General features: G+C 38.7%; 6 protein-coding genes, 5 non-coding genes and 1 pseudogene across 25 annotated transcripts; 4 read left to right on the forward strand and 8 right to left on the reverse strand.

The window, feature by feature from the left end:
- Positions 1 to 8,199: 8,199 nt before the first annotated feature.
- LOC143884429 (putative phospholipid-transporting ATPase 8) lies at positions 8,200 to 21,584 on the reverse strand. Of its 7 annotated transcripts, none has more exons than XM_077387991.1 (13): positions 21,422 to 21,584; positions 19,802 to 20,475; positions 17,458 to 18,818; positions 17,229 to 17,339; positions 16,584 to 16,860; positions 15,175 to 15,263; positions 14,978 to 15,086; positions 14,550 to 14,759; positions 14,243 to 14,368; positions 11,501 to 11,599; positions 11,106 to 11,165; positions 10,757 to 10,948; positions 8,200 to 8,917 (listed from the first exon to the last, which is right to left on the reverse strand). In XM_077387991.1, exons 2-13 carry the CDS (start codon positions 20,189 to 20,191, stop codon positions 8,324 to 8,326), a joined length of 3,618 nt encoding a protein of 1,205 aa, XP_077244106.1. In that variant the 5' UTR covers positions 20,192 to 20,475; positions 21,422 to 21,584; the 3' UTR covers positions 8,200 to 8,323. The 7 variants fall into 7 exon arrangements, with proteins under 7 accessions (XP_077244106.1, XP_077244104.1, XP_077244105.1 ...); XM_077387989.1 differs by having other exon boundaries at positions 19,802 to 20,488; XM_077387990.1 differs by having other exon boundaries at positions 21,115 to 21,584.
- A 2,525-nt stretch (positions 21,585 to 24,109) lies between these two features.
- On the forward strand, positions 24,110 to 25,951 carry LOC143882739 (pentatricopeptide repeat-containing protein At4g21065 pseudogene; annotated as a pseudogene).
- An 8,193-nt stretch (positions 25,952 to 34,144) lies between these two features.
- LOC143884430 (Protein kinase superfamily protein) lies at positions 34,145 to 65,479 on the forward strand. Of its 5 annotated transcripts, none has more exons than XM_077387997.1 (22): positions 34,145 to 34,378; positions 34,466 to 34,557; positions 41,452 to 42,217; positions 43,092 to 43,346; positions 51,775 to 51,899; positions 52,036 to 52,080; positions 52,188 to 52,269; positions 52,370 to 52,438; positions 52,515 to 52,685; positions 52,793 to 52,858; positions 53,254 to 53,322; positions 53,440 to 53,583; positions 53,737 to 53,810; positions 54,257 to 54,526; positions 57,131 to 57,222; positions 57,357 to 57,448; positions 61,182 to 61,304; positions 62,470 to 62,512; positions 62,616 to 62,659; positions 64,352 to 64,396; positions 64,500 to 64,551; positions 65,163 to 65,479. In XM_077387997.1, the coding sequence occupies exons 3-22, from the start codon at positions 42,050 to 42,052 to the stop codon at positions 65,249 to 65,251; spliced, it is 2,118 nt and encodes a 705-aa protein (XP_077244112.1). In that variant the 5' UTR covers positions 34,145 to 34,378; positions 34,466 to 34,557; positions 41,452 to 42,049; the 3' UTR covers positions 65,252 to 65,479. The 5 variants fall into 5 exon arrangements, 4 of the variants coding, with proteins under 4 accessions (XP_077244112.1, XP_077244113.1, XP_077244110.1 ...); XM_077387995.1 differs by having other exon boundaries at positions 34,147 to 34,378; positions 64,352 to 64,416; XM_077387996.1 differs by having other exon boundaries at positions 34,147 to 34,378; positions 42,010 to 42,217; positions 64,352 to 64,416.
- Positions 65,480 to 66,480: 1,001 nt separating this feature from the next.
- LOC143884432 (putative inactive poly [ADP-ribose] polymerase SRO2) lies at positions 66,481 to 69,817 on the reverse strand. 4 transcript variants are annotated; one of them, XM_077388000.1, is made up of 7 exons: positions 69,629 to 69,817; positions 68,774 to 68,844; positions 68,211 to 68,668; positions 67,355 to 67,596; positions 67,077 to 67,204; positions 66,882 to 66,977; positions 66,481 to 66,764 (listed from the first exon to the last, which is right to left on the reverse strand). In XM_077388000.1, exons 3-7 carry the CDS (start codon positions 68,666 to 68,668, stop codon positions 66,714 to 66,716), a joined length of 975 nt encoding a protein of 324 aa, XP_077244115.1. In that variant the 5' UTR covers positions 68,774 to 68,844; positions 69,629 to 69,817; the 3' UTR covers positions 66,481 to 66,713. The 4 variants fall into 4 exon arrangements, with proteins under 4 accessions (XP_077244115.1, XP_077244116.1, XP_077244117.1 ...); XM_077388001.1 differs by lacking the exon at positions 68,774 to 68,844; XM_077388002.1 differs by lacking the exon at positions 68,774 to 68,844 and having other exon boundaries at positions 68,211 to 68,733.
- A 5,293-nt stretch (positions 69,818 to 75,110) lies between these two features.
- LOC143884433 (proteasome assembly chaperone-like protein) lies at positions 75,111 to 85,830 on the reverse strand. 2 transcript variants are annotated; one of them, XM_077388004.1, is made up of 8 exons: positions 85,598 to 85,830; positions 81,984 to 82,031; positions 81,861 to 81,907; positions 80,849 to 80,915; positions 80,719 to 80,762; positions 80,028 to 80,085; positions 79,633 to 79,700; positions 75,111 to 75,394 (listed from the first exon to the last, which is right to left on the reverse strand). In XM_077388004.1, exons 1-7 carry the CDS (start codon positions 85,655 to 85,657, stop codon positions 79,650 to 79,652), a joined length of 375 nt encoding a protein of 124 aa, XP_077244119.1. In that variant the 5' UTR covers positions 85,658 to 85,830; the 3' UTR covers positions 75,111 to 75,394; positions 79,633 to 79,649. The 2 variants fall into 2 exon arrangements, with proteins under 2 accessions (XP_077244119.1, XP_077244118.1); XM_077388003.1 differs by lacking the exon at positions 75,111 to 75,394 and having other exon boundaries at positions 79,448 to 79,700; positions 85,598 to 85,829.
- A 2,112-nt stretch (positions 85,831 to 87,942) lies between these two features.
- LOC143884434 (proline-rich receptor-like protein kinase PERK13) lies at positions 87,943 to 98,297 on the forward strand. Its single transcript, XM_077388005.1, has 8 exons — positions 87,943 to 90,053; positions 90,132 to 90,608; positions 90,701 to 90,787; positions 90,879 to 90,949; positions 91,076 to 91,152; positions 91,308 to 91,455; positions 96,619 to 96,780; positions 97,568 to 98,297. The coding sequence occupies exons 1-8, from the start codon at positions 89,111 to 89,113 to the stop codon at positions 97,883 to 97,885; spliced, it is 2,283 nt and encodes a 760-aa protein (XP_077244120.1). The 5' UTR covers positions 87,943 to 89,110; the 3' UTR covers positions 97,886 to 98,297.
- Positions 98,298 to 103,514: 5,217 nt separating this feature from the next.
- LOC143884435 (NAD(P)-binding Rossmann-fold superfamily protein) lies at positions 103,515 to 110,712 on the forward strand. The gene is made up of 5 exons (XM_077388006.1): positions 103,515 to 103,866; positions 104,539 to 104,714; positions 107,284 to 107,472; positions 109,207 to 109,360; positions 110,219 to 110,712. The coding sequence occupies exons 1-5, from the start codon at positions 103,620 to 103,622 to the stop codon at positions 110,524 to 110,526; spliced, it is 1,074 nt and encodes a 357-aa protein (XP_077244121.1). The 5' UTR covers positions 103,515 to 103,619; the 3' UTR covers positions 110,527 to 110,712.
- A 394-nt stretch (positions 110,713 to 111,106) lies between these two features.
- Positions 111,107 to 111,203, reverse strand: LOC143885683 (small nucleolar RNA R64/Z200 family). The gene has a single exon (XR_013253549.1). It is a non-coding gene; the product is annotated as a small nucleolar RNA R64/Z200 family (small nucleolar RNA).
- Positions 111,204 to 111,286: 83 nt separating this feature from the next.
- LOC143885682 (small nucleolar RNA U54) lies at positions 111,287 to 111,373 on the reverse strand. Its single transcript, XR_013253548.1, has one exon. It is a non-coding gene; the product is annotated as a small nucleolar RNA U54 (small nucleolar RNA).
- Positions 111,374 to 111,596: 223 nt separating this feature from the next.
- Positions 111,597 to 111,673, reverse strand: LOC143885663 (small nucleolar RNA SNORD18). The gene has a single exon (XR_013253532.1). It is a non-coding gene; the product is annotated as a small nucleolar RNA SNORD18 (small nucleolar RNA).
- Positions 111,674 to 111,769: 96 nt separating this feature from the next.
- LOC143885678 (small nucleolar RNA Z199) lies at positions 111,770 to 111,850 on the reverse strand. Its single transcript, XR_013253544.1, has one exon. It is a non-coding gene; the product is annotated as a small nucleolar RNA Z199 (small nucleolar RNA).
- A 602-nt stretch (positions 111,851 to 112,452) lies between these two features.
- On the reverse strand, positions 112,453 to 112,550 carry LOC143885690 (small nucleolar RNA snoR1). Its single transcript, XR_013253555.1, has one exon. It is a non-coding gene; the product is annotated as a small nucleolar RNA snoR1 (small nucleolar RNA).
- Positions 112,551 to 121,896: the final 9,346 nt, after the last annotated feature.

Genomic DNA, 121,896 nt, shown 5'->3' on the forward strand with positions numbered 1-121,896 from the left:
TAAGCCCTAATTGTGTACCACATAAGTAGGACCTATGACACTCCTATGGACGTCCAATTTGAAATGGATCATAACCCAAGCTTAGAAAGTAAGATCCGAAAAGCACTTAGAAAATGATCCAACCAATAAAACCAATAAGAGATATGAATGGATCATGATTAAGACATGTGGATCATATGTGGATCCGATCAATCCCTTGACACCACTGCTCTAAATAGCTGTTACCACTTTAAAAAGTGCTTATTAAAGCGTGGAGGGCCATTATCACTTATCAGACAAGGGAGCACAAATACATTTTTTCTTTGGGAAGTTAAATATTCACCCCTTTTTCTTGCTCAGGCTACCCCTTTTAGTGCATTTATGACCAAGGTTTTAAATTTCGGTTTAGGGCGAAATTTCGGTCCTTCCCGAAACCGAAATTTTGGCCGAAATCACAAAATTTCGGCCGAAATTCGGTAAAAGCTCTCGAAATATCATTTTTTTAAGCCGAAATTTGGGTTGAAATTTGGTAAAGGATTAAAATAATATTAATTTATCAATAATTTCGCTGAAATTTCGACCAAAATTTAGTACATTTTGGAGATTTCGGTTTCGGTGCGATTTCGTTTCAATCCCGTCCGAAATCAGAAATTTCGGATTTCGGTCAAAATTTAAAACCATGTTTATGACTACTTTTTTACACCAACGGGTGGCCGGGGGAAGAAAAGCGGGTGAATGTATCATTTCCCTTTTCCTTCTCATATAGATAGCATGTTGCCTAGGTAAAGACGATGTTTTTTGAGTCATCAATTACATCGAACGGAACATATAATTATAGTAATGATGATGACATAGAGTAAGCTTTGGGAAGAAGGAATGTAGAGCCATCAATTCAGTGAATAAATGCAAAGCTTTGTGTCACGGCAAACATCATCTTAGTTTTAGGTATAAGAACTTATAGCATATCAGATTTTCTTATTCTATAGTTCAAAATTTGACCTATATAATTTATTACAAGAACTATTATCAAAGAGAAAGACTAGCTAGGCAGACAGACTTAGCCTATGTTAATGATGAAATGTTGGGTCAAACCGGGGACATTCATATGTAATCAAGATCGTTGGTCTGGTAGACTGGAGAAGCGGTTGATGAATTCAAGGGATAGGATTGTCTGATCAAGGAGTTCTCAACGGCAAACTGGAGAAGCGGTTGCTGGGCGAATGAAAGGATCTGATCGCGTTCAGATTGCACAGGTGGGACCCAAAAATAACTGTTAGTGATGAAGCAGTCATGCCCTTCTTTTTGGCTTTGCTACGCCATTATCGTTCCGTTCGGTCCGTGGGCCCTCACTTCACTGCTTCGGACGGAAGCACTCTAGCAGGATTATCAAAATTACACCTAAAACTCATATTGACCAAAACTTTTATTTCTTTGTTGAAACATAAAATTTGCTATAAGTCTATAAACAATAATCTTAAGTATTGATTGTCTTTTTCTTCTTCTTTAAGAGAATGAGTTCTAAATTCAAACTATGCAAAAATCCAAGTATAAATGTGGGTTCCTCTGATGACGGCCAAACAGGTTTCTTCATGAATTGACTCTTAATTACTAAAAAGGAAAAAAAAAACATTAATATAGTAAAATATTGGTGTAGTAAAGAGGATTGTTATCTTGTATTTATGGTGTATATCAATTATATATTTAGGGAAACCTTTGCAATGCAGCATCATATGTGTGGGGTCACTAAATTAGTGGCTTTAATTTCCTTAATATGTTAGTTATATAGCTCATTCCATGGTTATTAATTATTATACAGTGCGTTCATTATTGAATATTTGAATGTGAGAGATGTGTCAAAATCTCTCTCAAGATGACATAAATTGTTCCAACATGTCCCTAGTCATTCTCCAAGGGACAAACTTGTTGTCCATCTCGTATCGAGTAGATCGATGTCACTGTTAACTAAAAACTTAATAATGAGAAAGAAACTTGGGTTGGGTTCGGGTTGGAAAAAAGGTTCCTCGGGTCGAGCAAAAAGGGTTCCTCGGGTCGGGTTGGCATCGACCCGACCCGACCTGACCCAACCCGACCGAACTCGATCCGAGTTGCACCCCTATCTCAAAGGTAACGCCTCGAAGAGTGGCATGTGGTATAACACATGCATTCCGCCCACTAGAGCCCCAAAATCCCGGCATGTGGTCTTCTACCAGTAACCATGGAAAAAGTCAATGTCTTCGAGAAAGTCATTAAAATTTGAAACAGATCAAAGTCCAGATCCATCCAAGAAAGATTTGTTAATGCAGAAGATTTTATTAGTTCTGATCTTTTTCTAATCATGGGTCCATCTTAGCTGTGAGTTCAATTACATTGACCTCATTTAAGAAACTTGCAGTGGCAATCTCTCTACTCTTCTTTGTCGCGGTTCCTAATTTTCTTCTCACGTGCATTATATTTTATACGTTTGAGTAACTTTAATCAACACGATTAGTGAGGGATATGATTTTTTTTCTTAGTTTAAAGGCCTAATTGGATGCATTTTAAAACATTTTTATATGACATATTTATAAAATATAAGATATTGCTAGGTGAACAAAAAAAAATTATAAGATATTTTCTGGTTGCAAACGCTCCCACTGAAGTCTTACTTTTAAAATGTCTTATAAAATATTAAGGGCAGTGATAAATCGACCCCCCAAAATGATAAATTGACTCCCCATCTGTCTATCTCTCTCCTCTTTCTCTCTCTAACCCAGAGGAGAGAGAAAGACACATGGGGAGTCGATTTATCATATTTGGGAGTCGGTTTATCACTCCCAATATTAAAATCGTGAATCTTTTCAGCCATCAAAGTTTAGTCCATTGCCCCCCGGTCTACACCTTATCAGACAATTTCATCCCGTGATCAAACGATCGAGAAAAATAAATCCTTTCAGACCCTGTTAAGAATGCAGGAAAAAAAAAACTTGTTTCCACAATTTAGAGGGAAATGATATAGTTATAAGTTACTCTTTTCATGTGTAATCGAACCATGGAAAAGCGAAAAACTCTGGAAAAATGATTTCCGAGGTACATCCTGGCCTAACAAATGTACAACTTGAATCATCCTATGAAATGGGCTCCATAGTAATTTGTGAAAATTAAAGGGCGACCTATAGGTCTCACCCTTTTAAAGGAGGGTATGTGGCACACTTTAACGCCTTTTTAACGTTTAAAGGGTGTGAATTATCCTACAGGGTGTGCGAATTTATCATTGCCCAAATTAAATACTGGACTTCACGCACGCAAAGCATATAGAATCTCTTATTCTGAATATCTCTACTTTTACCTTTTTACAAAAACTCATGAAAATCATATTTGTGCTGTTTTCTTGTACTATATGTAACAGGAAAACCTAGATGGCCAAGCCTCCAGGTTTTTTAAGCTTTATGATGTTAAATATCATCTATAGCTATTAAAAACCTTATAAATGTAAATTTCATTATAGGTATTAAATATCTTATAATTATGAATTCTCTATAGATGTTGAATAACTAAAATACAAAGTTACAAATAACTACATTGGATGAATCGATCTATTATTTACCATCTTCTAATGTGAATTAAAATATATGTAATTATTCTACGCATGGAAACAAAGTCTCCTAAAATGGAGCTAAAATTGATGATTTTTGTAGACAATTGATCTTATAGATTCGATCGGCAGGACCACCGCAGGAAACCAAGGTCATTGGGTCACCCCAAGGAGATTCATAAAATCAATGGTATTTTTTCTCATAGAAAAAAGACCAAAATACACCATATCTCATAGAAAATGGCTAGGGGCACGTTCGGCCACCATGAATTTATTTTCATGATAAATTAGCTTCTTCAAGTGGCGAGGGAGGCTGGGAGAGGGATTTGTTTTCCGGAATACGATAGGGCCGGACTCAGTGGCAGGAGGGCAAGAAAAGCCTGAAAAATCAGGAAACAAAAGAACTCCACTCCAAATGTGATTGATTTTTTCCTGACTGTTTAACCATTTCTCACCCCTAACTTATTCCTGTCCTCTCAAATCTCTCCTTCTCCCACCTGCCCCACCCCTCTCACACAACTTGGAGATGTTGATTTATCATTAAAAAAAAATTCATGGCTCTCATTTTTAAGAACACTAGATTTTAGGTTATTTTCTATAAGGTATTTTAGTTATTTTCCATAAAAGATGGCTACTTTGGTCGAGGGGAACGAGGTAGGGTTTATCATCGTGAATTTGGAATGTGGACATAAAAAAATGTGATCTTAATTTTGCGGAATTTGTGTCAACATTTTTCACATTCCAAATGCCGGATTATACGGAAATAATTTTTACTGTTATCCAAAGAGGACCTTAAGCTCTTAATTCTTATTGTCGCAATTTTTGCTCATAAAAGAACATGTCTTGTGTATGAACGTGCTCTTTTCTAGAGTTCTTAATTTGTGATTTAAGTTGAATGATTAGTGGTGAGTAAAATCCATTAGCCATCACACTCATATCTTTTGAATAAACGTCCTCTCTCTCTCTCTCTCTCGCTCTCTCTCTCTCATGGGATCACAACCTTTTTCCTATGGGATGACTCCGACCAAAGTGCCCAATGATAAAGTAAAGGTGAATTAAAGTGGGTTCAAATAAGTGACCGTTTAATGAGACTTTGGTTCTTCTAGGCCAAGACTGTGCCCGGGGCGAGAATTTGTTCTATTAGTCTTGGTGACTTTGTCTAAGTATCATCTTATCCCTTTGCTTCGTGGTTGTCACTCTCTGTGACTTTTCTTTCCCATTATCTAACGTTTCATATGTATGTCATCCTCTTACGTATTTTCATGGGCCTTAGTTAGGTTGTTGGCCAACATGTAGGGCCTCTTTGGATACTTATGAATATTATTTGTATATGAGATTTTATATGTTGTGTGGCTGCATGGTCCAGTATTTTCAATAAGTAGTACTGCACAGCCCACTTCTTAGGATGATCCAAACCATTCATTTGTTGGGCCACAACATAAAGATCGTGCCCCAAAAATCACTAACCCCTGGATCCACGGAGGGACTGCACATTATGGAAATGCTTATAGATCTGAGGGTTAGGACCATCCTATGGAAATAATTTTTGGGTCACAATCTATTTATGTTGTGACCTAAAAATGAACGGTTTGGATCATCCTATGGAGTGGGCTGTATAGTACTTTTTAAAAATACTTGACTCTACGGCCACACATAGCATATAAAAACTCTTATTTGTATCTAATTTTAGAGAAATTATATGGTGGCCAACCGTGTTAGCAACAAGAGCAGAGAGAGAAAACCTGCCACCTTGGTTCGTGATCCATGGAAAAGTTAAAAAAGGGTGCTTTGGATGGATCAAACATCAAGGGAGGAGGGGTTTTCTCTCTCCGACCTTTACATGTAAAGGTCGGCCACCATATAAAATCTCATAATTTTATATGCAAATCAGCAAATGACTTTGAAGACTATTGAAGTTAAATATGTGGGATTTATAAAACCTAATAAAACTCGGGAAATGATATCAGCACTCCACTCTTTTAGTTAAGATGTGCGAAAGCATCTTATCGTTTAGTATTTAGAGGGCTTGTAAAAGTTTTTTGAGAACTGTAATATTATTCTGACAGAGCTTTAAATACTACACGACAAGATGCGTCGTGCATCTTATAAAAACATGATGTTTTTGTCGTGAAAAATACGATCATCTGTCCCACTGAATAAAGGGTTGGAAAGTTAAATAGGTATGATTTTTAGAATCCGACCCACTCGAGAGGAGGCCCATCAGATTCAATTGCTTGGATCTCTGCTAGGATCTGCAACAATTGTAAGTGGATAGCTTTGGTTCCTCATGCAGCTACTCCAAGATCACATCGATCCTTCCTACCACAGAGCCTCTTTGTTTAAAACAGGTCATTCACAACTTCACTTGGGATATTTCACTCAGTAGGCCATGACCTCATCGTAATACAATGTGGTAGGCCCGCCACAGCATAGTGGGTCCTACCTTGAATTGATCAGGACCGTTCATTTGGGAGGGATAGGTTTGGATCTCCCAACAATCAAGCCAGTCATGCAATCCTAAACTGTTAAGGCCATGTAGCTAAGTAGGTTGTGCTGTGTCATATGTGGATTGGTCCTAAATGTCTGAACAAGATCCTAGCGTCCAATGGTTCAGATCAATTTATAAAAAAACTACAAAAAGACACGGTATAATGGTTGATTATAGATCTTGGATAATCGAAGATGGACCCCACCATCTGAATGATTCATATCTACTTCTCAATGATCACCCAAAAAAAATGATATCCACACACCTTTTTTTTTAACAATAGCACTCTCTTTGTTTTGCAGTTCTCCAACTACCAGTTAAAAGCTGCTACAATCCTTACTATACTAAAAGCGTTTTCGGCACGGTCTTTCGCTCTAATTCCCTTGTCTCTTATTATATAGAATGTTTTAATAGTTGCACTAACTCCCCTTGTCCTTTATTATATAGAATGTTTTAATAGTTGCACTAACTCCCCTTGTCTTTTATTATATAGAGTGCTATTTTCAGCTCCCAAAAGGTTCTAACCTTGGTCCCCAAAAACTTATCTCTACGATGATCCCAACCGTCACGACTATAGAAATTCCCATAATCTTAATCCATTTTAGATCAGAGGGTTAGAATCATCCTATTTAAATGATTTTTTAGAGCACAAACTATTTAAGTTCTCGCTCATCAAGTGTGCGGTTTGGATCATCCTATGATGTGGGCTGTATAGTCCATTTTGACGGGGGGTGAATTTATATGCTGGCCAGCCGTCCATGCACTTATAGTTATAGCCCACTAAAAACAGTGGCACCCGCATTGTTTGGGATATCTAAACCGTTCATTTGTCGGGCCCTAGAATAAACGTCTCTCGGGTAAAATCCCTTAAATTTCCCGAATTTTTGGGATAAACGAAATTTCGGACGCAAGAAAAATACCCTTTTGCATATTATCGATTTTGGTTTCGGTCGAAATTTAAAACCATTTCCAACTCATCAAATGTAAATTGACATAGTCCAATAGTAATTTTCATAATTTGAAAGTATTTATTATTGAGTGGGACCTTGTCCCATATAATCCTTTCCTTTTGTTTAGAGACCTTCGATTTATCATAATGTCCAACTCAGATGGATGTAGCCATACATTGTTTGCATTTTGTAGGATGCAAATATTCTTTTTATTTGTTATACGTTCTTAACATATCAAGAAATTTTTGGGGTTATTGTATGATGCTAATAATCCAATGAAACACATTAATTTCAAAGATTTAGATAAATTATTCATTAACAGAACTAGAAATTTACTATAATTTCCATTCAAAATATCCACTTTAAAGGGGAACCACGTAAAATAGGCATCACATTTTTATGATTCTACACATAAATAATGAGAGCTAAGGATTGTCATTATCAAAATATATAATGAGAGCTGAGGAGTGTCATTATCAAAATAAATAATGAGAGCTAAGGAGTGTCATTATCAAAATATAGAAATGCAGGATATCATTTTCCCTATTATTCAAGAGTTTCATGAATATTGACAACTATGATACCAATATATAGTAGAAAGCAGCAGGAATTAAATTTTTTTATTTTTTTGGCATAATAGTAGTAACAAAGAAAAATAAAAAATAAAAAATTATGCAAAGCTTTTATTAAAATCAACTTACTTGATATTGCAAATTCTCTATCTCTATCACCTTATTTTAATTATTTTACAACTTATTTTATTTAGTTGTAAAATGGAAATTTTCTATAAAATCAGTTTTCTATGCTTATACTAAATTTTATTGTACAATACCTTAGTTCACGCATGTGCAATTGCACGTGCCTTTTTACTAGCTCTAAAAATGTAGTTAACAGACAATCGGGTAAGTGTTTGACAAGGAAACCCATTGTGAAAACATGGTGGTGCTGATATCATTTTCCCATCCTCACATACATACGCGCGAGTGTGTGTATTCTATCTAGAGATGCAACATATAGATAGGGAAATGATATTGGCACAACCATGTTTTGATATCTGCCCTTACTCATCTTGTCTTTTGTTTTTTAAAGAGCTGTCAAAGGTTATTAACTTAATTAAAAAAAGAAAGACAAGCTGAGTTTGTGCAATTATTAAAACATGGTTGTGATGATATCATTTCCGTATACATGAACATGTTTTTTTCTTTTTTCACTTCGCAAGGCAAAGCATACTATTAAACGATACAACATTTCCGGATTGGAAGCTCTGAATGTTTAGCTGATTTTCTACAACAGACACGTTAACAGAATAACAGATATACATGCAACACAAAATTTTCATGACCTCCTGTTCCAGAGTTTCTCTTTCAGGTGCCGGATTTTAGCCTTGCCACTGCCGGAAAACCCAACAGAAGCTCGCAATGCTGAGCCTTTCAGACCTTGTCTCTGAATTATGTTGTGATACATTGGGAAGAACCTGGTCTGAAAAGCCGAGTAGGAAACAAACGGTACGAGAGCAGAGACCACGACTAACAAGGTGGATAGCCAGTATAGAGGGCTCGAACCGCAAGCCTCCACAAGAACTTTGTAAGCTGATGTGGATATTGTGGGTGGGATAGACCCATAAATAGCTAAGAATATATACCAAAAGAGGATGCTTCCCCAGATAAGGATATGGTGGACCCATGTGAAATAGTTAAGGGACAGTGCCATTTGGCAGTTTACAGTCCATACCACGCATGTGTACATGGTGACTGCAAGGACCTCAGATCCTGCTACACGACCATCTCCCCGGAAGGCCTGGTGAAGGATGGAGTGGGTGGTGAAGAAGAAGATAATAACAGAACTGCAGACTCCATTGAAAATCCAAGCGAATATGCGAAGCCATCTAAAGAGGACATTCTGAACACCTTCTTGATATAGAAGAGGGAACTGCAAAACCAATAAAAATATTAGTATAAAAAGCAGGGGTTACCTTGACTAGTTTATGAGAACCATAAAAGGCACTCTGTAGTCTGTACTAACTTTTATGAGGTGCAAGACACTTTTATTTATGGGTGTCGATAACCTTAATTTCTTGGACATCAGACTGCTTTTTATGATCGTCTTATAATCTAGTGAAGGTACATATTAGGATTTCTTACAATTGTTTCAGAATGCCTTCGATGATTGTCTGTGCCATCAAAGAGGAAGAATACAAGTCCATGCGGGGAGCTCGAACTTGAGCTCCATACAGACGTTTAAACAAAATGAAGTATTTTAGATGGGCGCAGCAAAATTTGATGTGCCAAGAGGATTGAGCACCCACCCACACACACACACACACCCTCTTGTTTGTCTTTTCCTAATTATGGCAGCATTTCCATCTCCTTTTGTTTTGTTATTTTTTTGTTTTTGAATATCTCCTTTTCTTTTGTTTATACTTGTTAAATCTGACTTGAACACACCTCTTCCCATTGTTTTGAAAATCTTATGATTCACAATTCAAATCTGTTGGGGGTTTCACGCAAAAGCAAATAGTCCTGCTTTTGGCCTGCATTACACAGATCTCCACATAAAACTGAAAGGACACATAGAGGTTCACAGTCCTTGAGTTAAACCTACAATTTTAGATCACAATTTGAGATAATGCTGGTGAATTTGGAGCCCTTTAAATTGGAGGTGAATTGTGAGTGACGTGATCAAGAAACATAAGGAATTCACCTCTTAGGTAAGAGAAAAGAGGGAAAGAAAATTATAACCAGAACAAAGAAAGGTGAGAGAGGCTTTCCATAGGAAGAAGAATCCTTCATGAAATAAGATAGGAATGGACAAGCTCTTCATGATGTTATTCCTGCTGGCAACCAGAGCACTTCGCATGTAATTCTAACGACAAAAGGGTGATTATGAAAGATAATGATGCAGTAGTTGTAAAAGACTGTGAAGACATGCCCCATGCACTGATAAGGAGCGTTACGAGAAGGCAATTTTAACAGATGTGATAGAAGTCCTTGCAAGGCAGTGATGAGAAGTCACATCGATAGAAGAGACTGATAAAGAACTACAACCATGGAGATAAAAGCTTTTGGCTCACCACTTTGATGAAAATAACAGAGGCCTATAGGTCTTTGGTGCTAAATGGTAACATATGCATTATCATGACAACAACAACAGAAAAGGTATCCATACAAATGATAGGATTGTCAACTGTGGGAAGCTTGAATGGTTCGACAGGTTTTAACAATTTTTTTTTTTTTTGCGAATACAAAAGTGTGGTGGTTATTAAGGTTAGAATTTAGAATGCAAGTTGTACAGAACAGAGACTAAAGGTTTGTGTTGCAATCCATCCACTAAGGTTGGAATTCTTGAATAATTGGTACTCACAAAAATAACTAAATCTCAAAATATTCCTAGATATCTAAAATTCAAGCAGAAGCAGCAAAGAGCTAACCACCATAAACCAATATTTTAGAGAATTTACAGAATATCCAAAACATTCACTTCTAGAGCGCCCTCTTTTTAAGGCTAATAAGGTCATTTAGAGGCGCAACGTTATTCTGTTTTTCAGCATACTAACCTAAGAAGGGCAGCATAAGGGGCTTCTTTAAAGTGCTATAAGTGACACCCCTCTCACATACTAACATAACAAGGGCTTAGAGGGCCCCTATTAGCGCCCCTCTTAGCCCTTATAAGTACGTATTCATTGTGTTGGTATTGTGTGAACTCTTTCCCCTGGTGAATGTGCCTTTTGCACTTAAAAGGATAAATGACTAAATTGTGAAGGCCGAGTACCTGGAGGCAAAGGCGGGCAGAAACATCCTGCTCAAAAACACCAAGAGCAATCACAGGAAGTGAAGTGAAGAAGACATTGTAGAAGGACATGTACCAATCATTATAAGCAGGCTGTCCGGAGAAAGAAGTGTAAGCCTCGAAGCAGAAGAGGGTAAACCCAAATGTCATATTTTTGTAGAAAAAGTAGCAAACCTACAGACACAAAGGAAAGCCAACGTCAGTCCCAATATGCAGAACATTATAAAGCATAAAGTTATAAACAAATTACCAAAATCTCTGTACTCGTCAGAGTGATGAAAATGCCACTCATCTTTGGCAAAATGACCAAATTGTTCTTCCTATGTCTTACCCTTGTTCTACTAAAGATGAGTGGAAACAGCATTTTGAACCCAAATTCATCTCCAGACAGCTGAATTTCAAAAAATCACCAACCTATCACTTTAGTGAAAGAAAGTCACTATTTTATTTTATTTATTTTCTACTTTTCTTTTTGATAGGTGAGGATGAAGTTTGAGCCTGACCCAAATGCTACAAAATTAAGGGCATTACCACTAGTAGTCTAATACACAAGAACCTAACAAGATAGCAAATTTGGATGAGTTGGTCCCTTCAAAGGCTCAAACAGCTGAATATCTTTTCAATAGAGTATTTTACCATTTTGGGATAAAAATATGGAGGTTCTGATAAACTTTTTTTTTGACATTTGACAAGACAAGAAAATTTCAGGGAAGCTATGATTAATACCATCATTGCAATCCGTCTGTAACACCAATGGCCATGTACGAGCAACAGACGCTCCAAAAAACAGAATTGAGAAATCGCAAAATCACTAGACATAACCGCCTGCATAATAAAATCACTTTGAATCATGAATGCAAGAATCCAAACTCTCAATCATGATATCACCATGAAGAAGTAAGATTAGAAAAGAGTACAATTCATGACACCTTCGAAAATTACGTGTGCCAAATGCAAAAGTTAAAACTTGCCATTCAAATTTATTAAGCAGGCAAAACTAAATTTTCTTCCTTGGTCATGAGTAAAAGATCCTCAGTTGAGGAAAGTGATCCAAAATTTCTGAAAGAGAACTTCAACAATAAGCAATCAAGAAATTCAAATAAATCAGTAACAAACACTCAAAGACAAGTCCATTGCATTGTCACTAGTACAATTCATGGGGTGCATATAAATTAGTGCAGAAATAACTGCCTCTTTTTAATCTGCTGTAAGGTTATTATAAAATAGAAAGTGTCTGCTAGAAAAGAAGCCCAGGTTTGAAGTCATGTTATTTCTAGGTGATTTCATTTTCAACCCCAAAACTGCTTAAGCAGCAAGACATGACCCAAATTCTAGCTGATTTTTACAGAGACAAGTTGGGTGGGTAGCTCTATTTGACCCTTTGATGTCCATCCAGCATTACCAACTCATTTAGAGTTGGGCACTTGGGCTTCAACATAAATAACATGCTGCAAGTAAATTTTATATCACAAGTGTGATGTAGAACAAATCTACGTTTGATGCTCTAATACCAAATACTGTAGCACAAATCTGTGATTGACACTCTGGTGCCAATTTATAATGCAATTTATCGCAGAAATAATGGTGGCAATTTATAATGCAATTTATCACAGAAATAAAATAAAAGAGTCATTGAGTTTCTCTTGGTAATAGATGTCAACAAGATAATTCAAATCTGGGATCAATTAAAAAGTAGAGTACAGCAAAAAGATTGCAACAACTCACTTTTTTCTAGAATAATAAACCAAAAATAAAAATGTAGCCAATTCCTTAGAAAACCTGTCAGAAATCTGTAGCAAGGCACTCAAAAATTTGAATTTTCTCCAAGACAACTCCAGGAAAAGGTTTTGCATAAAGTCCACGAACAAAAAACTGTAGAAAATCCCATGATATGATTTGCAGCAAATTCACACACAAAAATTGTAGATATTTCTACCAAAAAACAAGGGGACTGATATGCCCCGCCCCCCTCCCTATCGTTATTCGTTAAGCTTTAAAGGCAAAGAAAAACGTTAAAGGGGGTGAATTTATCCTTTTGACAAAAATAACCTCACTTAAAGCTCCCTACAAAACCCAATGAACTGTGACATGAATAGTGTCGTAAACCACACGTAATGTCGTGAACTGGACGACCAAGATCCAATAGTATGTCCTAGGGCACTTGAAACCATGGTTTTAAATTTCAGTTTCGGAATGCATTTCGGCCCTCACCGAAACGGAAATTTCGCCTGAAATTTTGAAATTCCATTAAAAAGTGATGTTTTATGTAATACCAAATTTCGGCAGGTTTCGGAATGCGTTTCAACCCTCATCGAAACCGAAATTTTGGCCGAAGTTGGGTACACCATTAAAAAATAATATTTTATTTAATACCAAATTTTGAAATTTGGTAATTTCAGCCGAAATTTCTGGAAAATGCTATATGGTTAAAAAATTTGAGATTTTGGGTTGAATTTCTCGAAATTTCGGATGAAAAATAAAGAAAACGTCCGAAATTTCGAAATTTCGGCCAAAATCCGGTACCGTTTCGGGTATTGGTGATTTCGGTTTCAGATTTCGGTCGAAATTTAAAACCATGCTTGAAACATCATGCTAACATCAATTAGTAAGCTCTATAGAGCTCCATTAATCACAATAATTGGCAGACAGTCATTACGTTTTAGTGATTTTTATTTTACTTTTGGATAAAGTTTAAGTAGCCTGTGGTGAGTCCTGTAAAACGAAAAACAAGTTGAGAAAATGCTATATTTGGGGTGGAATAAAACAGGAAAAGGAATCCTTAAGGACCTTAATTGAGTTTAGCAAGTCGATAGTCTTATTTTAGAAGACCTATAGTTTTATAAGTTTGTGTTCTTTTAGAAGGTTTGTAGTTTTAGAAGCTGGTGTTCAAGGTTTTCTTGGACTGCAACATGTAATACACTTTATTTTTATTTAATGTTGCCCTGCAAAAGGTATCAGGCTTTATTTAGGTTTAACTAAGTTCTGAAATTGATCATATACCAATTGCTAGGATTAAATTAGCGTCATAAGGTGTTTGGGGCCTATTTGTATGAAATTTTGATGTGCCTTTCCCGTGGTTTGTTTTACCCTACATTGGTCATATTTTGATCAAATCTATTATCATTTTATTCCTTTCTAACATTGTTTGTAAAGATCTATTGGATTGTTCTTGTGTTTGTTCAATTCTATAGCAAGTTCTCTACTTGTGATGGATTACTAGTAGTGACTTGCATTATATGGCTTCTGAGTTTTCACAGAAAGGGGTTGAGTGATCAAACCCGAACTGTCTTCCAAAAATTTGAATGTCACATACGAACAATCTAATTGCTTGGTGAAAATAAGATGGATAGGGTATCGGATGATAAAATCTGTAAGGCACCATTAGACACAAGGTATACATAATTAAAGGATAAAGTAAAAATGTTAACAAAAGGCTCCATATATAATGAGACCGTAAAATATAAGAACCTGCATCCCCTCAACACCACTAATGCCAACGCCAATGTCAGCTTCTTGGAGCATGCCAACATCATTTGCTCCATCACCAATTGCGAGTGTCGTTTTCCTTGTTCCCATTTTCACCAGTCTTGTAACCTGCATATTTTTACATTTCAATCAGATTATTTTGGTATCAGTATCAACAGAAACTGACTGTTCCCCATAATACAATACAAACTTTTAAAAAAAAAATAGAATTACATATTAAAAATTAGAATTACATACTACAATACAAACTAATTTTCAAGAAAAAACAACATGGCGAGGAAGCACTCACCAGTGCCTTCTGTTTTGGTGAAGAACGGCAGCAAATAACAGATGCACAATCAATTGCAAGGTCCAAAAACAAGCTCTCCAGATTTCCCATGAGGGCAAAAGCCAGAGAGTTACCATCAATGACCAGAGCAAATGCAACAGAACTTTCTTTTCCTGAACTGACTTGAGATTTTCCTTCGTGTATTTGCTTGGCAATGCTTTCATGTGAAGCCTATCAGAAAGTTCACAAACAATATCATGACATAATTCATAAACCTTAAAGGGGGACAAGATGAACTATGAATCCATCACTTTCTTGAGAACATCCAAAAGTTTTGCTGAACTTTTCAAAATCGTGTGTCTCCTTGCATAGAATAAACATAACACATAAACCTTATAAGAGTTTGAAAGCTATCAATTTCATGAGAAGTATCCCAAAATTTTGGAAACCTTTGCAATAGCCTCCTTGTCCCCTTCCTTTTCCAAGGCATTTATCTCTGGTGAATCCAATGTGATCACAATCTGTTTCATCCCTTGTCTCAGCAAACTGCATGCATACCTATAGTAAAGAAAAAGATAATAGTCAGGCCTCACATTTGTGACACCCTATACTGATAAGCTATATAAAAATCCCAAGCAAAACAGACCCAATATTGACTGCAGTTTCCATCTTATCACCAGTCAAAACCCATATCTTAATTCCGGCATGCGCGAGCTTTTCAATGCACTCAGGAACCTATAAATCAGAGAAGGGAAAGTCAGTTCAAAATTTTTTGATCTAAGGAGCATATACGTGCCTGCCCAAATGTGAAGGTGAACACTATGAACATATATATATATATGAGGAAACTGTTGGTGAGCTTAAGCTCACCAAACTTATGGTGAGCTAGCTTTCCCAATCACATAGATCCCATATATAGATGGGGGGTGTACCAAAAATCAGCTCCATAGGATCATTCTAACCCCTCCATTTGTGGAGGACAAAAATGGACAGACACAAATTTGCCCCATTTTTGTCCTCGACAAATGGAGGGGTTAGGATGATCCTATGGAGCTGATTTTTGGTACACCCCCTATCTATGATAAGGCCTTGCAAATGAATGGTTTGGATCACTCCCCAAAATATGGGACCCATGTGATTGGGAAAGCTAGCTCACCATAAGTTTGGTGAGCTTAAGCTCACCAACAGTTTCCTCTATATATATATATATATATATATGAGGAAAGTGTTTCTACTCGGCCGAGTAGAAAGGCTTATCTACTCCTCCCTTTAAAAAGTACAGTGGGCCCACACATTGTGGATGATCCAAAGCATTCATTTGATAGGTCTTATCATAGATAGGGTGTGCCCAAAAAATCAGCACCAAAGGGTCATCCTAACCCTTCGTTTTGTTGGGCCTTGTAGAAACAGAATGGACGCATCTTACGCATCTTACACAGTGCGTCCATTCTGTTTCTACAAGGCCCAACAAAACGAAGGGCTAGGATGACCCTTTGGTGCTGATTTTTTGGGCACACCCTATCTATGTTAAGACCTATCAAATGAATGCTTTGGATCATCCACAATGTGTGGGCCCACTGTACTTTTTAAAGGGAGGAGTAGATAAGCTTTTCTACTCGGCCGAGTAGAAACACTTTCCTCATATATATATATATATATATATATATATATATATATATATATATATATATATATATATATATATATATATATATATATATATGTGATGTCTGTGCATGTGAACATGTTATGATAGGGCATGCAAGTATTGTAACAGGGTTGCAAAAGATGTATTTTGTTCCATATGAAGAAATACGGGATAAGGCATACTACCCTCGCAAGAAAAAATCAATAGCTTAAGATTTCATTATTTGGTGAGGAGATGAAAATAAATACTAGTGCAATGTATGTTATAACAGGGTTCCAGCAAGTGTAATTCATTTGATGGGACAAAATAGAAGATAAGACATAATGAAAATATAAAACATTCACTGGCCATAGGTTAGACAAGGTTAGCAGATGAAAAGAATTTCTAGTGGATTGTTTGTTACTCACCCCCTTCTGCAGTTTGTCTTCAACAGCTGTAGCGCCAAGAAGAATCAAACCCCTCTCAATTCTATCAGTTGCTGCATCCACCATTGAATCTCGGTCCGCACTCACAGAATTTTTTGCCTTCAAGAATTCCTCCTGCCATATTCTGTACTCTTCTTCACCAAGCTCACGATATGCAATCACCAAGGTTCGCAAACCTGCCTCGGCATATTCACTGATGTGGTCCTTGGTCTTGGCCTCAAACATTCTCCCATCCTCAGCCAGCCTTTCGAACATTACGCTGGATGCATGGGAAACATGAATTTGGAATCACTGGACCATTTTTGAAATGTTCATATCTATGTCACAAATGTCTCCAATATTTTCAAAATATAGCTACTTTATTGCGATATTTTGATAAAACGAAATAATCCCGAGAATTTTAAAAATATAGCAATATTTTACCACGACAATATCACGAAATTTTTTTCTTAATTTATACATTTTTAAATTATTTTATTTTATTGTTTTTTCCCCTATATAAACCCGAAATAGACAAGAAAGTTTAATATATCCCGAGATTTTCCCTTGCCAAGAAATTCCCGAGAGAGATATTTGTGACATAGGTTCATAAAGCCAAATGTCTAGAAAGTGCACAGGGGGTCAAACCTGTCTGCACCCTTGCAGAGGAGCAACAACTGATTTTCCTCATTCCTCACAATCACAGACATGCGCTTACGGGAACTGCTAAACTCTAAAACATGAAGAAGCTTATATGACCTGAAATTTAAAAAATATTTGCAAATACAGAACATCAACTGAGCATGTCTAAAGAAAACTGGGAAAGTCAAAGTAGCGATAATTAAAAACCTGATAAAAAAGTTCTGGAAAAGGTCACCTGTCAACCCGGCTGCCAGTATTGGAATCTAACTCATGCAATGAGATGCTTGTCTGGGTTCTTTTGTAAAATTCAAAGCCAAGCACTTTAGCGGCTATGACAAAAACTGCTTCATCTGGGGACTCGGCTTCATAAGAAATTTCACCTGACTCATTGTCCACTTCAGGAATGGCTGTATGGCATAGTGCTAACACCCGGGAAAACTTCTGTATAACATCTGACTGGGGTTCATTCACCCACTGGCCATTCATAATTCGTTCATCTCTGAAGTTGAAACCTTTGATTGGTGTTCTTGAGTCTACAAGCTCATTGATATGCTCCCTTATATGAGATGGTGAATCTTGAAGTCCAGGTTTGTCATCCTTTATCCTTCTAGCCATTGCATCCTCCTCTATTGTAATGCCACGTCCGTAAGCAATGCCCGCGATGGAGCATTTCAAGAACTCCATTGAGTTGCACGTCAATGTACCAGTTTTATCAGATAGTATGGTATGGACCTGACCAAGTTCTTCATTTAAATTTGATGTGCGGGCTTGTGCTGGCTTGTCCGCTTCCTCAAAGTACATTTCTTGGTCACAATTAATAAATATACTCTGTATAACCTTTACAATTTCAATCGACACGTACAACGATATTGGGATGAAATACCCGTACAACATAAGACAAGTCAAAAAATGAAAAAATGCTGCCAAAGCGGCTTTTCTAGGGTCAAACAATGCAGTTGAATCATCTGGCCTAAGATACCACCTTTTGAACCTTCCATTACTAAAATCCTCCTTAGTTCTGAATCCAAAGAAAACAGATCCAACAGAAGCTATAAAAACCAGGATGCTGAAAAGGACATAGATTATCTTATCCATTTTCCTCTCAATATTACTTCTCTTCGAAGGAGGATCTGTGGCATTCTGCATCACCTTTGTGTCATGCCCAGTGAAAATCACCACGCCATATATATAATCAGTGTTCCGGAGCTTCGAATCTCTCAAAAGAATCTGTTGAGGTGAGAGAGGATGATGGATTTCATCATAATTCAAACTCCCGATAAAGGAATATAGGTGTTCATTCGGGTCCTCACATTTGATCAATGCCTTGAATTGGTGGAAGGAGCTCTCATCACGCAATGCTGATGTCACCCCCAAACCTTGTTTAAGTTTTAAGTTTGTTTCCCCATCCAGGTTCATAGTCTCAACATAGCAGATCCCATCATCATAACTAGATGAAAGCAGTAGCAGATCAGCAGGAAAGAACTCATCCTTCTCCACCTTAACAAGATCTCCAACTCTAAGTTCCTTCCATTTGGTTTGGTGAAAAGCATGATTGTTTCCATAAACTTTGACCTTCCGATTATTGACCTCTATATCCTGAAAGCATTTAAGTGTTTCAATACATTATCCAAACTCCAAACACATGTGCACAGTAGTGCATCAAGAGATAAGCAGATGATGTAGCCAGTTTGTTAGCCAAAGAGGGTGTAAGTAGGGCTGTTTTTTGCTGTGGGGAAACTAGTGTTTAAAAACGCCGAAGCGGCGCGGAATGCGGCCGAAGAAAATCCTAGTCGACTAGGCAAGATGCGGTCGAGTACTCATTTGACGCGGCGGACTACTCGGTTGACGCGGTCATAATTCGGGAGAGTCGAAGGAGTTTTTACTGACTCTATAGGGCAAAATGCAGAACGCGGATGCAGCACATCGCGGAACACGGCCAAGGTAAAAGGGAGTCGACTCGGGCAAGTTTTAAAACTATGGGAGAAACCACTGCCCGTTTTGTAAAATCTTTTGTTCCCTTAATAGAAGTTTCATTATTATAAAAGAACAGCGAAAAAAACAGTGTATCTCGAAAAAGTCACTGCAGCTTTCAAAACTAAAAAGGACAAGGCACATGTCTTAGAAAAAGGGAATACATCCAAGAGAACACAGGATGCGCAGAGAATACACCCACCTTCTGGGATTTAGAAGTGGCAGGCACAGTCCATCAATTGAAAATTCATTCAGGAACTGTCCATGGGATGGATATGACACTGAGTACACACATTAGTTAAACAGATTTCATACTCATGTAGCATTATCATATGTCTGAATTGAGAATTTAATAAACAGTGAGCTCTAGGTGAATATGGACAATTCTATATTCACCTAGTTTGATAGTTTTCAAATGATGTGGATATTTTCAATCTTATTCTCAACAAAGTAAACTTGAAACTAAATGGAAATACAAAATTAGGGAACTCATCATAATCCAAAATTCCCAATTTACTGAACAACTATCCAAAACATCAATTCAAGCATCTGGTTGAGTTTCTGAGTCTAATTCTAAAATTGCAAAGCAAATTGTTCCAAATCGTCACCTGCTTTTTGCGCCTCCAGTCCTCCACAGCTTCCTTTGCCATGGTAGCTCCAATAACAATTGTCAAAGGCACAACGACACTAACTGCTCTGTAAGGTGCCAATGGACTAAACGAAACACAAGCAACCACGATAAAGTATACATTTGCTACCCTCCTAAACTGCTCAAACAAAGACTTAGGTATGAAATTTGCCATGGTGTACTTTGTGGTGGAGACATAATTTTTGCCGTAGTTCAGTGAAGCAGCTTGAGGGTTCTCATAATCATTACAGTATACAATCCTCGAATAACCACTCTGACCAATCTGGGAATAATCCTCCTTGAACGAAGAACGTATGCAAGAAAATGTATAAATCCTGCTGAATTGAATCCCTTTTCTCCTTCTAGGCATTTTTAATACTGTATAAATGAATTCCTTTCTATTATTATATTTCACTGAGAAGTATATCAAAATTGGAGTCCTTTCAAATTGCCATTGTCATTTTTTTCTTCCTTACAGAGAGAGAGACACTACAGAACTAAAAAGCGAGAGCCACTTCTTCAGCTGATTTTTCCATAGCTTTGCAGTTTAGACATCATCAAACCCAAATCTAAACTCCCACAAGAAATACAGGAAGTGCAACTTTTTCTTTTACGTTTTTCTTCAGCAAAGCTACACGAATAGATGATTGGGATCTGTGCACAAAATCTGCAATGAAGTAAGTCAAATAACAAGTAGCTTGCAGTTTTTTCATTCATGGGCTATCTTGGAACAGTGAATTTAAAGAACGTTAGTGAAAATTAAAACCAGGACTATTCATCCGAGTGACAAATTCAAAAAACATTGAAAAATTAACTTTCAAGATGAAAACAGAGACACAAATTTCATCCAACGAAGGCTGAAGCAGAGAAATCTAAAGCTCGAAGAAAGTGAGGCAAAAAACAACTAAATTAATTCAAATTATTTGTTCTGATTGTGCATAAATAATAATAACTTTAAAGGAAATTAATTCAATTTTACTTCCATGGAAGAATCGAGAGAAGATCAAAGCGAGGGAGGGGAATGCCTAATCGAGATCCTGAGGATTTAGAAATGGAAAAATACCTCCAAAAGGGGCTGAATAAGAGAAATCTAAAGCCACTCGAAGAAAATGAGCCGAATAATTATTAAAACCATATTCATTTGAACTTTTTCCGCGGGAATTCGAGGAAATTATCAAAATCCACAACGAATGTGCATTTTTTTTTTTTTCGAAGAAACTACTTTCTGAAAAATTCTAAAAAGATACTGAAATGAAAAACTAAAAATACAGATTCAGAGGAGGCCTCACTTACAGGTGAAATTAGAAATGAGAATTTCTTAGAATTCAGACGAAACGGATAGATCTAAAAGCTCTTCGAAGAAAATGAGAGGAAAATCCATTAAAACCAGCTCGGATTGATCTGATCGCGCGTGTAATTCAAACAATTTGCATGAAATTGACACAATCAACAACGGTTTTGCAAATATTTTTCTTAAGACGCTAAGCTAAAATGGATTTCTACGCAGCTAGGAGATCTCCATAGAAATCGAGGGAGAAAAGAAACCCTAGAAATGAAGGGTCTGAGGATTCTTTACTCGCAGGTGAAGTTAGAATCTTACTTCAACAAAAGCGCGTGGGCCTCTTCATTCCCCAGGGTTTCTTTCTTTGGAAATAGCAAGAGTCATTTGTTTTTAGAAACCACTCAAATTGTGCCCGTCTCAATCAAACTACGCACTTCTGTTACACCCAACGGAGCAGGTCGAGAAATGAGAACACAATTTGTATTGGCGAAGATAGTCCCTTATTATGATTTATGACTACCAAACCCTTCAATTTAGTAGTAGTAAAACCCCACCAAAACAGGAGGCGTCCCTAGTAAACAAAGGGGGTACATTTTAATCTCGTGATGAAATAACAGGGTTATGAGATATGCTTAATTGGGCCCGGATGAGAATCTTGTAAGTGATCAGATATGTTGATCTGAACAGCTAACTTAAGTGGTGAATATATAACTTCTCTCATATATTTTGTATGCGAAGTGATATTTTTGCCCCCTTTTCTTCTCTGGGCAGTGTATTTATAAATTATAAGTGGGGCGATTATATCATTCCTGTTTTGTAATTTACATCAGTCGTCACCGGTGGGTCCATTGTTGAAGACCCAAAAACAAAATGCCCAACCACTCCACCTGCGGTCCCAACAAAATGCCCAACCACCCCATGCATTCACAGTCAAGCGACGCGTACATTTGAACCCGCTTAAGATCATCATTTTCTTCTCATAGTTGGTGAATGGTTCTCTTTTTTAGAGTTGTTATGTAAGTTGTGATGCAGAAGATGGTTTTAGATCTGGTTTGGATGGTAGAAAAACACTTCCTCTCACAATTTAGGGGGAAATAGAATGATTGTGGTTAATCTAGAGGGATATTATCATAAAATTGAAGATCCCACTAAGTCAAAATTTAATAGGTCTGGTTCAAGTTATCTTTTTCCATGTTTAAAAAAATGTAAGAAAATTTTCAAATAGTTTTCTTTCCAAATTTGAAAAAGAAGAAGAAAAAAACTGCAATCCAAATTGGGGATTAAAGGATTCATTATTTGCTTTTCCCGCTCTTTATGCAAGGGCGCCATTGTATCTATCATTCCTCTTGATTATGAGATATGGTATATTTAGGGCGGCGTGTAAAGAAAGTGATATAGATGCCTCTCTTCTTCTCTTTTTTTTACTTGGGACACCCCCTCCAGTGTATCCATGACTACTCTTTTACACTAAAGGGAGCTGTGCCAAGTAGAAAAATTGGTGAATATATCATTTCCCTGCATGAAATGGCACTCAGGACTCCTCGAATCATTTTCCTACTGTTTGGTTTATATCCGAAGGGCAATACTAATATTAAGTACTTGTTTGTTACCGTAAAATGCTAAAAAGGCAATGGTTGTTAGGGTAATTCCAAACACATACATCTATGGGATTGGACCCAGCGCTATTAGAATATGTGAGACTCACATATTCTAATAAGCGCAGAGCCAGGAATTTACACTTTGGGGGCTGGACTAATTTACACTTGGCCATGGCCACTAAGCATGCATGTAAAGCCACTAAACTAGCTAAGCATCATGTAAGACCATAAACCATAAAAGGGATTTTGCAATTCATTGGGGGCCATGGCCCCCTCATGCTATATGTGCCTTTGCCCCTGATCTGTTGGCCTTTTCGGTGGCTACAACTCCGCCCAATTGCCATTGAGAACCATCATTGGGTGATCATAGGGAACAAAATTTGGCCCCAGACCGGCTGGAGGAAGTTCCTCCAGCCCCTCAAATAGCAGGGGTGGTGGAAATATCAAATCCACGCCTACTTTTTATTATTAGAACGAATTGATATTTCCACACCCACCACTATTATGCTGTAAGTAAGGGTGTCAATTTTGGCTCGGGCTCGGAAGCTCGGCTTGAATCTCGTTAAGCTTAACGAGCCGAGCCCGAGTTAGGGCCGGCTCGGCTCGGCTCGTTAACGCTCGTGTCATGTTCATCTGAAAAAAACAAATACTGAAACACGTAATGATGGTATGATGGTACGTATGTAATGTCAACATCATATGCAAAAGCGAACGGTTGTGAAAAATCGAAAACCGTAATTGTCATAATTTTGTAAACTTTTTGGTATTTTTTTATTAATTGTCATAACTTAGCACATTTTATTGGTAATTTTTTATTTTAAACTTTATAAAATCAGCTGTTTATTTTATTGTTTGTAATCATTACTTTTTTTTTCTTTTATTTGCTTTTGCTAGTGAGTGAGAGGTGCGAAACTTTATAAAATGAGCTATTTTACTTTTTATTTGTAATCATTACTTTTTTTTTTCTTATTTGCTTTTGCTAGCGAAACTTTATAACCGGCTCCTTAAAGCTCAGGAGCGGCTCGCGAGCCTGTCCGAGCCTGACCAAGCCGAGCCGAGCCGAGCCCGAGCCAAGCCTTTGAGCTTAACGAGCCGAGCCGAGCCGGGCTCGGCTCGTTTACACCCGTAGCTGTAAGCAAGGGGTCTAGAGCCAAGTTTTATTCGTACGTACTTGACTCATTAAGCCTTTCTAGTGCTCCGCCAACAAATCAAAGACTGTCGGCCCAAATTTTGTAACGTTTCGAGGGTATCCCCGATTTCGGTTTCGGTCTCACAGAAACTCAAATTTCGGAACGCACCCAGTGAATCAACTGCCCTACCTGGCACAGGTTAGCTACACCCCTTCAACATTTGAAATTCTTAAAAATCGCGCGACAAAACCAACGCAAACTCGCGAAGGAAAACCAACATGTCTTCCCTTTCCACCCCACTATTTTCCCCTTCCGCCCCTCTGTCCGTTCCAACCCACAAATCAAAGCCTCAATGGCTCTCCACACCTTCTTACACCCACCTCCTTACCCACCAACCTTCCTTCCTCTCCCTCCTCAGAAACTGCAAATCCATCAACCAACTCAAACAAATCCACTCTCACATTTTCACCTCCGGCCTTTCCCACAACCCTTATGCCCTCAGCGCCCTCTTCGAATTCTCAGCAGTCTCCAATCACGCCAGCCTCGATTACGCCCTCCAATTCTTCCGCACTCTCGACCCACCCTCACTTTTCACTTTCAACACCATTATCAGAGCTTTCTCCTCATCAAAATTCCCCAACCATTCGATTAATTTATTCCTTGAAATGCTCCATTGTGGAATCACCCCTAACAAATACACCTACCCATTTGTTCTAAAATCATTTTCCGTGGAAAATAACCTCCTCCCCGGGAAATCCGTTCATGGGCACCTGTTGAAAATGGGTTGTATCTCAGATCCTTACATTGACAGTTCTTTAATGCATTTGTACTCAGTGTGTGGGGCTATTGATGATGCACGGAAACTGTTTGATAGAATTCCCCAGAGAAATGTTGTGTGTTGGAGCTCTATGATTTCTGGGTTCGTTCATGGTGGTCGATTCAAAGAGGCATTGGATTTGTTTAGTGAATTTCAAATTGAAGGTTTGGACCCGAACGAATCGATTATGGTTAGCATACTTTGTGCCTCGGCACATCTAGGCGCGTTAGAACAAGGAAGATGGATACATATGTACGTAGAAAGGAATGAAATCCCATTGAGTGTTAACATAGGCACGGCTTTGATAGACATGTACTCTAAATGTGGGGTTGTTGAGGAAACCTTCAAGGTTTTTGATATGATGATAGGGAGAAATGTTTTGTCATGGACAGCCTTAATCTCTGGGCTAGCCATGAATGGGATGGCAAGGAGGGCTTTAGGGGTGTTTGAGGAGATGGTGGGGATTGGACTTAGACCTGATTCGGTGACGTTTATCGCGGTCCTAACAGCGTGTAGCCATGGGGGGTTAGTGGATGAGGCATATAGTCATTTTAATGGGATGAGAACAGAGTATCAAATCATTCCTAGAATTGAGCACTATGGGTGCATGGTTGATGTTCTTGGTCGAGCCGGGCGATTAAGCGAAGCAATTGAACTCATTAAAAGCATGCCTATCGAGCCAGACACGGTCATGTGGGGAGCTTTGCTTAATGCCTGTAGTGTGCACAAGAATGTGGAGATGGGGGAGTTTGTAGGGAGGTTACTTATTGAGTTGGATCCTCTCCATGACGCAAATTATGTGCTTTTATCAAACATATATGCCCATGGAAGTAGATGGGCCCAAGCTGTAGAAGTTAGGAACATGATGAAAGATAGGGGAGTTAGGAAGTGTCCTGGCTGCAGTGTGACTGAGGTGGATGGAGTGGTTCATGAATTCTTTAATAAGGGCAACAAGTGGGACCCGCGATTTGAGGAGTTGAGGCCGAAGCTTGATGAGATGGGCAGGCGCTTAAGATTGGCTGGGTATGTCCCAAACACGATAGAAGTTCGGCTAGACATAGAGGAGGAAGAGAAGGAACAAGTTTTGTGCTATCATAGTGAGAAGTTGGCTATTGCATTTGGACTTATCAATGTGGACTCCTTGAGGCCTATACGCATTGTGAAGAATCTTCGTGCGTGTATTGATTGTCATACTGCAACAAAGCTCATATCTAAGATCTTTGATAGAGAAATCATTGTGAGGGATAGGTTACGATTTCATCATTTCAAGGGCGGTGTATGTTCTTGTGGAGATTATTGGTGAAGAAATGAATTCCTAGGGATTTATTCCCCCTTCCCAACCGATAAAATTGAATTTTCAATCAGGACATTGTAGTAAGATCCAAGCCTATTACAAGGAAAAAATACCAGTTACTATTTGAAAGGCTAACACACACAACCCAAAACAAAAAAAAAAGGTAAAAAAGTTTAATCTAAGAAAGGCTTTCTCTTTCAAAGGGTAATGGAGCAAGTAAACTTTACTCAAGACGGTAGTTAGCAAAACGTGATTCGCCAAAAAAACGGGACGGCAAATATTCGAGTTTAATACGGCAGTGGTTCAAAAAAAGCGTAGTCAAAAAACCGGAAACACAAGAAAATGAGTTTAGAATTTTGTCATTGACAAAATATGATGGGGAAAAATTGGAAAGTTGGCCCAAAAAACATGTTTAAAACGTTTGCCTCAAAAAAACGGAGTTTTATTCGTTGTGAAAGTTTTAAACGGCACACCAATAAAACGCTTTCTTTTTCAAAAAAAAAAAAAAATGGAGTTTTGCTAACTATGCTCAAGACTCGGAAGGGCTGATAGGGCACGTATGCTCATGCCATTTTTTGGTGGCCCATTCCAATATTCATTTGCAAATCCTGTAGTGAAATTCAGACTGCTCGACCTCGGAAAAAATGAGGGGAAACTCTATTTTTATTTTTATTTTTATTTTTATAGGTAAGCTGGGGTTTGGCATGGACCCCTACCGGTTCATTAAGTGAAAAGAAAGATGGTATATTTAAGTATGAAAAGCATCAGTCCTATCTTTGAAACAAACTAGATAGGGAAAGAAACTAAAGACTTAAATGATCCAAAAGAACTAGGGACCTGTGAGCGAATCGATGGAGAAGAAACAAATCTCAAGAACATCAAGGTCAACTTCTTGCTATCCTTCAAGAATGATTCTAATGAGGAATTGGTCAGCCTCTTGCTATCCTTTAATAATGATTCTAACTCTAAATATCTTTGGGTCCTAAAGGAACTAGATATGGCCCTTTCCACATGGCTATAGTTCGGGATGGAAATGTTCCAGGTCTATCAGCTTTTGACTCAACTTCATGTTTTCCTGGCTCTTCCTCGACTTCTAGTAGTTAATGGGAGGAGGGCTATCTGACCCGGTGTTTGTCAGCGATGTGATGAAGAAGGGGGAGGGGAGTTTTCCTTTTTTCCTTCTAACTGTTTGCGAAGATCCTTCTTCGCTGTCGGTGGGATAAGGCGGGGGATTGAACTCCAAATGAGCAGATGCCTTTCCCGAATTCTAGATTCCACCAATATGGGATGTCTCGTCCTCAGCATCACATAGGACCGAGAATCGGTTGCTTTGACACTTGATGGGTTTCTTCTTTGGCAATGAGGGAAAACTTTACTTAGTGTGATGTTATAGGAGCAAAATATACGAGATCACAAAGATTAGTCGTTGCTAAATATAAATTGAAACGAAAGTTTTATAAAGTTCCTGGAGGCACCACTATTTTGTCCAGATCGTCACAAAAGTTAAAGATCCTAGATAGAATGCCAAAGTTTGGCAATTTCGCCAATCCAACCATATGGATGCATTCATGATGAAGATCACCTACCAAGGAGACATAGATCCATGAAAATGGCCATCAAATCCAAGATCTTAGGCAATGGCAACAAATGCTTAAAACCATTATCTATGGGCATGTTTTGGCAGCCATGAAAAATTATTCCATGGTATATTCGTCTGCCAATTGTAAAATAGGAGCTGAGAAGGGCAGGAGGAGGGAGGGAGGGAGAGAGAGAGAGATTTGAGAGGGTTCGAGTGGCGAGAGCTCTAGAAATCGATAAAAATAGTGAAAAGAACTTCAACTTGGGTCTTTTTTCTCCTGTTTTTTACCCTCCGCAGATTTCTAACAGCTGACCTCACTAATATTCCATGAAATAATTTTTCATGGTTGCCAAACATGCCCTACGATTGATAGGGTTGCAACTCAGGTCGGGTTGAACCTGAAAAAAGGCCGGGTCCGGTTTGGGTTTTCCTAACCCAGGTTGAGTTCAAGTTGGGTTCAGGTTGAGGGCTTGGGCAACCTGGTCCGAGTGAAACCAGACATTTTTTTATTTTATTTTTTTTTGCTTTTAGTAAGCTTAAAAACTTGGGTTGGGTTGGGTTGAAACTTATGTCGGGTCGGGTTGAGTAAATGGTTCCTCGGATTGGGTCCGGTTGGTCCTAACGATTGCCAATCACCGAAGGCCCACCACCACCTTTGCTGAAATGACATCAATGTCAAAGGGGCTTTATAAATTGCTCAAGCCACCTTTTCATGCATCATGGGGCCCATCCACTCTCCTCAAAATATCCCAAAGCCAAACCATCCGCATGCATTTAAATATTTAATACACATTATGTCCTTTTCTCCCAAAATTCTTTAACCAAAACGGCAAAACCCAACCCTATTAGCATGATCTCCAGCTATCCTCTTCCCAAATCTTGCTTTGTCCCCATCATAACCCTAGGAGTGTCTTGGTTATGAATTAAAGTGATCCAAGGGTCCTAAATGACCCAAGGGACGCTAAGACACCACCTCACAATCCTACTTCATCATAACCTTTAGACCCTGTTTGGATTGCAGGAAATTTTGGGAAAAGTTTGGAAATGGAGAATATTACCTAAATTTTCTTTATTATTTACACAAGAAAAAAGAGCTTGAACTAACCCTATTAATTTTTAGTTAGAGGGACATTCAATTTATGATGATACACCTCTAAAATAACTATAATCATAAAAATTTCCTCTAAATCATGGAATGGTTTTTCTTGCAATCCAAACGGGGCCTTAGGTTAATCTTGGCCATGGATCAGTGCATATGTATCGCTTCCAGGAAATGACATCCTACTCTTAACCAGGGTTAGAACTCTAATCAAGTTTTCACAAAGGAAAAATGTTTTTAATTATGTATCATTTCAAATAATCCCTCGTGAAAACAAATTCGCAACCAGAGTCATCTCCTGGAGAATGGCTATAGGACCGAAAGTAGTTTCTGTAAAGGTCTACGAAGTCAAGAGAGAGTTCGTGGCGGTTGGAAGGTACAGAGCATGAACCCCACCAGGTAATAAATCTGTCTCTACTAAAATTTTGATGAGTATTGATTAAGGAATTTTGATCTGACAATAGTTATGTAGTCCTGTTACTCAAAAATAGAAACATAGAAATCCATGATTCAAGATAGAAAGAGAAGTTCTCCAAAAAATGGAGTGTGGGCCTGCTTTGATAGAAGTCGTGCGACCTTCAAAATAGTCATGCGACCTTTGGGAAGAGTAGTATGGCTTTTATTTTTTATAGATTCACCCACAAAATGTCCTTCATTACAGCACCTAAATATGAAATTTTGATAACTTTCTCATGCATGCTGGTATCAATATAATGGATTCTACTACGTCTAAAACATAACTAGAACTATGAATTTGTGCTACCAATGATGAATTGTAGACGTAATGAGAAAAAAACTTTTTGTGGTAGCTGTTCGAATTTTGGCAGTGTTGTGGCTGTTGTTTTCATTTTGCTGAAGCGGTTAGGTTGTTCTCCTTTATTTGTCTTTGCCGTTTTGTTGGGTGGCCTTTGGCTCCTTTTTGATAGTTTGTTTGCCCTTCTTCTGATGTGCGAGGGGCTTGCTTTTCTGTTTTCTTGTAGTATCTTTATTGATCTTTCTTAATATATTTGGTCGGATCCGCCTAACCCCAGCTTACCTATTTCAAAAAAAAAGATGGAAGTAAGGAGCTACAGAAGTTAAATTATCATTATGAGAAATAGATGTCTCGGTTGGTTTATACGATGTGTGATGGGTAGACCTGGCAAACGGGTGGGTCGGGCCGGGTCAACCCGCGGGTGATGCGGGTGTGGGTCCACGGGTCGGGTGAGGAAATGACCAACGGTCAAAATTTCGGTGACCCGCGCGGCCCGCGGGTGGGCCGGGTCAACCCGCGTGTCAGCCTCAAATATGCCGCAAATATGGGGATTGTAATAATTATTCTGATTTGACAGCATCTGTTTTTCCGTAATTGTCATAACCTTCAATATTTTATTAGTCTTTTTTTGTGTAATGATTACTTTTTTCGTTTGCTAGCGACATTCGCCATTTGCGTATCTTTGCGCACCACTATGGCCACTTGCCGAGAAATTGCCATAGGAGAAGCTTGGTAGCAAATTCTTATAAAATAAAAAACACATGGAAATGTTATCAACACTACTGTTTCTTATGAGCGCACTCTCAATTTATTAAAAGTATGGTATGGCCCACACCATAGGATGATCCAAACCGTCCATTAGATGGGCCATAGCCTAAATAAGTTATGCTCCAAAAATCATTTCCATAGGATGATCCTAACCCTCCAATCTGAATGTTAGAGGGTTGATCCTAACCCTTTATAGATCGGAGGGTTAGAATCAACCAATGGAAATAATTTTGGGACATAACCTATTTAGGCTATGGCCCATCTAATGGACGGTTTGGATAATCCTATGGTGCAGGCTATACCGTACTTTTTATAAAGTGAGGAGTTCCCTTATAAAAACAGTAGTGATGATAACATTCTCAAAAAAATTAAAAAATGCTGTAAAAATGCGGGTGCTCGCGGGTTAGTTTTTGACGGGTCACTAAAACTTAGACCCGTGCCCGCAAATTTGCGGGTGGGTCGGGTCGACCCGCGGGCACGGGTCACTTTTGCCAGGTCTAGTGAGGGGGTCAGATTCATAACCCCATGGAAGTGATAAGAGAACTCAACTGTTAGGATACAATTCGGGCCTACACACCACCGCTAGGTCCAAGAATTTGACAAGAACCCTAAACATACTTAAAGGGGTAATTAGTCCCGATCAAGGTTGCCAGAGCGGGAATCGAAACGAGAATCGAAAGCGGGAATCGAAGGCTCCCAAGGAAGAATCCTGCTCAAGATTGCCAGAGCGGGAATCGAAACGGGAATCCGAAGCGGGAATCGAAGGCTCCCAGGGAAGAATCCTTCTTCCTTGGTCCCAATTGTATGTTTAGGCTCCTTTGCTTCAATTTGTGGTAAGTGGTTAACCTTCTTCTCGATTCATTTTCTTCTCTGCACTTTGACCATCATTTCTATGTCTTAGCTTTAAGTTCTTGCAACTAGTCCCAATCGTGCAATCTAACTATTGATCAGTTTGATTTCGAATTTTAGATTCTTCATCCTTTTCAACATCGTCCACGTGTATTCAAGTTTCAGATTGATCCAACATTTAGATATGAAATCGAGATAATATTTGAACTGTCCATCATTGCTTCTTGCAGATCTAGTATTATTGCCTAGATCTACGATCGAATTAGAATGATATTTTATATTCTGATTCTCTTAATATTCTCTGACATATCTTCTAAGGCATTTTCCTACCACCCAGCTATCAAAATTTTGAAACGATCCAACCGATAGATTGCCAACCGATAGCCGTGGTTCCTTCCATGGATTGTCATGCATCAATGTGCTTCTATATTTGATGATTATGGTATAATTATAATAAAGGGATTTATATGTGCACAGCAATGTGTTTGATAACGAGACAAACTCACCTTGTTTTACACGTTTTAACTTTAAATTGAAAGCTATCACAATCCCTCCAACAAACCGAAAAAAACAAAAAAAACAAAAAAAAAAATCTCTCAGCAGCCGGTTAAACCATGTAAAACAAGGAAAGTTTGTCTCATTATCGAAACACGGTTGTAAGGATATCATTATCCTAATAATAATAAGGGTTTGCTAGGGAATTTCGCGGTAAGGCATTTTGCAGCTGACTTTTGCGTGAGATAACATCCACACAGGCTCACTTATCAGCAGATTTTATCTTATTCATTTAATTAATTTGAGGTGGCTATTCTCTCGTGCAAAAGTCAGCCTTGAAATGCCCTAGCAAATCCGCAGTAATATTAATAATAATATTAATATTCACACTCCATTGCTTCCAAAACTAATTTGAAACACATGAAGAGGGGAGTGTCATTAAGGAAACAAGAGTTGATAGTGTCAAGATAAATTCTCTAATAATAGTAGTAGTAGTAGTAATATTCCCACTACAATGTTTGTTTTAATAATTACACAAAGTTAACTTGTATTTTCTTTAATAATCTTCTTAGAGCTTTTTGGGAAATGTAATAAACATCTCTTTAAATACTAAAAGACAAGATGGTTTAGCGAAAACATCAAAATATGGTTGCGCTAATATCATTTCCCTAATAATAATGCCAATAATAATATAGGAAAAGGTTTCTGAGCTCGAGCTCAGCCTGAGCTAGAGCTCAGAAACAACATCTCCCATTGTTGTTTTAGTCATCCAACCCATTCATTCTATTGGTTGTAGTTAGGATTAGGGTTATGGTTATGGTTATGATTATGATTATGGGTTATGGTTAGGGTTATGATTTGTGGAGTTTTAAAATAAATGGTTAGAAATTACGATGCAATAGATCGGATGGTTAGGATTATGATATGGAGATGGTTTCTTATGAACACCCTATCTATATGAGGTTCTATAGAATTTGGGTTATATGAGTCAAACAACTATGGGAGATGGTGTATTATGAGCTCTAGCTCAGAAACCTCGCCCTCATAATAATAATAGCAATAGTAATAATAATAATTTTGTAGGTAAGTTGGGGTTTGGTAGGACCCTACCAATTCATTATTTATTCATTTATTTAATTATTTATTCTATGTTATGTGTAAGGTGAAATTGACTTTGTGATCGAACATCAACACCATCCTTTAAACGGCAAATTCAACGACAAAACAATACATTGCTTAGGGACCAGGGAGGAATGGAGGCCTCAATCCAAATTAGATAGGGTGTCTCATTGCCATATAGGTGCATGATGCATGATGGTGCCTAGAATCCGACTGCACGTACTAGTCTGGTGGAGTTTGAGATCCTGCACTCACAAACAAAACGTCAGTGGGCCTAGAGTTGTGGTTCTGGGCGGTCACTTCGACACTCAAATCAGAGATGGGCAACACAAACAAAAAGACGATGAGAAGGGGTGAGGGCGGGATTTCCGCAGTTGTGTCTCTTCTTCCGGAGAGCCGGTACTGATGATGTAGGACGTAGCTTTGGTATGGGGTGAGGCGCGGGTTTTAGTAGATGATTGGGTCGGGGCCTATAGATCCTCTGTATGGGCTTATATTGAGCATGTTTTGTATTTGAGTTGGTGCTGAGTCGGTACCGAATATACCAATTTTACCCCTACAATGCATCTACTAAAATATATGATTAATGTACCCAAATGTGCAGACATGTCTTTAATCCAAAAACATGGCATAGGAGACTACGGTGTTTTGAAAAATGTGTCTTATTAAGCCGGGTGGCCTTGCGCCGGACACTAGCATTCCACTAATACAACAAATTAGAAAAAGACCGATTGATTTTTTACTGTCCGAAGATTTTCCTCACATTAAACCATCACGGAACCAATATATATGGGAAAAAATACTGAATACACCTAGAAAAGAGACGCAATTGTCTTCCCACAGAAACAAAGAATAACGATTTTGATATGATACGACGAGACCCTCTAAATGAGACGCGGTGAGGCAACTTGCGATTTGGCCTATGATATGTATGACATCAGCGTGATCTAAACCACTCATCTGGTAGGGCCTACCATGGTAATGGCTTAGCCTAAAAATCACATTAGCTAGAACCCTTATCAATAGTGGCGGTAGATTTAGGGTCCTACATGGGGCACGTTTGTGCAATCATGACTGTTGAACTTAAAGAACATAACGAGGGGGGTCCATTTGGTTAAATTCACATGCCAGTCGGACATAGTAGTGACATACCATGCTTAAGATTATGAATAAGAAAAATCAACGGTTCAGATTTCATTGGTAAAACCGTAAAAGATGCTTCATTGATCATGGACCTAAAATGGTCCTATGAATCTAACCACATATAGAAGGTACAAGTGGGGCCCAATAAGTCTCTTTTAGGAAGGACTAAGTAGCCTAATTTAATATAATTTTACATTTAAGCTATTTATTCACTGTAAAAGGATGATTATGGTCTGTACTCTATATCATCTCCACGGTGGGATTTATAGAAGAACGGTCAAGATCAAGCCAAAACTACATAAGTGGGCCCCACCACTATCCCCTATGATTCCTCACAAGAAAATAAACCCCAGTGGGATAAATTCGCGAGAAACAAAAACAACTGTCTCACGGCCCTCTATTTTTCCACCTACTGAACTAGAAGAGCTTGGTTGGGCCCACGCCAAATTGCAAGGCAGCAACCCTCTCTGTCAGAGATCATCCTAGTGTATTTCAAGGATCTCTCTCTCTCTCTCTCTCTCTCTCTCTCTCTTCAGTTCTTCCTTTTTCTTCTTCTTTGAAACCGAGATTCTCTCTCTGAGAAAGAGGGGAGAAAAAAAATAAACCTTCCTTTTTTCAGTTCTTTTCATGGTAAGAAAGTCGATCGCAGAGCCTCAGAAAGATAATTAAAGTTTTTTCACTTTCTCTCTCATCCATGATTTGTTTTTGTTTTCACAGAATCGGAGAGGAAGGGACTTTTTTGGAAATCCGTCTCGAACCCTAGCTTTCTCGTCCTAGGTCTTATTTGGAAAGTAAAATCTCCATTCCAGGTGCTTAATTAAGCGATTGATTTCTGTTTATTTTCTTGTTTGAATCTGTGTATTCGTGCTATGAATTGTTCAGTCTATTTTATGCTGCAAAAACCATGTATGCATCTTTTCCATTTTAGGGTGAATTTTTATCTAATGTTGGAAAATGGAGCCTAGATGAGATAATTTCGGGTTGAGTAGGGTAATTGAATCGCCTGGATTTTGTTTCTGGTTTAATTTTGTGATGTCTGCGGACTGTAGAGTTGATCAGAAGGAATTCAGGTTGTTTTTGTGTGTTGAAATGTTTTAATTTTTGAAACAACGAATCCACACATGCTTTGTGAAATTTAATTCATCTTGAGACGGGCTCTTTTATGAACTGCGTCCCTTGCTGCTTACTAGCTATTGAATGATTACGAAAAATTAAACAAGATGATCAATCATCAATGTACTAGTGCAAATTTGCTTGTTAGGTAAGCAGAAGACAGCATGAGGTATTGAACTACGTGTATGCATGCGTTTGAGCCCCCATCCCCCCCTCTCTCTCTCTCCACACACACACACACACTTTATAAATGATATTGTGTTTGTATTTGTTTGCATTTGGAGCAAGTATATTGTACATTTGCAAGCAAATATTCTGCTGCTGCATTTCCTCGAGTTCTACTTTATTGTATGCCCCCTCCTCTCCGAGTGTAGATTTTCCGGCTTTTTAGGATGCCCCCTGTTAAGTATCAGTGTCATTGTCTCCTTTAGCTGACTCCTTTAGCAGGATCAATGAAAAAGTAGAATGGATCGTGAGATTTTGGAGGAATTTTTCCAATTGGGAGGTGCGTCTTTTGCTTCGCCCGCCCCTTAGCATCAATGCAGTATATATTAGGAGAAATGACTCAGGTCGTAGAATTTGGAGATGAGATCCAACTGAAAGGTTTTCTGTCCTCTTATTTATACCCATCTAATCGGACAAGCTATCCAATTTCCCTCTAGGAAAGTGTGGATCTTTAAGGCCCCACGGAAAGTTATGGCATTTTGTTATAGGGAAATGATAAATGCACCCCTTTTCATCACTTGGGACACCCAGCTGCATTGTACGTGGGAATCAGGTCACTTCATTCCTTCAAATCTGAAGTACATCAACCCCCTTTGCAGTCATAGATACACTGTAGCTGGGGGTCCCAAGTGATGAAAGGGGTGCATTTATCATTTCCATTTGTTATATTGCATGGCTTAACAAGATTCTTATCGTTGATCATCTCTGTCAAAGACATAAAATCAATGTCAATCACTGTGCTTTTTGCATTGTCATTGCCAAGTTTGCTGACCCCCTCCTGATTCATTGTAGTTTCGCTAGTCTTCTTAATCTTTTGGGGGGCCAATGGGGTTCTTTTGAGTCATATTGCTGATAAATGTGTTATTTTTCAAAAAAAAAATAAAAAAAAAAATTGTTGGTCTATTTAAGGCTTGGGAATTCGCCCCTTGGCTATCTAGATTTTTTTTGGTGATTCATTGGGAAATATTCCTGACTTTGTTCACAAGCTATCCCACAACTACCTTCTACGAGTCTTGGGATGTGATTCCATTGAGCTGTAGTTGGCAGGAATGTCCTCACCTCAGGTGAGATCCTCCTCCGGGATTTCTTAAGTTGAATTTTGACTGTTTGAGCCTTGGGAATTTGGGTCCGACTGGCATCAAGGGTCTTCTAAGGAGAGAAATTAGGTGAGCATTCTTGTGGCCCATTGACGAGGAAGACTCCAAGGAGATGGAAGTCGAAGGTCTTAATTAAGGTACCCTATTTATTGATCGGACCCTGCTTGACCACCTTATCATCGGGGTTGATTCCCTTAATGTTGTTAGATGGGTGGGAGACGGTTCCAGTGGAGATCCATAGATGTGATAAGAGGAGATTCACGATTTGATCGAGGGTCACGATATTGAGATTAGGCATGTGTGGCGACCTTCTAATGGAGAAGCAGATAGGCTTGTTCATTCCGAAGTTGACAGAGATGTGGTATCTACTTTGGAATCCCCTCGCTGATGTTTTTGTCTCTCTTTGTATTTCTTTTCTCGTGTGCTTGATTTTTTAGCGCTTTTCTTTTGTTTAGAGTCTCTGTCGGTCTCGTTGTTGTGTTTCTGCTTTGCTGTGTTTTAATTCAATTACCATTAGCAAAAACGACCCAATTTGGGTTTTGAAGTACAAGTGCAAAATCAGTCATGGTTAACATACCTTTTAATGAAGTTAACAAGACTTTATTATATGATTACTATGTTAAATCATTGGGCAACAAAGGCCCTAAATACATATGAAGTCTAGCCACTCCCGATTTGGCTAGCTCATTGGGAAAACAGTTGGTACTCCAAATATGAGAAAAAACAATCATCCTCCTTCTTGCCATTTCAGAAATCTCATCAATATATCTAGCAAGCCTCCATGGACTTGAACTAAGAAAAAACCGTTGGTATAAAAATGTGAATTTATTGCCTTGTTTTTTATTGCTTATATTACAATATGTCAATAATATCTTTATGTTTTATCCGTTTTACCAATTATTAACTGTATGCCCCCCTCTCAAACGCACGCACGCACGCATGCAAACACCACCACCACCACACACACACAAAAAAAAGAAGAAGAAGGGAAAATTACCAAAAATTCCATGATCTAAAGTTTATTGACTATAATGTCCCCAAGTTGTTGTTGATTACTAAAATCGCCAGTTATTTGCCTTAAAAGCTTTTAATTTTTTTCTCTCCCTATTTTTTTTTACCTTGACTAAACATAGAATGTTGTTTTGGTAGCAACAATAAGAGAACCAAGGCGGAAATAATGCTAAAAGATAGTTTGTTTCCCTCGAACTCGTTCAAAATTCTCTTTCTTGTCCCAAACACAACTTTTGCTTCCCCTCTTAAAATAATCTTTCTTATGAAAGAAAGACAAACGGTGCAAAAATAATGCCTAAACTCATCTTGGAAACACCCTTGAAGTCATCCCTGAATCAAGTAGCTCCGATCACCAGATCATGGTGTGGATGAAAGCAATAGTTTGCACTCATGGCATCCAACCAAATCAATGCACCCGATCTATTGGCATGCTATATGTGTGGGAGTAGGCCATGCTTGCCTATATCAATTTGGATGTCAAGTATCCAACAATTTTTCTAGTGTTGGGACTTGGGAGAGAGACGAGAGATGGCTCACACACCAATTTTGGGAGGGGAGGGAGATGGTGAGTTATCATCTTTCGGAATATGACCAGTTTTTTAACGTTTAGAGGGGTGTATATAATGTTTCTCTCAAACTTTACTTCTATCTTTACCAAGATGATATAACAGATAGAAAAGATATTGAAAGTTTATTTTTGAAGGGTAATGGATCATTGATGAATGAAGAAGCATGTACAAAGCCAACCGAGGAAGTCAGCAAAAAAGACAAAGAAGAAAGCAAAAGAAAGAAAGATACAATCGTATCACGGAGGTAGAAAGTAAAAAAATTCTAACTCTGATCTCGCCACTCCATCCTTGGCCAATCTATCTGCGTTGGAATTGGCCGATCTTTCCACATGGATAGAAATGCCGGAATCCCCAACCCGTTCCATGATCTCGTCTATCCAATTGTAGAAATGCCAAGGGGGCTTTCCACTACCCTTCAGCCGTCTTATTACATTAAGGGAGTCCCCCTCAACTATCACCCTCGATAAGTCAAGAGGCGCGATCATTTTGATACCCTGAAGGGCGACCTTGACCCCTGCTTCATTAGAGTTAGTAGTCTCTGGAGGTCTAGAGATGCCCAAATCATGTCACCAAACTTGTTTCTAAAAAGAGCGCCCACTCCTGCAGGACCAGGGTTTCCCAGACTCGATCCATCAAAATTAAGCTTAAGAAAACCCGATGGAGGTGGAGACCATCTTCGTGTGACACGCACAATCTATCCGCCACCTGAACACAGCTCCTTCCATCCATGCCAAAGGTCAAAAGCCGAGACAAAGCTAAAAGACGGTAATGCCTTCACCCAAGAGATGATCAAAGCAATTGCCTTCATGGAAATGAAAGATGGGCCCTTGGTGACACCCTTGAAGATTCTAGCATTTCTTTCCTTCCACAGCACCCAAATAGTCGCTAATAGAACCACGTTCCGTAGCACTTTACCTTTCTTTTTTCAAGGGGCCAACGACCAAGAATCCGCAAGTTGGTCCAAACGGGCTGAGAATACCCAAGAAATGCCAAACATGCATAAAACTATGTACCAAACCTCCCTGGCAAACTTGCAATGTAAAAGCAAGTGTTCAACCGCTTCGTCTACTTCGATACAGAGAGCACAATGAGCCACTATCAACATATGACGACCCCACATGTGGTTTTGTTCAACGTAGCCGGTCGAGGTGGAAAATTTGAGGGGATTATGGTTGAGAAACTTCGGTCAAGTGGTTTTTGTGTAATTTTCCTTAAACTACTAACTAGTTGCATGTCATTAACTACTATGCTAATGATGTAGGACATCCAAGGCAATGGTTATCTGTCACAACTAGGTAGGGCTATGGGTTAGTATACGCTGGTATTAAGATATGTTAATGACACTCCATAAATGTGACATCCCATCATGTAATCTTACTTGTAGATCCTCCTCCATCTCATTTGTTAATATCTTTTCCTTTTACAAAAAAATAAGATAAAATATTTGGAATTCATTTCAAAATCTAAGAACAAAAAGATTACCAGTAGTGTCATAAGCATATAGCTGGTTGCCTAAACCCAACCCACAAATGTAGTGCTTTCACCTCTTGAGGGCAGAAAGATCACAAATAAAGTCCTAATCAAATAGTCGATTGACTAAACCCAACCCATAAAATCTAACTAAGAACAGACAGATTGCTAATAGAGTCATAAAAGTAAATATTTGGTATATGCTACTAACATGAAAAAAAACTGACTCAGGGACTTCTTCCCAACACCTCTTGAGGATAGAAATGAAATCCCTTTCCTTAAGCTTTAAGGAATTCATTTCAGAACTCTTACAAAACCACTCCAGGAAGCATGTGCTTTGTGAGATGAACCGAAATGTATAGTGGCTTCTGTAAAATTAATCTTTTGGGCCCCACCATTTGGAAAACCTCATGGCTGGCCCCACTTTGTTTGACTGTCCAGGCCATGGAGGGATCTAGTGTGGCGACCTTGATGAGGATATGAGATTCACTCACAGTAAAATGTTTGCTATGGGTGTTCCATACTAGGTGTATCTGATTTAAATTTTTGACATATTATCGATATGGGGAGTTGTAAATCAACCCCCATATATCTTAAATCGACCTATATAGGGCAGTGCAGAGAGAGAGAGAGAGAGAGAGAGAGAGAGAGAGAGAGAGAGAGAGAGAGAGAGAGATTTATCACTGCCCAATCGATATTATACCATCTATATCCTATACTTCTATTATTCGTGATTTGCTAAACTAAAAACAAATTATTATTTTTTTGAAAAGATGACTAAATTAAAGAGAAGAAACAAATTAAAAGAGGGCGGTAGGTTGCCCCTCATAATGCAGCTCTCTATGTATTCCTGATTTGGCCAAGTTATCTGCTAAATTGTTAGTGCTCCTTGGAATACAAGAAAAAAAAAACACAGAACAATTCCTGCAATATCATCAGCCAACTTTGTCAACCGCCATGGACCCGAACTCTTCCCCTTAGCCCAAGATATCACATTCGAAGAATCCCCCTTGGCGATAAGAATACCAGCCATGCTTCTCTTGAAGATCTTCAACCCCATAAGGATTGCTCTAATCTCCATAACTCCATTTCATCAGAATCAGCACGACCAATAGGACCTGAGAAAACCAGAACATTGCCCTCAACATCTCTACAAACCCCTCCAATTTTTGACAGACTCGGGTCACCAAACTAATACCCATCGAATTTTGACATAATTGCATTTGGAGAGGGGCATTCCAAGCTGCAGAATTTTTTTGGGAATATTACCTTGAATAGCCTTACCCCAGTTGCGAATAAAATCTTGGATGGAGAAACCACTAAACCCGTGCCAGACTGGGCGTAGATTATGCTTTACGACTTGATCTTCTATAATAGCTTGCTAAAAGACGACTCCTTCTCTTCAGAGGTCCTTGCATTTCTTTCATTCTAATTGGACCAGATAATAGCGAAGAAAACCATCTTCCACAAACTTCTACCCAATGATCCAAGGTGAATTCACTTACATTCCACATAGAGTTCAGAGATCGAGTTTGGGATGACCCAAATCAGACCAAACTAACTCACCGATTCCAAACCTTTCTGGAAAAAGAACAATGCACCAGTAAATGATCCTCTGTTTCCTCACAGTTTTCACTAAGAATACAGCGGTTGGTCATATGGAAGCCTCGTCTGCATAACTGATCTGTCATATTTTGTTTTCCAGAACTCTGATTACGTGGAGTAACCGGTGCTCTCCATATGCTATGTCAAGAAACTTTGGGCCTGACTTCATTGACTATATTATTGAACATTGATTTAATAGAGAAAGTGCCTCTTGGGCCGGAAAAAACTAAATGCAAAATTGGTGTCAATATTGTCACCTATATATTACAGTTACATAGCTGATAAATCATTTTGTAGTGATGTAACTTGTTGCCCATAAATCGTCCATAAACTTCTTTTCGGCCCTGTGTCATACATGACACTTATATTGCCACAGTTTTTTTTCCTAATATTCTTTTGTTGGTGTGCTTGTCATATATGCCATAAGAAACTAATGGGGAAGTGTAAGTGTATGCTACTGTGCTCTGAATATCATTTATTTTTTATTTAATGTTTGCTGGTTTCTTCTTATGGAAATTAGTGAGATGGTTTGATGTGATCATAATAGGGTGATTATTTTCAACTACTGTTGCCTTTGTTGGGTTTCTAAGTGTTATCTACAATGTCTTCCCAGATATATTGTTCCTTCAGCTTCTGCTTGTTCCTGGTACGGAATAAATTTGACTGGATCTTGTGCAGAGCTTCCTTAGTTTTCAGATCTACTCATTTGGATGCACATGATTTTCCGATATGATTGGAAACACATCTATTTATTTTCTGGTGCTGAAAAAAGTGCTTAGATAGGCATGATTTTGTTCCTGTTAAACAGATGCCTGGTATCAAGGTGCTCAAATTTTGGATTGGAGGAGACTGCTCTCGAGATTTTTGAAACAGGATTTAATCGCATCATATGATTATTTGAAGAAATAAATTTGAATGCACAGTGAGATTGTCAGATACTGGTCTCTGTAGGAAATGCTTAGGGTTCTTGAATCATCACTTGTACAAAGTTACGTATGCTTTTGCATGATATAATAATATTGAGTGTGACCAACTTCATGGAATTGTTAGGTTCATCTACAAATTTTGTTTTGAGCAAAGGGAAACTGTTACCAAATTGGAAGACACTTCATATTAAGTTGGCTGATATTCCATTATTTGTAAAACTTAGTATCTATTCTGGAGTATCTAGGGGTGCAGGGGGTGTTAATGATGTGCTATAAGAAAGAACCATGGAACATGTATCTGAGAAGAGATTTCCAGTCAGTTCAAAAGAGTACAAATTATATGAAGAAGTTGGTGAAGGTGTCAGTGCTACTGTGTACAGGGCTCTCTGCATTCCACTTAATGAGATAGTTGCTATTAAGGTTCTGGACCTGGAAAAGTGCAATAATGATCTGGTATGTTGGTTTCTTTGCTACTACGAACTTCAGATATTTGAGTTCCACAAATATTTGGGCAATATATTATCTTGTAACTTTCCTTCGTACAAGTCTTAATTATATATTTAGCATCGAATTATCTTGACTTTTTACTTTTTTTTTTCTTTTTATGTTTTTTGTTTCTTGCATTCACATATTCACTTGGAAAGGCTGCTTATAAGTGCATCATTCTATGAACAATAGCACTGTTTTCCTTTTTCTTTTTTTTTGGTAATGTAGAGTAAAGCCACTTAATAAAACACAATCTGATTTACCTTTACAAGTTCAGGTTGCATCATTGATAAACTACTGCAAGTCGGGAGATGTTTATGCTAATCTTCTCGATCAAATTCTAGCGGATATAATAGTTGCTTATTTCTTCTTTTGTAAGAAGTTTTTTGACTTTTACGTACTATGTCAATTTGTTGAGTGGAATCTAAATAGCAACGTTCAGTTGTTACGGACTTCATTCACTTAGCTGTTGTGGTGTTTCCATAAATTTGTTTGTTGAATTATTTTTTTAATGGAAAATGTTTTCCGCTGCATGTTTTTCTTTTCACCACTGAATGAATGTGCAAGGCTTGAATAATTGCATGTTTCTATTGAGTATCCATGGTCACACTTCTGTTGATTTTTTAGTCTCACACACTTCTGTTGATTTTTAAATAAATTTCTCCTCTTTAAATTTTGTAAAGGTTCATAGCTTCACGTACTTGACTATAGTTACTCTGTCTGACATGCTGGATCGTTTTTTCAAGAAATTAATGAGGGATAGCCTCTTCACGTTGTGAAGAATGTGTGCTGGATGGATATTTTGTTATGTCTCTTTTAATTTCTTTTGTACTTTGTACAGGATGGAATCCGTCGTGAGGTGCAAACCATGACCTTGACTAATCATCCAAACTTACTACGGGCACATTGCTCTTTCACGGCAGACCACAACCTTTGGGTTGTGATGCCTTACATGTCTGGGGGATCTTGCCTTCATATAATGAAGTCTGCTCATCCAGAAGGTTTTGAAGAGCCGGTTATTGCAACTCTTTTGCGGGAGGTTCTTAAAGCTCTTGTTTATCTCCATGGCCATGGGCATATCCACAGAGATGTTAAGGTATTGGATTATTATGTTCCTTCTTTTCTGAGCAATCACAAAAATCTATTAGAAAGAAGAGGACATTGCAACGTTTGCGTACAATGAATCTCTATCTACACCACCTTTAACAAAAGAACTAGCCATCTCATTTACATCTCTCAAAATATGTCCAATCCAATACAAAAATTTAATATGTGATCGACCATATGATCAAACCTCCAAGGTCTTGGACAACAATGTTGATGTGATTCGGTCATCTTAGCACCTGTTAGATTTATTTATTTTCCCTAGTGGACTTTTGGACATGTGTTATTTTCTTTTGTTAGCATTTCATTTGGATTATTAGCATTTTACTCAGCCAAGATGTGAAGGATGCTCACATTATCTATGATCCACCATACCCCTTTTTCCAATGGACCGCTTATCATTTTAAAACCACATATTATGACCTAACCTTGGCCTACCATCACTTAAGTCCAAGCCCACACATCATTCATTAAAAATACATGCTTACTATTTTTAGTAAGCAAGAACATACTGTTTTTAGTAAAATATGAACCTTGGAAAGAACCCTTCAACCCCATATAAAAGATTTAAAGGAGGAAGCCCTAGAAAGTCCTTCCTGGAAATCGTGGGAAACTTCCCCCTTGGGTGCAAGGAATCTCCCCTCCTCTATTTTTTTCTCTCTCTTCTCTTCCGTTTCTCTTTCTCCCCTCCCCTCTTCTACTACATTCGTTCCCTCCCCCCTATTACATCATTTATTCATTTCCTTTCTCCCTTCTTACATCCAACATTTATTTTTTCACCTTTTTCCCTTTTCACCCTTCTCAGTTGAGTCTATAAACCGTTCTCTCTTTCCCTCTTTCCACCCTTCCGGGTTGGGTTTATAAATCGTTGCCTTTTTCTCCCTTTTTCACCATATTTTTTGAATGGCAACAAATTTCATTAAAAACGACTGGCTGAGAAAGTCCACCAAGAGAATACAAAGATAACAGAAAAATAGAAATACAAAAGATCAAAATTATAGGGCCCGATCAAGGAGGTAAAAAAAAAAAAAAAAAAAACTCAAGATCCTGCTTATGAACTCCCTCCTTAGCAAATTTGTCGGTAATCCCATTAGCAGATCTTCTCACATGCATATAGGTGATAGAGGACCCTTCAGATTTGTCTTTAATCTCGTCGAAGAAACGAGCAAATCTCCATGGAGGAACTAGAGAACGCTTGAGCCACCTTATGACATTAAGCGAGTCTCCCTCTATTATTGTTTGGGCCAAACCATCTCTACCCAGATGAATTATACCTTGATGAACTGCCCTTACCTCTGCTTCACTAGCGTTTGCTAAACCAATAGGCCCTGAGAAAGCCCATATTACCTTCCCCGAGGAGTCCTTAAGAACACCCCCAATCCCAGCTGGCCCAAGGTTACCAAAACTAGAACCATCAAAATCCAGCTTCCTCTTCCCATTGGGGGGAGGTGGCTGCCATTGCTGCACAATCAAGGATTGGTTTTCCTTGCTATTACAGACACTCTCCATCCTTCCCATTGACGACTTTCCATCCTTCCCACTGCTGCCATTGCTGCACAATCAAGAATTATACCTTGATGAACTGCCCTTTTTCACCATTTCCCATTGGGGTTTTAAACTATTTCCCTTTTTCCCCTTATCTTTTCTTCCTCTTGATCTTCATTGCCCTTTCTTGATCTTGATCTTTTTTGGATATTTCTCTTCTTTTCTTTCATGGATCTTTTTTTTGAATGGTAAATAATTCATTGATAGGACCGAGAGGGTCGAAAGGTAGAAAGAAGAAGCAAAAGAATATACAAACAATATACAAAAAGAGAAGCAACAAGAAGGAATCAAGGTGGAAGAAAATCATATTGCTCTAGGGCCACCAAGTGAACCCCACTTTTAGCCAACTTATCTGCCACTCCACTAGCCGATCTCCTAATATGACAGAAGGAGATGCTATTAGAGTCCACAATGTCTGAAATCTCATTGAAGAAGTCCGCAAACCGCCAAGGAAAAGAGTAGGATCCGGATAACCACCGAAAGATATTAAGGGAGTCGTCTTCCACCACGATTCGATTGAGGTCTATCCCCCCACCCACACACACAGTCACACACACAACCAATAGTTAAATCCCGTGATGGACTGCAAGCACTTCTGCCTCTTTCGAATCTGCGACTCCAATGAGTCCCCCAAAGGCCTACCTCACCACTCCATACTCATCCCTTTATACTCCCCCAATGCCGGTCTCGCCCAGATTGCCAAGACTAGAACCTTCGAAATTAAGCTCGAGAAAACCCGAATCTGGGGGTTCCCAAACTTGGATAACGGGGGTGTAAGTTTCGGCACTTGAACACACCAGACTCCATACGTTCCACAACTCAAAATCAGAAACAAATAAGAAGCTAGGGAGGGATTTAGCCCGGAACACCGTAAGAGTCGTCACCGTAGTGGACAGGAAATGAGCACTTTTCACCACTCCTTTGAAGATTCTAGCATTTTTTTCCTTCCAAAGGATCCAGAGAATCGCTAAGAAGGATATGAGCCACATAATTTTTCCTTTCCCCGTCCATGGAGAAAAGAACCAACTCTCCAACGCCTGTGAAAGAACCAATTTTCGTTCATGGATCTTGATCTTCGATTCTTTTCGAAATCGTTTCTTAATCTTTATTGCTCTGATCTTGATCCTTCTTTACTTCATATCTCATTGTCTTGGCTGAGATCTCCCCCCCCTTCTCTCTCTCTCTCTCTCTCTCTGCCATTACCTGCAACGGGCGATCAAGGCATGAAGTTCAGCACTGTCAATCGCCCGGTACAGATTCTATTTCCTTCATTTTCAGCAGCCTACTCATATTCTCTACCGCTTGAGGCTTTTACCATCCTGTTTTTTTGAATGGCAACCTTTCCCATCCTATTTTACATTCCCTTATCGAACATTTCCTAGATCCTATTAGTTTCTCCATCACCTTGCCTTGATCCCATTGCCATATACCAGTACCACACCCTAGCTACTTGTAGCTATTAATTGAGCCTTATATTAGATCATTTCACCTATCTGATTTTTATCATACATTATTTGATATTCATTATATTTCTAGTAGTTAGCTGTTAGTTACTATAGATTTGACGTATAGAAGCTACATAGGCTGAGTTAGGTACTATTTGTTGAATGGATGCATATGGTTATGATTTCATACAAAATCTTGGCTGTAATTGAATTTTATGCGATGTTTGATCTGATTTTGGGAACACATGTTGCTGTTTTTTACTTCATAGATAGAATGAAGACATTCGTAAAAAGGTGGGGGTGGCACCAATTGAGGAGAAGATGAGAGAGCACCGCTTAAGATGGTTTAGACAGATCCAACGTAGGCCTTTGGATGCTCCGGTGAGAAGAGGCGACTTGTGCCAAATTGACGGAGTAAAAAGAGGTAGGGGCAAACCGAAAACAACTTGGGTAGAGACAGTGAGGAAAGACTTGATAGCTAGGAACATAACAGAGGACATGACCTTGGATAGGATAGAATGGAAGAAAATGATCCACTTTGAAGAACCCAACTACAGCCAGGATTAGAGCCGGATAGATTCCTTTCACATTCTACATGAAAATTTTCTAAAGGATTCATTTTGCCGACCCCAATTAGTTTGGGACAAAGGCTTTGTTGAGTTAAGTTGAGTTGAGAATCCGTATTATGCTATGAAATTCTCAGAAGTCAACCCATGAACCCTAGGTCTTTAAAGAAAATTTGGTGTCAAAGCCTAAGGTCACATCAGAAGTCTAGATACTGCTATTAAAATTATGGTCACTTGCGCCCAGCCCCCATGGGTCCTAGATTGCTAACAAACTATCACCCAAATTTAGCTTAGTTGTACCTATGGGAGGCAATGTCCGTCAAGTCAATTTTCTCTCTTTGGCAGCTAACCGATATAACCTCTTTCCACTTTCCTCAAAAGGCCTTAAATAGAAACCCCCCAAATTTCTTTTCTTGCTACACCCATTTAAGGATTTGACTTCTGTATCCCAAATCAATTTCCCAGTAGAGCTCTTTTCCTCAAATAATATTCAGCTTCTCTCATTTCACAACACCCAAAGCATTGCATTGTAAGTGATTGATTATTAAATGATTCATTTTTCGCAAACAAGATTGGTTCTCCATTGACTAAAAATGTCAATTGGAGCACCCAGAAAAAGCCCAAGATGCCAATGCCATCTTGGGGTTATTTGATCTCTTATTGAACCAACACTAACAATAAGCTTGGACCTTGGAGGGACGAGGATGCAACACAAATCCAGAGGTCCCTTTTTTTGAATGGCAAATCCATAGGCCCCTTAAACCAGAAATTAGAGAAGGATGACATTCGAAGAAAGATTTTAATGATTTTTTAGTGATTTAATGGCAATTTTAGTAATATTTTTGTTGTGGTTTAGTACATCCATGTTTTAAAACGATGGGGTTATTTGATTCTTCTAGAGTTTCTATTTGAATTGACGAGGTAGAAGCTAAAGTAGGATGGTTGAGTTATGGTCGGTTTATAATTAGAATCAATTTTGGGTAGAAAGTTGTATTTTTAGAGCAGATTTGGTTTGGGTTTATTTGGAATTTTTCTATTTTTTCTTATAAAAAATTCTAGCTTCTTTAGGATTGTTTTAGAAGTGTTCTAAAGTTGAAAAGTGTCTAAAAATTATGAGTCTTACTTTGTAAAGGTTTTGGAGTCATAAAGTGCAAGTATATGGTTTATATAAGGGGTGCCATTACAAAAATGGTTTATATAAGGGGTCTTTGGACAGTTTTTGTAACCATTACGAGACTGGAGATTTTTGCAAGTAGTTTTGCCTTTGCTCTATTGTTTTCTCTGAGACAAGGTCCGGCTCGCATCATTTATTGATTTATGTGCTTGTTTTATTTTTGGTTTGAATTTAAGTTAAAACTTGTGATTTTTATTCTGTTATTGCTTCACTATAAATGATATTAGCAAGCTTGAGTCTGCGAGAAACTGTGGTTGTGGAAATTTTGGTGGAGGTTGAGGGAATATCAGTTAGTGTAATAAAACTGTTAATATAGAAACTTTGACAAGAAAGATGGATCGAGTTATGCGCGAGACTCAACTCTTGCGACATGGATTGGCGTGGGCCACCCCGATGGAGGCAATTAATCCTTCAGAGATTCCACTATCGATTCTAATGTGTCAAGGTAGAACTCAGGCTCCAAACCAACTGGGAATTGGAAACAGAGTTCAATTTAGTGAAAATTAGCATAGATGAGTTTTAGGGAACCTCACTCAACATACCATATGTTTTAGACAAGCCAAACCATCTCAAAATACCACGCGGCCACTCCAAACCTTCCTGGCTGTAGAACAATGAATAAAGAGATGGTTGCACAATTCTTGGGCCTCTTTGCACATGATACACCTGTTCACCAAATGTAACTTTTTTTTTAAGAGAACATCAATGATGCTGATCCTTTGCCAAACGACCATCCAACAAAAGCTTTGAACCTTAAAGGTTGCATGTGATTTCCAAATTTGCATCCAAGGAAAAGATCATATTTCTTCTAATACAAGACCGTAGAAAAAAGTCCTCGATGAGAATGCTTAATTGGGATCCAGAGCCAAAATCCTCCGACCCTCAATCGAAGAAGAAACAAGGACATCCTGAAGACAACTTACTAATTCAAGCAAACATTCAAACCTCTCCTTGAGGTAAGATCATATTTCCTGTATTATAATACAGCATAAAAAAGACCTCAATGAGAAAGCTCCATTGAATCCAAAGCCCAAATCCTCAATCGAAGAAGGCACGAAGACATCCACAATATGACTTGATGCTTTAAGCAAACATTCAAACTCCTCATCCTTGAGGTTATGACATAAAACCCATATGTTTCTGCATACCACCCTCATATGTTTTTCCATAACTCTAGATTTATGTTGCCGAACCCTGAAGTTCAAATTGAATTTTGAAGTGGTCTTATTGTCTTATATGCTTTCATCACTTGCCCCACTGTGCATCAAGCTTTTCATGAGGTTATGGTTAAAAGATTTGAAATGGTAATCAGATTTTTTATGTAAATAATTATCTGCTGAGGTATCTTGTGCTTCTCAGCATGTTTGTTCTTGCCAGTTTCATTTCTGTTATCTTTTTTCTTCATAGTTAAGATTCTTTGTGTGAAACAAACAATTACACCGAAAGCTTAACCTGTTGGAGAAGGTGTTATTTAATCTTTTATTCTTTAACACTCCCCCTCAAGTGTAGCTCCCCTTTTTAGGGCTGGCCTACACGTGGCACATATGGTCCCTCTTTTCGGTTGGCCATTAGATGTGGATTTTTATTAACAAGGAGTTTTGAATTCAAGACCTTTGCTTTCACACCATGCGAAACAACCACTTACTCCAAAAGCTTAAGCTGTTGGAGAAGGCACTATTTTTTTTTTTGAAAATTGACAATTTCATTGATACTATGAAGATTACATTAGGGACCAGGGGTCCCTACTTGCATTACATAGAATCAATTAAGGGTGGCCAGGAGCATACTCCTAGGCCAGTAAAAACCAAAAGAAAAGATCTCTTGGTCAACCGCTACAGGTAGGTCCACACTTCCATACGCTGCCACCATGCGGAATAACTATTTCACTTCCCTTTCAAAATTTTCATCTACTACCGCAGCCGAGAGTACCCTCACCATTCCCCTTTCCTTTCCTTTACATTGCCCAATTGTCTCAATTGATTCGAATCCAACAAAAAATGCCATATTTGTGGGCCCTATCAAGTCATTTGTATGACCTGCCACGTCACACAGACTTCTCCACCACTTTCTAGCTGGCGAATTCGATTTTCAAAAATCCTGCTCAAAGGCCTGAAGCTATTGTGTGCTACTTAACAGTGCACAATAGCCAACCCATCGAATCCGATCTTCGGTGGCCTCCACCTTGTGCCACCGCCTGTCCCGTGGGATCCCTATTAAACCACCAATCCAAAAAACCCTAGTCTAATCCTAGAGACCACCATTATTCATCATAACTTCTTCCTCTTCACCTCTACCAGAACCTAAATCATCCCTAACCCTACCCTTCCTTCCACTTAGCCCTAGAGATCACCATTGTTCACCCTAACATTCTTCCTCTTCACTTTCACCAAATCCTAAAACATAACCCTACCTATCTTCCACCTAACCCTAGTCTTACCTGCTCCCTCAACCACTACCTCTCCAGCCACCACCGTCCACCACTCCAGCTAACTACCTGCAACCCAAAACACCTAACCTAACCTAGCACCCCGGCCCTTCTAGCCCCAACCTTGCACCTCGATCAAATCCATTATTTACCCCCCAATCTCCATACGGTAGCCCTAACGTTATCTCCGGCTACCCGTCACCTCCGCTACTCAACACGGCCCCCAGATCCGGGGACCCACGGCTTCCCAAAGCCCTTTGCTGGTCAATCGCCGCACCATTTACGACATCCCATGTGCTTTCCGCATTTCGTGAGGGGGAGGAGGGTTTGGAATAAACAGCCGTCTCAATACCGCTGTCCACATCCTTCATCAAACTTTTTCTCCCCCACCACCACCAACACCTCCACATCCAATCTCCTCTTTTTTTCCCCCGAATCCGGCCACTCTTTTTCATACTCCTGCCACGTCCACCACTTTTGACGACTCACCATCCCACTTTCTCTGTCTACCCTACCCAGTTCCGATCCTTTCCCCATTAAATCCGGCCCACTTGCACCTCCAGCCACCATTGCTGCATCCCCTTCGTGATCTGCCCAAACCCGTGCATCATCCGGTCACCAACACCTCCCTTGCCCATCAAGGGAGAGAGAGGGAGAGATCAGAAAGAAAGAGAGATAGATCTGAGAGAAAGAGAGACCAAAGAGATAGACAAAGGGGGATCAAAAAAGCAGAAAGAGAGAGATCAGGAAGAGATCTGAAAAATGAAAGAAAGGGAGGTAGGGGGAGAAAGAAAAAGATCAGGAAAAGAGAGAGGGAGAGAGAAATCGATGTGAGAGAGAGAGAGACCAGCTATAGAGGGGGAAAACACTAAAAGGAGAGAGAGAGAGAGAGAGAGAGAGAGAGAGAGAGAGAGAGAGAGCCTCCCTCCCTAGGGTTTCCATCGACCTAGCGGGGGGTGGGGGGGGGGGGGGGGGGGTGGGGGGGGAGGATGAAATTGCCTCTGTTTTCGCTCAGCAGTCGGGTCTTTTCTCCCCCTTTTATTTGCTTCTTATGTTTTGCCCTCAAAGACATGGTGATTGCCACTTTGAAATGGGTTCCATACCTGTGTTTGAGACTTCAATTTTAAGAGCAAATGCTATATCTCCATTGATCGAATCTTTAATGCATCCCTGAAAGGTTTCTCCATTGCTTCTCGTGGAAATTTGGAGAAGGCATTATTTAATCTTCTATACTTTAACACTTTGTATCCTCTACTCCCTTGCAGTCTGGAAATATTTTAATCGATGCTAATGGCACTGTAAAGTTAGCAGACTTTGGAGTTTCAGCATGCATGTTTGACACCGGCGACAGACAACGCTCAAGAAATACTTTCGTTGGGACTCCATGCTGGTGCTTTTCTGGGGCCCTTTTCATTGTTTTTTTAATGTTCATATTGAGATTCTGTTAGTGTTTTCATGTCTATTTTATTCCAAACAAGTTGTGACTGGTGACAACAAACTCATGTTTTATTTATTATGTTTCATAGGATGGCTCCTGAAGTTATGCAGCAATTGCATGGATATGATTTTAAGTGAGTGGCTTACTGACCTAATCTGTAGCCTTTGTGATTTATTGAGTTTGAAAAGCTTTAAAGCTTAATTAATTGTTTTGTGATTTCTTTTCGTGAACTGTTAACAGGGCAGACATTTGGTCTTTTGGAATAACAGCACTAGAACTTGCCCATGGTCATGCCCCATTTTCTAAGTATCCACCAATGAAGGTGATCTCTGTCAATTTTCTACAGATTTATTCTCAAGTTGTAGACTGAAAGGGTCATTCTGAGTTGATATTCCTTTTTCCTCTCTTTTTGTGCATTGCAGGTTTTGCTCATGACTTTACAAAATGCCCCACCAGGTCTTGACTATGAAAGGGACAAGAGATTTTCAAAGGTACATGCTCTCGAATTGAAACTTTTTATTTGGAACAATTTTTGGTTATTGTTTTGAAATTGCCATGTCTCTGTAGTCTTTTAAAGAGCTGGTAGCTGCTTGCTTAGTGAAGGATCCAAAGAAACGTCCCACTTCAGAAAAGCTTTTGAAGCACCATTTCTTTAAACATGCTCGCTCAAATGAATATATGGCTCGAGCTATTCTTGATGGACTTGCTCCACTCGGTGAACGGTTTAGAGTGCTGAAGGTTTCTGGTTCATTCCTGGCTGTTTTTTGTGCCTAGTTTGTTCTCTCTTTTAGAAGAAATGGTTTCATTCTTGTCATGACTATTCCAATTTTGCTTTCTATTTTCAGGCGAAAGAGGCTGAACTTCTTGTACAGAATAAGGTTATGTATGGGAACAAAGAGCAGTTGTCACAGGTGAGCAACGCCGATATTTGTTCGTACTTTCTATTTTTGATTTTGTTGCCCGGGACATCTATTTGGCAGGATATTTCGTTATAAGCATTATAGGACCTTTTGTCCCATTCTGTTCTAATTCATGATGGCAATTGTATGAGGTCACATGGCATTGTTGCTTTTTCTTCTGAATTGAGAGCCAATGGGTCTGGACCTTTTCGATATCAATTCATTTCCAACTAAGATACATCCCCCCCCCCCCCCTCGCTCCGTCTCTCTCTCTCTCTCTCTCTCTCTCTCTCACACACTCACACACACACACACACAGAGTATTTATGTTGGGCTTCCAATTTTACTGAATCTTGATATTGTAATCATTTACATTTCCTGAACTAAAGCTCTTTTTGGCCTGGCAGCAAGAGTACATGCGAGGAATAAGTGGGTGGAATTTTAATCTGGAAGATTTGAAAACTCAAGCTGCCCTTGTAAGGAGGTCCAATTTCAAGTTAGATGTCAACACGTGATTAAACCATGGGACGTTTAAAAATGGTTTCTTGGGAACAATGCTGTTGATCCTTTAACCAATGATTCTTCCTGTGTAGATTCACGATTGTGATGGCATTTCCAATGTAGAAGATCCGGTTATGAATAGCAAGTCTAAGGATGGATATGAAGACATGGACTTTGCACCAAAGGTGCCGTCTCCCGAAAGGATTAACCATGCTAATGCTGTGGCCACCCAGGAGGTATCAGCATGTGTAGTCTCTCGATATGTTGTCTGCCGTTACGTTTTAACTTGTGCACTTGCAGTCCTCACTTTTTAGACTTCTTTGCATCACGATCTTTCCGATGTTATAATGTCTTTTTTTTCTTTTTTTCTTTTTTTTTTATGGTTCTAGGATGGGCTCCAGGATATTGAGAATGTGGAGGATTCACTTTCTTCATTTCCAATTCGTCCTCTTCAAGCACTAAAGTATGTCTTTGTATTTCCTTTGCTTATGCCTCAGGTTTTTTTAGTTTAGTGAAAATTTATCCATCATACTGTCAAAGCTATTATGTTCCTTATACTTTTTAATCTCTGTTATACTACTATTTTTTTTTTCAAAAATAGATGCGACTGTTAGCGTGCACATGTGTATACACACACGCACGCTCGCGCACACACACATATAGTGTATACATTTGCTAACTGTGAGATGTAGAACAGGAGATGATATGCTATATGCGTCTTATTGGCTTATTCTAAACACTAGTATTATACTACCCTTTCAGGGCAGACATCATTTTTCATTCATTGATTTTTTATGACAGAAATTGTCCAACTAAATTTGAGTAGATATTACATTAATATCTGTTGTCTTGACCATTCAAAAAAATTATTTAATATCTGTTGTCTATGAACAATTTACTTTGATGCAGAGGCTATTTTGATTGTGAGAATGATGTCAGTAGCAGCAGCCCTGAGTGGAAGGATGCTGTCCGGTCGGATTCTGAACAAAATTTTCAATTGCAGCAGCCATCACAAGTAATGGACCAAGGATCTCAGAAGAATAATGGTGAGACTATGGAAAAAAGTAGCTCTTTGCCCAGGAATGCCATTTCCATTTCTGGACGACACAAATTTTTGAGTGGTTCACTTCTACCCGATCATGTTCTTTCTCCTAGAAAAGTTGCTGGGGATTCTGATAGGTAAAACTCATATTCTTGGGATCTTAATTATGCCACAACTGTAAAGTTGTGAGCTTTTATAGTTTATCTCTAATACTAGCGACGTGTTTGAGGCATGCTTCAAAAGTCTTCTGTATGCTTTTAATCTTCTTGGGTAAAACTTGTATCTTTTTTTCTTTTTTTTCATTTTTTTGCGGAAGATTATCTTATTTTCATGGTTTTAAATTTCGGCCGAGACATTTCGTTTTGGCTGCAATATTTCGATTTCGGTTGCTACCGAAATGAAATCCACTTGGATTCCAAAAATACAAGATTTCACCCAAAATTTCGGGATTTCATTAATGTTTCGGTCGAAATATGCGAAACATGCAACTTTTCAAATAAAAAAAAACAAAGACATTTCGACAAAAATCCGCACAAAAATCAACTTACACGCAGAAAAGAGGAGAACCACGAGATTCCTTTAAGATATTTCTTCTTCTTTTTTTCGAAATGGTCCTTTAAGATATTTCTAAAAAAAAGGACAAAAAGGAAAAAAGAAAAAGTGGTAAAGAGTCTTGGATTTCAGCTGTGATTTCATACTGAAATGTTTCTCTGATTTTACAAGATTTCGGCCAAAATTCCATACCGAAACTGAAATGTTTCGGTTTCACTGATGGACCGAAACCAAAATTTATGACCTTGCTTATTTTTCATTTGAAATTTGTTCTTGAGGATATTTGCTATCGTTGCATTCTGTTTTGCATGTCGAATGGGAAAGATCAACTGTATGTGTCATCTCAATCTTCACTGACAGCAACTATGATGATAGCATCCATAACTACTGATAGTCTGATCAATAATTATACGTATTTGGGGGGGGGGGAGGGGTTGTAATTTGTTGGCCAATCCACTGGTTAACTTCTAAATTCAGGGTCTCCTGTGTGGATGTAATGTCTTGGTGATTTGTCTTGTACGTATTTTTTTCGGCAGGCCCTGGCATGGGGTTGGCATTTTGGCTCTATCTTCACTTTGCTCTTATTCATAAATTGCTTTGATCTGTTCAAAGAGAAAAATTTGTTGATATTAATTGTATCATGCTGATAATTGTGATCTGACAGACTTAATCACTGTCATATTTATTATGGTACCTTTTATTTTTATTTGGTCGTATTCGAGAAAGCATGTTATAGTGGATTTTGGAAAATCCTGGTCCCGTCTAGTCTCTCCATCTCTTGAGGCTCTGAGATGCTTGTCTCAGAATTTGAGATGCTAGGTGGCCCAATGGCAAGTCTCATGCCGTTGTACTATGTGGACAAGCATGCCTTGAGGGTTTTGTAATTACCCTTTAACTAAGGCACGCTATTTGGCGAATCAAATGCACTGGAAGTTGTGACTTTGGAATGTAGGGAACTATAGTCAATGAGAGAAAACAATGCTGCCGATGTGACACAGCAGAGAACAACACTGCCAAAGGAACACTATACATTTATTTAATTGTCATTGGCCAGTGTGTGCTTCGAGGTTTTGATTAGGGTGCACAGCGCTCAAGGTAATTATTCAGTTTACCAGTAAAACAGTTGATTATATTAATTTATAGTAGATGTTAAGTTTGGACACCTTTTTCCGTTATATTTTTAGGAAGAATTAGGTATGCCAGGTGAGGTCTTGACGTGTACATGAAAATAGGTAGTTCTTTAATCATATCCCATGGTGCCACTCCAACTTTGGATCTCTTATTGGTCCGATAAACTCTGACTTCTGGTGTGCCTCTATCATGCCCACCTTAACTCAATCAATTGGGTAAAATTTGTAGGTTTTGTCATTTTTGGGAACTAGTTATACTATAATTGAAATCCAATATCTTTAAGTGTTACACCTAAACAAGTCAACTTTGTGTTTTTCATTAAGCATAAAGGCATTTTCTAGGTTTTTCTTATCATTTGGAAGTTCTAGGTGCTTCTGCTTCCTGCCCTTTTTGGGAACCGCTGCATCCTGGTTACCAACTCAGAACCCACTCTACTCTTTGTCCCTTCTTTGTGCAACTAAGACTGCCCATTGTGTCACAACTTCAGTTTTGGATCTTGTAACTGATCGACATCAACTAACAAGGCCTTCAAACGAATGAGAATATCAATTCTAGTGATTACTTCATTGATTCTCCTCGAATTTGCCAATATTATTTCTATTAGATCTATGGTAAACTAATTTCACTATGGGGAAGAATGTGGCCAATATGAAAGCATCCAATCTTGACATGCTCACAGAAATCTCCTCCTACATTAAGCATGGTCAAGATTAATCTAAGGTTTCCATTGCAAGTTCTCCAGCACTTGAGCACGTGTTTAAAGAAAATTCTTGAAAAATCTGAAAATGTTCAATTTGTACCCCTTAAACAACCATGTTTGATTTGATCCTGCTATAAAGTGGATATCAGTTAGCTAATATTATTGTATGCCTAAATGATTAAAGCTTGTACATGTCCATCCCCAACATTTCACTGTTTCTATTGAAGGAAGTCATGTTTCGCTTTGTCTAGCCAATGTTTTCCTGATAATTAATACTAACTAATTTTGGCATTGAGAGGAATGGATTTATAGATATTATACTATAGTAACTTTTTGGGCTCTTGAAAATATGTTGAAGGGAAAATCAGCAGCAGAGGTCTCAAAGTGATCAGAATTTTAGTGGTCCATTGTTGTATCGTCAAAAAAAGGATATCAATAATCATATATCTGGTATGCCATATATTCAATTCCTCCTTTTATCTTTTTCTAGTCACCTTAGAGATTACGCTGATTCTTTTTCGGTATTACCATTTTATTGATACGGAATTTGTATACGTCATGGAAAATATATTCCGATGTTGCAGCAACCGTGCATGCATTGGAGGATACAACTGAAGGAACAGTTGTCCAACGAAAGGGGCGGTTCAAGGTCACATCGGCAGATGTCGGTCTCAAGGTATACCGATATCGTGAAATTGTTATCGTGCATCAGTGTAGAGATATTTTTGGCCTTTAGGCCCTGTTTGGATTGCAAGAAAAACATTCTGGCTGGAATTTTTTTCTAAGGAATCTTTTTTCTACATTTTTGAATCAAATGGGATATTATCATTAATTGAAGCTCTCTTTCTAAGTAATCGTGGAATAGGGTTGGTTCAATTCATCTTCTTTTGTTTGTAAAAAAGTGAGAAAATTTAGAAATATTTTTCCTTTCCAAACTTTTCCAGAAAATTCTTGCAATCCAAACAGGGCCTTAGGTTATCTAACTTTTCAACCTTGACAGGTCTGTGAATGTAAACTAATGTTAGCTTGCTTAAATTATAAAGTAAGTTTATTTTTTGCTTTATGGATATCATTTAATACTAAGATTGGTCTTTTTTCAGTGGGATATGTGCCGCAATCTAATTATCAATTCATTCAAAATAACTTGTAGAGATCTTGCTATGATGGATTACAATGGAAAAATGATTGACTATATGAGATCAATTTAAACTGGAAAAACTCACTTACAGAAAGTTTGGTCCCTGTTTTAATTGGGTGAAAACGGCTTTATTTGTCTTCTTATCTTTTGCATTAGTCTGCTAGGATAAGAACTTCAGAATTGCATTGTTCTCTAAAGCTGCATTCGACCACCTATTTTTAGTTTTTGTTTTGTGTTTAAGAGACAAGGTAAACCCTTGCAAATAGTTAACCACGTAGCATGCCTTGGGTTTAATTTATGATGCCTATTCAAGTAATTTATAATGTTTGCATAAGTGCAGAAATGAGGAGAACATTGAGAAGTATAAATTGGCTAGAAAAGAAGCTAAGAAGGGCAGTAAGGGAAGCTAGAGGCAAGGCATATGAGGATTTGTACCACATGATAGGGACAAAAGAGGGTGAAAAAGATGTCTACAAGCTTGCTAAGATGAGAGAAAGGAAGAACAGGGACTTGAATCATGTAAAATGCATCAAAGACGAGAATCAAAGATTGTTAGTAAAGGAAAATGAGGTTAAAGAGAGGGGGAGAAACTACTTCGATAAGTTGTTTAATGGAGAACCTGTAGCGAATTTGGAAGAACTTGATAACGCTTTTGAGGATACAAATCGGAGATTTGTTCGTAGAATCCGAACATCAGAGGTAAGGGTAGCTATGAAAAATATGAAATTAGGTAAGGCTACGGGGCCTGACGATATTCCTATTGAGACTTGGAGATGCTTGGGTGATGTGGGTTTGGTTTGGTTAACTAGATTATTTAATAATATTTTGAAGACTAAGAAGATGCCTGATGAGTGGAGGAAGAGTACATTAGTACCTATTTATAAGAATAAAGGGGATATTCAGAGTTGCACCAATTACTGGGGAATTAAGCTGATGAGTCACACCATGAGGCTTTGGGAGAGGGTAATTGAGCATAGACTAAGAAAAGAGGCTGAGGTGTTAGAAAATTAGTTTGGCTTCATGCCCGGAAGATCGACTATGGAAGCTATCTTCTTGATTAGGCAGTTAATGGAGAGATTTAGAGAAAATAAAAATGACCTTCATATGGTTTTCATTGATTTGGAGAAAGCGTATGATAGGGTTCCCAGGAGTGTTATGTGATGAGTCCTTGACAGGAAAAAAGTGCCTACTAAATATGTTGATGTGATTAAGGATATGTACGATGGAGCAGTAACTAGTGTCAAAACCACGGATGGCACGTCTAGTGAGTTTCCAATTACAATAGGACTGCACCAAGGACCAGCTCTAAGCCCTTATCTTTTTACACTAGTTATGAATGAGCTTACGGAGGGTATCCAGGATGAGGTGTTGTGGTGTATGTTATTTGCAGATGACATAGTATTAATCGACGAAACCAAAGCAGGAGAACTACTTTGGAATCCAAAGGTTTTAGACTGAGTAGGACTAAGACAGAATATATGGAATGCAACTTTAGTAATGTAAGGAGGCGGGAAGAAGATGTAGTAAATATGATTGGACAAGAAGTACCTAAGAGGGGTATCTTTCACTATCTTGGTTCAATTCTACATAAGGAAGGAGAGATTGAAGAGGATGTTAACCATAGAATAAGAGCAGGTTGGTTGAAGTGGAAGCTTGCCTCAAGAGTTCTGCACGACCGTAAAATCCCTACCAAGTTGAAGGGAAAGTTTTATAAGACAGCTGTGAGGCCAGCCATGCTGTACGGCTCAAAATGTTGGCCACCATGAAGCAGCATATTCATAAGATGAGTGTAACAGAGATGCGAATGCTTAGATGGATGTGCGGCCACACAAGGTTGGATAGAATTAAAAATGAAGACATTCGTAAAAAGGTGGGAGTGGCACCAATTGAGGAGAAGATGAGAGAGCACCGCTTAAGATGGTTTGGACATATCCAACGTAGGCCTTTGGATGCTTCAGTGAGAAGAAGCGACTCGTGCCAAATTGATGGAGTGAAAGAGGTAGGGGTAGACCGAAAACAACTGGCGTAGAAACAGTGAGGAAAGACTTGATAGCTAGGAACATAACAGAGAACATGACCTTGGATATGATAGAATGGAAGAAAATGATCCACGTAGAAGAACCCAACTAGAACCAGGATTAGAGCCGGGTAGATTCCTTTTACCTTCTTTATGAAGTTTTTCTAAAGGATTCATTTAGCCGACCCCAACTAGTTTGGGACAAAGGCTTTGTTGAGTTGAGTTGTATTCAAGTAATTTAGAGCTTCAACTCAACTCAACTAAGCCTTTGTCCCAAACTAGTTGGGGTCGCAAATGAATCCTTTAGAAAATTTTCATGAAGGTGAAAGTATCTACCCGGCTCAAATTGACTAAGTAATTTAGAGCTTCATGGTAAAAAAATAGAGCAAACTCTCCATATCAAATAATGCCTCTAGAAATTTAAATCTCTAGTAGTAACATACAGCTCCAGATCATAAGTGGAATAATTAAGTGTAGCACCACTCATTTTTTACTAAAATAAGTAATAACCCATGAATCATGAATTTTGTCTTAGGATAGCACCGATGCCTATTTGAGAACTATGTCACAAATATTGTTCTCGGGAGTTTCTCGGCAAGGGAAAATCTCAGGATATATTAATTTTTTTATTTTTTGTGGTTTTTATCGCTTTATCAAAATGTCACGATAAAAACGCAATATTTCGATATTTTCGAAATATCGGAGATATTTTTGTGACATAGTTCGAGAAGCATCATAACCAAGCTCAAACAACTCATCAAAATCAGGTAGAGCTAGACATGGTGCACTATTGAGACACACCCTTATCTCCTCAAAAGCCTTTTGAGTTTGAGGTGCCCACTCAAATGTCCATATCCTCCAAATCAATAATAACTTTGTTTTGTAGTGTATCTGCAACACACACACACAAATCTTCTGCAGAAAGTAGCAAGTCCACCCAAAGATCGCGCCTCATGTATATTTGTAAGAGCTCAAAAGTTTGCTGAAATCAGATTGGGCAGTGATAAATTGACCTCCTAATCTCTCTCTCTCTCTCTCTCTCTCTCTCTCTCTCTCTCTCAGCACTGCCCTATATGGGGGTTGATTTAAGATATATGGAGGTCGATTTATCACTGGCCATCATGTTTGATGACCTTTATTTGCGAAATTTGCTTTACCGACCCAAACTTTTTGATGAGAACCAGATTACTATAACTTTGTTTTGTAGTGTATCTGCAACCATTTTAACCATTAGTAATTTTGTTTCTCTCTTAGAGTGCTCCTTCATCGAATTGCTTGAGCAACCCTGCTTGTGGAGCTTCCGCAAATCCTACCATTCCGTCTTCCTCTGTTCTTCCATCATTGCAGCATATCTTGCAGCAGAACACAATGCAAAGGGTGGGCCTCAATTTTCTTTATTTTTTAATTTTTGATAAAATGGGCCTCATTTTTCTCCTTCATATATATATATATATGAGAGAACTGTTGGTGTGCTTAAGCTCACCATTTTTTGGTGCGCTTAAGTTGTTATGACGCCTCCCATTCGTTTAAATGTTTGGGTCCCGCTTAAGCGCACCAATGGGAGGCGTTATAACAACTTAAGAGCACCATTGGTGCGCTTAGCTCACCAACAGTTTTCTCTCTCTCTCTCTCTCTCTCTCTCTCTATATATATATATATATATATATATATATATATATATATATATATGTTTATATATATATAGAGGAAAAGGAGTGTGCGGCCATCATAGATAGGGTGTGTACAAAAAATCAGGTCCATTAGATCATCCTAACCCCTCCAAAAGTGGAGGGCAAAAATGGACAGATTTGTGGCAAACAGTGTCTGTCCATTTTTACCTCCACAAATGGATGATCCCATGGAGCTGATTTTTTCTACATACCCCATCTATGTAAGGGCCTTTCAAATGAATGATTTGGATCATCCTAACAAAGTGGGCCCATATGAGTTTGGGGCCCTCGACCGCACCTAAGCTTGGTGCGGTCAACCGCACAATCTTATTCCTCATATATATATATATATGAGAATAGAGTTCCTAAGGGTGCCCTCATATAGCTTATATGAGGTGACTCTCACAAAACATAATGGGCCCACATTGTTAGGATGATCCAAAGCATTCATTTGAAAGGCCCCATCATAGATAGGGTGTGTATAAAAAATCAGCTCCATTGGATCATCCTAACCCCTCCAAAACTGGGGGCAAAAATGGATAGACACGTTTTGTCTACAAATCTGCCCATTTTTGCCCCCACTTTTGGAGGGGTTAGGATGATCCAATGGAGCTGATTTTTTGTACACACCCTATCTATGATAGGACCTTTCAAATGAATGCTTCGGATCATCCTAACAATGTGAGCCCATTATGTTTTGTGAGAGCCACCTCATATAAGCTTATATGAGGGCACCCTTAGGAACTCTATTCTCTCTCTCTCTCTCTCTCTCTCTCTCTCTCTCTCTCTCTATATATATATATATATATATATATATATATATATATATAATATCTGTGGCAATTGATCTTTATTTTTCACAATGCTGACAGGACCAAATAATTAAATTGATTAAATGTGTGGAGCAAAATTCGGGTATTGTCTGTCATTACTTATCTTTTCTTCTATTTAGATTTAGTTTTTTGCATCCTGTATATGGTAAACATGGTATGGATTTCGTTTCTCTTGCTTGATACAGGTCACTCTGAGGTTGCTGATGGGTATATTAATGACCTTTCACAGGTATGAGGTATTACCATTTAAGCATATATGCACGCAATATATTTATTAGTATACTTTTTTTGTAGATATACAGTTATATTTTGCATTCTCTGGGGGCACTTGCAATGCAAGTTAACTAATAGGAAGCCAACAAAAGTCGAGACCTTACTGTAGAACTGAACAATCACATAAATAGAGCAATTGAGTTGTGCAAGATAGAACTAGAAAGAAATAAAACAGTAATAGATTTGATCAAACAAGTATATATGTATGGGAAGTGATATATCCGCCCCCTTTCTTCTTTTTTTCTTGGGACAGCCAGCAGCAGTGTATCTATGACTGCAAAGGGGTGAATTTATCATTTCTCTATATATATGTATATAGATTTGTTTTTTTTTAATATATTAAACACGACAAAACAAAGCAAAAGCAAGAAGACCAGCAGGGTCTCAAAACAAGAAAAAGACAAACAACTACATGAGCAAGGAAAAACAAAAAGGAAAGAAAACAGAAAAATCGGGGAGGAAGTCAAAGATCGATATCACATTTATAACAAATCCTGAAACTCTTGTTCGATCGTAACCATTGGTGTAGGACTACTTTTGATGCTTAGATCAGCGTGAATACACCCTAATTTTTATTTTAAAGCGGCCTTACTTTTCTCTAATTAGAAAGTTTGTAAAACTATCAAAATATCTTCATACAGATTTTATAAACATTCCCAATTGGAAAGATTCCAAGTTTTACCCTAAAAATACTATTGACCTCTTTCTTTCTTATGGCCTACTAAAACATACTTAAACTTAAAACCCATAACTAAATTAAAAGTAGTGAACTTACTGTAAATTGCCATTCAAAAAAAAGTAAACTTATTGTAAATCATAATGATTTCTGCTTGCCAATTTTTATGACGAATGGAGATTTATAGGGCCACAATGAACATTAGCGTGATGTTAAGATGAGGGTGGAGGGAGAACTGTGACACGCCATTTTCCCAATCCACTAAAGTGGCATAACAAAACACCTGGATTTCAGTCTTTTAGGAAAAAAGAAGTGCTTTCCCTTTCCTTTCCTGCCAAAGTTGGACGACTGAACGCACTTAGGGTTTTAGGTTTAGGGGAGAGGATATAATTGCAAATATTAGTTAAAGAAGAGCTAAAATAAGAGTTTATAATAAAAGAAGAGTTAATAATAAAAGAGGTAAACACAATATTCAATAATAAAACGGAATGTCACGCTTGGTAAGGTACTAAAACATCTCAACACACGCCCATTAAGTTTGACACTTCCAGCAGTACATTTAAAAGTGTTGAAATAAGTGTCAAAATGCATGGATACATGCCAACACGACATGGGTTTCCGCAATAAATTCAATGTGTGGGCTAAATCATGGGAAATTTATATTGAGGTTTTTATCTAGTTCACAGGTAAACCATTTCTTGCATCATTCACATAATGCCTCTTCTATAAACTATGCTTCCTTGAAAACATTCAATGTGACGTCTTTCCTTTATGCTGGTGAAATTACTCCAAAACGGAGAATGCCGTATTTTTTCCTTTTCAAGCTATTAAATTTTGATTCAAATTCCAAGCAGCTAAATGTTGGACAGGACAGTACAAAAAATTGCATTGTTGAATTTTCATCTCGCAGTTTTCTTGGGATATGATAGCTGTTTTTGGGAGTAATTGTAACATGAATATGTTTCCATGCAGCTTTCTTCAGCTTCTTCTAGTAGGGAGAGAGAATTGCAATCACAGGTGATTAATCTCCAACAAAGGTATGGATCAATGTTTTTCCAACAGCAACATTTTTTTACTTGTTCGATTTTAACCATCGGACTGAAATTTTTCTGGATGTCAGCATTGGGCGTGTTGTCGAAGAGTTGCAAATTTTGAAGATAAAAAATGCTCAGGTAGTCAATCTTTTCATTACCCAACCATACAAAGCATTAACTTGTAGCATATCTGGTCATGTTGGTATATAGTTACAAATGTTCTTTTGTTGCGTCTGGTACTTTGCTCACAGCATAAATTGAAAAATGATAAAAGACATTCTGTATTAGGCTCTTTCCTAACAACTACTCTTTTAGCCTGCGTGTGCCGCATGGATATGATTAGATCTGTTGATCCGACAGTATCCACAAGTCCGGTCAAATGACATTGAGAACACCTTGATTGGTTGATCCTAGGTCCTTGATCCATCAAACCTCATTAAGGTTCCACAAAAAAAAAGGAAGCTTGAGTGTTGATTTTTGAAGTCCTTTTATCTAACTGGGACGAATACCGTGTGGGTTGATTCATGACAGATATTCTATAGATCAAAGTTCTCGATCGTCCATACACATCTCTTTGTGGGATCCAAAAATTGATCGTTAGCATTGATCCTACGGTGACTGTCCAATAGTTGTTCAACTTGTTCTCAAATTAGTTTTGTACGACCAGTTAGTCCAATTATATTCAGCGCCGGTTGTCATGCCCCAGCATTATGTACTGTCTTCATGTTTATATTCGTCTTTCTTCGCAGATAGAACAGAAATTGAATGCTTTGTCCAACAAGGAGGAGGAGGACAGTATACAAAAAGAGAAGGAAGAGCACTGATATTGCACTTGTAGAAATTTATTTTGAGTGCTATCAGGAAGCCCACCCGGGGCGGTGAGTTGTGCTTGTTCTCTCAATCCCATGCTTAAGAAGTCTTTGATGTATCTTCAATGTACAATTATGATGTGGGTGAGGCAGTGCCCATCTCAATTTTTAGATGTTTCTCTTGGAAGACTCGCTATAGTATACATACATGTTGTAATTTAATGGCTTAATGATTTATTTATATTACATTTGCCTCATCTTCATTTGCTACTGTATGCAACAGTATATAATTGGTTATGGGTGTATCCTGTGTATTGTCATTGTAAGAACAAAGAAGATGATTATTGAAGGACAAAAGAAGGGAAGTAATGGATATCATGCGGAGCCTACTGTGTGGGGCCAATCTATTTTTGCTTCACGATATTACAAGTCTCAATTTAAGGTTAGTCAACAAACTTCCAAGTTTAGGTGGGATAATTTCTTTGCTGTAGGAATGCTCTAGCAGGGTTCGACCTCAATTTAATACAATGGGGCCTACCCCACTATGCCGTAGTGGCTCTCGCCTTTGGCTGATCTAAACTGTCCATTTGATAGGCCCCGCTTTGGATCTCCTATAACTAAAAACACGCCAATTGCCTGTACCTATGGTGCAAGGTTAATCGGTTCACTTGGTTCTGGTTCAGCTTTGCAATTTGACATCCCCAACTTCCGTATGAATCCAGGTACGCAGGTTTGATTTGATTTCAGTGTCATTAATTATGCTTAAACAAAATCATTCAAATCCTAATACACGAGGCATATACGAAGTTGAAACTCAAAAAGTAAGTATTTTTAAGACCCTGTTTCTTTTGAATTTTGAGTCCAAAACTGATTATTAGACTCCATAGATTTCAGTTTTGGACTCTCACAATCGGTTCTCGAAACCAAAGCAAACAGGTAGAAAGTAAAAAAGTTTGAAGGTTGAAATTGGGAAATGAATTGCTTTACTTTTTTATGTCCATTCATAATTTGCTAGTTTTGTTGTATAATTGGGAATCATATTACGAGCTATTATTGGGAGATTCGGATTGCATGATTAATATTATTTCTGAGCTATAGGAGATCAAGAGGCAAGGCCTATCAAATGAATGGCTCAGATCATTCAAAGCTCATGCTCCCCACCGTGTGTAATAGGGCCCTACTTACACCACCACCTCCTAGTATAAATCATTTTTTTTTTTGTTCTACCGCGATTTCCACTCTGCTAGAAAGCAAAGACTTTCTCATGGTATCAGCTTCTTTTTTATTTTGGAGAAACCAAGGCAAGCAGTTATGTAAAACAAGGATATTATTACAGAGAAAGAAAAAAGATCAAATTACAGATGCCTCCGCAGGTACAGAAACAAACATCTTGTTTTTTTCAGAAGGATACATCTTGTTTGCACCTGTCAAAGCAACTGGGAGAGAATCTGATGGACTGGCCGTGTTAGACGGATTCAGGATGTTGCACCATTACAGACCTTTGTGATTGCACGGTGTAGAAACCATTGCTTTAGGTTGTTGCTGCAGAACAAGAAGAAAGAACCAGTCAATCAAGTATTTCCATCTTCATGTTGAACACCTCCAATTATATGATTGCCGGTGTCCATATAACATCTATTGCACAACAAGGAATCTCACCTTGGCTCGAGAATATCGTATGGCTTCTATCAGTAATTTGTCTCCCGCTATTTGTCTCACTCGCTGTATCAGATACTCCCGTGTAATTTTCTTTTTCTGCCATTCAAAAGTTCACACAAGAGCTGAATACCAAAAGAATAATCTCACCTGTATAAAAAAAATTGAAGGCCAAAACGATATTTCAGACGTATTTACCAGGTGATCGCTATGATATCTCTTTATCAAACTGATAGCAGCAGGAGGTAAGAATCGTGAAAGAAAAGATATTAGTTTTGGAAATGGCATCCAAGCAGAGCTGGGTCTTCTCACTGGCTCCGGAAACCCTGGAACAGTCAAAAAAAAAAGTACCAACTTCATGAGCGCAACCTCTCAAAATATGTAGCATTTACAAAAAAAAAAAATTGGAACTTGTAATGAAGCCTAAAATCACAATCTGAATAAGAACAGCTATTGGCCAAAGATGAATTACAAACCTTTTGGGCAAGAAGGAATCCTAAAGCTTATGATATAGTCCACCAAAATATGGGTATTCATGTGTGTACTCCACACGATGTATCTCTTAGGAGCTAACTGATTATCTACTCCGGAATCGAATTCCTCCGAACTTGGATGAAATTGTTTTGAACCAGGACAGACCTCCTCCGTGTTGCCCAATATCACACGACAAAGCAACACATGCCGCAGCCCATTTTCATCAATAACTGAAGATACCACACTGGAAAATAAGCAAATTTGTCAGACTCTGTATAGAAGGGAAATGGCAGAAGACATAATGGTGAAAGAAACTTGAAACATTTAAGATCCCAGATTTAGGCCCTGTTTGTTTTGTATTTTGAGAACCGATTGTGGGTCCAAAACTGATTAATAGAATCAAAATTACGTTTAATTCCGACTCAACTGATTATTGGAGTCAAAATTATGTTTAGTTTTGTGTCCAATAATCAGTTTTGGGCTCACAATTTGTTCTCAAAATCCAAAACAAACAGGGCCTTAACAAACTAATAAAAAGGCGACCATAAGATCCCAGATTTAGGCCCTGTTCGTTTTATATCTTGAGAACTGATTGTGAGTCCAAAACTGATTAATAGAATCAAAATTACGTTTAATTCTGACTCAGCTGATTATTGGAGTCAAAATTATGTTTAATTTTGTGTCCAATAATCAGTTTTGGACTTGCAATTTGTTCTCAAAATCCAAAACAAACAGGACTTGAACAAAATTTCAAATGCTAATAAAAAAAGGGACCCACATGAATTCATAAATTAATAACATGCAGAAGAAAATATGCATTGAAAGGTAAGACGGAAATTAGTGATAATTCCAACATACCTGTCAATAGAAGAATCCGCAGGAGAAAGATAGATGCCAGACCCATACAATCCACCACCTTCAGGTGTTTCACACTGACCAAACCCATGACGTAAAATCCCACAAACTCCATCCTTAGAAGTACCATACCAGCCATACTTCATATTAGTGTTGGCTCCACACTTCTTCACCATAGCTTCTGAATAAATCCTGAAAGCTTGTAACCGAGCCCTTGCTGAAAAACTAGAGTGAGAATTTCTATGTATGGCCACAACAGTAGTGTGCTCCCCAAGAGATCCCATGCCTGAAAGGAAAATTTTCTTGACAAAAGCATGATTTATATCTTCATCATCCAGTCTAACCACTTCATCCCCTAAGAAATCAACCTCCCTTGGAAAGGCACTAGTAGTGCCACTTTCTGAATCAGAGACTGACATTTCGCTGTCCAATACTGGGTGTTCAAGATCAATATGATCCATCTGCTCCAAAATTATCACTCTGATCAATATTTCTTCTTGCTCTAAAAGTATCAGACATCAAACCTCTACTGTAAAAAGGATGTAAATAAGAATTCAGCCTCTCACCAACGTTTTAGACAGTCAAAATGGAAACTGAAAGCTCCTCCTATTATCCTCCATAAGCAAGGATTTTATAACTTACTCGACAAGAAAGACAAAAAAATGGACAAAATTAGAAGTATTGAAAGCCAAAAGGCCCAGTTTAAAAGTAAATCTTGCACTCGAAGCAATCTATATAAACCCTAAGATGAAGGCAAACTGTATAATGGATGAAGGAAAAATTAAGAAAAACCAATCCTAGGAGTGATTTGTGGAATACACTATCTGAAGATCAAGGATAAGAGATTAAAACTCCAAAAAATCTCAGAGAAGAAGCAGAACACCGATTTACAATTCGAATCTACAAATTCGAGCTCAATTTCACTAGAAGAAGAATCTGAATACCAATCAACATTGCAGTAACCATTAAAAAACCTCGAATCTACAAAATCCAGAAACAGATCAACCGGAAAAACAAGTTTCCTATCCTAAAATTGACTAATCAGAAATGTATTGGATCAGATCCACAAAGATCTGACCGTTGGATCATCAGAAGTAACAAGAAACTGTTCTTTCTCACTCGCTCTATATATTTCTAAGCGAGATATCACACAAACTAAGATCAAAAGAAAAAAAAAGTTTAAATCTCAGAACAGAAAAAGAACATAGAGAGCAAATAAACTTGAAATCTGTCGATCTCCGTAGCTCAAACTAATGGCAGAGACAAATCTAGAACCAAAATCACCTTCAATTCATGAAAAATGCAAATTCAAGCTGAAAATCTCTAGAAAAAGTAGCAGAAACTATTTCTTCCAGATTTAAGAACGGATATAGAAAACCGAGATCAAAAGAAGCAGAAAAACAGAGAAGAAGAAAAAGAACCTGAAAGATCGAGGAGCTTGAAATCCGTTGATCTCTGTATCTTTGAAAAGAGAGAGAGAGATAAACAATTAGGGTTAGGGTTTATGTTTGTTGGTACCTTGGAGAGAAAGGAAAGGGGCTGCGGTTATTAAAATGAGAGGGAGGAAAAAAAACCGCCTCTCTGTCTTGGCGGTTCGGCCGCAGGTAGTTTTTTTTATAGCCGACGTTTTATCCATAGAACGTGGGCGGTAGACAGAAGTTTCAGTAACCGCTTGAATTAGGAAATTTGAATAAAATGAAGTTACGAAACTACCCTTCTCTCATTTCTATTTTTGTTTTTTGGTTGTAATAATTTTCTAATTTGTGTAAAAGAGTAATTTCCTTTCCTCCTTCCCAAGTAACACAGAACTATTATGGTGATGGCGCCATTTTCTAACTTCCTTGAGCAAAAAGATTACTAAATTTTGACCCTCCAAGTTTTGGATATTTTGCAGTAATCAACGGTTCAGATCACATAGACGTGGCACAAGAAGATCCCAACACGTATTAGTTAGGAACGAACCTAACTCTACAGACTACAGTCACGTCTTATTAGCACTTCCCCCACGTTGCGGCAAGGAAGACATGCACAAAAGAGCATTCTGTTTTGCCACGGGTCTAACTACGATTTGCTAGGCAATTTGGGGGACTTTTGCACTCGATAGGAGCCACCTCAGATGGATTAAATGAATAAGACAAAAGCTACTGAAAAGTAAGCCTGTGTGGGCTGTTCTCACATGCAAAAGTCAGCAGCGAAATGGATTTCTGCGAAACTGGCTAGCAAGTCCCATTTTCATTATAATACTAACATTTTAATAAAATAACACGCATACACCTAATTTGGTGCACGTAGCAATGTTGGGCATTTGGGCTTGTTCTCTCTGGGGACGAAGGTGGGACCCATTAAACGAGTAGATTAGGTCATGCAAATGGACCCTAATCGTCTCTGGGGCATCTCATTATTGAAACAAAACAAACCAAACGAGGTAAATACGCAGTCATTTTGTGAAAAAGACAAACAAAAGGGGTGTGGAAATGTTGAAAATAGAGTGAAAATTTCATTCCACCATTTTCATCATTTTCACGCCTTTTTGTTTGTCTTTTTCTGAAAATGAAGAAGAACACAAAGAGAGGAACGGAAATGCTGATAATTTTAGGAAAAGAGAAACAATAGGGGGTGGAAATATCATTTCCCTAATAAAAATAGCTTCCAAAAAGTAGGGGTGTCAATGGATTCAGACGGTCCGATGGATCGTCTGAATCCGAACGTTAATGAATGGGATCTAAACATATGAATAGGATTCATGGGCATATTCCGGATCATCAAATCTGAGATCCGAAAATATTTGGATTGTGTATGGCACGCCACATATGCCCATTGGACAGTCACGGTCCGAAATGGTTTACAAAAATAACAAAAATACCCTCCAAATTTTGTTAAAGCTAACCGTTCCGTTCAATGAAAGGTATTTTGGTCAAAATCTCTCTTATCACTTAATGAATCGGATGTGAATGCGATTTCACTCATTTCAATCGTTTCATTTCATACTTTCACGAAGGAAAGGAGAGAGGGGTTTTGTTCTTTATGCATCATATTCTTTAGTAATAATTATACATTATATTTGTGTATGTAATTTTGATTAGTTTTATTGTTTACAAGCATTATTTTACACATAGATTAAGCATAGATAAATTCTTAATTTTACACGTAGATTAAACATAGATAAATTCTTAGTTGAAGAAAATGCATAGAGACACACTAATAGTGGACTGCTCCGATGGACGGTCCGAATTAAAATGGATCATGATCATGACGTGGAAAGTAGGATCCGAAGAACAATCTAACTCCGACCCGACCCTTAAGGAATCTGAATGGATCGTGAGTGTGACATAGGTGGATCCGTTGACACCCCTACCAAAAAGTGGGGGAACACAAATTACGGTATGCATTTTAAATTTTCCTAGTATTTTTTCTACATTCATTTTTTACAAAATTTACCCATTTCCATTCTACAATCTCTGCTTTTTTAAATATATATTATTGAAATATATGGGGTTATTTCCGTCAAATAAATAAAGAAGAAAGTGGATTTGAGTGGGAATTCTCTTTAGGTATTCTAGTTCTTGTCTTGGAGAATAAGAAATGTACCAAACAAGAAATAGAATATAATTGAATTCCAGATATATATAGAAGATTCAGCGAGTTAAAGAGAGAGGTTGCAAAAGGAAAGGATGACACTGTCTCTTTGATTCCTTGGTCCCTACTCTATGTTATTTTCGTGGGGGAATGAGATTCTTTTGCTTGCTACCCAGTGAAAGATCATACACTTTCTGGCTAGGGAAAAGAGAGCTTATGGAAGAATATTACAGAAAAAGACATATCATGGAAAAAAATACAATGGTCTGACTAACAGGATGAATATTTCCTTGAAAACATGGAAAATTTTCATGACTGCTGAATTATTTTTTCCCCGTGCAGTGAGGTAACCAAAAGCTGTAAAGCTCGTTTATAGGGAATTTGCTTTTTATTTTTTTTTAAATCTTAAAGACTTTATGAATTAAAGGAAGATTTTATGCAAGTGATTAGAGATGGAATGAGATGCAAGTGATGGAAGATAGAATAATGCGGATTGAGGAACAAAGCATTTAGGTGGGACCCAAACCTTGATAGATCTGGACCGTTGGTGGGCTTCTGAAAAGAAAAAAAAAAGAAAAAGAAAAGAAAGGATGGATTGTAGGCAATCCAAGGTGGGGCCCGCCAAATGGATGGTTAATATGGATCAAAGGCGAGTTTAGAATGATTGAAACAATCATTAATTAGGCAAGAATGTGAAGGCTAATTGCAGGGAGAAGACAGACACCTCAAATGAATTAAATGAATAAGACAAGGGATTTGCTAGGCAAATTCTCTAAAAGCCATTTCATGGGTGAATTTTGCAAGTGAGAACAGGCACACAGAGACACTTTTCAGCAGATTTTGTCTTATTCATTTAATTCATCTGAGGTGGCTGTTCTCTCATGCAAAAGTCAGCTACTAAATGGCTTTCCGCCAAAATTGCCTAGCAAATCCTATAAGACACACGGATACGAGGTAGCTCTTCTATCATGAAAAATGAGTCGCGAAATGACTGTTTGTGACAGTTTTTTGCAGTGCATTTGTGCCTATTCTATGACTTAACGAAGTTTAGTCTTAAAAGTCCACATTTGCATGAGTTTTCATATTTTTTTAGTGCATTGTTTTTTAATGGTATATTAATTTTTGTGCATTTATGCACATTATAGCACTTTATGAAGTTTCATCTTAAAAATAGGGAAATGTCTTCAGCGCTCCAATGTTTTGATAAACATGAACTCCACATGTTTGTTGTGTAGTATTCTAAGGGCATTAAGAGCTTTTTGAGAACCGTAATGTTTCTCTAACAGCCCTTTAAATACTACACGACAAAAGTTGGAGCTCATGTTTATCAAAACATTGGAGCGCAGAAATCATTTAAATAATGTCCAAGTCTGCTTAATTTTTCATATATTTTTGAATGGAGTTGGTTAGACCCACCCCATCAACTCAACTAAACAAAGCCTTTGTCCCAAAATAGTCGGGGTCGGCTAAATGAATCCTTTAGAAAATTTTCATGAAGAAGGTGAAAGGAATCTACCCGGCTATAATCTTGACGCGAGTTGGGTTCTTCTACGTGGATCATTTTCTTCCATTCTATCCTATCCAAGGTCATGTTCTCTGTTATGTTCCTAGCTATCAAGTCTTTCCACACTGTTTCTACACCTGGGGATAGGAGAGTTCCCCGTTTCACAATTCTCGTTAGGATGAGCAGATGGGCTCGAATGAAGGCGCTAGCGCCAATCCCAGGCCCTTGCCTGCAGCTATGGTTGCGGCGGACACGTTGATCGACTACAAACAGTCGTCAAATTCTTCGGGTGGCGATACTAAAGGGAACTCCAAGGAGAAGGACTACAAGAAGAAAGGCCTAGCCAAGTTCCAAAAGAAAGAAGGCAAGCCTTCAAAAGAAGTGCAAGATGGGACTGTTACAGCCAAGAAAAATGTGGTCACCTTCCAGACTAGGTAGACGGGACTCTTTCTAACGACATTGACTGTTCGTTGAGCGTGAAAAGTTAGCCTCTATCCTTACTTTGTCTTTGCTAGAGGTCTTCTTTGTTCCTGAGATGGGACTTAACTTAAAAAATACATTGTTTTGATCTACTCCACCTCTTTTTACTCAATCAACTAGGCACGAGTTGCCTGTTCTCACTGGAGCATCCAAAGGCCTAAGTTGGATATGTCCAAACCATCTTAACCGGTGCTCTCTCATCTTCTCCTCAATTGGTGCAACCCCCACCTTTTTACGAATGTCTTCATTTTTAATTCTATCTAACCTTGTGTGGCCGCACATCCATTTAAGCATTCATATCTCTGCTACATTCATCTTAGACCCACCCCATCAAAACTTAAAATGGCGGGTCCCACACGATGCGTGGGTTTGAGTGGAGCTGATGAGATCAACCTATAAAATGGTGTAAAATGGTAGGGCCCAACCTATATGGAGTTGCGGGTCCACTCATGGGTGTAAAATGGTGGGCTCCACCATATGCATGGGTCTTGGCAGAGATGGCGGGCCCTATCATATTAAAACACGAGGTGTAAAATGGTGAGCCCCACCAATTGGCCCCAAACAATGGATTTTTTTTTTTTCAGATTCCCATGGTAAATCATGATCATTGATAAAACACTTGATCAGGGGCTATGATTTAATGCAGAAACCGTATTTAAATTATCAAGACGCACAAAACTAAGGGTGGGTTTGAAATTTTGTAGTTATGTGTGTGTAGTAGATTGATCTGGGAGATTATTTTGTCATTTCAACTCAATCAACCTAATCCCTTGATCATGGGTTGATCAAAGGTGGGAATTTAACCTAAGAATTTATTGCTGATATCAGATGACATCACCTCATTGGTTAAAATATCAAATTATTTTTCATGCAAATTAGATTTAGGGGTTAACTTTGGAAATTCATGTAGTGACTCCTAATTGGGTATAATTGAGGGCAAATTCGTCATTAACATTGAGATAAAAATGACCCTTTGGGTCTGGGTCAGGTGTGTGATATAGGTGGCATAAAACCATGGATCATGCTGGCTTGGGGAGAAAGTCCCAAATGCTTTGAAAACTATGGACCACGCAAACTAGGGGAGACTGAATGGACGTGGAATGGAAATAGAATAATCAAAATGATGACGGCATTAATTGGGAAAGGATTTTATGGGTATTTTGAGAATTTTAAAAGGGAAAATTTGAGTCCAATAATCAGTTTTGGACCCATTATCGCTTCTCAAAATAAGAAACAAACATGGCCTAAGATTGGAAGACTAGTTTGGGTCATAGGTGGGACCCAAAAGTACATCCAAGAAAAAATCTTTGATCCTATCCGAACAATCAAAGGGCCCCATCATGGAAGAGCTAAGTATTTGACCAAAAATATGTTACATCATGGCTTACATATGGACTGTTACACATAAAGGTAGACATTATCCATGTTCGATCGGTGAAAATCCATCCTTTAGCAAATCATGGCTTATAATGTGATTTGCCGCGAAAAGTGGGCAACTTTTAACGCTTTTTGAGGTCAAATCACGTTATAAGCGGGGCGCATGCATAATGCAGAGGGAGTGAAAATATCATCGCCCTCTTGCATTCATTGACTGTATCACCAGTTATCCACCACCACCAAATCTCCACTGCACTTTCGAAATGTCCATAAATCAGATAGAATGCACAACCACCTTTGACTGGATTGAATAAAAAATGGTCATGCAAAAAAGTGTACATGGATGTAACAACAGATAAAACTGTCAATGTTGGTTAAAGAATACTTACAGGGCAATTCAAACAACGTACTATATCACTATTTGCCCAGATGATAGATTAGAAGAGAGGAATGAGAGGGACATAATATTGGGCAAGTTTTAGGCCATCTGTTGGCATCCATGGAATATTCATGGGCCCAATTGTGTGTGTATCTGTGTGTGGTGGTGGTGGTGGTGGTGGCGGTGGTGTGTGTGTGTGTGGTGGGGGGTGATGAATAATGAAACATGAGGAGAAGTATAGCCTGTAGCCATGGATTGCTAAACCATTGTACAAGCTGTTTGAGGGTTCGAATCCCTCTTTCCCCATTCCCTCCGATCACTTGAGATTTATCTTTCGAATTCGAAAAAATATCAAGCCATTTATAGAATCTACAAGATCTACTTTCCGTGTATGGATTTTTGACTGGTAACATCTGCAGAACCTGAAGCGCCCCCTTGTTTCAAAGAAAGGAGGACGGGTTATTCATATTTCATTTGATGGTCAGAGGCGAATTGAAAGCTAAGAAGTGGTAATTCTAAAGATCCCCCACAAAGACAAAGGCAACTCAAAGTAGCCCAGAGTTATATAACGGGGAGGATGTAGATTCAGCAAATGATTACTCTTTTTCAGGTGCAGATGAGGCTTATGGGGAAGAAGTAGGTCAACTAAATGGTATTCCCATAGAAATTGGGGTTATAGATATTTCAGTTCAAGGGTGGTAGTATCGGATCCGTAGTAGGCTTTCTCATTCCAAAAAGCGAAAAATACTACAATCGAAAAGGCCAAAAGAAGGATTCGTTATAAAAAGAAAGGAATTATCCATAAATAGAAATATACGTCCTATAAATCGAAATTCAAAGATACGTCTAGCTGCTGCCCACTGTTCCCAACAAAGGCTCCCCTTGCGGCCCATCTAGTGTTTCAATTTCTTGGGGGGAATGGGGGGCATTGAGCGGATGGGAGTTGAGATGGATCAAAAATTCCTAAAAACTAGTGAAAATGAAATAAATATTTAGAATTGGTTTTATGTTTTCCTCGTTTTGGGGAGCATGTCATGCTCTCCGCACTCCCACCCTCTCAAATCTCTCGATCTCCCGCCCATCACTCACAACTGATCCACAAATCAGCCATGACCTTCCAAAGGAAGAGCCATCTCTTACGTGGGCCATAACCCTAGAATCTGAATAATTGGACAAGCCAGATAATCGTACCCGTGGCCTAGAAACGGACAGTGGAAAAGGGGGCAAAAAGAGGGGAACAAGCCGCATTCAATGGCCAAAAGCCCATCGAATCTCGGCTAGGGTAATTTGATAGGTGCAATCTTCTTCTTTTTTGAATAGTAACAGAATTCATTAAAAGAAGACTGAGAAGGTCCCCCTTCAGAACAAAGACACACATACAATCCAATAGAGGTTCTTACACCCCACCCATATTCAGTTAGGGCAGTAGGAAATCAAAAAGCTCTAAAACTTGCATAGAAACTCCATCTTTTGCCAATTTATCTGCCATTGCATTAGCAGATCTTCTCACATGTTGATATAAAACCGAAAGCCCTTCTGAACGATCTTTTATCTCATCAAAGTAATGTAGAAATCTCCACGGAGGATTCAGAGATCCCCTGAGCCATCTTATAACATTAAGCGAATCTCCCTCTACAATGCAACTGCCTAAATGTTCCCTTTCTATGGTCAAAAAGCCTTGGTGAACTGCTCTGACCTCTGCTTCATTCGAATCTGCTATTCCAATTGGACCAGAGAAAGCTTTAACAACCTCACCGGCACAGTCTCTCAGGACACCACCGATCCCAGCAGGGCCAGGATTACCTAAACTGGAGCCATCGAAGTTCAACTTTACTAGCCCCTCAGGGGGAGGGCTCCAGACCTGAGAAGTAACAGTAATATTCTCTTTACTATTGCATACGATTCTCCATCCTTCCCACAGATCGAAAGCCGAAATAAATTGAAAAAGCGGAAGAGCCCGAGTCCAAGAGATAGTTAATGAGATGACCTTGATGAATAGAAAATAAGAGGATTTAGCTTTCCCTTCAAATACTCTATTATTCCTTTCAATCCATAGCACCCACAGTATGGCCAACAATGAAAGCCACCATAAGGTTTTTCCTTTTTTTCTCCATGGATTACATGGCCATCCTTCAAATCATTCTTTAAGAGAGGAAGGGAAAACCCAGTTCATTCCAAATCTGTCTAAAATCCTTCCCCATACCTCACAAGCTACTTTGCAGTGGATGAAGATATGATCTACCGACTCCCCTAATGCAAGACACAAAGCACAATGATCGATAATCAACATATTCCTTTTTCTCAGAAAATCCACCGTTTGGATCTTATTGTCTATTGCGGTCCAGCCAAAGAAACAAACTCTTGGAGGTGCCTTTATTTTCCACACCCTTTCCGCCATAGGACTTTTCTCGAAAGGAATCAAGCTATTATAAAAAGACTTGACTGAAAAGCAACCTGAAGAATCGAACACCCAAAGTCGTTTATCCACTCCTGACAAGCTGATGTAATTCTGTTCAAGGACCTGGAATAGATTAAGCACCGAAGGCATTTCTCTATCAAAGAAATTCCTCCTGAAAAGAGGTTTCCATATAACTTTTCCATCTATTCTCTCATAACAATCTTTCACTAATGCTGATTCATCCTTAGCAACTGAAAATAGATCAGGGAACGGATTTTTCAAGGGGGCGGCCGAACACCAATGCATGGTCCAAAAAGAAATCCTTTCTCCAGAGTACACTATATCTAACACCTTGATCAAAACTAGAATTTTGACATAGAATATCCCTCCAAATTGTCACTCCTGGTTTGCTCAATCTATTTAAAGAAATCCAGTTACCTGGAGCAACGCCATATTTCCCTGATATCACTTTAGCCCAGAGTCTCTCTTTCTCCTCACCGTACCTCCACAGCCATTTACCCATTAAGGCATAATTAACTTGTTTGATCCATCTAATACCGAGACCTCCTCCTTGAACTGGTTTGCAAATATTTTCCCAACTTACTAGAGCCATAGACCTCTTCTGCTCAGATCCCCCCCACAGAAATCTTCTCTGAATCTGTTCAATGCGCTTAGCTACATACACAGGACATTTAAATAAAGATAACTGGTAAATGGGGATATTGGACAAAACGGCCTTAATCAAGGTTAATCTTCTTCCTTTTGAGACCAGATTCCTCTTCCATGTATCAAGTCTTCTTTCAATTCTTTCCACAATGGGATCCCAAGCACTTTTGTGAGGACGACCCATCCCCAAAGGCAGACCCAAATAAGAAGAAGGCAGACTTTCTAGAGGACAACCCATTATATTTGCTAGTCTAGAGGCTTCTGCCGCATCGATATTCATAGCATACAATCTGGATTTTGAGAAGTTGGATCTGAGACCTGTTACTATTTCATAACAGCGAAGAATCGCCTTAAGATTGACAATCTTTGAGACCTGGGGGGAACTAAAGAGTAAAGTATCGTCCGCAAATTGTAAATGTGACACCTCAATCCCATTCTGGCTGCATTTTACTCCTGAGATGAGACCCTCCGAACGTCCTTTCATCATCAGCACACTTAAAGCTTCAGCTACTATCACAAAGAGGAAGGGAGATAGAGGATCCCCTTGGCGAAGGCCTCGTGAGGATTTGAAAAAACCTTTTGGAGAGCCATTAATACGAATGGAAAACCAGGCCGAAGATAAACAACATCTAATCCAACCCCGCCACTTTTCCCCAAAACCCATCTGTCCAAGGAAATAATCTAAACTGAGCCAATCCACTCTATCATCACTTCGAATCCACTTCGAATCCAAGATATAGCCTTCAGTTGGACTGCCTAGATCAACGAGCTTTTGCTCTCTCTCTCTCTCTCTCTCTCTCTCTCTCTCTCTCTCTCTCTCTCTCTCTCTCTCTCTCATACAATTAACTACAAGCAAATAGTTGTGTATTGTGAAAACACAGACACCAATCTTATATTTCAAATGGTTAATATTTGAAGCTTGCCAACACGAATAGTTAAAGACAGTGGAATGAAAATTTGCAAGCCGATCAATTACAGAGTCAATGAAAAAAGATGACGGAGAACTTATCAGTATACATAAAATGAGCTAGAATGAACTAAATACCTTACGAGCTGGGAATATTACCATAGGCGATTCTCAATCACAGAAGAAACAACACCTTTCAATGTTTCCTGCAACAAAACATGCCCATGATCATGAATATTTTTTTATTTAGGAATGATGCTATGTTATGCGCTTAAATGAAACACACAATTGGGTCTATCCACACGATTCTCAATCACCAGACCAGTCGTTTGATGAGGCAAAAGCCTAAAAATTGCACTGATTGGACAATCCTAATCAACAAATTGGTCTCCTAGAACTGAAAGGTTAAACAAAACTGAGAAAGTGTACACATTCGAGTCCCCGGATTAGTCTCATAGAGGTGCATCTCATAGTATCATTAGCCTTTTATCAAGAAAAACTTGGGACAGTAATATTATAGCTTTAAAAAATACCAGAGAATGGTCCTTCAGACCAAGAGAGAGCACCAAGGGCCTTGAAGAGCGACTACTACTGCAAACACAAAATAAAACATGGGATATTAGAATCTAGTCTTCTAAGGTTCCTCAACAATTAGCAAAAGATAAAGAAATTGAAAACAAAGAAACAGTAATATGAGATATCAGATATATTTCTACTTTAGAGGGACTTAACATAAGAATCCAGTGCAATAGTTCATGCCAATTTCGTTGCAAGGCATGGGAATATCTCATACAATTTAAAAATGTCAACGGTTCCTTGTAAATCTAAGTAACCTAGGAAGAGTTGTCTAGTGTACTATGGTCATTTAATTAAATCCATTCTCCGCATTGGATGGGAAGGGTTAATTAAAGGCTGGATATTTCAAAGATCTGAAACATAATAGGTGTAAAGATTTGTCAGATCAGACGGGAAAGTCTGACTGTTGGATCATCTGGGATTAGATGATAGCTAGTTTGGTTACTAGCTAGATTAGGTAAGTAGTTTAGATTAAGTTTATCTTTTCCTAGTCTTATCTTTATCTTGTTTATCTTTATCTCCTTATGTTTATCTGTAAATGCTTATTTAAGCATCTTTTACTCATTAATGAAATATCATCATAGATTAGAGAAAATCTGAATTTTTACAATAGGCTTCATTTACGTGAAGCAACAGACAAAAGCATACCTTATATGTTCGATCAGCTGCCGTGCACATGATTCTAGCATTGGCTGTAAGTATCATGGTTTTAGAGGTATCAAATCTTTCACCCCACAAAAAAGAACATATTTACATTGGCTGATATATGGTCCCTTACCTCGTCCCGTTTACCAAATATTACAGAGACTCTGAATGTTGGTTCGATGGATACTCCTTCCTCCTTCCTATCACATAAAAGAGTTACGCTAACATTTACTTGACAAAATAACATAATAACACTTCAAGAACATTCAACTAATGGATGTTAAAACAGAAAGCAGCGGCGACTTTTCAGTTTGTGATCCACCTAGCTAAGATTTATTCTTTTTGCAAGAAATTAGTTTTGAATATCTCTTTCTACTGTACATATATAGGGTTCTTATATGATGGATGCACATACTTCTCCAATGACAAATATATGCGGGTAACAGTAGGGCGACTTGCTTAATGATCTAAACCATTTCTCCATTAGGATGTGCTATGGATGCCTCCCATAGGATGATTTTAACCCTCCAATTTCTGGTCGTGAATGCAGAAAATTGCTTCTTAAGGGCCGCAAATTTCAGGGGTATAATCATCCAGTAGCAGTGGATGTGCGATGGATCCCTCCCATCGAATGATTTCAACCCTCCAATTTCTGGTCATGAATGCAGAACATTGTTTCTTAACGGCCACAAATTGCAGGGGTACAATCATCAAATAGCAGTGAATTTTGATACATTGCCCATCCATAGATAACATATAAATGATTTGGATCATCGTACAAGTGGTCCTCACTTGCATGAATTTCAATCAAAACAATAGGCATTCATACACAGTATAAATGACGTAGAACATAGATAAGTGTGATAATCCACCTTCCAGAATCATATAAATTCAAATCACAGGATTATTACTTAATTACCGCAAGACGGTATGGAACACAATAAACGAACGAAAAAAAAGACTAATTTAATAAAAAAAGATATATCATAGGTAAAATGAAAAGGACCGCAAACCATATGACTCAATCAAGAGGAAACCCTCATGAGAGGCACTGAAACTGGTGACACAAATTTGGAATTTGGCCAAATGAAAGTTCATGAAAAAAAAAGCTAATTCTGACATGCTAAATTAGAAAAGATGCAAACCTGGCATGCAGTATTGTTCCCATACTTCCTATCTGGGTTACCATAACCTGCATGGTTAACTAATCAGTAGAGAACATCTTCTAGAACGTAACTATCCAAAATCATCAAGAAGACAAAACTCACGAGAAAATGATCGTCATAGCTGCATATCACTATGTTGGTTTTGTTTCCCTGTGCAAAGGGCAAGCATCCGAATGGGAGTAAATAACATAAATAAAAAATGGAAGTTGAAGTTTGATGCGTAGATACAAATTACACCATCATCAACATTGGATATGGTCTGTCTCCAAGATAGCAGAAATGAGAATTAGGCAGATCAACATTTAAATGGGCATTGTATAAAAGCAGCTGAACCAACTTGCAAACAACCCCGAGACAAGGGCATTAAAGTCAATTTGATGAAATTGCAAACATTAGGAAAGCAACTTCATAACATTATCAAACAATTGTTACTTGAAGTATGGTCAGTGACACACTACAAGAATGTCACTAACGATTGGGTTTAAATATATTTTTTAATGGCAAAAGATGATATTGAGAAAAATGAGTGGAAAAACCACAAGCGAACTGGTCAGTACGAGCGAGCTAATGAAGGAGAGAAAATACAAATAATAGAAGATCCCCCTCAATCAAACTCCATTAGATCATCTTTGGAGATGTTCAGAACTTCAGATTCTTCCTCAGGTTTTCCCCGTTATAACATTCCGTATTCTAGTGTACATTGATTCATGTAAATAACAAGGTTAACAGAATTACCCTGGAAATGCAAAAAGGAGAAAGATGATAGGAAAAGATTTAGGCTTCAAGAACGACAATAGGTATGTACGGATCACAAATCAAGTTTAGCACTATTCCTTCAATCAATGGCAGGTGATTTGATTCATCTCACTAATCACTCAACAAGGCATCACTTGAAAGCCCCTACTCATTCAGACCACAAAATCTCCAAAGAACTGATATCTAATAATCATGCACCACATGTTTCAAAAAAAATAAAAAAAATAAATAATGCACCACAAATATTCAATGCACTCGGGCTTCTAAGAAAAACAGTCTGGAAATACCACCGCCGTTGGCTGCGAGCTCTTTACCTTCAAGATGCTAACTTAGCTGGCTCTTCCAGTAAGTGATGTCTACATATAAATTCCTTAGTGATTGTAATATGTTACCAAAGAAAGAGACAACACAATGAGATAAACTTTAGCATAATTCGCAGAGTTGAGTATTTACCATTCTATGCAGGCCTTCTAGGAGAGGTCATTTGGCTTAGCCTCTTCTACCAAACATGTGCTCCATGTTAGTAATAAAACACCCCTATCTCTCGATGATACAAAACTACTCCCTTTGCATTTCATCCAGATTGTCATTAAAACTCAGGCATATTAGAAGTCGCGTAATTTGGTACAAGCTCATCACCGGGCACATGGTTCATCTTCCTTACCTCTCTACATTATTCCATATTGCCTTTGAAGCATCTGATGTTTCTGTATCCCTCAACTTTGAAAAAATGGGTTTCTTTTTCATTAGGCGTGTAAGCCATGCAATTCAAAAAATCTAAACCTAACTCTCTTTTTTTCTTTTGAAATGATCTAAACCCAATTCATATATCATGTTAGTTCCCATTTTTTTCAAAAAAGGGCTTCTCCCATGGCCATGGGCCTTTACTCCTTTGTACATGTAAGCCATGAGTTTTTTTTATTTTTTTATATTTTGACAAAGGGACTTCCTCTGGGAAGGCAAATTGGAAGGCAAAAACTCAAGCATTTGGTGAATTGGGAGATGGTTTGTCTCCCAAGACTAGAAGGTGGTCTTCGGATTGGAAATATGGCCAAGAAGAGCAAAGCCATTATGGGAAAGTGGCTATGACGCATTGATGAAGAGAATGAAGCTTTGTGTAGGAAGACCAATTGCAGCAAATATGGAGAGTCCAGGGAGGGATGGGAGGTGCATACAATAGGTATAAGCCGAGGCTCGGGAGCATGGAAATCTATCTTTTCATTGTCTGCTACTCTGCTTGCTTCAATCAAGTGATCAGATTTAAGGTGGAAGATGGGAAGAGAATGGGGCTCTGGAGTGACATTTGGCTAGGGGTCTGTCCTTTATCCTATGCTTTCCCTTGTTTGTATAGGATTTCAGCAAACAAAATTGCTAGTGTTTTTTAGTGTTATAAAAGGGTGGGGGGTGGTGTTTCTTTCAATAGAAATCTTAGAGGTCATGATGCAAATTGTTTTATTAACTTGTCATGATGTCGATTATTTTAATGTTTCATATCACGGGCTAAAGAATATCGGCTGATTTGGTCCCATGATCAGAGGCCTCTTCCCAGTCAGGTCGCTTTTCAGGTTTCTGGGCCGCCCCTCAGCTTCTCCCTTCCCTTGGCTCAAGGTTTGGAATTCCCTAGTGCCAACTAGGATTCAAGATTTTATTTGGACTCTAGTATTGAATAAAATCAATACAGTGGACAATGGACAAACTCAAGAGGCGCAATATCCCGCTGGCAAACCAGTGCATCCTTGGCTCTATGGAGGAAGAATCTATCAACTACATTTCCATCCGTTGCAAAAACGCTCACTTCATATAGTCTCTAGTGTACGATTGGTTTGGCATACATTCAGTGAGTAGCATCCGAATCCATTAAGAAATTGTTGTTAAGCTGGAACAAGATAGCTCTTGGATCTTTCAGAAGAATACTGTGGCATCTTATCCCCTTTGCGGTAATGTGGGAGATTTGGATGGAAAGGAATGCCCAGATTTTTTAGGATAAGTTATCTTCTTCCCATATGCTAGCTTGGAAGATTAGATTTAGCGTGAGAGAGTGGGCTCAGCAACACAAAGACTTTTGGGGCTACCCTAAGTATTGCATCTTAAGGAATTGGAAAACAATTATGCCAGGGTCTAGTCCAAAAGAGAAGAGGTTAGTGATTTGGAGAACCCCCCCCCCCCTAAATGTTTTCAAGCTCAACATCGATGGTTGGTCCCTTGGCAACCACGGCAAAGTGGGAATTGGAAGGGTATTTAGAGATGGTAATGGTACCCTCATCTACGTCTTCTCTAGTCCGGACAGAATAATGGGTTCAACTGAAGCTGAGGTTCGCGCTCTTCACTTCGGCATGAGCATATTTAGGGATCAATAGAAGGTGAGCTGGAGGTAGAAGGGGATTATTCTAACGTCATTTCTAGGGTTCAAGGCACGAGCAATGATCCATAGAGATTAGCTAAGTTTTTAGATGAGATTAGTGCTATGATTAATGACAAGTTCCTTTCTTTTGTTCATGTTCTTGGGGATTGGTTGACCAAGTTCGTGGCTTTGAGGGACTGAGTTTTTCTGGGCCCTCTCTACCAAGGATCTAGTGAGTAGTGAATCTATACTCTTTCTTCTTTTTTGAATAAATTGTAAAAAAAAAAAAAAAGGCATGTAAATGTAAACCATGTAATTCCGAAAATCTAGACCTACGTCCTCCAAACCATTTACACTTTGCAAATATTTAGATATAGGGTTCTCATACAACTATTAAAAGAATATCACTTGTAGAAATTTGCAATGTTGGTTCCTAAAAATACAGTAAATGGGTTGTGTGTAAGAAAGATTTTCAATGAATTTAAATTGATTATATGCACAGAAAAAAAAACCCCAAAAGCCAACTTGGGATAGACTTCAAACAAGAGAGAGAGTTCACTGATTATATCATACAAAATTTCAAATGATGAATATAAGAAGGTGAGGGGAAAAGAAATACCTTGATATCCAAAGAGAGCTTGCTATGGGGAACAGGAAAACGAGGCGTAAGACGATCCATAGGTAGCTTAATGGTTTCAGAGAGATGCAGTAGAGATCATAAAACCTAAAAGAACAAGAGAAAGCTCCAGAGAGATGAATGATCCAAGCCTTCTGATATATCAGGCCTTTGTTTAGGGTCCCACCAAGAGTAGCCATGGAAAAATTATTCCATGAAATATCTGTGGGGCCAACTGCACGAGATGGGCTGGAAATGAATTAGAGGGAGAGGATTCAGTAGGTAAGAGCATAGAAAATCCCTTACAACTAGTGAAAAGAAAATACCTATTTGGAAGAAAAAAAAATTGTTTTCCTTCATTTTTCATTGTGGCCGAACACGTCTCAAGGGCAAGGCTACCAACAGACCCAATTTAGATCAGACCCACCTATCTCTTGCTCACAATACGTTTCAAATTCAATCCCTCATCGTTGGATCCTTTTCTGAGTGTTTTGGGATCCTACTTTCTAAGCATGGGCCACGATCTATTTCGAATTGGGCAGCCCATCGGACTGTCCTAGGTCCTACCTATAGTGTACAATGCACCTTTAGCTAAGCAAGCGGCAAGTCCTACCACGCCTTTATATCTTAGTATAACTATAATACATTCGTTTACCTATATGTAAGAAAGTAAAAGCCTCCCACGCTTTTTTCAAGCAACAATACGAGTTGTCCATTCACGGTCTGATCCTTTCAACCCATTAGACCGTCCAGGTCCATTGACACCCCTAGTTTGCGTGTTTAGGATGCAAGGTTGAGATACAAAAGCCTCGACACATTAAAAATAACTTGCCTTGTCGAGGTTTGGAAAGCAGTCACTTCTGTAAGACGAAGAGTTAAAATTAAAATTGGTGACTGAGCTGACTACTAAAATCAATGAATTATGAACCAACATGAAAGATAATCAATTCTACACCCGATTTAAACTTTTGACTTTCACATCTTCAGCTCCTTTAAGACCCTGTTTGATTTAGATTTTGGGTCCAAAACTGATTAAGAGGCTCAAAATTAAACGCAACTTTGATTCCAAAGTCCAATAATCAGTTTTTGACTCAAATTCTCGGAATCCAAAACTAATAGAGCCTAAACATAATTTCGAGTCCAATAATCAGTTTTGGTCTCAAAATAATTTATCAAAATCCAAGACAAACGGGTCCTTAATATGTTTCAGCCTCTACTTTAAATTCACCAATTTTAAGTTCCGAGGATTGTAAAATCTTGGATTTTGCAAGCTAAATCTTGGATGTTACAATCCTGAAAATGTACAATCCAGATTTTAGCCTGTAAAATCAATGATTTTACAATCCTGGATTATAAAATCCATGTTTCCAAACAGCTCTGAATTTACAACCAGAGACGGTACAAGAGCAACCCAAACTAGCAAACATATGTGAACCCTGACAAATTGGGTACATATGGAAGTTGCGAACTGCGAACTTTGAACTAAAACCCGAGATTTCATATGGTGTAAGGCCTTACAACAATACGGTATGGGTACCGCCCTTGATATTTGATCCAACAACAGCTCACTTTTTTTAGGAGCTGCTGTTGGATCAAATGTCAAGGGTGGTACTTCCACCGTACAAAGGCCTTATTGTTGTAAGGCCTTACACCATATAACTTATCCTAAAACCCAAACCCAAACCTAATTTAACTATAAACCCAACATAGATCGAGTTCCTCGTGTTAAACGGGCACACATGAACTAGAAGATACAAAGTTACATGCTATTAGGCAGAAGAACAAGTGGGGCCCTGCATATTTGATGATCCAAAGTTTCAAACTGTTCTTCTACTGGGCCTAATTATGGATTGATCATGGCGTATGAGTATCTCCCATCGGATGATATTAAGGTATCCATTTACAAAAGAGAAAAGAAAATATATAAATCCATATTCAGTGATAAGATATCCTCAAATTGAAGGGTTAGGATCATTTGGAGGATGAGATTTTTTGGGGCATGGCCAATCCCATCCATAATAACATTTAATTTGATGAATCTTATGAAAGTAATTTTCTCTCTGATGTGGTATGGATAGAACGTTAGTTGTACATTCCATCATGTGTTCAGTGATCTAGACCGTCCATCTAACTGGCTCATCATGGATATATCACATCATACAAGGGGGAATTGCCATACACGTGGACGGTGGAGATGGAACGTAGGAGGATTTTATCGAGTAACCGAATTAAACCAACCAAATGACAGGGAGAAAACAGTCATTTCATATCTTAGAAAAAGCGCGGTTGCCATACTTCAACGGTATGATCATTTTAAGTAACAGCTGCGCAGATAACCGTGAAACATACTAACTTACGCCGAGCGCGCGTAGATGCGCTCTCTCTTACTCCATTGCGGAAGAAAAAAAATTCAACACCGAAAGTTGCGCACCCAGCGCAATTTAGCCTTTCTGTATGTACAGAATTAAGCAATCGTTTGAACGGTAAGCCGAGATTTAAGGGGTTGTTAAAAAAGGACAAAGAATTGGTTTGTTTTCCGACAATGGGAAGCTAGAAATGGGAGAATTTCTAGGGTTTTGTAGTAATCCGTGAGAGATCTTGAGGTTTGGATAGATTGCAAAAATCCTTTGTTGTACGGTGTTAATGATGATGCAGAAAGGTGAAGATCCGTGCAATGTAGCTCAATTTACATGGATTTTGGGTATGGTTTTCCGATTTTTGGGTTAGGGTTTCCTTTTTTTCTCTCATAATTTGTGTAGAAACTCGGAAAGATTGCATTTTTTGGGGTAAATCTAGGGTTTCTCAAGCACTGCAGAAGAAAATAGTAGAACAAAGAGGTCGGTTATGGTTTTTTATATCTAGGGTTTGGTTTCCCTGTTCTTTTATTTTATTTTATTCCTCTTGTAGAAAATTTAGAAGAATTGTGGTTTTTTGGAATCTAGGTTTTTATTCGTGCAATGTACCTCAATTTACAGAACACAAATTTCCATTGTTTGCATTTCTTATTTTATTTCTAGGGTTAGGTTTTCCTTTTCTTGTTTCTTGATCTTTGTAGAGGAAGCAAGAGTGGTTGCAGTTTTCAGAGTCGAGGATTTATTATCCTCGCAATTTAGTTCCTTCTGAAGAGAAAAAATCCCCCTCCTTTGACATTTTACTTGAGAAATCCTGTTCTTGTTTGTTGATCTTGGTACACAAATTACAAAGATTGCAGTTTGTGAGATTATAATGTTTCTTATCCTGAGAATTTAGCCAAATCTACCGAGAATAGGTTCTCCTTATTGGACATTTCACAAGGGAAAAGAAACAAACAGGTTCAGGTGTGTATGGTTTCCTGTATTGTCTTGGGTTTTTGTCTCTTGGTCTTCTTTGAAGGATTGCATTTTCCTATAACGCCGCCTTTCTTTTCTGCTTGTTGAATTTTGGGAGCCCTGCTTAGAACATATTAGGTCTAGGATGATTAAAGAAACTAGAGATAATATCATAAAAATTGAATACTAGGAAAAAGAAACAGATAGAATGTCAGATTCAGCTCCATCACCAGATTCCTCTTCTCCATCGAAGAATGGAACTACTGATGGATCTCCTCCTCCTAGTCCTGTAGAACAAACCTCACCTCCCCCAGAATCAGAATCGCAATCTTCCCCCCCGCCGAACTCTCCGCCCGCGTCGCCATCCCCACCCTCTGGCTCAACTACGCCTGATTCTCCCCCACCGGCATCACTTCCAAGTAACCCTCCACCAAGTAACTCTTCTTCTCTGTCACCGCCTCCGCCACATTCAGTTTCATCACCACCTTCACCACCATCTCCATCAGCCTCACCACCTCAAGCCTCTACTTCTCCTCCTGCTCCTTCTCAGTTTTCTCCTCCATCTAACTCTTCCCATTCGTCTGAAAATTCTCCACCTGCTCTTCCTGTCTCTCCTCCATCTAACTCTTCCCATTCGTCTGAAAAATCTCCTCCTCCAGATGTTTCCGTGCCAGCTCCTACTGCTTCTCAAATTCCACCTTCCCCATCAACCTCCGATACCCCAGAACCATCGCCACCAGCGGAGATAATCTCCCCACCGGCATCTGAAACCCCACCGGATGCCACCCCATCTCCTCCGTTGCCTGGTTCTCCTCCAGAAAGTCCAACTCCTAATCCCACTTCCCCTACTCAGGCCACACCTCCGACTACATCCAAGTCCACTCCCCCAGCTTCTCGAACATCAAATCGTGTCCCACAGTTAAGCCCTCCTTCCACACGTACCAGTTCTGATTCTTCTAGCTCTACATCATCTAAAAGCTCATCAAGTTCAAATAGTGATAGCGGATCTGTCATCGGCGTAACAGTAGCTGTGGTAATAGTCATTGCAGTGATTGCCTTTGTTCTGGTGATCTTGAGGAAGAAGAAGAAACGGGAAGATGGTTTAGTTGATCACTATAGACCCCCACCTAGTACCTTCTCTGTGAAATCAGGTAAAGAACCTCCTTTTCAGATTATTTGGTAATCGATTTTGTTCATTTATGATTCTTATTCTTATCTTACTGTTCTAGAGGGCCATTACTACAGACAGTCAAACACCATAGGAAATTCTGGCCGCTCAGATTCATACTATGCAACAATACCGCCACAGTTTCCCTCCACAATTGGAAATGGATATGGAAGCAACAGAGGGCATGCGCATTATTCTGGAACTCCAGAGAATGGTGCAATAGGGAATTCAAAGTCCTGTTTCACCTATGAAGAGCTAATGGATATAACAGATGGATTTTCTCTGCAAAAGGTTATCGGTGAGGGCGGCTTTGGAAGCGTGTACAAGGGTCAGCTACCGGATGGGAGAGAAGTGGCAGTGAAACAGCTCAAGGCAGGTAGTGGGCAAGGAGAGCGGGAATTCAGAGCAGAAGTTGAGATTATTAGCCGTGTTCACCATCGTCATCTTGTCTCTTTGGTGGGATATTGCATAGCCGAGCATCATAGATTGCTTGTCTATGAATTTGTTCCAAATAATACTCTTGAGCATCATCTACATGGTAATTTGATTCTTAAAGAATACTAATTTTATCTTACCCGATCAAATATATTATACCCAGGCTTCTATTCTGGCTTGCTGTGTACTGTTTAGGCAAAGGAATACCGGTGATGGATTGGTCAAAAAGAGTCAAAATTGCTATTGGTGCTGCTCGTGGATTGGCATATCTGCATGAAGACTGTATGTAACATTTTACACATCTTCATTATCTTTACTTCAGAACTTATGTAATCTGATTCCACTTTGTCCATTTGTACTTGTTTATTTCCAGGTCATCCTCGAATTATCCATAGGGACATCAAGTCAGCTAACATTCTTTTGGATAACTCCTTTGAAGCACAGGCATGGATATACTGGTTACCTTTTAGTTTTGAAAATTTTCTCTTGTACTTGGGCGTTGAGTTTTCAATTCTTCTCTTGAAATATCAAATTAAAAAATTTAACCCGAATCTACTTGTCATATTATAGGTTGCGGATTTTGGGCTCGCAAAACTATCGAATGATACTCACACCCATGTGTCAACTCGTGTTATGGGGACGTTTGGGTATGTTGCTGACCTTTATCAGGATTACTGCTGAAGCTCTATCCCAAAGAGGGCCTTCCATAGTTTTCTGTTTTCCCCTCTGGTTCTTTATGCTAACATAAAACAAATCTATGTTCATAAAGAGTGTTCTTCTGATGTTCAATGTTAGCCTTCAGGTACATGGCACCGGAGTATGCATCAAGTGGCAAGTTGACTGATAGATCTGATGTGTTCTCATTTGGAGTTGTGCTTCTGGAGCTTGTGACAGGGCACAGACCTGTTGATCCATCTCAACCTTTGGGTGATGAGAGTTTAGTTGAATGGGTAAGTCCCGAACCAGGGAAATCCATTTCCTCTGTCATTTTGAGTTATTTACTTTGGTGCTTCAGTTCTTCCTAGAAAATTCACATAATTTGTCATAAACATTGAGCCTGTTATCCTCAATAAGAATCTTGAATACAGGAATTCTAAGTTTATGTTTATATCCAATAAATGCAGTTGGGTTACGTGTGCATCCAATGGGTTGCCCTTGGGTTACTTTGGTGCTTTAGTTCTTCCTAGAAAATTCACATAATTTCTCATAAACATTGAGCCTGTTATCCTCGATAAGAATCTTGAATACAGGAATTCTAAGTTTATGTTTATATCCAATAAACACAGTTGGGTTACGTGTGCATCCAATGGGTTGCCCTTGGACTTCAGTTTGGCATTCATCTCTCTCTCTCTCCCTCTCTCTCTACGCACACACATATATGTAGAGAGAGAGAACTCCCTCAACTTGCACACTCTTCTCCTAATTAAAACCCCAACATGTGGCCCTCTTGTGGTTAAACCCCTAACTTTTGAAATTTCTCACTTAAAGCCTGTAAATCAAGATGCTATAAAAGAAAATAATGACGAGAGAAGAGAGGAAGAAAGGGACAAGATTTTACGGGGATGAACATTTTTATTGCTCATAAGTGATATGCATCACAAATAACAAAAATACCACATATTGTTAGGGTTTTAGCTATTCATGTCACGTATGTTGCATGAGTACAATTATGAGTGTCGGAATAGGGGTGGCAACGGGGCGATGCAGAGCTCGATGTTGCATTCCTCGTCCCCGTCCCCGCTTCGGGGATGGGGCTCCCCTCCTTCCCGCGGAGGGAAAATCTAATCCCCGCCCCGCTCGCTATGGAGGTGTTTAATGGATTTTTTAATTAGAAAATTCTATTAAAAATGCATTTGAGAAAGATAATAGGGAAAATTTAGGAATACCAAAAAAAATTTCTATGGTAAGTGCGGCTACCCAAATTAAAAGCGGCAAACCCAAATTTAATAGCGGAAAATTCAATTTTGTACGGGTACTACGGGGCGGGGCTAGAACAATCCCCATGCCCACGCCACGTCCCCGCTCTGGCGAATTTTTTTCAATCCCTACCTCTACCCCCGTCCTCGCTTAATTCGTGGAATCCGCGCCCCGTTTGGGGCAGGGCGGGGTGGATCCCCTTTTTCGCGGGTTAAATTGCCACCCCTTTGTTGGAATCTTAACTAGTAATGATTGTCAGATTTGGCTAACCTAAAAAAAAAAAAAGGATTTGTGGATTCGCCAATATATTTTAAGTAATTATAATTTTATTTATTTTACATGCTAATAGTTATAATAGATAATATATTGGGAATTTTAGTGAGTTTAGTAAATATAATGTTTTGTTTCCATAAAAAAAAACTTACTATTAAAGTATATAAAATTCGAAATCAGTGATAATTGTAAAGTTTTTGTAGTAGTATTTAGAAAATAATAGATAAAACGCAAACCCAAATTTAATAGCGGAAAATTCAATTTTGTACGGGTACTACGGGGCGGGGCCAGAACAATCCCCATGCCCACGCCACGTCCCCGCTCTGGCGAATTTTTTTCAATCCCTGTCTCTACCCCCGTCCTCGCTTAATTCGTGAAATCCGCGCCCGTTTGGGGCAGGGCGGGGTGGATCCCCTTTTTCGCGGGTTAAATTGCCACCCCTTTGTCGGAATCTTAACTAGTAATGATTGTCAGATTCGGTTAACCTAAAAAAAAAAAGGATTCGTGGATTTGCCAATATATTTTAATTAATTATAATTTTATTTATTTTACATGCTAATGGTTATAATAGGTAATATATTGGGAATTTTAGTGAGTTTAGTAAATATAATGTTTTGTTTCCACAAAAAAAAACTTACTATTAAAGTATATAAAATTCGAAATCAGTGATAATTGTAAAGTTTTTGTAGTAGTATTTAGAAAATAATAGATAAAAATGATCAAGAAATGTCACAGTGTATCCTAAATTATTGGAATCTGACACGTGTGCGACATGGGTATGTCGCCGATTCAAAAGAATTCATGTAACATAGCATGTCACTATTTACGCACAGTTAACACACTACATTCCAGCACCCCACCTCAAGCTCAACTATAGATGTTGATCATATCCAGCTTGTGAAGAATATCTCGAAGCCTTTTGGATGCCACTGCCTTGGTGAGAACATTTTCCAATTGATGTTCAGATATGACATACAAAGGATGGTGATAACCTTTCCCTCTACATTCTTTCTTATCAAATGACAACTTCCTCTATATGCTTGGTCTGTTAATTGAATACTAGATTGGGTAATATAAATTGTCACTTGATTGTCATATAACAATTTCATATGCATATTCACTCTCACTCCCACATCTTTAAGAAATATTGTTATTCATGTGAGCTCACAAGTAGCGTGCGCTATTCCTCTATACTTAGCCTCGGCACTCAACCTAGTGACAAGTGTTTGCTTCTTCCATGTAACCACATTGCCTCCAACAAATGTGCAATATCCACTAGTGGATCTACGAGCACCAACAGAATCAGTCCAATCAGCATCAGAGACCCCTCTACATCCAAGTGACCATAGTTAAAAAAAAGACAGACTCCTTTCTTAGGGACCCCTTTAAGATAGATGAGAATCATGTAGATAACTTCAAGGTGAGTTGAACAGGGAGAGCACACAAACTGATTGACTGCGCTTACTGCATCTGCGATATCTGGGAGAGTAATTGCAAGTTAAATCAGTTTGCCAAACAACCTACGATACATGGTCTTGGGTTTCCCCAGCTAAACTCATAGACTCAGTGGAATCTTGGTCTTTGGTTCCATCATGGAGAAAAGGGAAGATTCTATGGAATATTTCCCTTTTGGCAAGAATATGGGTTTTGTGAAAGAAAGAAATTCACCAGTATTTGAAGGATATTCAAAGAGATCGGTTTTTCTGTACAATAAGGTGATAGTTTCCACAATATTATGGGCCAAAACCCTACCATGCTTTAGGTTTGCGATGGCCTATAACTTATGGTATGGATGGAAAGAGGTATGGTATAGTACAGTACAGGTAAACAGGGTGTCTCAATACTGGGAGCAGGGGTGGAGGCACATATAGCATGAGGGGGGCCATGGCCCCCCCAATGACTTGCAAAATCCCTTTTATGTTTCATGGCATGTACATGCATGCTTGTTTAGTTTAATGGCCATGCCCCCCCCCCAATGACCAATGGAGGCCATTGTAAATTAGTCTGGCCCCTCCAAGTGTAAATTCCTGGCTCCGCCCCTGACTGGGAGCCTTCTCCTTTTGATGGGTCTAGCATGGGAAACCAGGGCGATCTAGAATTGGGGGTGTACTTAAAGATGAGTACGGGTCAGTAAAATTGGCATTTACGGGACCCATAGGGGTGGCAGATTCAAATGAGGCTGAAATGCGGGCTGTTTATCAAGGGATAAAGCTTCTTGAAAATGAAGATTTGAACCAATTTGTTGTATAAGGGGACTCCCTCAACATGATACGATAGTTAAGAGGTTCCCAATCTCATCCGTGGAGGTTTGCTTCTTTAGTTGATGAGATTCAAGGCATAGTAGGGGAGGCTACTATATCCTTCAATCATGTCAGGAGATCGGCAAATGGAGAAGTTGACAGACTAGCTAGAGAAGGGATATCGAAAGAGAGTTTGGAATTGTTTGACTTCCTCCTTTGCTTCCCTTTCTTTTCTTTTCTCCCTCTTCGGGGGAGGTTTTTTTATTGTTCTGTTCCTTCGCTTGTTCCCTGGTTGCTTGTATAGACCTTCTCGGTCTTTGCTTTCTTTTAATGAAATTCTTACCATTCAAAAAAGAAAAGAAAAGAATACTTACTATTAAAATAGATATAATTCATAATATGTGATAATTCTAAATTTGTTGTAGTAGTACTTAGAATAAAAGTGATCTAGAAATGTCATTGTGAATACTAAAGTATTGCAATGCCACACGTGCCCGACACGTGTACGCCACTGATTCAGAAGAATCCATGTAACATATCATGTCACTATTTATGCACACAGATAACACTATATTCTAACACTCTCCCCCAAGCTTGAATATAGATGTCGATCGTATCTAGCTTGTAAAGAATATCTCGAAACCTTTTGCATGGCACTGCCTTGTTGAGAATATTTTCCAATTGATTTTTAGATATGACATATAAATGTGACTCAGGTTTAGGTCGATTGCATTCTCCTCTGATTATCTTAGGCTATAGAGATCTCCTTGTCATGTAAATTTCTCTAGTTCTCTTACAATCTTCTTCTTTTCTTCCAGTTAGCAACTTGACTTGATTTTCTAGTTGGCACAACTGCCTTTGCTAGTTCTCTTACGATCTTATTTTCTTCTTTCTCGAGTATGACTAGCAGTGGAGTATTTAAGAGAGATCAAACTCAAAACACCCTGAATTTCATAACCTACCATTCCTCCGGGTAGTTTATGTGTGTTTTACTTCTGATGCTGGTGGGAGACCACTGTTAGATATCTATTACCATTAACTAGAGACTGAAAATATTGTGTAAGGATATGTTAGCTGGTTCATCAGTTTACTTGGTTTGTGTTCAGGTTTGCAATTCCTAAGTATCTTATGGAGTTGGTTCTCTAGGGGTATGCTTCTATAATTCATCTTTTACTTTGCTTAGATTTGCTAGTCTGATTCCCTTAATTTTGGTTTGCTCAGGTTAACTAATTAGGTTCACTTCATTTCATTAGATTTATACTGTTCTTTGATTTGAAAAGGTAGGGATCATTCAGATGCCTTTAAACTCTCTTCCTTTTTAATTCGAATTAAAATGTTTATGTATGTATGTATATGTATATGTGGAACAATCTAACTGAACCAAAAGTTTCCCACATGAGTTCGTAATTCAACCATTTTGCTTAATTACCGTGAAGCATTTTGTGATCTGGTTCGCAAATTGATATCACAATAGCAGTTTAGGTAACATCATTTGCACAACCTTTTCTTCCGACCTTAGTTCCTGTTTTAGTAGGAAAGAACTTAAAATTATGATCTTTTACAGGAGATTAAGTCATTTTAAATGTTCTTACTTGATCAAGAAATTTTATTCAAAACCGTCTGAGCAGGTTCTTGGGCTGGCGGACATCTCCTTATTTTCTAATTTTCTCTGAGCTTCTGCAGGCACGGCCACTTTTGATCCGTGGTATTGAAACTGGAGAGATTGAAGAAATAGCAGACCCAAGGCTTGAAAATAATTATGTGGCAAGCGAGATGTTTAGAATGATTGAAGCAGCTGCTGCATGTGTTCGTCATTCAGCTCCAAAACGACCTCGCATGGTGCAGGTAATGAGAGGAAATAGCTATTTCTGGTTAAACAACAAATTAAAAGAAAATACTATTTGAATGGTCACTTGTGCACACAAAACACACCGATGTTTCCTTTTATAGTTGTACTTTCTAGCCTTGAGTTTGTGACTTGGTACGAAGGAAAGATTGTGCGTTTGCATATTAAGATTACCCAATGGTGAGGGAAGGTGGTACGGGGGACAACTGAGTGAGGAGATGGTAAGAAAAGGCTGAAAAAAAAGGAAAGAAGAAACTCCACATAAAATACGATTTATTGTTCCCCTGTTTTTAGCAACTTCTCACCTTCTCTTGACCCATGCCCTCTCAAGTGTCTGCTCGCACCCTCTCCACCAATCTCTGACCCTTAATTAAACTAATATTCCATGGAAAAAAATTCATGGTTGCTAAACATGTCCTTTGTATCTTAAAACAACACTGACACGAATACATGTCTGATGTACACTAGCTTCGTGGAATACTCCTATCATGTAAAAACTTATATTTTCCATCTAACATGCCCAAATAACTATTCTATGGTGCCGGCCTGGGTTCCTAGCTAAATTCTGGGTTAAAAAAACACCCCAAATAACTTTATACCTCTCTTAGAGTTAAAGGTAAGAGAGGTACAGAGCACCGTCTGTCTTCTATCATACAAAAACCTCCTTACCTTTTCTTGGAAGGCCAGAAGTCTACCCCTTCTTCCTTTTTCAACAAAGCCAAGTAGTTGTCCTCTGTTTGGATGCTATCCTTAAGAATGAGCAATTCATATTTCCTCCTCCATCAGGTGCTAAGAGCATTGGACACTGAAGGAGATATGTCTGATCTCAGCAATGGCGTGAAATTTGGCCAGAGCACCGTCTTTGAATCTGGCCAGCACAATGCAGAAATTCACAAATTTCGAAGGATGGCGTTTGGTAACGACAGTGCCGATTACAGCACCACAGGGGAGTATGATCTGAAGAGCTCAGGGTACAGTGGGGAGTACCAACAAAGTGAAGCACCCCATAAACCATTGAATTCTTCATGGAAGGGTGGTGGGCCCACTTCAAGCGAGTACAGCAGTGAGCCAGAAACTCGTGCAATCAACAGCCGCCGGTATTAACTCAAGGTGACCTTATCAGAATTCCCATATTGTAGACTCTTATTCAGATTATCTGACCCAGCACTCCTTTGAGAGGTTATGACTGAACAGATAGTGTACATTATAGCCCTCCAGCTACCTAACTTTCTGGGAGTTCCTTATATGGGTGAAGGTTGGAATGCCTAAAAAAATGGCATCTGGATTAATGGAGGAGGAAATATAGATTCCAGTTGATGAGAGTTGATTGAAATATAATGTATGCATTCTTTTGTGAAATTCTTTGTAATCTACTGTATTTTTTTCTTCCTTTTGTTCACGGGAGCTGAGTCTGAGGATATTTGATTTCTGCCCAAGGCATTTATTCATAAGTCATTTGTTACTGTTTATTTTAAATACATTGAAGCAAGGAAAATCATTATTGTTTTAGAAACAACGGGAAGTTTGTTTTGTATGAAGCTCATAATCCTCCTCATCTTGGATGGCTAGTGTAAGATTATCAAAATTCTATGGGCGTTGGTAGGCTTCAGGTTTATTTCCCCTTACCATGGTTTTTGGCCGTTGAGAAGTCGAAATTTTGTTTGAGGTATTTGGGCATTGATTTTCTGTCCAGATTTTTCACGGTGGGCCCCTAAGGCCCCAATTTTGGATTGAAGTCATGGATTTTTTTCACTTCCATTGAATTTCTGTTGTCCACACAATATCAGTTGTCAGGTTTTTGTGAGACTCTGTCAATTTTTCTCTCTTTTTCCAATCACATCTCTATACCTCAACTTGTCCATCCTTGCTGTTTCCTTCTTGGTCACTGCTACATATATGGTGTTGATCACTTGTCATGTCTAGGTCACACGGAGAGTAGAACAGAACAGAAACTAACATGTCAACAACTCTTTCATCACAGGTGCATCATCCCATTATTATCTGCACCCATTTGATAATCTAGGTAATGTCCTTATCACAAGCTCATATTGGTGATAGCTATGGGCTATGGCACCTGGAAACTTGGCATGAATGTGGCTCTTGGAGTCAAGAATAAGTTAATGTTTTGTCGATGGATCTCTTCCAAAACCATCTACTCTAATATCTGAAGTTAGAGGATGGGAGAGATGTAACCTCATGGTCATGTCATGCATATATAACAGTCTCGTACGAGACCTTGCGGACAGTGTCATCAATGCAAAGATTGCACTAGACCTTTGGTTGGATCTTGAGGATCAGTTTTCTCGAGGAAATGGACAAATTTTTTATGTAAATAGACATCCCATTGCAACCTTGGATCAAGAACGGATGTCTCTAGCTGCTTATTTTTCTTCTTTCAAGTTGTTATGGGATGAGCTGAGCTCATACTCTAAATACCCAATTGTATTTGTGGGTCATTCAAACAGCTACAAGAGTACCGACAAGCTGAAAAATCTATAACTTTCTCATGGGTTTGGACGAGTCTTTCAGGACCCTCCGTACTCAAATTCTTGCCATGGAACCTTTGCCCAATGTTGGGAAAGTCTCTACCCTCTTGTTCTCCAAGAAGAAAAACACAAAGGACTATGGTTGTAACAAGTAACAACTAGTTTCTTCTGAAGCTGCAACCCTTGACGCTAATGGATCGAACAATGGCAAAAAGTTGTTCACTTGAAGGTGAGACGCTATTGCGATCATTGCAGAAAGGAGGGCACACCTGAGAGACCTGTTGCGACATTCATGGGTACTCCAAAGGACATCCAAAACACTCTTCCAACGACAAATTCAACTGTCTACAACAAGGAAATAGTCATGCCCACAATGTGAGCTTCCTCTTTGCTATTAATGAATCTCAAAATGCTTCACCGTCTGGAGGAACACTGATGCGGGGGCGGATAACGGGTGTTTGGGCAAATTCAAGAATCAAGAGAATGGGATGTCGGGAGGTCTCTTGGGGATGTTAAAGAACTAGATAAGACTCTTTGTTTTTTACCAAGAAAAGGATTCTTATGACTTTTCTTGAAGATTTGATTTTGGGATCAAGAAGGTGTAAAAGTGGGTGGCGTTTTAGAACTAATAAGTGAGTGTTTTGAATGGGTGTAATCAACTGGGAATAAAGAGGGTGTCAAGGGGTTCTTGCTTTTGGGTTTTACAATAGAGGGAATAGGAAATATGGGACTGGTTTAAGTGTGATTGGGTTAAGGGATGGATAGAATTGTTGGGTGGTTAAAACAAGATTCAAGATTCGGTTAGAGGTGGCTGAAAGTCAAGAAATTCATTAAACTTTAAAGGGGGATGCTGGTGGTTATTTTGGGTAGTATTGGGGCCGAGGAGTATAGCTCTCGGGTAGATGATTTGGATGGGTACAAAAAATGAATAATGGGTGGAGTTGGGGCTGAGTAAGTGGGAAAAAAGGTAGGATGGAAGGTGGCCGAAATAGTTGCTGGAAAAGATGGCAGGGATAAAAGGCTGGTTTCGGCTTGGAGGAGGCTGAAATAGTTGATCTTGGTCGTCGGATTGGTGATCCGAGGGTTCCGGACCGATCTTGACCGTTGATCTTCGCAATCCCAAGGGATGCACCTGCAACAAACACCTACCTTTCCACCTATCACTCTGAGCCAATATAAGCAACTTTTCTCAATGCTCATCACTTTACACCTCATCAAACCCTTTTGATGTCACCTGCTGCTAACCATCAAAACAAATAATGGTTTCTCGGTCTTCTTCTGCATGGGCTGAATATCGCTCCATGGCAACCACCGCTTGTGAATTGATGTCTTAAAATAGGGGTTGAGCTTTTGCTGAAAATGAATTTGAATCAACTCGAACCCGACCTGATTTTAAGGTAAAAGCTCAACCCAAACTCCCAAAAATTTACTCTAGTTGCATCCCTAGCCTAAAGCCTTATTCTTCAGATTTTGGCATCCTTCATCCACAGCCAATCAAGTGGCCTTGCAAATTTCAACAAATCCAATGTTTTACAAAAGAATGAAAAGCATAGAAATCGATTGCCATCTCATCATAGAGAAAATCCAAGCTGGCTTAATTCCAACGCCTCACATTTCCACCAAGATACAACTTGCCGACATTTTGACGAAAGCTCTGAGAAGAGAAACATCCCACCTCTTACTAAACAAGCTAGTTGTTCTTCACCATCACACGTCAACTTGAAGGGGAGTATTATGGATATCCAATCTCACCTTATCCCGCTAATTAACCTATCTTAAATTCAAGGGAGATGATATTTTCACTCCCCCTGCGTTACGCATGCGCTCCCCTTATAACGTGATTTAACGTCAAAAGTGGGCAACTTTAATGCTTTTTAACGTCAAATCACGTTGTAAGGAGGGCGCATGAGTAATGTAGGGGCGCGGGGGCGGGGAGGATATCATCACCCTAAATTCAAATTTAAAATATTCATAATTTTTGTCCTAACTGTATAATATGCGGAGGATAAGGATCCCTTCTTATTAGGGGTATCTTGGTCAGAAACCATCTCTATTCACACTTCTTCTTAAGCTTCCATTGAATTTCTGTTTTCCAGTTTTCCACACAGACTTTGTTTATTCACAGGCCACAAGTGCTTTCAATGCTAGTTTGACCAAAATAAGTTATTGGGTACGAATTGTTTTTGGGAAATGTTATCAGCACTACTGTATTTTGATGAGGGCACTCCTCACTTTATTAAAAGTACGGTACTGCCTTCACCATAGGATGATCCAAACCGTCCATTAGATGGGCCACGGCTGAAATAGGTTGGCTGATCCTAACCCTCCGATCTGAATGTTAGAGGGTTGATCCTAACTCTATATAGATCGGAGGGTTGGGATCAACCTATGGAAATAATTTTTGGGGCACAACCTGTGTAGGCAGTGGCCCGTCTAATGGACGGTTTGGATCATCCTATGGTGCGGGCCATGCTGTACTTTTAATAAAGTGAGAGTGCCCTCATCAAAATACAGTAGTGCTGATAACATTTCCCTTGTTTTTAGCAAGTGAAGATATTTTTCACGGTGTGCCCCTAATCTAATGCAATGGATTTTCTCTTTTATATTTGCAAAGGGCCCACCTGTTGTGGCTTTTTTCACAAAGTGTTGGCATGACATGGAGCCTAGATCTTGTGTTGAGATGATCGGACGGTGATTAGATTCACAGCCAAGCAATCATTTAGTAGAGACATTTTTTCCTTGATCTTTTTAGCCAATAGATAGTTCTCGATATGCCACGTAGGAAATGAGACGAAAAAGTATCAATCCACGTTGGCTATGGGCCCCGCAGTCACATGGCCTCGTTCGTTCTCTTGACGTGCCCCGCTGCATACGGGCATACGGTCAAGTGAACGAAAACCTCTCGGCTTCAGCTTGGCTCCAGTCCAACTGAGCCTCTCTTTCAATGCTCAAATTACACTTATACCCTCCCCTCCCCCTTCTCTGTCAAGTCTCAACACTAATGTTCTTTCATTATACGACTAACGGCACATTTGGCTATGATTTTGATTCTATTTTGATTTTGGTTATGATTCTTGTTTCAGTTTTTTATTTAGATTTTGATTTTGGTTATGATTCTATTTTGATTTTGGTTATGATTCGGGTTGGGAACCCGAGGAACCCTTTATTCCAACCCGAAGAGGTCAACCCGACATGACATGACCCAAGCAACCCTTTTTCTCAACCTGAATCCAAACCAATCTGAGTTCAACCCGGCCCAACCCAACCCAACCCGAGTATTTAAACTTACAAAAAAAGATTGATAAAAAATGTCGGGTTTCAGCCCGTATAGAAGCAGCCATCTAGTCACAAGATCAACAAGCCGAGCCGTTTCAGGCACTTTTGGCATGACAGCTATCACTTCTCCGGTGGATCCCGCCAAGCCATAACATGTGCAGACTGCAGACTACAAAATAGAGGAATTTAAAATTTCCACACTTCCTTTTCATGTGAAAATTGATATTCACACCCCTTCCTTTGTTGTAGATGTAGATCTAGTTTTTGACCGTCCATTACAATTATTAATGAACATGATTAGCTTCATTTTCTGACCATTGGAGATTCAAAGTCAGTATAGTATCTGTCAAATGGACGGTTCAGTTCTATCTATCTAATCAAATCAAATAAAATATAAGACCTTTGAATATTAGAATGGGGCGATTAGCTTGATTTTCTGACCATAAAAGATTCAAATCCAGATCGGTCAAATGAACGGTTCAGATCTCTCTAACTAATCAAAGATAAAGACCTATTATGCCAAGGGCGCCCCCCCTTTTTATTACAATGAGGTCACACCCCCACGTTAACGTTAAAAGCAATACACGCTTTTATGAACGGTTCAGATCTCTCTAACTCGCAATTTCGAAGAGGGTTGGTTTGCCCGGGTGACTGATCCTGCCATAATGTACTCCTACCTATTGCACCGGCAACCGAAGTCGAGCATACATACGACGATCTTCATGCGTGAATAGCCGGGGGGAAAGAAAAGGGCGGTAGATGATAATGAGAAAAGTCAATAACGACGATTGGGGTGCAATTATCAAAAAACAGGGACCTTTAACAAAAGTATGATAATATATTCGCACCTGCTGTAGAATGATTCGCACCCTTATAACGTGACTTGAGAGTCATTTGACGTCAGAAAGCGTTAAAAGTCTGACACAATTCACGTTACAAGGGATGCGAATCATCCTGCGGGGCGGGGCGGGGGGCGAATTTATTATTTCCTTCTACAAATGCCACTTCAATAAATCCCACCTTACTGTCCTTCCTCTATCCTGAAAAATTCCGTTTTGTTTTTTTGCAATCTGAAGATGGGGATCGTACGGACGACGGAGAGTCGAAAGGCCGAGCTAGAAGAAATCCATCGGCAGCTTTTGCAGACGATCGGTCGTAAGGGCATCAAACGTAATTTGACAGAAGATGAAGGGGAAGAAGAAGAAGAAGAAGAATCAGAGAGATTGGTTTGTGTTACGAGTGGGATTTCTTATCTGGGTTTTGCGATCGTTAACCTTCTCTTGAATCGAGGGTATTCGGTTCGTCTTGCCGTGGAAAACCAAGGTAACAAAACAGAGGATACTGGAATTTGAAGACCCCTATTTTGATATTCGCACTCTCTGTTTCTTTAACAAGAGATCTTATTGGCACTCCGTGAATTATGCACGTCTTCTCTTGCTTGCTTACTTATTCTATACAAAGTGACCGGATTTTCTGCTAATTTGAAGACTTAATGCAATACATTTAATCTGAGTTTTTCTTTTCTTTTCTTTTTCATATATCCCTAATCTGCAAAATATTTTCAATTAGTCATTGGGAATTTATGAAGGCCCACTACCATGTTTTGATAATTGCACAAACTATGCTTGTCTTTTCTGTTTTAATTGGCTTCTAAGAGCTTTTTGAGAACGGTAATAACCTTTGACAGATGTTTAAATGATAAAAGACAACATGAGTTAGTACAATTATCTAAACATTGTAGAGCCTATATCAGTATTCTTAAAAAATGGTCATATAATTCAAGAGTTAACTTTAAAAAAAATATATTGATAAGCCTCTAAATACCACATCAATCTCTTTATTCTGTGAAAATCACTTCTAAGATCATGTTTCTCTTTGCCTTTATAGTCATCTATACTGAAAACCACAAAGAAAGAATTGGGCTTATCATAAAATTTCGTCTTTAATGTTATTTTCTTTTTTTTTTAATTTTGTTGTTGTTTTTTGGAAATACAGAGGATTTGGAGAAGCTGAGAGAAATGGAGATATTTGGGGGGAGAGGGAATGATAGGGTTTCGGCAGTAATGGCGAAAGTGACAGAATTAGACAGTTTATGTGAAGCTTTTCATGGCTGCCGTGGAGTTTTCCACACCTCTGCTTTCGTAGACCTTGGGGGCCTCTCTGGCTATTCGGTAAATATCTCCTACCTCTCTTATTTTTGGAAGTTGATACCCTTAAATTTTTATTACCACGAGATTAGAAATGTAACGAAATTTACATTTTAAGTTATTTAATAGGGTTTTTTTTTTTTTTTTTTTTCTGGCAAAAGTAGTGTCCTACATTGCATTATTTGCAAAAACAGTCTTCTAGTTTGGCAATTCACAAATAGAGTCATCACATTTTGAGTGAAAAAAACCTTGAAATTTTGGGAAAGGGATTTGCTAGGGTCCATGGCAAAGGTGGGTGGTCTGACATGCGACAGACCAGCCTCGAAATGCCTTTTGCGATGGACGCTAGCAATTCCCTTTAGGAAATGATAAAGTTATCCCATTTTTCACTGTTCTTACCCTTTGACCGATTTTGAGACCCCACCCCATGTCCCCATCTAAACATGAGGTAAAAATTTGGGCTCCACCAATACATGAGTATGATTGGAGTTGGCGGAACCCACCTTATCAAACCATGGTGTAAATGGTGGGAGCCACCGTATGAATGGATTTGAGCGGAGATGGTAGGCCCACTCATGGATGTAAAATGCTTGCCCCTGCCATATGCATGGGCTATGGGTTTGGGTAGAGATGGTGTTCCCTACCATGTCAAAACCTGAAGTGGAAAAGGTGGGCCCTACCCATGCTATGTGTGGGAGTAAAATGATGGGCCTAATCAAAACATCTGTTGTAGGATGATGGCCCCAACCATTCTATGCATGAGGTGTAAAAGAATCTACTACAGAAAAAATTCTAGTAATGTTTTTCCATGGGGCAGTAAATGGATAAAATCGCCCCTTTAACGTTTTTCATGAGAGTGGTTCACTACTTAGGCCGTTTTCATGAAACGTTTTCCTTGACCTTTTCATGGTAAAAATTTCCCATCTAGAGGACCAAGGACAAAGTAAAGAGACGTTTAGTATATAATATAGATTTTGGTCATTTTATGAGCAAAAAAGAATCTAACATGGGTAATTTAGCCACAAAAATATGTCACAGACTAGAAGCCTGCTTTTGCAAATATGGCAATGTGGGAGACTTCTTTTGCAAAAACCCCTTCTCATTTATGAGGTTTTAATATCTGAGGAGCCGCCCATGATTTCCATTTATAGTTTTGGATTTGCTAGGGACTTTCGCACAAAAGGCATGAGAGAGGGTCACCCGGGGAAGAAAAGAGGGCAACTATATTATTTCCCAAAGAATATTTACATGGGATTTATATAGGGAAATGACATGTGCTCGAAGGTGTCTCGATAAACAAGCGCTCCACTTGTAAAGGGTTTAAAGAGCAAACAAGTGTAGTGCTACAAACAAGTGCACTTGTCTGCGCAGATGTCATTTCCCTTTATATGAGGCTTTAATAATATTGTGGGCACCCAAGGACCAAGGTTTGCCATTATAGTATCGTAGACAAGGAAAGGATATCTGTCGTACCCCTTTATCCTGATATTGACACTCTTCATTTTATCAAGGATTTTTTGGGATGCATGCGTATATTTTTACTATACGAGCAGGTAGAAGTACATGTGGGGCCCACTTGCTCAATGAACCTAACCATTAGATATGCAACAATCTCCACTCCTATTAGACGATTCTAATGCTCTGATTTATGTATTTCTTCATCAAAGCATCGATCAACGGTTTAGCATGACCGAGAGTAAGACCGAGAGCAGGGGATAGAACATATGGATTCTCGCGTCAACATCACAACACAAGTGACCTAAGCCAGCACTAAGGTTTAGGAAAAATCAACAAAAACGGAGATCTTTTGTTTGTTTATTCGGCACACATCGCACATTCTCAACAATTGTTGAGCTCTCCCATCACATAACTCTTTCTCTTTCTCACCTTATAATTAATTTTTATTAGTGATCTTGAAATGACTAATCTGCCCTTAAAAATTAAGTATCAAAATCGGCATCCAATCCCAATTCTTATTTTAATCACCTGGTCTGCGGTTTGAATCTTCTATTGCATACCACTTTGGATCTTTCTTCCAAACCTTTTCCTTAATTTCTTCTCCTTTAATTATACCCCAATGTCATTTCTGCCCTTTGTTTTTTGAACCGAATGTTGGAATAAGGCGGAACGGGAATATGATATATACCTCTTTACAGTGTATGTGTTGTAGTTGCAAAGAAGTTATTACGTAGTAAGTCATGTAAGGTTGTGGGTGTTAGTTTCATTACGTGTCATGTTAGTAGGTAAAGTTTGTGGTAGTGGATTATGGAAGTGGGCAAATTGGTTAGTGATGTGGCACACATTTGTGCTTGTATTTAAGTTGTTTGATTCAATGAAATGAGAGGAGAAGAGAAATTTACACTTCTTGGACAGTCATGGTACCTCTCGATTTGACCCACTAGGAGGTCAGGTCCGGTTGCCTCGAATCAACCATTCGATCACCTCTTTCTATCTTTTTTCTCTATTTAATTCTGTTACGGCCAATTAGGCACGTAACATAATAAGATGCCAATTCCAGCGACTGATAGAAGCTTTTCACATGTGATATAGAATTTCATTTTCTCACTCTAACATATATATCATCACTCTCTAGAAATGCATGGCAGAGTTGGAATGTAGAGCAACTGAGAAAGTGATGGAAGCATGCGTGAGGACGGAATCAGTTAGAAAATGTGTCTTGACGTCCTCTCTATTGGCGTGTGTGTGGCGAAACAATCATAATCTCCCTCACATTCTCGATGAAACTTGTTGGACTGATGAAACCCTTTGCACGCAAAAGAAGGTATGAAAAATGACTACTCACTTTTATTCTCGTTTCTAGAAGATATTTATTTGGCCTCACTTCACCTAATTTACTAATTTAGTTGATTAGATACGTTGATCCAATGGCAATTACAAGTCATTTGGCAAAATGTCATTAAGAAGAAAGGGGGGTGGATCTAGGCCCTTGATCTACCAAGTCTCGTCTAGGGTTATGTTAAAAAAAGCTAAATGGTTGATTTTTGTATTAATTTCTTTATCGTATGCATGAGAGGTCCTTTTGGGATGAGACCAACACCGCGTGGATGTGTGAAGTGACCTCCTTGAGCTCTTCTACAAGATCCCGGCTTAACTTAATTTCACATATTGCACCCCTTTTGCCCATCAAAAAATATCTTTTACTAATAATCAACAGTGACTTTTTTTTAGGGTTGGGGCAGTATCTCAATGGTAGAGGGGTCTCAGGTTCCATCCCAGCTTACCTACCAAAAAAATATGGAAGAATTGCCAATGGGGGGCATCAAAATATGAAAATTGCCGACGGAGGACACACTTTTGAAAAATTGTTAGAGAGTGACGAAATGGGGGTTATCAAGTCTCTAAAAGAGGGTTAACAACCCTCTATGTGGGGTTATCAAACTCTCAAAAGGGGGTTATCAACCCTCTTTAACAATTTTTCAAAAGTGTGTGCCCGGTTGGCAATTCTCATATTTTGATGTCCTCCATTGGCAATTTTTCCAAAAAAATAACAATGACTTTTCCCCATAGTCGTTCTCATTAATCTTAACAGCGAAAAGTCCAACATATTAGCTGTGTTGATGAGTGAATTCAAGTTCACTAGAAACCATAAAAAAAAGTCGCCCACCAATGCCTTGTAGTCTTTGATGGAAACCTTGAGTCATGAAAATTTTAAAAACTCTTAAATAGTAATTGGCTTCTTTATGAATTCTCATTATAGTTGGAAAGTTTTTTCAACACAGAGTTTTATTTTATTAAGCAAAATGATTGCAAAAAATGACAGTAATACATTTACTTAAAGGATTAAATTTTCAAAATGCGAAGAGACTAATGGGCAACTTGATGTGACCATCATCTACAAAGTTCTCTTGCTGGGCCAATGAAACAATGCGTTGATAATTTCTTAAAAGGATGGGTCATGTTGATAATTTCGCTTAAATTTTGTCCCCCATTGGTAATTGTTCCTTATTTGTATCCCATTCTAGGTTAGGTCTCACCTAATTCTTATTTGGATTGCAAGAATTTTCTGGAGAAGGAAAAATATTTGTAAAGGTTACTTTCTTTCTCACGTAGTAAGAAAACTTAAACTGACCCTATTCGATTTTTTTGTAGAGAGACCTTTCATTTATGATAATATCCCTCTAAATTAACCATAGGAAAAATTGCCAATATGGGACATCAACATACGAGAATTGCCAACAGGGGACCCACTTTTGAAAAATTGTTAGAGAGGGACGAAATGGGGGTTATCAAGTCTCTAAAAGGGGGTTATCAAGCCACTAAATGGGGCAATCAAACTCTCAAAAAGAGGATATCAACCATCTTTAACAAATTTTCAAAAGTGTGTCCCCCGTTAACAATTCTTGTATTTTGGTGTCCCCCACAGGCAATTTTTCCTTAACCATAATCTTATCATTTTCCTCTAAATTGTCGAAGGAAAATTTTTTCCTCAACAAATTTTTCTATCAAAAGGGGTCTTTGTTATCTAACAGCTTCATGTTTTTTATTTGGTTTTCAGCTATGGTTTGCGTTGGGTAAGACAAAGGCAGAGAGAGCTGCATGGAGAGTGGCAGGAGAAAGCGACGTGAAATTAGCCACCATTTGCACTGCCCTTATCACTGGCCCTTCTTTCACTGTTAGAAATTCCACAGCATCCATCGCTTACCTCAAAGGTATCCGCACCAGTCCTTCTATCTTTTCTATTTATTTGTCATTTACTTAGTGGACCCCACCCTTTTGGTTTGATCCAGACCATCTCTCTGTCTATGTTGGATCTCCACTCGTCCAAATGTCACTCCAATTGAACAATTGAATGTGGACCGATAAAAACTAGTAGTTAACTGTCTACATTTACCAACCAAAACATCATATTATTGAATGTTAAGATTGTCCAATTGCCATTCAAACTTCGTTATTTTGACATTGGCACCCCTCTCATCTTCAAATTAGGGGTGCAACTTCGGTTGGGTTCAACTTGAAACCGACAGGTTCAACCGATTTCGGCTTGGATAGGGTTGATATTTCCTAGGGTTGGTTTGGGTTAAGGTTGGGAAAACCCATCGGCATTTAATTTCTGATGGGGTTAGGGTTGAACCCATAGGCAACCCGACCCGACCTGACCCCATTCTCTAATTTTATTGCGATTGTCATAATCTAAGGGTATGGGTTTTTTTTTTTTTTTTGGTATTAATTTTTATGTTTTTGTCTTCGGCCAATCGGAACCCAACCCGACCCAATTTTGTAAAAAATGGGTTAGAAAGTTTAGGTTAGGATCGAGAGATTTAGAGAGAGGTTGGGCTTGGGTTGACCCTCTCTGACCCAAGACTCGAGTTGGGTTGGACTAGGGTTGAGGTAATGCTACCTTGGCTTGAGCTAGAGTTGGCCTCACCCCGACCCAACCCGCCCGAGTTGCACCCTTGCTACAAATGTTTGGGTGTTAAGCCATATCTGATATGTAATTGACCTGGGTGAACTGTACTTACAGTATACTATTATTTGTCCAATGCTTATTTTTCTTCCCTGACATGCAGGGGCACAAGAGATGTATTTAGATGGATTGTTAGCCACTGTTGATGTTAGTAGAGTAGCAGAGGCACACGTGCGTGTGTACGAAGCAATGGGCAATGGAGCGTGTGGGAGGTACATTTGTTTTGATCGTGTGATAGATCGAGGCGAAGAGGCGACCGAGCTAGAGAGGCTGATGGGAATGCAGACCCGGTTTTCCGGTAATGTCATAACCGATTCTCCGGCGTGGTTCAAGTTGTGTAGCCGGAAACTGTCTAGATTAATGTTGGCCTCTTCTAGATGTGTTCGAAACATGTACTCCAACCCCCATTAAACCTTACAAATCATGAGGCATAAGTTACCATGAGGTTTTGATCATTTGTAGAAAGGTATGTAGACAACATCAGCGGGGTGGATTAATCGTCGGTGGTATGTAGCATGGGGTACAAAATGAGCAATTGCATACATACATTGAACGTGCAAAAGTTATGATAATAAGTCCAGCCCATTCTTTTGCTGACCCTCATCGGATGATCCCTGCCGTTATTTCATTTGAGGTTTGAAGGTCTCGATATATAACCATCATTATAACCAGTAGGTCCATCTGATAACCATGCTCATGGCAGTAGGTCCATGTGTATGTTGATTATTTTCCTTAAAATTAACCAAAATTAACTCTTCACTCTTCAGTAGCTAATTGCATTCTAAAGAATTCATTGTCAAATTACAAGATTCAAAAGTTTCAATCACCAATATTACGCAATTTAGAAGCCAATCTATACAAATATGAACATTTTCATGTTAATGCTTAAGTAATTAATTAGTCAAGCTAATTGGAATATGCAAAACAAAAGTAAAGAAAAAAAAAAGCAGCACAAGGGATTAATTTTAATTCACTTAACATTAAATCAAAACTTCTGCTCAGAAAATGAAATTGTCTTCTCATAGATTTTGTGAAAAATCTCTGAAGTCTGACATGTGAAGATATTTCAGAATTCATCCCGGCAGATCACAAAATAAAACACATCAACATAAGGCAAAAATCATTAACAAGAAAAGTTGGATAAAAATAAAATAAAAGAAGAACTAGAATTAGCTCTCATATTCATCTTCTCTGCTTTCATCCCTTATCTTCTTCAGAATAGCGTATATTGCCTTCAAAGGCTTTCAATCATCGAGCCAAAACAAAAACCCTAAAAATAACCCAATCTTCCATAGCAGCTAAAAGTTTTTTTTTCTTTGCTATTCTGAAAAACACTAAAAAAAAACCCTAAAATCTTGGTATTCTGAAAAACCCTAAAAAGGAAGAAAAAAAAACCACTTAAAACCCTAAAATCTTGCGATTCTGAATAACCCTAAAAAACCCTTACAAAAACTAAAAATAAGAATATTAAAGGGTGTTTTGGGATCAGAAGTAGGTAAAATGTATCAGTCAAGATTTATTCAGAAACACGGACCAAAAAGATTCATCATCATCTCCCACAAACCCATCAAATCGATTTCATAAATAAGAGATCTAATAAAGATTGAAAAGAAGAACAAATTAAAAATTGAAATATGAAGAAAGCCTAAGAAGGGATCATCAGAGACTTAAATACAAAGAATCACGGAAAGAGATAGGATCATATTGTTGCAGTATTTTTCTCATCACTTGACTCTCCTTCCTTTAAATTTGAAAACAAAGTAAGAAGAAGAATAAAAAGTTAGAAATTTGAAAACAAAAGAGGAAAAAGTGAAGGAAAAAGAAGAGGCAGACCTGTGGAGAGGACAATGGCCTCGACCCATCACCAAGAATAGATTGTAGAGTTCGAAAATGCCCTATTTATAGAGCCACAACAACAATGCAGATGAAACCCTAGAACATGGGCAAAACCCTAATCCTAAAATGACTGGGCCGGGCCTTAAGTTGAGTAACTAAATGAGGCCCATCTGTTTTGAAGAAATGGGGTCATTGATCAAACTAGAGGAACTGCACATTATGGAAACCTCTATAGATCGGAGGGCTGGGATCATCCTAAGAAACAAGGACAGAAAATCAAAATATCAGCTACAAGGGAAAAATCTCTTTAGATTATTCGCACCACTCTAACGCTATTTGACGTCAAAAAGCGTTAAAATTTATTCACGTCATATCACCCAAACCAGGGTGCGAATAATCCTACAGGGGGTGCGAATTTATCATCTCCCAAAAGAGAGAAAACGGAGATAAATATATAGATTTAAAAAAAAAAAGATGAAAGAAGAGAGGAGTGGTAGAGTGGGCTCAGATAGTTGCTACTTTGCTCAAAGAAGAGGCCCCAAAAAACGAGACCTCCTCTCATACAAGAGGTGTCAGAAGAAGCACTCATCATCTTTGCCCTAACTCCTCTCATGGAAATATAAAAAAACAAACAAATGAAAATTCAAAGAAAATAAAAGGGAGGAATATATGAGAGAGAACAACCGTTTCAGGGCATTGGCTTTGGCTAGGGTTTCGTTAGCCCGTGAAGGTTTTAGGGTTTTCAGATGTAGAGTCTCTTTGATATTTATAGTGCTTGACCCTGCTTTCTCAACTAGGTTTGGAATACAGACCTACTTACTTATGGTTCGGTTCTAGGTTTGGAAAGAAGAATTTCCCAATCAGACGAAGGGAAATTATATATTTGCCCTTTTTTTTAACTCGTGACAGCCCCCTTCTGTGTAAAAGGGCAGTCATAAATAAACAAATGGGGGCTGTCCCAAGTTGAAAAAATGGAGAGAATCTATCACTTCCTGTTCTAATTTTCTGGAAAAGTTTGGAAAGAAAAATATTTGTAAGAGATCTTGAACCAACCCTCTTCTAATTCCATTTTTACATAGAAGGATCTTCTATTCATGATAACATCCCTCTAAATTAACCACAATTAAATGATTTTAATCTAAATCGTATAAAGAAAAAAATGAATTGTTTTGGGGCCACCGCAACTTTTTTTTAATCGGCTCATGTGCAACTTGGATACGATTGGATCAGGTAAGATCCTAAGTGGGGCCTGCTTAGGTATGAGACTAGCTGAGACCCAACTTGGTACAAGACAGGTTTAAAGGGCCTAGCCTAACACATTTTATCAAGAGGGCAACCAGTGGAAAGGGATACTTGAAAAGAAAAGGCCAGAGTGAAAGTTGCCACAAAGTGAGCTCCTGAGGACGGCGTATGGAGGTGATAGTAAACACAATTTTGGTTGATTGTTGATAGTATTTAGGGTATTGGGGTTCCACACAAAAGCAAATATCCAATAAGTAACAAGATGTTGATGGGCTTCTAAGGGCTTGGACTAGCTTTTAACGGTGAGTTCTACCCGGGTCTCAACTAGTGGTACCAGAGCCGGGGCGTGGTAACCTTATTAGTGCAAGAACTCAGTAACCTCAATGTACCTCCGAGGACGGTGAAATTTGACAAGATCTCGTAGTTCCCATATTGCTGCCGCGTGGAGGGGCGAGATTGTCCTTTTGTCTGGGGTTCCACACAAAAGCAAGTATCCCACATAGAAAAAGTAACAATATGTGGATGTGCTTATAAGGGCTTGGACACCCTCTCCTTAATGGCTAGCTTTAAGGCTGAGTTCTACCCTGGTCCCAAAACAGGAATTATAATAGCGTAATGTAATAAATAAGGGAGTGCTTAATGTATGAGAATGCGCTGGGCCATCTAGATTTGAATTAGGTAGCCATGAATAGATTAACAGATCGATCACCCTAAGCTAGTCATGCGAACAAAGTCCATAAAGAGAAATGATAATCTGGTTAACGTTATGCGAAGTGTCATGACCCACCCTCTTGTTGAGGCGGTGGAAGAGAGAATGTCGGTTGAGTAAAAAAGATAGACTTGAAGCATTGCTCTCCATTCTATCAAGTTTGGAATAGAACGACAGCTGCCCCCAGTCCCTATTTAAGAAGTTTAAATATGGGTTTAAAGGCTAATGGGCTCCAGCCCATGTGGGCCCACAACACCTAGTCCATTATCTAATGGGCTTATATATTAGAACATATCTAACAATCTCCTTCTATGTTCTACATATAACATCACTGAATAGATAGATAGTGTGATGTTCAAACAAAATATTGAATCATCCACATCACCATATCATAAAGATTTGTAATCCATCTGAAAACACGAATACTTTTATGATTAACAAAGAGTTTTAGATACAATCTAAACTCAACCAAAAGGTAGTTGTACATATAAGTGAACCCCATTGATCTTAGATGAATTCATTCATGGGGTATGATTCTCATCGAGATCCAAAATAAAGTTCCACAAAAATGAACTCTATACATATTGCATGAAAGCATAGTCTTCGTGACTTTAGAAGATTTACTCATCAAGTAAGTCATCCTCATCAAAGTCCAAATCAAGACAAGCTCCTCCTTTTTCGCCAATTCCTGTGAATTACCAAAAATGGATTTCATTTAAATGAATCCAACCAAAAGTGTAAACGAGAAAGTATCTAGTTCTACCTAAAGAAGAACTTATTACAATTCCATAATCCACGAAAGTATATAGTTCTAGCTGAAGAAGAACTGAGAACAATACAAAATGGCTGAAAAGTATCAGTATCACTCTCACCATAAGCATCATTGTCAAGTTTTAATAAATAACAAGACCTAAACAGCTTCTTTTGCAAATAACTATTCATTATTGTCAAGTTTCAGTAAAGAACAAGACCAAGCTAGTTTCTTTTGCAAAGAACAATTTCATGTTTCACTTGAATGTTACAGTCATCTTATCCAAATTTGAGTTAAGCTGAATCATCTATGTATGGAATGTCCAACCCTTCCCAAAAGGGATAACCAAATTTGAGTTAAGTTGTATCATCTATGTATGGAATGTACAAACGTACTCAAACAAGGGCATGTCATCTATGTATGGAATGACATACAACAACTCTAAACATCAAAGAAAACATATCAAGTGCTTATCTGGGCCATAAGAGGAAGATTCAAATATTCAAATTAACATGGATAATAGACATTAAGTCATTTCTATACAGACTTTAATCCCATCTCCCTTACAATTTTGAATATTTGATCCTTTTTCAATCCTTTTGTGAGAGCATCGGCCATATTATCCTTCGATCTCACATCAATCAAACTGATAGTCCCGTGTTCAATGAGATAATTCAGCATGCCATGTTTCAGCCTAAGATGTCTCCTCTTACTATTAAAGAGTGAGTTCTTCACAATCGTTATTGTAGCTTGATTATCACAGAACACACTTAAGGAATTAATCCTTAACCGAGTTAGTGGAAGGTCCATAATCAGATTCTTTATCCACTCTGCTTCATCTGCAGCTGAAGCAAGAGCATAAAGTTCCGATTCCATAGATGACAGCGCAATGCAAGTCTGTCTCTTCAACTTCCACGCAACAGCAGCTCCACACAGGGTAAACACATAACCACTTGTAGACTTACTGTCTCTTAATTCTGAGCCCCATGATGCATCAGAATAACCTTCCAGGACAGGAGGATGGCCACCATAACAAATAGCATAATTTTGAGTACCCTTAAGGTATCTCATCAGCCTCATAAGAGCATCCCAATGCTCATGGCCAGGATTACTAGTAAAACGACTCAGCATGCCAAGTGTAAAGGCTATGTCTGGCCTAGTGCAACTCATAGCATACATGAGACTACCAATCAGTCTAGAATAATCTAACTGATTCACACTGTCTCCTTCATTAGAGATCAGTTTCTTGGTATAATCAAATGGTGTCTCAATCGGTTTGCACTCACTGCATCCCCATATAGAAAGTAGTTTTTCAATATAATGGGCCTGGCTAAGGAAAATTCCTTGCCTGTCAAAACTTACTTTCATACCAAGAATGGTGTCAACAACACCCAGGTCTTTCATGTCAAATTCTTTACCCAATGTTAGTTTCACGTCACTCACTACAGAGAGATCGGAACCAATAATCAACATGTCATCTACATACAAGCAAATAATTGCGACCTTATTCGACACAGAACGATAATAAAGGCATTTATCCGAGTAACTCGTCAGAAACCCAAGGCTCTTTACTATTTTGTCAAATTTTTGATGCCATAATTTAGGTGCTTGTTTAAGACCATATAAAGATTTGTTTAATTTACAAACTTTATTTTCAAAATCTTTCATGATAAACCCTTCAGGTTGATTCATGTAGATTTCCTCTGACAGTTCTCAATGGAGAAAAGCTGTATTTACATCCATTTGATCACAACAAAATGCTCAATGGATGTCAGGGCAAGAAGAATTCTTATCGTAGCCAAATGACAGACCGGTGAGTAGACATCAAAGTAGTCTATCCCACGCACTTGAGTATAACCTTTAGCTACTAAACGTGCTTTATATTGAGCTATTGATCCGTCAAGATTAAGTTTCTTCTTCAAAATCCACCTGCAACCCACAGTTTTAGCCCCTTTTGGCAAATCAACTAGCTGCCAAGTTAGATTTTACAACAGAGAGCTCATTTCATCATCAATGGCTTTTGCCCACAACAAAGAGTCCCTAGATCGCATCGCTTCCTTATAGGATGATGGATCATTCTCTAAATGGTAGGTAAAAAAATCCTCACCAAAAGTTTTAGGTACTCTTGCTCTTGTAGAAACTCTTACAGGAACTGATTCAGAAATCAGATTGGGACTAGTGTCAGAAGTAACTAGTTCAGACTCAACCAACAAGTCTGTATTGCCTGGTATGGTCAAACCCTGATCTCTGAGAAATTTATTCTCAAAGAAAACTGCATCTCGAGATTCTATAATCATATGGGTTGATAGATCCAAAAACCGATCAGTAGCACTATCTTCTGCACCTCCTAGATAAACACAAGTGTTTGTTCTAGTTCCCACTTTATGTCTCCTAGGGTCTGATATCCTAACATAAGCAATACAGCCCCAAGTCTTAAGAGTGTCATATCTACAGGGATGCTTATGCCATAACTCATAAGGAGTGGAGGAGCATTTTGAGTTTGGCATTCTATCCAAGATGTGATTTGCAGTCAAGGCTGCTTCTCCCCAATAACAACTAGGCATGCCAGCTGTCAATAACATAGAGTTTAACATTTCTGTTAACGTCCTGTTCTTATGTTCAGCTATGCCATTAGATTGAGGTGAGTAAGGAGCAGTAGTTTCAAGGATTACGCCCTGAGAGGCACAGTGGTCCTTGAACCCTGTCGTTGTGTATTCTCCTCCTCTATCACTCCTAAATCTCTTAATTTTCATGTTCAGTTGTAATTCAACTCGATTCTTGAAAACTTTAAACTTATCAAAAGCTTCATCCTTTGATTTTAACAAATAAATATGACAATATCTTGACATATCGTCGATAAAGGTGATTAAATACTTCCGACCACCTCTAGTGGTGAAACTTTTAAAATCACAGAGATCAGAATGTATCAACTCAAGAAGTTGTGTGTTCCTAGAAACCTGGCGAAAAGGTTTTCTAGTAATCTTAGTTTGAGCACAAACCTCACACCTGTCAAACTTAATTGACATATCTAATGGGATATTATAAGTTTTAGCAAGTTGGACCCTTTTTCGATAGTTCACATGTCCCAATCGGTTGTGTAACAACTTAGGATCAACAAGTGGTGAACTAGCCTGATTAATAGTCTCATTTGCTAAACTCAATCTATACATACCATTGATTAAGAAGGCACAACCAAAATAGTACGAGTTAACAGTTAAAGTTACTCCACCACTCAAAAATGAAGTGCACATACCAGCATTATCAAGCAAACTAATGGAAATCAAATTCTTTTGAATAGTATGAACTACTTTAACAGTTTTTAAAGTTAGTATTTTACCTGAAGAAAGGGCCAAGTTCTCAGTACCAGTGTGAGTGACCTCTACATCTGCTCCACTAGCCACTGTAACAGTCTCCTTTACTTTGGTAACATCATTGAGAAGTTTCTTTGAATTGCAAACATGACAAGTCGCACCTGTATCTAACCACCACTTTGAAGAAGTACTGGCCTTATCTTTGCCCATCATGGCAACAAAACTTTTAGGCTCAGCCTTATCTACCAACAGAGCAGTTTCCTTTTGTGGTGTGTCAGATTTAACTTTCTTAGGTAGCCTGCAATCTGCTGCAAAGTGACCCCATCTCCCACAGTTGTAGCACTTGCCCTTCTTTCTCTTAAAGACAGTCTTTTTGGCTTCCAACTTGGGGATATCACTCTTAGGTGACTTGGATTTCTTAGGAAATTTCTTGGGATATATGACAGTGTTAGCAGCTGACTGTTGCTGTCTAACAATCTCCAAGTTATTCCTAGCTTTATTCTCATCTTCGATTCGAATGAATCGTTTGAGATCATCCAGTCCCAATGCACTTTCTTTCTATACATTTCTGTTTTGAAAGACTGCCACACAGATGGTAACTTATATATGATTGCACCCACAAAAAATGGATCACACACTACTATTTTCTCATTGGTTAATTTAGATCTCAAATTCTCTAAATCAGTTACTTGAGGAGTGATTTCCATGTCCTCATGGAACTTGAAATCCATGAATTTGTCCACCAGGTGAGTCTTGGACAATTCCTCCTCCTTTCTGAATTGAGCATCTAAATTATCCCAAATTTCTTTAGCAGTTTCAAATTTGCTATAAGTTTCTGCAAGACGATCTGACAGACAGTTCAACAAATAGTCTTTGCAGAAATCTTCATCTCGGATCTATTGAGATTCCTCAACACTTTCAATCGAATCACCTTCAGCAAAGGTACCCAAAACGGTGTAGAAAACATTCATGTATTTCAGACCGAATTGAGTCTTTCGCTTCTAGGAATTAAACTCAGATCCTCCAAACGATTGAAGTTTGACCATCTCAAAGGGAACTGCAGTCTTGTCCATTTTTAGGCTATTTACGAAAAATAAATTGGAAAGAGTGCACCTGAGTTGAAGAACCAAATTGCGAAAGCCAAATCGCGAGAATCAAACAGAACTGCGAAAAATAGCAAGAACCGGCAGTGAACCCGACGGCAAGAAGAACCGGCCACAAGAATTTGGTGCAAAGAGGGTTCAGCCACTAAATATACCCACAAGAAAACTTGGTTCTAATGTGCAAATCCAACCCACACATGTTCTGTGGGAGTGAAACCCACACCCAAACTATTTTTTTTTTTTTTAGGGGAAATATAACACACGACAAAACGAATTTGAAGTGGAGGAAACCCACAGTCAAAATTGCTGAGATGTCTTCCACCTCCCACTCCAAGAGCAGTAAATTTCAACCACGTAGAGGAAAACTAAAAATAAAAGAGAGTGAGAGGGTGGAAGAAAACCAATTGAGATGGAATATCAAATCAGCCACCACTTCAATGCAAAAATGAACGAGAGATACAGCAAGATGCTTCAAGAACTGTTGAGGCAGTGGGAGAGAGAATGTCGGTTGAGTAAAAAAGATAGACTTGAAGCATTGCTCTCCATTCTATCAAGTTTGGAATAGAACGACAGCTGCCCCCAATCCCTATTTAAGAAGTTTAAATATGGGTTTAAAGGCTAATGGGCTCCAGCCCATGTGGGCCGACAACACCTAGTCCATTATCTAATGGGCTTATATATTAGAACATATCTAACACCTCTTGATTTTCTTTCCTATTTCAATAATTTCCATGTTGGTCGTCCATGAAAATGACGTGTTCCAACGATGGATATTATAAATATTAAAACTACGCTATTTATGGCAACCATGAATTTTGTCTTCCTACAAAACATTAATTAATAATGTGGCGACAGGGGTTAGCAGGGTGGGAGAAGGAGAGACTTTAGATGGCATCAGTAAGGAGAGGGTGAGAATTGCTAAACAACGGGGAAAAATAAATTTTATTTTGTACAGATTCTTTTGTCCATGTTTTCAGCCTTTCCTCACCCTTACCCATGGAAAAAAAAATCATGGTTGCCAAAAAAAGCCAAAAGATCATCCCTAGTACAAGGCATATTACATATATTAAATTAGCAGACTGATACTATCATATATTGATAATGGCACTACTCTCTCTGCTTAATACATTTTTAACTATCTAAAGCAGTTGCAATCTTTTGCCGTCAGTCTCACCAAGATTGCAATTGCCTAGCCCTTGGATCAATAAGTAGTCATGCAAGTCATACATGATCCCATTCATAAATTAGTCTTATAGTACGCAACTTTTTCTCACGCATTGCATATTCGTGCCTCACATATGTCTAATTTCTTTTGCACACACATATAACACACAGGCTACTGATATTGGTACTGCATGTTCTAATATTTGAACTAACCTTGTCTTTTATTTAACCACCTATGAAATTTACAATTCACAAAAAGCTCTCAAAAGCCAATTTAAAAAAGAAAATACTAGGTGATTTAGACCTAGTATCAAAATATGACAGTGCTCCTGCATTGAGATGTTAACTGAAAATAATAAGAAAATAAAGTAAACCAAGAGGTCTTATCCCATGAGTTGTTACAATGTTTCATACAAAAAAGGAAGAGGGGCTTTTGCTTATTGAGATCTTTTCACATGCCCACTTGGTTGGTTGGAAAGTTGCCTTATTCCCACCACCTTCTATTGCTTCGGTAGGAAGGCATGAGACAGAAATAGAAATTGCCTGGTTAGGTTTTGGGGAAAACCTAGATGTATTAAACCTCCTTTTGGACTGCAAAAGAGGGTGCGGCAAAACAAGAGAGTAAAAGGGTGTGTCGGCTGCCCTAGAGTGAGAAGAAAAAGAGAGAAGGGAAGAGAGTGAAAGAGAGGAAGAAGAAAGTGTTTTCTCTAGGGTTTTTTCTCGGGTTATCTCTTGGGTACGATCTTGGGTTTGAGAAGCGAGGAAGGGGTTTTGGGTTTTGAGTTTAATCCATTGTAATTCTTGTATATTATTTTCTCGTAGTGGAAGATCGTGTTTCTCGCCTGTGGAGTAGGCTTTGCCGAACCACGTAAAATCTTGGTGTTCATCTTGTGGCATGTTTGTTTATTACTTTTATCTTTTCCGTTAATTTGTGCACGATCGGATCGGATTGCCCGGCTTATTTTCTCAACAGTGATGTTAGCTTGACCGGACATATTTTGTATGAGATGGATACCCTCAACTTAATTAATACCCTCATATAATTTTGGACTCCAAATTGATTATCAAATTCCAAAACAAACATAGCCTCAGGCCATGTTTGGCTGCCATGAAAGTTTTTTCCATGGAATATTTAATTTATCAAGTGGGAGATTGGGGGGTTCCTTATCTTTCAGCCACTCCGCATGTCTCTTCACTCATGCCCTCTCAGTTTTTCCCCTCTCTTCCTCTCCCTACATCTCTCGCCACTTGGAAACTAATATTCAATGTAAAAAAATTTCATGGTTGCCCACACATGGCCTTAGTGTCTTGCAAAATCCGAAATCATATCTATATACCAGGGTTTGAGTTTTGGGGATCCATCCCTTACAAAAAATAAATAAATGGTGAAGCTAACATTACTAAGTGAGCATGTGAAGAAAAGATCTTGCTTAGCTCATCTTGTCATTTGTTATTTTACCAGCTGTCAAAAGCTATTATAATTCCCAAGTCTCATAAGACAATTAAAAAAGAAACGAGTAGGTCAGCTGGGCCCATTATCACAGCACTGTTGTGCCAAAATCAGTTGGCTTTTTTATATAGGCTGTGGCCGTGCCATGAATATCATTTCTATAGGATGATCTTGACCATCCGATTTGCAACGGTTTCTATCATGTATTCTCCCAA

Source organism: Tasmannia lanceolata, unplaced genomic scaffold, assembly GCF_043159265.1.
Source record: "Tasmannia lanceolata isolate RefF3 unplaced genomic scaffold, GAP_Taslan_0.1 ptg000008l, whole genome shotgun sequence".
NCBI classification, from domain to species: Eukaryota; Viridiplantae; Streptophyta; class Magnoliopsida; order Canellales; family Winteraceae; genus Tasmannia; species Tasmannia lanceolata.

Coding starts and splice junctions, on each gene's coding strand:
- LOC143884429 (XM_077387991.1), bottom strand. CDS start 20,191: ATGCCTAGAAGGAGAAAAGGGATTCAATTCAGCAGGATTTATACATTT. Junction 15,264..16,583: donor AAGACAAACTGCAGAAGGGG/GTGAGTAACAAA, acceptor TCTGATTTATAG/GTTCCTGAGTGCATTGAAAA. Junction 14,369..14,549: donor CACCAAAACAGAAGGCACTG/GTGAGTGCTTCC, acceptor AAAAATATGCAG/GTTACAAGACTGGTGAAAAT.
- LOC143884435 (XM_077388006.1), top strand. CDS start 103,620: ATGGGGATCGTACGGACGACGGAGAGTCGAAAGGCCGAGCTAGAAGAA. Junction 103,867..104,538: donor TCTTGCCGTGGAAAACCAAG/GTAACAAAACAG, acceptor TTGGAAATACAG/AGGATTTGGAGAAGCTGAGA. Junction 104,715..107,283: donor GGGGCCTCTCTGGCTATTCG/GTAAATATCTCC, acceptor ATCACTCTCTAG/AAATGCATGGCAGAGTTGGA.
- LOC143884434 (XM_077388005.1), top strand. CDS start 89,111: ATGTCAGATTCAGCTCCATCACCAGATTCCTCTTCTCCATCGAAGAAT. Junction 90,609..90,700: donor TCTTGAGCATCATCTACATG/GTAATTTGATTC, acceptor TGTACTGTTTAG/GCAAAGGAATACCGGTGATG. Junction 96,781..97,567: donor AACGACCTCGCATGGTGCAG/GTAATGAGAGGA, acceptor CTCCTCCATCAG/GTGCTAAGAGCATTGGACAC.
- LOC143884432 (XM_077388001.1), bottom strand. CDS start 68,668: ATGGATCATATTGATCTTGAACACCCAGTATTGGACAGCGAAATGTCA. Junction 67,597..68,210: donor GCGGATTCTTCTATTGACAG/GTATGTTGGAAT, acceptor CTTATTTTCCAG/TGTGGTATCTTCAGTTATTG. Junction 66,978..67,076: donor GATATCATAGCGATCACCTG/GTAAATACGTCT, acceptor TTTGAATGGCAG/AAAAAGAAAATTACACGGGA.
- LOC143884433 (XM_077388004.1), bottom strand. CDS start 85,657: ATGGATCGTCTTACGCCTCGTTTTCCTGTTCCCCATAGCAAGCTCTCT. Junction 80,763..80,848: donor TATTTGGTAAACGGGACGAG/GTAAGGGACCAT, acceptor TGATACTTACAG/CCAATGCTAGAATCATGTGC. Junction 79,701..80,027: donor GTCTGAAGGACCATTCTCTG/GTATTTTTTAAA, acceptor GTTTTGTTGCAG/GAAACATTGAAAGGTGTTGT.
- LOC143884430 (XM_077387995.1), top strand. CDS start 42,050: ATGGAACATGTATCTGAGAAGAGATTTCCAGTCAGTTCAAAAGAGTAC. Junction 43,347..51,774: donor ATATCCACAGAGATGTTAAG/GTATTGGATTAT, acceptor ACTCCCTTGCAG/TCTGGAAATATTTTAATCGA. Junction 53,811..54,256: donor CGTCCTCTTCAAGCACTAAA/GTATGTCTTTGT, acceptor ACTTTGATGCAG/AGGCTATTTTGATTGTGAGA.